Here is a 144,179-nt window from a genome sequence, read left to right as displayed (position 1 = left end):
TGCGACATTCAGATGGTAGGGTCAGATTTGACGTAAACAACATGGAAGCATGGATCCATCCTGCCTTGTATCCACAGTTCAGGCTGATGGTGGTGGTGTAATATTGTGGGGGATATTTTCTTGGCCCCTTAGTACCAATTGAGCATTGTTTAAAATGCCTACCTGAGTATTGTTGCTGACCATGTCCTTCTCTTTATGACTACAGTGTACCCATCTTCTGATGGCTACTTCTAGCAGGATAATGCACCATGTCACAAAGCTCGAATCCCTCAAACTGTTTTCTTGAACATGACAATGAGTGCACTCAAATGGCCTCCACAGTCACCAGATCTCAATCCATTAGAGCACCTTTGGGATGTGGTGGAACAGGTGATTCACATCATGTATGTGCAGCTGACCAAATCTGCAGCAACTGTTTGATGGTATCATGTCAATATGGACCAAAATATCTGAGGAATGTTGCCACAAAGAATTAAGTTAGTTTTGAAGACAAAAGGGGGGTCCAACCCAGTACTAGCAAGGTGTACCTAATAAAGTGGCCGGTATGTATATATTTATATATGCCCTGTAGCACTTTGCAGTGAAGTAGATTAAAACATGCTTTGTGAGTGCGGGTTCCTGTGTTTTGTTTTTACATAGGGGAAATTTCAAAAGCCTGTGTCACCCTGGGAGGTTCCAGTTGGTTTGTTTGAAAGTATGCATTTGTGGGTGCTGGTTTAGGGTCCCAGGAAGGGGGAGACCTTGACATGGTCCCTGGGCTTGATCTCCTTTGGTACCAAATGTAACTGACTTCCCCCAGGTTTGCTTTTAAACATTACTGAGTATCTGCTGGCGAGTGCCAGGTTTTCTGTGTGTTGTGTTTATTATGTTTGTAATGCTTCCCTGCAGGGCCTGTCACCCAGGCCTGTTCAGTGGTTAACTGCCCAGGGTTGCTGGGAACTGTGCAGCTGTCTGTCAGTGTTCAGGGCTGTGGAGTTACAGTGGCCTTAGGATATGTACCCAGTCCAGTCTGTGAGTGCATTCCATTCCTGTGTTTTATATACAGTATGTGTATATATGTATATATATATATATATATATACTATATATATATATATATATATATATGCATTGTAAGGCACAGTCAAGTAGATGAAAAACATGCATTGCATATTTATGCAATATTCATATTTAAGAAAGTGTTATACTGTGTATTTAGTGTAAATATTTCAAATTTCAATGTTCTGCATATATGAACATGATCATGTGTATATATATATATAATATATATATATATAGTATATATATATATATATATTAGGTATAGATATATATTGTACCAAAATATCATCAGATATATGAAGAAATATGCATTTATAAATAAATAGAAAATATTCTGCTATGTGAAGAACATTGGAATGGGAAATATTTACAGTAAATACACAGTATAACACTATTCATATTCATGTCGGATTAGCGGACTTGAGAATATGCGATCAGGTATGTGCGCAAGTAGGGTTTCCCCCCTCCCCCACTTTTTTTTTGCTCCATTGACTTCTATGGGGGGAATACATTAAAACTTTTTATTATACACTTGTAATACATGTGCACATACATGCATTATTGGTGTTAATGTGTGGATCATTGCCATGACTTCATAACAAATAGATTAACTATGAGATATACTAATTCTAATGCAATAAAAAAATATAGTTCTCCCCTACAGTCCCCATTTTGCTTAATTTAGTAAACAGGTTTGTTTATATTATATGTTGGCTCTTGAGTGATCATGCCGACTTGTGCATTACTAGGTTTATTATTATTTTACTTTTATTTGATATCTTCTTATTTTCCCTCAATATCTATCTATCTATCTATCTATCTATCTCTATCTATCTATCTATCTATCTATCTATCTATCTATCTATCTATCTATCTATCTATCTATCTATCTATCAGAAAAATGGACTGTACTTTTAAACAGACCAGGTACACATGGCATGACCATGCAAAACTCACAGCCCTGGATACTCACATCACTCACAGATAGGTGTACAGCTTTCAGTGACTCAGGCAGTTAAACCCAGTCAAGCCTGGGTGCAAAGCCCATAAGAAAAATTAAAAAACACAACTTTATTAAAAGCAAAATGGAAGAGTTAGTTATAGCATTTGACCAAATGGTGATAGGCCAAGGACCATGCCAAGATCTCTTCCTCCCTGGGTCCCTAACCTACAGCCACACAATGCATTCCTGCAACCAAACACACTGAGATATAAACAAGGGAGACACAAGTACTTCGTACTTTCCCTAGACACATACAAAAACACAGACATAGGGGTAGATTTATTAAGCAGAGGATGCTGGAATCTACCCCTGAAGTTTCAGGTCAGCCTGAAACTTAAGTTAAGCAGCAGAGGTCGTAAGACCGCTGCTCCTTAACTCATTTGCCACCTCTGAGGTGTCGGACAGCAATGATTGACACCCCCTGCCAGCGGCCAATTGGCTGCGAATGTGCAGGGGGCGGCATCGTACAAGCATTTTACAAGAAATGCTTGTGCAATGTTAAATGCTGACAGTGTATGCTATCGGCATTTAGCGATGTCGGGTGGACATGATCTGCTATAGCGGATCATGTCCATCCGACATATGATAAATCTACCCCATGGACTGCACTTTTAAACCAGACCAGTTGCACATCCCATGGCCCTGCAGAACTCATCTTGTCCGTGGTACTCACAGACAGCTGCACAGCATTCAGTGACGCAGGCAATTAAAGTGACAGTAAAGTCAAAATTAAACTTAAATGGATTGGACAGAGCATAACATATTAAACAACTTTCCAATTGACTTATAGAGGCCCATTTATCAAGCTCCATATGGAGCTTGTGGGCCCGTATTTCTGGTGAGTCTTCAGACTCGCCAGAAACAGCAGTTATGAAGCAGCGGTCTAAAGACCGCTGCTCCATAACCCTGTCCACCTGCTCTGAGTACGATCGGGTTGATGACACCTCCTGCTGGCGGCCCATTGGCGTGAGTCTTCAGGGGGCGGCATTGCAGCAGCAGCTCTTGTGAGCTGCTGGTGCAATGCTGAATAAGGAGAGCGTATTGTTCTCCGCATTCAGCGAGATCTTTCGGACCTGATATGCAGTGTCGGATCAGGTCCGCAAGACTGTTGTTAAATAGGCCTCATATTACCAATTTTGCTTAGTTCTCTTGGTATCCTTTGTTAAAGAGTAATCCTAGGGGAGCTCTGAAGTGTGCACGTGTCTTTAGCCATCTGGCAGCAGTGTTTGCAACAATGTTTATAGCCATGTAATACCTAGATACAAAGACAGCTGCCATAGACTGATAAAGACACATGCACGCTCCTGAGCGTCTATCAGCCCATAAGGAAAGTTACACACACATATATCTTTAATCAATAAAGATCTTGTGGAATAGCATTTTTTCAGTAATAAATACATTTTAGAAAGTGTGTACATTGAACAAGGAAACATCTGTAAAACAAGGATTGAACTTTAACAAACAAATATTATAGTTATTTTGTATCCATCTAGCTGAAGCCAAGTCGGTTCCAGTAAGCCAACTGTATATTACAGAATAATTACAATAACGTGTTAAAGAAACATCACCATTGTAATTTCAAATTGTATCTCTTTTACATATCTCATCCTGAAGACAGAATAATATTCTCTCCAGTGGATAATTTCCATGACTACTTCTGCAGGTTCTTTTTACCTCTAACCGACTAAAAATCACCAGGGAACCCAAATATAATTTCACTAATAATTAGACTCAGGAGGCCCTGAATGAATGTTTCTTGTATGTAATTTGCATAAATCCAAATAGAAAATAAGATGAATTATTGTGACAAAGAAGGAAACAAATTGAAGTTGAAAGTTGTGTTTTAGTGCCACCTTAAGTTTTTTTGCCTTTATCATATAACATTGCACTTACAACTTACAGTAGACTTGTCACACTTTGCTGTTTTGATCATTGTTTTGTTTTCACCAAGGTTTATCTCTCTCTCTCTCAGGGTTGTCACCTCAAGTTCAGGTCATACCCGAACACTCGTGCCATATACAGCACTGGATATTCTTTTTGTACACATTACGTATAATAGCAAATAAACACAAACTCTCACATAGATATATTCACACTATCACACACTCTCTATTTCATACTCTCTCACAAAAACTCACACACACTCTCACACACTAGCACACACATACTGTCTAACTTTCTCACACAAACTCTCACATAGATATATTCACACTATCACACACTCTCTATTTCATACTCTCTCACAAAAACTCACACACACTCTCACACACTAGCACACACATACTGTCTAACTTTCTCACACAAACTCTCACATAGATATATTCACACTATCACACACTCTCTATTTCATACTCTCTCACAAAAACCTCACACACACTCTCACACACTAACACACACATACTGTCTAACTTTCTCACACAAACTCTCACATAGATATATTCACACTGTCACACACTCTCTATTTCATACTCTCTCACAAAAACTCACACACACTCTCACACACTAACACACACATACTGTCTAACTTTCTCACACAAACTCTCACATAGATATATTCACACTATCACACACTCTCTATTTCATACTCTCTCACAAAAACTCACACACACTCTCACACACTAACACACACATACTGTCTAACTTTCTCACACAAACTCTCACATAGATATATTCACACTATCACACACTCTCTATTTCATACTCTCTCACAAAAACTCACACACACTCTCACACACTAACACACACATACTGTCTAACTTTCTCACACAAACTCTCACATAGATATATTCACACTATCACACACTCTCTATTTCATACTCTCTCACAAAAACCTCACACACACTCTCACACACTAGCACACACATACTGTCTAACTTTCTCACACAAACTCTCTCCCACACACACAAAGGGGCAGATTTATCAAGCCCTGTATGCATTTAAATGCATCTGTTTCCATGCGAGCCTTCAGGCTTCAGGCTCCGTAACTCGTCCGCCACCTCTGACGCGGCGGGCAGCAATCCGCCTGATCGGATACTATCGGGTTGATTGACACCCCCTGCTAGGGGCCAATTGGCCGCAAATCTGCAGGGGCGGCATTGCACAAGCATTTCACAAGGAATGCTTGTGCAATAATACATTTATCAATGTGCTACAGTGGATCATGTCCGTCTGTACAATGGTAAATCAGCCCCAAAGACACTCGTGCTCTCACAAACAAATACACTCTCAAACACTAACACATACACTCTCACACATTTTCTCTATCTCACACATACAAACACAAAGACATTCACTCTTTCCCACACAGACTCACACTCACACACAAAGACACTCGTGCTCTCACAGACAAATACACTCTCACACATTTACTCTATCTCACACATACAAACACAAAGACATTCACTCTTTCCCACACAGACTCACACTCACACACAAAGACACTCATGCTCTCACAAACAAATACACTCTCACACATTTTCTATATCTCACACATACAAACACAAAGATATTCACTCTTTCCCACACAGACTCACACTCACACACAAAGACACTGACAAACAAAGACACATACACTCTCGCGCCACAGCTAAGCACCATGTAGGAGCCATCACTCAGTTAGAAGAACAGTACTAGTAATGTATTACTAGGCAGCATATATTTGTACCACATTTCCCACCAAACCCGGTAATTACAAGTTGAAAGTAAACTAAATTTGAGCTTGTCGGGTTAGCTTGACTGAAGTTCTCATGTAAAGGGTAAGGACTAAAGAAAAAGTTGCACCGAACACAACATAAATACATTAAAATAAAGTATAACACTCATATATACACTATCTAAAAAATGTATTCATAGAAATATTCATAAAACGTCATAAGGGTTTAAAGGTGTATGGTATATGATATATGGCAAGGTGTTTGACAATTTCCTCATCTTTTGTCAGAGATTTACCTCCAATGATCTCACAATGGGCTCCTACCTTGATGTTCCTTCATGTGAAATGGCGAGGTCTGGCTTATGCAGTGGCTGCTGCTCTCCGTAGGTGCACGCAGCTGCATGCTGCGCTAATTTAAAGGGACAGTACCTAATAAACAGGAACTCCTACCTAAATGGCCACAGGTATGGGAGTTCATATATAAAGTCACTCAGCTCATCACTCTGGGCTGAGTTACTGTTGAGTCTTCCTCCCCCTTACCTGTCCTCTTGTATCCTGGTATCCTGTGCCAGCTTGCTGAGTCTCCTATATCCTGCTGTACCTGCTACACCTACCTGGTATCCCGTGGCAACCTCACTAAAAGTACCCGCTGGGTATCTTGTGCTTGCTGTACTAGAGACAGCTTATCTGAATCCTGTTGTACCTGTTGCACCTACCTTTAATCCCATGCTAATCTCACTTACAGTACCCGCTGGGTATCTTGTGCTTGCTGAGTCTCCTGTGCTTGCTGTACTAATGTTGTGTTGAAAATGTTAGATTTTGTTTGTGACCATACTTTTTATTTTTATATCATAACAGAATATTCCAAGTTGTTTTTTATTGGTATAATTTCAAAAATACAAAATCCGTTAAGGAATACAAAATACAATTGTCATTGACAAAGAAAAACAATCAGAATGTCAAATTAAAATAACAGTCTCTCAAGGCAACAGTATTGAGGAAATAAAAAACATATGCAAAAAGAAAAACAACAGTCTACCGTGTCATTTCAGGGTTTCAAATCAATATTACATAAGAATATCTGAAAGGATGTACCGTCAATTAATGAAAATTCTCTATCTATGCAGGGAAGTATGGGAGGGTAAGGGGGAACTCATTAGTGGATGAGTGATTAAAGAGAGTTTTCTGAGGCTAAATATTGTGTCCACATATTTTGTGCAATAATATAATGATCCCTAGTGTCCAATCTAAAAGCTTTATATTCTTCTAGTTCTATAAGGTCGCTAACTTTATTTTTCCACATTATGATATTGGGAGGGTCTATGGATTTCCAGTTCTTTGCAATAAGTGCTTTAGCGCCATTTGAGAATATGCGAAGTAAAATGACATGGGATTTGGAGGGGAGTTTGATGTGTTTGTTTAGAAGAAATATTAGGGGATCGAAAGGGAGTATGAACTGGAAAATTTTTTCAATCTCACCAAGAAGGGTTCTCCAAAACCAAGTGATGCTGTTGCACCACCACCACATGTGGCCCATACCACTCCCCGCGTGTCCACATCGCCAGCATTTATTCCCAGTTGTAGGGTATAATTTGTATAAACGTCTAGGTGTGAGATACCAATTATGAAGGATTTTATAGTTCATCTCTAGAAGGGCAGCCGATGAGGAGGATGACATAGTATTTATAAATATAGATGATGCTACTTGGGGGAGAATAATGACTCCTAACTCCCTTTCCCATGATTCAATAGCTCCAGGTAAGTACCCCGGAGGAGGTTGAGTTAAAATAGAATAAATTTTAGATAGGGTATGCCTTAAAGGGGTAGGAGATGTAATCAACGTTTCTAGTTTAGTCATAGGTCTAAGCATGTTATTATTGGATTTATGAGTTGTAATATAATTGTGAAGTCTTCTATAGTTAAACCAGTTGGAGGCCCAAGCGAAGTTCCGCTCCTGAAGAGTGGTATGTGGGAGTAAGTGTTCGTTCTCTGAAAGGTGATGTATCGCAATGTCGGAGTGTTGGTTAGGGTTAGAGGGGTCAGTCCTCAGGTCAGCCAGAGAGAATTCAGAATTATGTGTCAGGGATGTGAGTGGGGAGGGGTTGGATGATATGTAAGGGTTAGTTTTATTCGTTTTCCACCACTGTAATAAGGTCTCTCTAGTTATTGGATTGTCTATGTTGTGGATTGTGTTTTCAAAACGGGGGGACCAGCAAACAGAGCTGAGATTTTGGTCTTTATACAAATATTCTTCCAGGTGAACCCACCGCTTTTGAGACCCATGTATCCTCCAGTCGAGGATCCTTTGGATATAAATGGCAGATCTGTACAATTCTAAATTGGGGACCCCAGACCACCATGTATTCGGGGGGATGTCATTATCTTTACTATTAATTCTAGAATGCCTACCTCCCCAAATGAAGGAGCTGAATAGTCTTTGGATATTTGTGAGGTATCGGGGTGGAAGAGGGATAGGGAGAGCTTGCAATACATACAGTAGCCTGGGAAAAGCTGTCATTTTTTATCGAGTTGATTCTACCCATCCAAGACAGGTGTCTAGAATGCCATGAGGAAAGTTCGCGTTCTAGAGATATTTTAAGAGGGACGTAATTATAGCGGTATGTTGAGTCTAAGTCTTCAGTAAGGTTAATACCTAAATATCTCAATGAGGTTTTGCACCGTCGGAAGGGACAGGTGAGTTCAATTTGTTGGGCAAGAGTGTCTGGCAACGAGATTCCTAGATACTCAGACTTAGACTGATTGATGGTAAAGTTGGTTAGTTTGTGAAAAAGTGTCAATTCATCTAGGAGTATGGGTATTGATTTATCCGGGGATGTGAGGGAAAACAACACGTCGTCTGCGAAGAGGGATAATTTATATGTCTCTCCCCCAACTAATATACCTGTAATGTTTGGGTTTTGTCTGACTCTGGCAGCGAAAGTCTCCAAGAGACATATAAATAGTAAAGGGGACAAGGGGCACCCCTGCCTGGTGCCGTTAGTTATTGGGAAGGGGCGGGATAGGATGCCATTCAGGGAGATTCGGGCACTGGGGCTATTATATAAAGCAAAAATTCTATGGAGCATAAGCTCGCCTAGGCCCATGGATTTCATCTCCGCGTCTGTTGACAACCAGACTGCGGGAAGGCCCCGGTTTTTGGAGTGGAGAAGTAGATGGAGATTTCGGACTGTGTTGTCCTTAGCCTCCCTAAGTGGGACGAAACCAACCTGGTCCTGATGAATGAGTTGAGGGAGATATTGGTTTAGTCTAATAGCCAACATTTTAGCGAATATTTTTATATCCGCGTTTAGCAGAGAGATTGGCCTATAGTTAGGGATAAGATCTAGGGACTTGTTTGGTTTCGGTATTATTGAGATATGAGCTTGGAGGGATTGGGGGTGAAAGGAGATATCATTATCAATGTCAGAGAAATGTGATAGGAGGTGGGGGCCAAGAATGTCTATAAATTTAGAATAGTATGAGTGGCCAAAGCCATCTGGGCCCGGAGCTTTACCGGGCGGGAAAGAGAGGATAGCCTTTCGAAGTTCCTTCAAGGTGAAAGGGGATTCTAAATCTAATTTCTGGTCTTCTGTCAAGGAGGGGAGATGTAGTGAGGCAAGGTAGTCGGTTATGTCTGAGGGTGAAGGTGGGGTTTGTTTCTTGTCTAAATTATAGAGGTCCTCATAATAGGATTTGAAATTATCCGCGATGTCGGAAGATGTGAACCATGTTTTGCCTTTATTATCTTTTATACTCATAATATATCCCTTAGAAGACTTATTTCTCAATAAGCGTGCAAGGAGCCTGCCCTGTCTATTTCCTCCCTCGTAAAATCTTCTTCTAAGGAATAGAGCTTTACGTTTGGCCTCTAAGCCTAAAAGAAGGGCCAGCTGCCTCTGCTTATGAGTGATATGTTCGAGTAGGGAATGGGCCTTTGGGTGTCTTTTATGGGTGTCTTGGAGTTTGTCTAGTTCTTCTAGTAGATTACTAAGTGCCAGGGAGTTTTGTTTGGTTATTTTCGCTTTGAGTGCAATTAATTCCCCTCTAATAACGCACTTGTGTGCTTCCCAAATCTGGTGGGGGGTGACATCTGGTGTAACATTTAACTGGAAATAGGACTCGATTTTCTCTTGGATGTGTAGTTTGGAAATTGGATCTGTCAGTAATGTTTCATCCAATCTCCAGGTGCGTTCTGGTTTCTGTGAAGTGGGCCAATTTAAAGAGCAACTAATCATAGCATGATCTGACCATGTTATGGGGAAGATGTTAGAGGATTGGACTAAGGTTAAACTAGTGACGTCAATCATGAAATAATCGATGCGGGAATATATTTGGTGGGGGTGGGAGAAAAAAAATATAATCTTTGACATTTGGGTGGTGAATTCTCCAGGCATCATGGACATTTAGTTTTGAAATATGGGATTTGATTAGTTTTAACGTCTTTTGGGATATGGATGACGTTCCAGAGGAGCAGTCTAAATCTGGATTTAAAGCTAAATTGAAATCCCCTCCTATGATCAGGCAACCCCTGGACATTTCAGAAATTATGTTAGAGGTTCTGAGGAAGAACGAGGCGTCTCCAGAATTTGGGGCATATACATTAGCAATGGTTATGACTTTGTTGAAAAGTCGACCAGTGATTACCACTAGTCTTCCGTCTGTATCTTTAAAAATATTAGTGAGATGGAAAGGAATCTGTTTACGTATCAAAATTCCTACTCCGTTGTGTTTTGTGGTATGTGATGAAAGGAAGACCTGGCCAAATTTCCTAAGGGACTGTATGGGTTCTCTGCCCTTCCTAAAATGAGTCTCTTGGAGGAGAATAATATCGCTTTTAAGTCTATGATAATCCCTCAAAGCTTGGGATCTTTTCTGGGGGATGTTTAGCCCTTTAACATTATGGGACAAAAAATTAATAGGTCTAGGTTGTACAGCCATGTCTTATGTATTCAGTGGCGACTATAGATAAGTAGAGAGCTGGGACACACGGGGAGTAACAGGGGATGAGTATTAGTAAATGTTGCAGAGAGTAAATGTGTGCAATAGTGCATGAGATGGATAGAACCTTGTAAGTTATCTGTGAGAGTATATGATGCACAGGAACAGAGAATTCTTGGGGGTAAACATAGTGAGATATGAATGAACAGTACAGAAAAACATTTGTATGCAAAATTCGACTGGTAATAGGTACAGGTAGACTTTCAGGAACTGTTATGACATTTCTAATATAAACGGATTGCTTAAATATGAGCATATGAAAAAACAAGCATAAATAGAAATTTAAACATTTATGGTAACAAATGGTGGACGTGGAGTTGTAACAAGACACCATTCAAGGGGGTGGAATGATGTCGGGAAACCCTTATGGCATTCATAAGATATATGACCGGGAACTTAGCATTTTAATCAAAGTATAGTTGAACCCAACTGAACAGTTAAACACATTAAACAAGGATAAAAATGAACAAGAGTTCGAGAAATGTATACGATACCCTGGGAGCATCAAAGCTGAGGTCAGTTCACAGGAGCTTAGGAAAGAAATAGCTACTGCGATTATCACAGTAAGAGATTGATAATCCATTTTCCTGTAAGAAAAAGGGAGAGTGAGGTAGTGTTGCTAGAATTATCAGGTATCTTCGTCTGGTGGAGGGGGGCCTGTCTTGCGCCTCTTGGGGGCCACCCTAGACCAAGGAATTCTTTGCTCTCTTGAGGTTCCCTCCTCCGGATGATTCCTCAGAAGTGGGGGGTCTATGACTGTTTCTGGTGGTGGCTCAAAAGAGAGGTTGAGTTTCTTTGAAATGTGGTCTAGGTCCGAAAAACTTTTATATATCACTTGTCCTCCGTTATGTGAAATTATAAGACTAAATGGGTACCCCCAGCGGTAACGTATATTGTTGTCTTGCAGAACCTTAGTTATGAAACGGACCTCTCTCCTACGCTGGATTGTTTGTGGGCAAAGATCTTGAAATATCTGCAAATTATGGTTATGGAATTGAATGACTCTCCTGGTCCTGGCCGACTGCCACATCTCTTCTTTTACAGTGTATTTCAGGAATTTTAATACAACATCTCTTGGGGGAGCAGGAGGTCTGCTGGGAGGTCTAAGGGCCCTGTGAATTCTCTCAATGTCCTCTGGCAGGAGGTTGGGGGATTGAGGGAGAAGAAATTGAAAGAGTTCTGTGGCATATGTTCTAAGTTGATCTTGTGAGACCTCCTCTGGGATCCCACGTATTCGCAGATTGTTCCTCCGGCCTCGATTCTCGAGGTCTTCTATTTTATCAGATAGGTTTTGAAGCATTGAGTCATGTATAGACAATTGGTTAGAGTTTGTGCTGACCATGTTGTTAAGATGGTCCTGGCCATCCTCTAGGAATTCCATTCTAGAGCCTAATTCGTTAAGGTCTTTCTTTAAATCTTTAATCTCTTCTTTGATAAACTTTTTTAGCGATTCTATGTCTGATTTAGATGGGAGGCCAGCGATCTGGGATTGTATAGACTGTAGAGGGTCCTGTATTGGAACAGGAGTCGTGATAGTGGGTGCTGATTCCTGAGAATGCATGGTCTCTGGGACTGATGAGTCGTGTGGTTGAAAGAATGAAGAGACTGATGGCCCCAACAATTTGTTTTGCTTTTCTAGTTTATTGCCTTTTCTGCTGGTCATGGTATGATTGAGGGTGGCCTTGTTGCTGGGTAATGTGGTGAGAGGAATCGTGTGTAAGAGGAGTTAATGTATCCTCCCTTTTCTCACTATGCGTATAGTTGCGGTGGAGAGCAACTGTGAAGGGCCAAAAAGCGGGACCCCAGGCCCGAGTATACTGAGCACCAAGTCCCAGGGTAGTCCGTTGTCAAGTAAGGCCCCAGTGGGAGCTCCGGTATGTGCTATTTAAGTTCAGTGTCTATATCTCTGTGTGTTGTATGTGGGAGCTTTGGAAGCCTCCAGGTTATGTTATTGTAGGTCAGAATAATACCTGTGCTCTCACGTGTCGGCCCGGGTGGATCTGGGGCCGCGGTATAGCTCTCCGTATTTCAACTCCCTTTACTGTTCACATGCGGGAGTAATGGTGCAGTCGCCCACGATAAGCAGGGTGAGCAGGATGGCTGACTCTGAAGGATGAAGCGGCAGGATCGAGCAGTGTGGTTTCGGTGCATCTCACAGCATGTGAGGCAAGATGGCGGTTGTGATTTCTGCTCCGGTGCTTTTCTGATCTATGTTTAGGTCCATTATGCCCAGAATAGGATACAATTCCAAGGCCAGCTAGTTAGAGGGTCATAATATAGGAGGTTACGGCCAAATTAGTTTGAAAAGTGCAGGTTTGTATGCCACAAAAGGCCCGACAGCTCCGGAGCTCAATTACACTGCTTCCATGCTCCAGCACGGCGCAGCTCCGCCCCCATATCATAACAGAATATATATATATATATATAGTATTCTGTGGCAGCCAAGGTTTAAATGGAAAACAGAGTAGAAGGAAGAAGTAAAGGCTTAGGCATCTACTTATCAAGCCGTCAACTTACTTGCATTCGACGGCACCAATACGCTCACCTAACATTGCCTAACATCGCTGCTGTGGACCTGAATACACTTTCCAAAGTTACCTGCCGCTCCTGGAGCCCCCCGCCACTCTAATAAACGTATTAACCTCTATCCTGCTGCTCCCGCAGCCTACCGCCCCTCTAATAAATGTATTAACCCCTATCCTGCCGTTCCCGGAGCCCACCGCCACCCTAATAAACATAGTAGCCCCTATCCTGCCGCTCCCGGAGCCCACTGTCACCTACATTATGTTATTAACCCCTAATCTGCTGCCCCCAACATTGCCCCCTCTATATTAAATTTATTAACCCCTAAAACTAAGTCTAACCCTAACACCCCTAACTTAAATATAATTAAAATAAATCTAAATAAAAGCTACTATTAATAACAAAATAATTCCTATTTAAAACTAAATACTTACCTGTAAAATAAAACCTAAGATAGCTACAATATAACTAATAGTTACATTGTAGCTAGCTTAGGGTTTATTTTTATTTTACAGGCAAGTTTGTATTTATTTTAACTAGGTAGAATAGTTACTAAATAGTTATTAACTATTTACTAACTACCTAGCAAAAATAAATACAAATGTACCCGTAAAATAAAACCTAACCGAAGTTACAATAACACCTAACACTACACTATAATTAAATAAATGAACTAAATTAACAACAATTAAATAAATTAAATTGAATTAGCTAAAGTACAACCCCCCCACTAAATTACAGAAAATAATAAAAAAATTACAAAATCTTTAAACTAATTACACCTTATCTAATAGCCCTATCAAAATTAAAAAAAGCCCCCCCAAAATTAAAAAAAAAACCCTAGCCTAAACTAAACTACCAATAGCCCTTAAAAGGGCCTTTTGCGGGGCATTGCCCCAAAGTAATCAGCTATTTTGCCTGAAAAAAAAAATAAAACAACCCCAACAACAGTAAAACCCACCACCCACACAACCAACCCCCCAAATAAAATACTAACTAAAAAAACCCAAGCTCCCCATTGCCCTGAAAAGGGCATTTGGATGGGCATTGCCCTTAAAAGGGCAGTTAGCTCTATTGCAGGCCCAAAGTCCCTAACCTAAAAATAAAACCCATCCAATACACCCTTAAAAAACCCTAACACTAACCCCCTGAAGATCGACTTACTCTTCTGAAGACCGGACATCCATCCTCAAGGAAGCAGCAGAAGTCTTCATCCAACCGGGCTGAAGTCCTCAACGAAGCCGGGAGAAGTTTTCATCCAAGCCGGGCGAAGTGGTCCTCCAGACGGGCAGAAGTCTTCATCCATACGGCATCTTCATCCAATGCGGAGCGGCTCCATCTTCAAGACATCCGACGCGGAGCATCCTCTTCCTTCCGACGACTACCGACGAATGAAGGTTCCTTTAAGTGACGTCATCCAAGATGGCATCCCTTAGATTCTGATTGGCTGATAGAATTCTATCAGCCAATCAGAATTAAGGTAGAAAAAATCCTATTGACTGTTGCAATCAGCCAATAGGATTGAGCTCACATTCTATTGTCTGATGGATGGATCCACTCCGCGCCGGATGGATGAAGATAGAAGATGCCATCTGGATGAAGACTTCTGCCCGTCTGGAGGACCACTTTGCCCGGCTTGGATGAAGACTTCTCCCGGCTTCGTTGAGGACTTCGGCCCGGCTTGGATGAAGACGTCTCCCGGTAAGTTGATCTTCAGGGGGTTAGTGTTAGGTTTTTTTAAGGGTGTATTGGGTGGGTTTTATTTTTAGGTTAGGGACTTTGGGCCGCAAAAGAGCTAACTGTCCTTTTAAGGGCAATGCCCATTCAAATGCCCTTTTCAGGGCAATGGGGAGCTTAGTTTTTTTAGTTAGAGTTTTATTTGGGGGGTTGGTTGTGTGGGTGGCGGGTTTTACTGTTGGGGGGGTTGTTTGTATTTTTTTTTTACAGGTAAAAGAGCTGATTACTTTGGGGCAATGCCCCGCAAAAGGCCCTTTTAAGGGCCATTTGTAGTTTATTGTAGGATAGGGTTTTTTTTTTTATTTTGGGGGGGCTTTTTTATTTTCATAGGACCCTTAGATTAGGTGTAATTAGTTTAAAGCTTTGATAATTTATTTTTTATTTTTTGTAACTTAGTGTTTCTTTTTTTGTGTAACTTTTGTGTAACTTACTGTAAATTATTTGAGTAGGGTTAGGTGTTTAAATATATAATATAGTTAATTTAATTTGTAGTTTATTGTAATTTTAGTTTAAAATCAGCCAATAGGATTGACCTCACATTCTATTGGCTGATTGGAACAGCCAATAGAATGCAAGCTCAATCCTAATGGCTGATTGGATCAGCCAATCAGATTGAACTTCAATCTTATTGGCTGATTGCATCAGCCAATAGGATTTTTCCTACCTTAATTCCGATTGGCTGATAGGATTCTATCAGCCAATCGGAATTCAAGGGACGCCATCTTGGATGACATCACTTAAAGGACCAGTCATTCAGTTGTCGGCCATCGTATGAAGAGGATGCTCCGCGTCGGATGTCTTGAAGATGGACCCGCTCCGCTGGAAGGATGAAGATAGAAGATGCCGCATCGATGAAGACTTCTGCCGGTCTGGAGGTCCTCTTCTTGCCGGATAGGATGAAGACTTCGGACCCTCTGGAGGACCACTTGTGCCCGGCTGGGTGAAGACGGCTCAAGGTAGGGTGATCTTCAAGGGGGGTAGTGTTAGGTTTTTTTTCAAGGGGATTGGGTGGATTTTAGAGTAGGGTTGGGTGTGTGGATTTTAATGTTGGGGGGGGTATTGTATTTTTTTTTACAGGTGAAAGAGCTGATTACTTTGGGGCAATGCCCCGCAAAAGGCCCTTTTAAGGGCTATTTGTAATTTAGTGTAGGGTAGGGATTTTTATTATTTTGGAGGGCTTTTTTATTTTATTAGGGGGATTAGATTAGGTGTAATTAGTTTAAAATTCTTGTAATTCTTTTTTTATTTTCTGTAATTTAGTGTGTTTTTTCGTAATTTAGTTTATTTAATTTAATTGTAATTAATTGTAGGTAGTTTAGGTAATTAGTTTAATTATAGTGTACTGTTAGGTGTGATTGTAATTTAGGTTAGGATTTATTTTACAGGTAAATGTGTACTTATTTTAACTAGGAAGTTATTAAATAGTTAATAACAATTTAATAACTATTGTACCTAGTTAAAATAAATACAAAGTTGCCTGTAAAATAAATATAAATCCTAAAATAGCTACAATGCAACTATTAGTTATATTGTAGCTAGTTTAGGGTTTATTTTATCGGTAAGTATTTAGTTTTAAATAGGATTAATTTATTTAATAGTAGTAAATTTATTTCGTTTTATTTAAATTATATTTAAGTTAGGGGGGGTTAGGGTTTATGGGTTAATAAATTTAATATAGTAGCAGCGACATTGGGGTCGGCAGATTAGGGGTTAATAATTGTAGGTAGGTGTTGGCGATGTTAGGGACGGCAGATTAGGAGTTAATAAAATTTAACTAGTGTTTGCGAGGTGGGAGTGCAGTGGTTTAGGGGTTAATAAATGTATTAAAGTGGCGGCGATGTCCGGTCGTCAGATTAGGGGTTAAACATTTTATTTAAGTGTTTGCAATGTGGGGGGGGGGCTCGGTTTAGGGGTTAATAGGTAGTTTATGGGTGTTAGTGAACTTTTTAGCACTTTAGTTAAGAGCTTTATGTTCCGGCGTTAGCCCATAAAACTCTTAACTACTGACTTTTAAATGCGGTAGGAGTCTTGCCAGGAGAGTGTGTACCACTCACTTTTTCAGGCGATCGTAATACCGGCGTTAGGAAAATCCCATTAAAAAGATAGGATAAGCAATTGACATAAGGGGATTTGCGGTATGCTAAAATTGCGGGAAAAAAAAGTGAACGGTAGACCCTCTCCTGCCTGACTCGTAATACCAGCGGGCGTTAAAAAGCAGCGTTGGGACCTCTCAACGCTGCTTTTTAAGGCTAACGCAAGACTCGTAATCTAGCCGAATGTATTTAAGTTTTAAGATTTAAATTCTTATAAAGAATCTAGCTTACACAGGGTTAAATATACTTTCTTAAAGGGACAGTATACACTCATTTTCATATAACTGCATGTAATAGACATTACTATAAAGAATAAGATGCACAGATACTGATATAAAAATCCAGTATAAAACTGTTTAAAACCTTACTTAGAAGCTCCCAGTTTAGCTTTGTTGAAAAGGTAGTTGGAAAGCCCACTGCAAGTGGGAAATAAGACCCCCCTCTTCTTTTGCATATGAAAATACCCTTTACACAAACAGGAGCAAGCTGGAGAAGGTAGCTGACGGTATTCTCATAAAACTTTGGGGCTTGGTTAGGAGTCTGAAAATCAGAGCAATGTTATTTAAAAATAGGCAAAACTAAACATTTAAAAAAAACAAAAAACTTTATGGGCTATATAAATAGATCATCTACAAAACATTTATGCAAAGAAAAAATGAGTGTATAATGTCCCTTTAAGTTTCTCTTGCTATTTTCCATAGAGTCGTAAGCCTGGGCTTCGTGTATTTGAACTCAGCATAGGGCAGTTAACACTTTGATGATAAGGTCCACAGTCCCTGATAATTTTTGTATATTCAAATATCTGTTCAGACTGAACGTCTGTTGTCTACAGGGGGCATCCTGAATTAGGTAAGTATCATGGCAATTATTTTAATTGAGTTATTTAGAAATTCATCAACGTGCAGTCTGTTTATTGGGTGTAGAGAGGGGTCTAGGCTGAAAAGTGTGATTTTAGAATTTAATGCAACTTACATTAGCCAGATTTTCATATACAAATAAATTATTTCTCTACATCATATAGGTATGCATGTAAATATATATATTACATAATGTCACTCACCTATTCCCTGACAAGGTACATACAGAAAGAGAAGTGTTTTTCAGGAACGAACAAAAGCCCAGTAGCTTGTTTTATAGCCCCAATGCAAATTCTTTTCTGGTAGGGGGCAGTTTACACCTTTTTTTTGAAGGCCTATCACAGTCTGTCCAAGATCTCTAGGTTCTAAACATAGTTTCCAGGATTTCTGAATAGGTTTTAAATCAAAGCCTTTTCGAGAAAGGTGTCTTCAGCCTTACATTCCAAATAACTTTTGGAACAAAGCTAATTCTGGATTTAATGGCTTAAATCAAATTTCTCAGAGTTCCTATTTTCAAAATAATAACAATATGGGCAATTCTACTCCTTATTCAACAGGGTCAGTTTATGTCAACATTTAATTTGAAGGATGCCTTCCTTCCTATTCCTAGACCATTTCCAGCTTCTAAGATTTGCCTTTTAGGACAAACTTTTTCATTTTGTGTTTTTTTCTTTTGGTCTATTTACAGCTCCTAGAATTTTAAAGAAGGTTCTAGGAACTCTCTTGTCTGTGATGTGTCTGTCATGTAGTTCAGTGGCTCTGTACCTGGACAACATATTGGTTCTGGCTCCATTTTTTCCTTCATCTGTATTTCATACCAACATTCTATTGCTGTTTTCTTTGCAGACATGGTTTGAGAAATAATTAAAAAGAGTTCTCTTTCTCCTTAATCAAGAGTCATTTTTTCTAGGAGTCATTATAGATTCAGTGACTATGAAGCTTCTTGCTCAGAACTACCCTAAATTTCCAACCTATCTGTTGCTCAATGTATGGAAGTGTTAGGTCTAAAGTTTTAGTATAAGTACCAAGGATTGTAACACAGTTTTAACAGACTGATGAAACAGCAGTATGGCTGAGAAATAAGTTTTTTTTTTAAAGAAATCATCGCTAGCGTTCGACTTTTTGCCCTTTTCAGGTTCCGCTGGTATTACAAGCTGAAAAAAATAAATATTTTTCGCAAGTAGTAGTGCGAAAAGCGCAAACATCGCTAGCTGAGTTTTCACATGCATGTACATTTGTTCCCCCATAGAAATCAATGGAGAAAAAAAAGTAAAAAAAAACCACACCCTACCATAAGCCCCTAGCCTTATAACCCCTAAACCGCCATCCCCCACATCACAAAGTATCTAAATAAACTATTAACCCCTAAACCGCCATCCCCCCACAATGCAAAGTATCTAAATAAACTATTAACCCCTAAACCGCCATCTCCCCACAATGCAAAGTATCTAAATAAACTATTAACCCCTAAACCACCATCCCCCCGCCATAATGAAGATGGAGCTCTGTCGGGATGAAGATGGAGCGCCGCCAGGATGAAGATGGAGCGCCGCCCATCATCATCGGTGAGTACAAACTTTGGGGTTAGAGTTAGGTTTTGGTTTCTTTTGGGGGTGTTTTTTTTTAGATTAGGGTTTGTTTGTTTTTTGGGCAGCAAAAGAGATGAATGCCCTTTTAAGGGCAATGCCCATCCAAATGCCCTTTTCGGGACAATGGGTAGTTTAGGGGGTTAGTGTTTTTTTTTTTTTTAAAAAGAGCTGATCGCTTAAGGCCAATGCCCTACAAAAGGCCCTTTTATGGGCTATTGGTAGTTTATTTTTAGAATGTTTTATTTTTTATTTTGAGGTGTTTTTTAAGGGTATTAGAATAGGATTTTTTTGTTTGTTAATTATTGGTTAGATTACAAGTTTTGCATTAGGAGTATAACGCTGCTTTTTCCCTACCGCCGGTATTACGAGTCTTGTAGGTATAGCTGTACCGCACACTTTTTTGGCCGTCACGCAACGTAACTACCGCACTTTTTAAAAAGTCCTTTTTCAATGGGACTTCCATAGTGCAAGTATTACGAGTTTGCCTGTCCGGCCAAAAAGTGAGCGGTACAGCCTATAGCAGCCACGATCCGTACCATAAACTGAAAGTCAGCCGTTATGGGTTTTACATTACAAAGCTGTACCATAAAACTCATAACTAAAGTGTTACAAAGTACGCTAACACCCATAAACTACCTATTAACCCCTAAACCGAGGTCCTCCCGCATTGCAAACACTAAAATAAAATTATTAACCCCAAATCTGCTGCTGCTGTTTAGGGGTTAATAGTATTATTTAGTGTTTGCGATTTGGGGAAATGGTGGTTTAGGGGTTAGTAGTGTAGTTTATGGGTGTTAGTGTACTTTGTAATGTATTTTGTTGTGTTTTGTGCAACTTTTTATTTTCGGAACCCAGTTTACCACAGCTCTTAGATCACAGTAAGGATTGAAGCTATCATGATTTCTCCCAACTTGTAATATCAGCGGCAGGAAAATGGCTTGATATGGTTTCTAAAGCCAGGATTTTATCTCTCTTTTCAGGGAAAGATGTTGTTTGGATCTGGTTTGGATTCTATGATCTCTACTGTTACTGGAGATAAGGGAGCTTTTCTTCCTCCGGACAATAAGTCCAAAAGTAAATCCAAAACTTCTAATGATTTTTTTCCTTCCATCAGAACAGGGTTCAGAAATCCGATTCCTTCTCTCAGAAACAAAGTTTCTCTAGATCTCTCTGGAAGCCTAGTTCAAACTGGAACAAATTTAAGAAGTCCCATAAATCTGCTCTTTCATCCAAGTCTGCATGAAGGTACGGCCTCCGATCCAGAGGTTCTGGTAAGGGGCAGGTTGCGACTTTTTTTGGAGGCTTGGTTTCAAACTGTTCAGGATGCCTAGGTTCTAAGTATAGTCTCTCAGGGTTACTAGATAGGTTTCAGAACAAGGCCTACCAGAAGAAGGTTTATTCTGTCCAAAGGATCCGGTGAAGGCTAAGGCTTTTTTTTAGTCAGTTTCAGAGTTTAAGATTCTAGAATCTATGGGAGTGATTGTTCCTGTTGGAACAGGGGATGGAATTTTATTCAAATCTCTTCATTGTGCCAGAAAAGGAAGGAACTTTCAGACCTTTTTTGGAGCGCTGTAAAAGTTTTTCAGAGTTCCTACATTAAAAATGGAAACTATTCGGACTATTCTTCCTTTTGCTCAGCAAGGCCAGTTTATGCCCACAATAGATCTAAAGGGTGCTTACCTTCATCATTATTATTATTATTATTATTATCAGGTATTTGTAGAGCGCTAACAGGTTCCACAGCACTATGAACATAGGTGGTATGTAAAAAAAACAATTACAGGGATCAAATGGGTAGAGGGTCCTGCCGAGAGTTGCACTGCTGTAGTCGGCTCTTATGAAGGTGGACTACAAATGGCTGGGCTCATAGGCATAGACATGCTATGGGGTTTAAGGGGATAGCAGTGGAGATAGGAAGGTAAGTGTAGGTTGTATGCTTCCCTGAAACGTAGAGTCTTCAGGGAGCACTTGAAGCTTTTAAAACTAGGGGAGAGTCTTGTGGAGCAAGGCAGAGAGTTCCAGAAGAGCCAGTCTGGAGAAATCTTGTAAACGGGAATGTGTGGAGGTAACAAGAGAGGAGGAGAGTAGGAGATCATGAGCGGAGTGAAGGGGTCAGGAGGGAGAGTATCTGGAGACAAGGTCTGAGATGTAGGGGGGAGCAATGCAATTGAGGGCTTTGTGTGTCAGAGTGAGAATTTTGTGTTTAATCCTGGAGGCAAGAGGAAGCCAGTGAAGGGATTGGCAGAGAGGTGCAGCAGATGAAGAGTGACGTGTAAGGAAGATGAGCCTGACAGAGGCATTCATTATGGATTGTAAAGGAGCTAGGCGGCAGCTAGGGAGACCAGAGAGGATGGAGTTGCAGTAGTCAAGGTGGGAAAGGATGAGACAGTGGATTAAAATCTTAGTTGTGTCTTGTGTAAGGAAATGTCTGATTTTAGCAATGTTTTTAAGGTGGAAGCGGCAGGGTTTAGCCAAGGACTGAATGTGAGGATTGAAAGAAAGATCTGAGTCAAGTGTGACCCCAAGACATCAGGCATGTGAGTTTGGGGTAATCATGGAGTTATCAACAGTTATAGAGACATGGGAGGTGGAGATTGTGGAAGAAGGGTGGAAAATAAGGAGCTCAGTTTTGGAGAGATTTAGCTTGAGGTAGTGAGAGGACATCCAAGATGAGATATGAGAGAGACAGTTAGTGACACGGTTTAGCAAGGAAGGAGATAGTTCTGGTGTAGAGAGGTAGATTTGGGTATCGTCTGCATACAAATGGTAGTGAAACCCGGGGGACTTTATTAAGGAACCTAATGAGGACGTGTAGATTGAGAAGAGTAGGGGACTGAGGACAGAGCCTTGTGGTACCCCAACAGAACGAGGTAACAGGGCAGAGGATACCCCAGAGAAGGCTACACTAAAGGTACGGTTAGACAGATAGGAAGAGAACCAAGAGAGAGCTGTGTTGCAGATCCCGAAGGATTGGAGGGTATGGAGCAAAAGAGGGTGGTCGACAGTATCAAAGGCTGCAGACAGAATAAGGAGGATAAGTATGGAGAATTGGCCTTTGGATTTTGCTGTAAGTAGGTCATTGGTAACCTTAACAATTGCTGTCTCTGTTGAGTGAAGTGGGCGAAATCCAGATTGCACTGGATTAAGAAGGTAGCTTAATGTAAGAAAATGGGATAGACGTGCATATACTAGCTTTTCAAGAAGCTTTGAGGCAAGAGGGAGAAGGGAAATAGGGTGGTAGTTGGATAGGGAAGTTGGATCAAGAGAAGGATTTTTGAGGATAGGTGTGACTAATGCATATTTAAGAGATGTGGGAACTATACTAGTGCTGAGGGAGAAGTTGAAGATGTGTGTGAGTATAGGGGTAAGGGTAGAAGAGAGGGAGGGAGTAGTTGTGAGGGGATGGGGTCGAGGGGACAGGTAGTGAGGTGAGAGGATAGTATAAGGGCAGAAACTTCTTCCTCTGTAACAGGGGCAAAAGAGCTAAATTTATGGCTATGTGGGTTTTGGATGATTGTGAGTTTTTGAGGAGGTGGGAGACCGGTAGTATGTTGAGAGCTAAATTCATTTCTGATGGAGTCGATTTTGTTGTTAAAGTAGCTGGCAAAATCTTGAGCTGAGAGAAAAGTTGTGGTGGGATGTGGGGGTGGGCAGAGAAGAGTATTGAAAGTGGAGAACAGACGTTTTGGGTTTGAAGAAAGAGTAGAGATAAGAGTGAAGAAGTATTGTTGCTTTATCTTCCCAATTCACATTGAACATTATCAGTTTCTAAGGTTTGCCTTTGTAGACAAGTATTTTCAGTTTGTTGTTCTACCATTTAGTCTGGCTACAGCTCCCAGAATATTATCAAAGGTTCTGGGTACCCTTTTGTCTGTAATCAGAACTGTTTCCTTACCTGGATGATATCTGGATGATATCTTGGTTCAAGCGCCATCTTCACATTTAGCAGAATCTCACACCAGCAGACTGTTGTTGTTTCTTCAACAACAACATGGTTTCCAAAGAGTTATTTGGTTCCTTGGATGACAGTTGTTTTAATGGGAGTTCAGATAGATTCAGTTTCCTTGAGTCTCTCTTTGACAAAAAAAAGAAGGTTGAAGCTGGTATCAACTTGTCAAAACCTTCAGTCTCTTTCTTTTCCCTCAGTTGCTCTTTGCATGGAGGTGTTAGGTCTCATGATTGCTGCTTTGAAATTATATTTCGTTTGCATGTTTTCACATAAGGCCTCTTCAGCTTTGTATGCTTCAGCAATGATGCAGAGACCACACTCAGCTGTCTCAAAAGATCTATCTAGATCATAGAATAAGTCAGTCCCTGTCTTGGTGGTTGAATCATCAGCTTATTATGCAGGAGACTTCTTTTGCTCATCCTATTTGAACTCTGATCACTACAGATGCAAGTTTTTCAGCCTGGGAGGGTCTCAAAGGGCGCAAGGGGTTTGGCTTTCTCTGGAGGCGAGGTAACCAATAAATGCTTTAGAACTCTGTCCTATTTTCAGAGCCCTTCAGGTTTGTCCTCTTTTGAAAAGGTAGTCTTATCTCCGTTTCCAGACAGATAATGTCACAGCAGTGGTTTACAACAATTATCAAAGGGGAGCTTGCAGTTCTTAGCTATGAAGGAGGTGGCTCAAATTCTTTTATGGGAAGGAACCAATTTTTATCTCATTTCTGTAGTTCATATTCCAGGAGTGAACAACTGGGAAGCGAATTTTCAAAGTCATCAATCATTGGTCTCTTCATATTAGAGATGTGAGTCACTAAAAAATGTGTTTTGTTTTGTTTCGTTTTGATTAGTTAAATAAATAATTTTATTTCGCCAAATTAGTTTAGTTATGTTTTTTTTTTAAAAAAAATTGGCAAATTAGTTAAGTTAATTGTTTTTTCGGATCCGTTCGTTTTTTCGGATCCATTCTTTATTCATATGCATTATTCTATTCTGAAGTTTAGAATAGAATAATGCATATGAATAAAGAATGGATCCGAAATAACAAAAGGATCCGAAAAAACGATTTAATTTAACATAACTAATATGTCACCGATTGCCAAAACAAAATTATCTTAAACCGCCATCGCAACCCACATCGCTGACACTAAATAAAGCTATTAACCCCTAAACCGCTGTCCCCCCACATCGCCAACACTACCTAAACCTATTAACCCCTAAACCGCACCCCCCCATATCGCCGACAAAAACTAAATCACTACTAAAGCTATTAACCCCTAAACCACCGTTCCCCGACATTGCCTACACTAACTAAATCTATTAACCCCTTAACCTCAGCCCCCACATCACCAACACAATCTAAACCTATTAACCCCTAAACCACACCCCCCACATCGCCAACACTAACTAAATCACTAATAAAGATATTAACCCCTATAACACTGTTCCTCAACATCACTGACACTAACTAAACCTATTAACCCCTAAACAACACCCCCCACATCACCAACACTACCTAAACCTATTAACCCCTAAACCGCAACCCCCACATTGCAAACACTAACTAAACCTATTAACCCCTAAACCGCAGTTCCCAAACATCGCAAACACTAACTAAATGTATTAACCCCTAAACTGCCATTCCCAAACATCGCAGACACTAACTAAACCTATTAATCCCTAAACCGCTGTCCCAAAACATCGCCAACACTAACTAAACCTATTAACCCCTAAACCGCAGGCCCCCACATTGCAACAACCTAAATTAAACTATATTAACCCCTAAACCTAACACCCCCTAACTTTAAGAAAATTAAAATAGAGCAAAATTAAAGTTACAATTATTAACAAACTACCTATTTAAAAATACATACAAATGTACCAAAAATAAAACCTAAGCTAGCTACAATATAACTATTTACTAACTACCTAGTTTAAATAAATACGAACTTACCTGTGAAAAAAATAAATAAAACCTAAGCTTACACTAATAAAACCTAACATTACTAAAAATAAAAAAACATAAGATTACTAAAAAATTTAAAACTACAATTACAAAAAATAATAAACAAAATTACAAAAAATAAAAAAATACCATTAAAAAAAATAACAAACGCAAACACCCCAAAGTAAAAAAACCCTAATCTATAATAAACTACCAAGGGCCCTTAAAAGGGACTTTTGTAGGGCATTGCCCTAAAGTTAACAGCTCTTTTGCAAAAAAATGAAAAACAAACACCCCCTAACATTACAAACCCCCAAACCCCCAAAATAAAAATAAACCTAATCTACCCATTGCCCCGAAAAGGGCATTTGTATGGGCATTTCCCTCAAAAGGGGATTCAGCTCTTTTTCGGCTCATTAAAAATAAAAAATGCCTAATCTAAAAAAAAAAAAAACACCCCAAAAATAAAAAACAATCATTAAAACAAATAACAAACGAAATTATACAAAATAATAAAAATTATTCCTATTCTAATACCCCGTTAAAAAAAACCCACCCCAAAATAAAAAAAACATAATCTATAATAAACTACAAATAGCCCTTAAAAGGGCCTTTTGTAGGGCATTGCCCTAAAGTTAACAGCCATTTTGCTAAAAATAAAAACAAACACCCCCTAACATTTCAAACCCCCTCCCCGCAAACCCACAAAATAAAAAAACCTAACTAAAAAAAAAACGAATCTACTCATTGCCCTGAAAAGGGCATTTGTATGGTCATTGCCCTTAAAAGGGCATTCAGCTCTTTTACTGCCCTTTAAAAGGGCATTCAGCTCTTTTGGCCCATTAAATACCTAATCTAAAAAAAAAACATCCAAAAAAACAACAACCCTCCTTACACTAACCCCAAAATCGGTACTCACAGTTGCTGAAGTCCCGCAAAAGATCTTCATCCCAGCGTTGAAGCATCTTCATCCAGGCGGCTCTATCTTCATCCATCGCGGGACTGGCATCTTCTTCATCTCTGCGGAGGCGGAGTGGTTGATGTGCGGAGGCGGAGGTCCAGGCGGAGGTCCATCGGTCCGACGTAGAGGTCCTCTTAATGCAATTGTCCTCCGCACACTGAGGATTAAATGCAAGGTACAGCTTTTATATTGGGGGTACCGTTGCACTCCTATTGGCTGAAAAATGTAAATCAGCCAATAGGAATTAGAGCTGCTTAAATCCTATTGGCTGATTTGAACAGCCAATAGGATATAAGCAGCTCTCATTCCTATTGGCTATTTCAAATCAGTAAATAGGATTTAAGCAGCTCTAATTCCTATTGGCTGATTTAAATTTTTCAGCCAATAGGAATGCAACGGAATTAGAGTTGCTTAAATCCTATTTACTGATTTGAATTAGCCAATAGGAATGAGAACTGCTTAAATTCCATTGGCTGTTCAAATCAGCCAATAGGATTTAAGCAGCTCTAATTCCTATTGGCTGATTTAAAATTTTCAGCCAATAGGAATGCAACGGTACCCCCAATATAAAAGGGGACCTCCACCTCCGCGCATCGACAGCTCCGCAGGGATGAAGAAGATGCCAGTCCAGCGATTTTAGTTGGAGTGCCGGACTTTTTTTCTTTATCATTTCACAATGACTGCCTTATCCTATCGGACCTGTTCAGTATACCCCTTATGCAAGGGCAATAAGCTTTTATGCTGTTTTATTGTTTTCTCCAATAAAGTTAATTTGATTTAACGCCTGGAGGTCTCGCTGGTTTTTCTAAAATTACGTCTATCTACCTTCTCCAGTTTGAGCCTTGGCGTACACCAGAGCAGCAGTGGTTGGATTGGTGTTTGGTGATGTGACGTCTTTACGCAAAGCAGGGAAGACTGCATCAGGAAGACAACGTGTGCTACGGTCGGTAGCGAGAAACACGCTAACGCTGATACTCACCCGGCATTTGCATTGAAGAGGTTAGTGCACAGGAGGCCGGCGGAGATGGGATCCTCAGTATAGCTGGGAAAACCGGATGGTTACTCAGCAACCGCACAGTGGGGCCACGATCACGGCACAACCTGAACGCTGCCGGGTGAGTCACTATATATATTCTTCTATCTTATCCTCAACATTATTCAATGCCAAAGCCTGGAGCTGCAAAGGGAGACGCTTTTGTGTATTTATCCTATAGCACCCAACTATTATCGGGCAAGGTACACTGGAGGCGTTTAAATTAATTTTTCTCCAAGCGGAGTATTTAGCCTTTGAGTTCCAGGCAGCAGTTCCATGTACATGAGCAGTTCCGATTGTCCGTACATACAGAGCTAACTCTGAATTACGTCTGAGTGGGAGGAGCTACTTCAGAGATCTAAGAAGTGCTGTAGCAAAGTGGAGATGCTGAGACACTGAGTGTCGACCGGAGGGGCAGAACTACCAAACACATCTCTCAACGAGTGGGGTGAGTTGGTGGAATCTGGAGCCCTGAAGTTCTGGTAAGGACACAGTTGCTGGTGCCACTGACTATCACTACACAGCATACCCACATCAGTGCATGTTTTGTTCTGGATGGTTAACAGTCACAACATATGGCAGTATTGCACTATCACTATTGGGAATCGGATATTAGCTCACAAGATGTTTGGGACTGTTACTTATGTTACATGCTTTTATACCTGGAGACATATTAACCCAATTTTATAGAGCATTGGGACACAAATGAGTTGTGATACATTTTTTTTTATTTCACAGGTAAGTTTGTATTTATTTTTAAATAGGTAGTTAGTTAATAATTGTAACTTTAATTTTATTTTAATTATATTAAAGTTAGGGGGTGTTAGGTTTAGGGGTTAATATAATTTAATTTAGGTTGCTGCGATGTGGGGCCGGCGGTTTAGGGGTTAATAGGTTTAGTTAGTGTCGGCAATGTTTGGGAACTGCGGTTTTAGGGTTAATAGGTTTAGTTCATGTCTGTGATGTTTGGGAACTGCGGTGCACGGGTTAATATGTTTAGAGAATGTCGGGGAACAGCGGTTTAGGGGTTAATAGCTTTATTTAGTGTTTTAGTTAGTGTCGGCAATCAGTGGCGTAGCGTGGGTTGTCAGTGCCCAGGGCAAGGCAAGTATTGCGCCCCCCCCAACCCCATTTTAGATATGCTGCTTCTTCTTACATTTGGGACAAACCAAGCAAAGACCCAAGCCTGGTAGATCACATAAAGCAAGGGACACTGTCTCCTCTCCCACAAAATGCTCCCTTAACCATCTTTACTGGATAACTAACAGTTATTGCTGATGATACCCATATCCCCAAAATATGTCCCTTGTCATAAGCAGCTGCTAATCAGTAGCGCCTTACAAACAAAGCCATGAAAATAATATATTGGCAATACAAGAGGCAGTGGGTGAAGCCTGCAAGCATTATGTGCTATCACCCTGTGATCAAACCCTGTCTGCAGCTCTCCAGAGCTGGGCAAATATATACAATATTAAATTTTAAGATTTATTCTCATTTTACACATGAGTGGAAAGCCCCCCTTAACCCCCATCTGGTGGTGACGTCCTGATCTGTAAAACTTCATGGTACAAATACTGCAGACCACAGGGTGCACCCACCCCCACATTGCAGCAACCCATATTGTATATGTGGTGCAATAGGTTTTTGGTAAGTCGTTAAAAAGAGGAAAAGGGGACACACAGGTTGGCAGCTGTTACATAAGGTTGTCCCTGCTGGGCAGACTGTCTTTTGGGTGCCAATGACATATAAAAGTGGGGTATATATTCTACCTTAATAAATATAACAATTGTAAGTAATCAATATAAAAGGGGCATGGGACAGACAACCCAGCATTACATACATATATGGGGGGAGGGTGTATGGTATTTAGGGGGGTGCTGTTAAATTTATTTACTAACACAAATTATAGTTATTTTTTTTACTTTAAATGCAGTAAGGGTGGGTTTAATGTAAATAAAAAAGGCAATGAGCACCCAAACCCTTAAAATCGTTAAAAGTCCACACCTCAGGAGTCCAGCAAGAAATAGATTCAAGATGGTGAATTCATAGGACTTCTTTGATAGGAGACAAACACAGTGAAATGCCTGGTGAGCAGCACAATCATGGTGCCAGACAGCACACAAATCCCTAAATCTACTTCTGCCCTAGGAAGATCATGGAGGGGAAAAATCAAATACAGGAAACAAGGCCTAATTTTTGTCAACTGTCACAAATATACTTTTTTTGTGCAAGGACAAGATGGCGTAAGTTGTAATCGGAATCCGGTCAAACATGAAAGTATGGTCTCTGATCACCCCACCATCCCACTAACTAGGTAACTGGGGTTAACAGAAAGGCAGAGCCCAGCCATGCTGCCACCAGTGCCACGGGTTTGAAAGAGATTTATTGCACTTTTTAAGGATTCCTCCCCCCCACCTCTGCTTAGAGATCCTTAAAAAGTGCCCCAGGCAATGCATGGCATTCTGGCTCTGGGTCCTTTGTTGGAAGGAAACTTAATTGTTGGGTAATAATAGAACCGTAATTAAGCTGCATTTTGCATGTTGCTAGTATCAGGCAAAAACAGGGCTATAAGTAAGTCTGGTCCTGACACCTTACCTTAGTCGCGGCATCACCACATTCCTGACGGGTCGCAGAACAGAGCTGGGGGCCTGTCAGAATTTTTAGCCTCCCTTCTTCCCTTTGCTAAGTTGAGGCTGGAAGCGCCCCTCAGAATTATGCGCCCGGGGCAACCGCCCCTGTTGCCCCCCCCCACGCTACGCCACTCTCTGCAAAATCAGGGAACTGCAGTTTAGCAGTTAATAGGTTTAGTTTGCGTCGGCGATGTTTGGGAATGGCAGTTAAGGGTTTAATAGGTTTAGTTTATGTCGGCGATGTTTTGGAACGGCGGTTTAGGGGTTAATAGGTTTCGTTAGTGTTGGCTATGTCGGAGAACTGCGGTTAGGGATTAATAGCTTTATTTTGTGATTTACTTAGTGTCAGCGATTTTGGATTTTGGGGAACGGCGGATTAGATAGAACAATGAAAAATTTTGAATATGAATAATGGATCCGAAAATTCACTGATTTATTAATATTCAGAATTTTTGGGGATTTGCTGATTTGGAAATTCGGGTGCATTCAAATCTCCGAATCGGCCAAAATTCGGACGAAAAAGAAATTCGGACGAAAACGAAACGCACATGTCTACTTCATATGGATGTTTTCAGATAGTGCATCTTTGGGGTCTCCCAGAAATAAATCTGATAGCCTCTCTATTAAACCACAAATTTCCCAGATACTATGCGAAGTCCAGTGACCCTCAGCCAGCATCTGTGTATGCTCTGGTAACTCCATGGTCATTTCGGCTAGCCTATGTTTTTCTTCCTCTGGTTCTTCTTGCTAGAGTAATGTCCAAGATCAGACAAGAGAATTCATCAGTAATTCTGATTGCTCTAGCTTGCCCTCACAGGGTTTGGTATGCAGATCTGGTTCAGATTTCCAGTTGCTCTCCATGTTCACTTCCTTTGTCTCAGAGTCCGTTTTTCCAGCAGGATTTCAAATCTCTAAGCTTGATGGCATAGGGATTGAATGGTTAGTTCTCAGGCAGAAATGTTTTTCTGATTCTGCTATTAAATCTTTGATACAGGCCCTTAAACCTGTGACTAGGAGAGTGTATTGATCATGGTTTTCCTGGCATTCTTTTAGAATTCCTAGGATCTTGCTGTTTTTGCAGGATGGTTTAGATAAGGTTTTTCTGCCAGCAAAGGTTCAGTTTTGTTCCATAAGAAGATTGCTAATCTTCCTGACATCCATGGTTTTGTTCTAGCTTTGGCTAGAATTAAACCTGCTATTAAGCCAATTGCTCCTCCTTGGAATCTAAATTTGATATTGAAAGTTTTGCAGGCTTCTCCATTTGAACCAATGTATTAGGTGGATATTAGGCTTCTTTCTTGGAAGGCTTTGTTTCTTTTAGTTATCTCTTCTGCCAGAAGTTTATCTTAGTTCTCTGCTTTTTCATGTAATCCTCCTTATTTTATTTTTCCTCAGGATAAGGCATTTTTGAGGACTACGTTTGACTTTTTATCTAAGGTTAATATAAGTTGGGTAATTGTTGTCCCTTCTTTATGTCCTAATCCATTAGTTCTTCAGAGAGGGTTCTTCATAACTTGGATGTTGTAAAAGTGTTGAAGTACTATGTAGAGGCTACTAAAGATTTTAGACAAATTTCCAGTTTGTTTGTTTACTTTTCTGGTTCCATGAAGGGGCAAAAAGATTCTGCTGTTTCTTTGGCTACTTGCTTTCAACTATTGATTCACAATGCTTACTTGAAGTTGGATTGAAAACACGACTGAAAGGCACGGAGGCAAAATAATCCAAATCTTTATAAGCAGTCACCATAAAATGAATAAAATCAAGGGAAGAAGATGAAAGCAGTCTTACGCATTTTGGCTGTGTATCGCCTTATTCATAGACTGATATCTCCTCCCTCCCATATGCAAACATTTATACACATCACTGAAATTTGATAGGTCATGATGTTTAACAACAATTTACAGGTATATATACACACCAATGCCTGTACACGTCCTATTTACATGCAACAAGAGGTAGTTAGTATAACAATTAATATTTACATCATGCTACACAAGATCATAATAAAAGAAGAGGGGTTAACATATTTCCACATTCACATTCAGCCCCTCTGAGATAGGCACATTTTTAAATTACTCTCTCTAAGAAAGTTTGATATATTAGAGCAATTACGCTTTAATCGGAAAACTGTCCTTTAGCTATACCAAATTGGCAATGTTTTGGATGAGAGCTTTTGGCATGTAAAAGGGTGTTAGAGGACATAGGTTTTCTATAAAGGTTTGAAGTGACATTAACAGTTAAAGGATCCCCTTTTAGTAGGAGATCAAGGTATGGTATCTCTAACTTGTCTGAGGTGTAAGAAAATTTAATATTACACTCATTTTGATTAAGGTAGTTAATAAATTGCTAAGCTTGTTTGTCTGTTCCCAACCATATAAATAACAGATCATCAATATATTGCTTATACATGACGATCTGTTCTCCAAACGGATTCCTATCTCCAAAGACATGGGACAGCTCCCAACAACCCATAAACAGGTTGGCATAGGAGGGGGCAAACTTGGAGATAGAATTTATCATTAAACTGAAAATATTATTATGGTTGAGCAAAAAATCCAAAACTTGCAAAGTAAAACTTTTTAAATCCGAAGAGTAATGGGTAAAATGGTCCAAAAATCTTATAGCTTGAATACCTAGTGAATGGGGTATGGTAGTATATAACCTTACAACATCTACTGTTACCCATATATTTTACTTGGAGTTGGGACAGCCTCCACCTAAATAAATTACTGCCCATTCTACAAGGTCAGTTGCCACTTATTGGGCTTTTAAGAATGAGACATCTGTTGAACAAATTTTCAAGGCAGATACTTGGTCTTCTTTGCATACTTTTACTAAATTCATACCATTATGATGTTTTTGCTTCTTCTGAGGCAGATTTTGGTAGGAAAGTCATTCAGGCAGTTGTCTCAGGTTAGTTTTGTTTGTGCCTGTCGGTCATTTTAATTGCATGTAAAAAAAAAAAAAAAAAAGAGTACGACCATATTTACCCTGTTTTTTCTTTGGGTTCATTTGGGATTGTGGATATAGTGTTTCTGTGAAAAAAAATATGTTATTTTTTTTATCCTGCCCTTATTTCTCATCACTCATGGAATCCACGGCTTGGTTATTAGTTCATAGGAGTAATGGATTGTGGACTCTCACCACCTGTATGAAAGAAAACATAATTTATGCTTACCTGATAAAACCATTCATTTCATGGTGGTGAGAGTTCATGAGACCCACCCTGTTTTTTTGCTGATGGTTTATTTTTGTGCACATCTTTTTTCCCTGCTCCTATTATTTTGCACTTATTTATTTTCCTACCTGTTTTCCAGTGAGGTGGGAAGGGTTTTATAGAGCTCTTGAGGTTCGAGTATCTTTGCCTCCTCCTAGTGGCAGGGAAGAGTAATTTTTAGGAATTATGTTTTTTTTTACCTAAAGTGATTTTTTGGATAACTTCAATCAGGTGATTATAGCCCATAATCTTGTCCTAATCCAAATAATTAATTTGATGACCTCTTACTAAATTTAGATCTTGTAAGAGCATTATAATTCTTCTTGTAAATTACAAAGGTTTTCAGACAACCCTTTAATTTAGTTGTCCCTTGGTCTCTGTAAAGGTAAGAGGGCTGTAGGAAGGTCCTTCAGGCAGCAGAGTCTGGTAATTAGGTGCCTTAAAACATTTTTGTCCCGCTCAATTACTCGTGGACTCCACAGCTTGTGCATTAGTTCCCAGGAGTAATGTCTCGTGGACTCTCAGCACCTTATGAAAGAAAACTGAATTTATGCTTACCTGATAAGTTAATTTCTTTCATGCAGGTGAGAGTCCATGAGACCCTGCCCATTTTCTTTTTTTACGTAATTATTTTTTTCTGGTGGTAATTTTAGTTTGACACTCATTCCACCCACTCTGTACTTTCCTACCTTTCTACTTCCTCTTTCTTGGCTATACATCAGACTAGAATACCAGGGAGGTGGGAGGGATTAAGTGCTCTTAGATCTTTGGGAATCTTTTACTTCTCCTTTTGGCCAGGCATTGAATCCCAGGAGTAATAGCTTGTGGACTCTTACCTTCATGAAAAAAATTAATTTACAAGGTAAGCATACATTTTGTTATAGTTATTAAAAAAATACACATAGTTAAACGGAAACACAAAAAGTCAAAAGTAAACTTTCATGATTCAGATAGAGTATGCAATTTTAAACAACTTTTTAGTTTGCATACAAGCCACCAGCTTGTACTGAGCATGTGCACAAATTCAGAGAATATACGTATATGCATTTATATATACGTATACGTATATGCATATCACATGATACAGGAGGAATGGAGATAGACATAACTGAAATTTGTTAGAAAAAAATCTACTACTCATTTGAAGTTCAGACTAAAGATTCTAAATCACACTTTTCTGAATGATCAAATAAAGTACTTATAAAGGGACAGCATGCTGTAAATTGATTTTCCCTTAATGAGTTTGAATTGACTTGCAAATAACTGTATGAAACAAGACACACTTTATTTGTGCATGTAGTCATTTACTTATAAATGCTGTAAAGGTAATACAAATACTCAAATGCAGAAACACACATAAAGAAACACACATTTACAGATGTCACTAACAGTAAATTGTGTTACAAAGGTAGTGTTGAAGAACTAGGGATGGGCGAATATTTTGCAACATTAAAAAAATTGAATTTTAACACGTTCGCTCATTTCAAACTTCAAATGTTTGCACAACATTCTAACATTTGTTTTATGTAATAGTATTTCTAATGCTTTCTTTAAATGTTATATTCTAATCAAATTTTTCTAATAATGTGATTCAAATTATTCAATATTTGATTTCGAAAATTTGAATCTTTATATTTGTAATAGTATTTCTAATGCTCCCTTTAAATGTAATATTTGAATTATGCAATATTCTAATTAAAAAAATTCCTATCTATATATTTATAGTAGTATTTCTAATGTTCTCTTCAAATGTAATATTTCGAACTATACAATATTCGAAATAGAAACATTTGAATTGTTGTATTTGTATCTATTATGCATCAATTTACTAAATTCCCTACCACATGAACTATTGAACTTGTGAATAGTGTTTGTTTAATCGAATGTTACATTTGAAATTTCGAATGTGGATATTCAATTTTATTATGAACATTCGAAAACTAAAGTATCATTCGATTACCTAATTTTAATGAATTTTTATTCTTATTAAGATTCGATAGTCCAAAACAAATGACCACGGGACTACCAAACAAATTACACTTTTGGCACATTTGCCCATCCCTATGAAGAACAGTTCCCAGCTATACCGTCTGCCGCGCTCTGTTGAAAAAAATAAATTGTGTTCCAGACACTTGGACTGAAACCCATTCATGTTAGATTGGCCCTGGAACCTGGGATGGGCCCCTAACTCCAATAATCCCTGAGTCAGCAGCCTTGCAAAGATGTTACATATATATTTTTTTTTTAAAACCATTAAATAACATGTTTTAAATAAATGTAATGCTGTGCTTTTATTATTTCATGTGTATGTGGTAAACTGTAATACTTTAATCATCTTACATTCTAATACATTCTAATGAATTAATCTTCATAGTGAAGAAGAAATAATGATGACAACAGTTATTAAATATTAAAATTAAAAAAAATATATTTATATAATGGACCAAAATTCCAAGTCTAAATGAAATATACAAAACTTAAGATAGAAAATATAACTTTCAATGTTCTAAAAGGGAATTATGGGTTGGTTAAATAAATTTAGAATAGGGCGGGGTTACATAAATTGCGTCACAGGATTTCAGGATCCCGTTCTGTACAGTGAGAACTAACAGTTTTATGATAATGAAGTGGTTTGTTCATTAGTTTATTGTTAGAAATTGCACCTTTTCACAAAACAGTTTTACAGTGAGAGAATTGGTTAAAAGCCGACTATTTTTAATGCAGGATATCAAAGGGACAGTCTACACCAGAATTTTTATTGTTTTAAAAGATAGATAATCCCTTTATTACCCATTCCCTAGTTTTGCATAACCAACACAGTTATACTAATATACTTTTTACCTCTGTGATTATATTGTATCTAAGCCTCTGCAAACTGCCCCCTTATTTCAGTTCTTTTGACAGACATGCATTTTAGCCAATCAGTGCTGACTCATAGGAACTCCATGTACATGAGCACAGTGTTATTTATATTAGCGGTTGCCAACCAGTGGTCTATGGACCACTGGTGGTCCACAAAAAGATATTGGTGGTTCTTGACACCATCAAGCAGGATTGAATTGCCTCTGATGGTGTCATCCTTGTCGTGCCACAACTCCCTACAGTGCCTGGCTGGACATCAGTGAAAACCAATGGAGGAGGAGTTAAATTACATTACATTATCTCTCTACACACGTTGCGTAATACTGCGCAACTCCTCCTGCCCGATGCGCTGCTCAGAGGAAGATGATTCCATTCTAATGCCAGCCGAGGTTGGTATAGTCTTGGTTTGAAATAGTGGAATTAAAGTATATAAAAAAGAAAATCTTAAAAAAAAATTCTCCTATTTCATTTATTTTCCTACCTTTACCTGGTTACCTGTCTCTTTGCAGTAGTTTTCCTAATTCCTTCAGATGGACTTACATCACTATTTTTTTTCCTCCCCTCCATCTTCTTTCTTTTTAAAATTAAATATTATTTTTCATTCTAATAATTTTATTCCACCTGAATTCCAGTATTTGCCATCCAGCAGATCAGCCATATCCCACCAGTATTATAGTAATTGCCAATAACAATCAGTCATGGTTAGCTCACATCCATATTGAGAGCTTTCTGATATAAACTTAATTAATGACTCCAATGTCTGTCCATGATCATAAGTAGTTTTAAATAATTCCTAACTGGGGAGGTGACTTGGAAGTCTTGTGGTCCTTTTAAACATTATTCTTTTTTCCCCACTTTCTGCCTCTCTGTTTCCATCTCAAAAGTTGGCACTCGCCCTTCATCTGTCATTTGGAAGTATTCTCTCAGTTTTGTCATTCAGTTAGTTAATTTAAAAAAATAATTCTTGTAAATATATACATAATATAAACTTAGCTATGGTTATACTAGTTATGTACAGTATGTGTGTGTGTATATATATATATATATATATATATACACACATACATATACATTATACAGGTTTGTACCTTTTTAAAAAAAATCATGTTAGTGGTCCACGGGATTCAAAATTGTGAGTTTAGTGGTCCCTGAGGCACGAAAGGTGCAAAAGAGGGGGGAAGAGAGAGAGCGCAAAAGAGAGAGAGAACGCAAAAGAGAGGGGGAGAGAGAAAGCATAAAAGAGAGCGGGGAAAGAGAGAGCATAAAAGAGAGGGGGAGAGAGAGCAAAAGAGGGGGGAAAGAAAGCAAAATGGGGGAGAGGGAGCAAAAGAGAGGGGGAGAGAGAGAGCAAAAGAGAGGTGGAGTGAGAGAGAGCGCAAAAGAGAGGGGGAGAGAGGGGGAGAGAGTGCAAAAGAGAGGGGGAGAGAGCGCAAAAGAGAGGGGGGAGAGAGAGAGAGCAAAAGAGAGGGGGGAGAGAGAGAGCAAAAGAGAGGTGGAGCGAGAGAGTAAAAGAGAGATGGAGCGAGAGAGAGCGCAAAAGAGAGGGGGAGAGAGCGCAAAAGAGAGGTGGAGAGAGCACAAAAGAGAGGGGGAGAGAGCATAAAAGAGAGGGGAGAGAGAGAGCAAGGGGTTGAACCGCTGTACTGCAAAAAATGGCCCGTGTGAACGGGCTTTATGACTAGTAATTAAAATAAATTGAAATACAAATTTCGATTTAAAACTAAATACTTACCTATAAAATAAACCCTAAGCTAGCTACAATATACCTAATAGTTACATTGTATCTATCTTAGGTTTTATTTTTATTTCACAGCTAAGTTTGTATTTATTTTAACTAGGTAGACTAGTTAGTAAATAGTTATTAACTATTTACTAACTACCTAGTTAAAATAAATACAAAATTACCTGTAAAATAAAACCTAGCCTGAGTTACACTAGCACCTAACATTACACTAAAATTAAATAAAATACATGAATTAAATACAATTAACTAAATTACAAAAAAATAAACACTAAATTATACAAAATAAAAAAGAAATGATTAAATATTTAAACAAATTACACCAAATCTAATAGCCCTATCAAAATAAAAAAGCCCCCCCAAAGTAAAAAAAACCCTAGCCTAAACTAAACTGCCAATAGCCCTTAAAAGGGCCTTTTGCTGGGCATTGCCCCAAAGAAATCAGCTATTTTACCTGTAAAAAAAAATACAAACTTCCCCCAACAGTAAAACCCACCACCCACACAACCAACCCCCCAAATAAAATACTATCTAAAAAAACCTAAGCTCCCCATTGCCCTGAAAGGGGCATTTGGATGGGCATTGCCTTTAAAAGGGCATTTAGCTCTTTTTCTGTGCCCAACCCTAATCTAAAAATAAAACCCACCCAATAAACCCTAAATAAAATCTAACACTAACCCCCGAAGATCCACTTACAGTTTTTGAAGACCGGGCAATGCCCATCCAAATGTCCTTTACAGGGCAATGGGGAGCTTAGTTTTATTTAGATAGGATTTTATTTGGGGGGTTGGTTGTGTGGGTGGTGGGTTTTACTGTTGGGAGGGTTGTTTGTATTTTTTGTTACAGGTAAAAGAGCTGATTTCTTTGGGGCAATGCCCCACAAAAGGCCCTTTTATTGGCAGTTTAGTTTAGGCTAGGGTTTTTTATATTTTGGGGGGGGGCTTTTTTTATTTTGATAGGGCTATTAGATTAGGTGTAATTAGTTTAAATATTTGATAATTTCTTTTTTATTTTGTATAATTTAGTGTTTATATTTTTTGTAATTTAGTTGATTGTATTTAATTCATGTAATTTATTTAATTGTAGTGTAATGTTAGGTGTTAGTGTAAGACAGGTTAGGTTTTATTTTACAGGTAAATTTGTATTTATTTTAACTAGGTAGTTAGTAAATAGTTAATAACTATTTACTAACTAGTCTACCTAGTTAATATAAAAACAAACTTAGCTGTGAAATAAAAATAAAACCTAAGCTAGCTACAATGTAACTATTAGTTATATTGTAGCTAGCTTAGGGTTTATTTTACAGGTAAGTATTTAGTTTTAAATAGGAATTATTTAGTTAATAGTATTAATTTTTATTTAATAGTAGTAATTCTTATTTAGATTTATTTTAATTATATTAAAGTTAGGGGTGTTAGGGTTAGACTTAGGGTTAGGTTTACGACGGTTTAGGGGTTAATATGTTTATTATAGTGGCGGCGATGTCCGGAGCGGCAGATTAGGGGTTAATCATTTTATTATAGTGTTTGCGATGCGGAAGGGCCTCGGTTTAGGGGTTAATAGGTAGTTTATGGGTGTTAGTGTACTTTGTAACACTTTAGTTATGAGTTTTATGCTACAGATTTGTAACGTAAAACTCACAACTACTGACTTTAGATGGCGGTACGAATCTTGTCGGTATAGGCTGTACCGCTCACTTTTTGGCCTCCCAGGCAAAACTCGTAATACCGGTGCTATGGAAGTCCCATTGAAAAAAGACTTTTTGAAAGATGCGGTAGTTACTATGGTGTTTGTTGTGATATTATAATATATAATGCTCTCTTCCTAGTTTGTGCTCTGACTTGTAAATGTATATAATTGTTGCAAAGAAGCAGGGGCGGGGACAGTGTTGTTGAAGTGAGGAACCAGGAAATAAAGTGTGTAGTTAGTTGCTGTATAAATGGACTCTGTGTCAGATATATTTCTAAACCACCTGGATTTACAAACACTACATTTTGGCGACGAGGATTATGTTTGAACCCTATTGCTTTGTCTCAGCAAACAGTGAGTAACCTGCTGCAATACACACACAAGAATGGCTGCATGTAATGAATACAACTTCCCTGTGTTTGATTCTGATGCAGAACTAAGCTCAGTAGGCCCAAGATGGCTAAAATGGATTCAGAGATTTGAAAATTATCTTATTGCTTTGGATGTTACTGATGCAAACAGAAAAAAGGCTTTACTGCTTCATTTAGCTGGAGAAAAAGTGTATGACATTTATGATACCTTGTCTGCAACCACTGACTCATACAATGATGTTAAAGATAAACTGACAACATATTTTCTCCCTAAAAAGAACACTCAGTATGAAATATACACATTCAGACAGGCAACACAACAGGGTGATGAACCTTTAGATGCATTTCAAACCAGGTTACGTTTACTAGCAAAGAATTGTGAGTTTTCTAATGTTGAAAATGAGATTAAAGCACAGATAATACAAAGCTGCACTTCTTCAAAACTTAGGAAATATGCACTGAGACAATCTGAACTATCTTTAAAAGATTTGCTTGATTATGGCAGAACATTAGAAATTGCTGACAGGCAAGCTGCAAGCATAGAAAATAGATCTACTGAAGATCAGTTTATTACAAATAGAGTTCAAAAAGACAGTTCAACAGTACAGCCCACAAGAAAGAAACAGATCTCATGTGTGTTATGCAGGAACTGTGGGGGTTTCTATCCACATAATGGGACTTGTCCTGCAAGGAATAAGCAATGCAGGGCATGTGGGAAATTGAATCACTTTGCAAAGCAATGCAGAACAAAACTGTATCAAATACCTCAATCACATACTGAGCCACATACATCAGAACAGTGGAAAGTAAATCTAGTCAGATCTCCTGATCAAAAAGGACAATATTCAAACAATGATGACAAATATGTATTTGTAGTAAACAACATGTGTAACCTAACTCAGCCACAAGTTGATGTACTCATTAATGACACTAAAATCACTGCATTGATTGATTCAGGATCTGCTGTCAATTTAGTGGGTGAACAAACATTTCACATGTTAAAACCACAACCACAGTTATTACAGAGTAAAATAAATATATATGCATATGGATCAACTAAACCCCTTAATGTCATTGGTAAATTTACAGCCACATGTGCATTTAAACACAACAAAACAGCAACTATGTTTTATGTTGTAAAGGGTCAAAATTCTTCTCTTCTGAGTTTTGAAACTTCATCCAGTTTGGGACTTATAAAGCTTATGAATGCAATTTCACCTAGAAAGGACACAGGATCTGTAGCAGATCGGTTAGTACATCAGTATTCCCATTTGTTTAATGGCATTGGTAAATTGAAAGATTTTCAAGTACAGCTGCATATTAATCCACATATAAAACCTGTAATACAACCACATAGAAGAATTCCATTTCATCTAAGGCACAAGGTTGATGCTGAACTCAGGAACCTTGAAACACAAGGAATCATCGAAAGAGTGCAGGGGCCAACTCCATGGGTCTCCCCAATAGTATCAATGCCAAAACCCAAAGACCCAAATAGTGTAAGAATTTGCATAGACATGAGGCAAGCCAACACTGCCATTATCAGGGAGCGCCACGTTACCCCAACATTAGATGATATAATTCATGATCTCAACCAGGCAAAAGTTTTCTCCAAACTTGAATTAAAATCAGGCTATCATCAACTGGAATTGGATCCAACAAGTAGATATATAACTACATTCTCAACACACACAGGATTGTGGAGATACAAGCGCCTAAGTTTTGGTGTTTCTTCTGCTGCTGAAGTATTTCAAAATGCAATACAGCAAACATTATCTGGAATTCCAGGAGTTAAAAACTTCAGCGATGATATCATTGTGTTTGGAGCTACTCAAGAGGACCATGATAAAAATCTCACAGCAGTTTTTGAGCGACTTCATGAGAAAGGACTTACCTTAAATTGTAGTAAGTGTGAATTTAACAAAACTAAACTAGAATTTTATGGATTTGTTTTTTCAGCTGAAGGCATATCAGCAGACCCAAAGAAAGTGGAAGCAATTCAGAATGCAAATCCTCCAATAGACGCCAGTGAAGTCAGAAGTTTCCTAGGGATGGTAAACTACTGTTCTCGATTTATCCCTAATTTCTCTACTATTGCCACACCTTTAAGAGAGTTAACAAAGAAAAGTGTGCCATGGCGTTGGACTGAAACTGAACAACAAGCTTTTCAACAACTGAAACAGAGTTTGACCAGTGACAAGACAATGTCCTATTTTAACCCTCAACGGCAAACTATTCTTTTAGTAGATGCTAGCCCTGTTGGTTTAGGTGCTATTCTGGCGCAGAGAGACAAAGGCAAGCATTATATAATTGCTTATGGTAGCCGTTCTTTAAATGATGTGGAAAAACGCTATTCTCAAACAGAACGTGAAGCTCTGGCAATAGTTTGGAGTTGTGAATACTTTCATTTATATTTATATGGTTGTCCATTCACACTGATCACAGATCACAAGCCTTTACAGTTGATCTGGAATAATCCAAAATCCAAATCGCCCGCTAGAATAGAAAGATGGGGTTTAAGACTACAACCATATAATTTTACTGTGGTTTACAAATCTGGAAAAGAGAACCCAGCAGACTATATGTCTCGACATCCTATATCAACAGATTCATTCACAAGTTCACCAAGTTCCATGGATGCAGAGGAATATATCAATTTTGTTACTAATCATGCTATACCTAAAGCATTGAGTTTAGAAGAAATACAACAAGCAACATTAGCTGATCCTATACTGCAAAAACTCGCTGTATTAGTTCGGAATGGAAAATGGTACACAGCTGATTCTTCAAAGAGTTGAAGTCATTTACAAGATTTAGCAAAGAACTCTCAGTGAATAATGACAACAGTATTATCTTGCGAGGTAATCGACTAGTCATTCCGACATGTTTACAACAGCAAGTATTATCCTTAGCACATGAAGGTCACCAAGGAATAGTTAAAATGAAAAGTTTATTGCGAGAAAAAGTGTGGTTTCCATCAATAGATCAACAAGCAGAAAAGTTGGTGAGAAATTGTATTGTATGTCAAGCCACAACTCCAGGAGCTCACAAAGAACCTTTAAAAATGTCTGCATTGCCTGAAGCACCATGGTGTAATGTGAGTATAGATTTTTATGGTCCATTACCTACTAGAGATTATTTGATGGTGATTATAGACGAATATTCAAGATACCCGGTAGTAGAAGTTATCAGCTCAACATCTTCAGTCACTGTTATTCCGGTTTTAGACAAAGTTTTCTCTTTATTGGGAATTCCTAAAATTGTTAAAACAGATAACGGTCCCCCATTTAACAGTACTCAGTTTAATAAATTTGCTTCATATCTTGGATTTAAACATAGGCGCATTACTCCTTTGTGGCTACAAGCTAATGCAGAAGCTGAAAGATTCATGCGTTCTATGGGGAAATTTCTAAGGGCAACTACAGCGCAAGGTAGACCATGGAAACAAAATTTATACTCTTTTCTGAGAGACTATCGATCAACTCCCCATTGTACTACTGGCAGATCACCTGCAGAGCTGTTATTCAATCGCAAACTTCGGATCAAAATTCCGGATATAAATGATTCGCTAACAGAGACACTCAACAAGGACTTAATACAAAAAGACAGTCATGCCAAAGCCAAGATGAAAGCTTATGTGGATAAATATTATCATACCAAATCTGCTCCTTTTGCTGTTGGAGACAGAGTCCTGTGTAGGCAAGATAGACGACACAAGTTGGATACTTTATATGATGTCATCCCATATACAATTACAAGAATTCAAGGATCAATGATCACTGCAGTAAGAAATGGACATACAATTACTCGGAACTCTTCTTTCTTCAAGAAACTACACAAAGAACAGGACACTGAAGTATCTGATGCAGAAGATGATGATTCTGATATACCCAAATTATTTCAAGAACATGATGATAATATGAATAACTCAGAGAGCAGTGAGGGGGAAGAAAACTTAGCATATGATCAGTCCTTAGATACTAATCGAAAATACCCTCTCAGAGAAAATAGAAGACCTCCTGAATACCTTAAAAACTATGAAAAATAATGTGTTTTCATGTAATGTATTATGTCATCATGCAACTCTTTTATGTGAAATATAGTTGGTCTTATTTCTAGATATTAAGCATAGTATATATATATAGTTATATTTATGTTTAGTTTATTTGTTATGTTTCTAATCTAAAGTAAGGGAGAGATATGGTGTTTGTTGTGATATTATAATATATAATGCTCTCTTCCTAGTTTGTGCTCTGACTTGTAAATGTATATAATTGTTGCAAAGAAGCAGGGGCGGGGACAGTGTTGTTGAAGTGAGGAACCAGGAAATAAAGTGTGTAGTTAGTTGCTGTATAAATGGACTCTGTGTCAGATATATTTCTAAACCACCTGGATTTACAAACACTACAGTTACGTTGCGTTACAGCCAAAAAAGTGTGCGCTACACCTATACCTGCAAGACTTGTAATAGCAGCGGTAGTGAAAAGGCAGCATTATGAGGTTTTTTCACTCATAACGCAAAACTCCTAATCTAGCCGAAATGAAAGCAGGGGAAAACCCTGACACAGATTTACTGAATGGTCATTTTATTAGTGATTTGCATTTGTTTTAAAGGGACAGTAAACACCAGAATTTTTGTTGTTTAAAAAGGTAGATAATCCCTTTATTACCCATTCCCCAATTTTGCATAACCAACACAGTTATAATAATATACTTTTTATCTCTGTGATTACTTGTATCTATGCCTCTGCAAACTGCCCCTTATTTCAGTTCTTTTGACAGACATGCATTTTTAGCCAATCAGTGCTTGCTCTTAGGAGCTTCACGTGCCGGAGCTCAATGTTATCTATATGAAACACATGAACTAACGCCCTCTAGTGGTGAAAAACTGTCAAAATGCTTTCCGATTAGAGGCAGTCTTCAAGATCTAAGAAATTAGCACATGAACCTCCTATATTTAGCTTTCAACTAAGAATACCAAGAGAACAAAGCAAAATTGGTAATAAAAGTAAATTGGAAAGTTGTTTAAAATTACATGCCCTATTTAAATCATGAAAGATTTTTTGTGACTTTACTGTCCCTTTAATAATGTACAAGTGGGAAAACTTTGCTTTCAACGATTTTAATACCTTTCTCTGCCCACCCCCACATTCTATTTCCACTTCTCTCACAGCTCAACCACTTCACCAACATAAATTAAATCATCTCTCAACACACTACTAGTCTCCAAACCCCTCAACCATTTGCTGATCTCCAAAACCCACAAGGCTACAGATTCAGCTTTTTCTCTCCTGCTATTGAGGAAGAAGCTTCGGGCCTTATATCCTCCCCTCACTACTTGTCCCATTGATCCCATCCCCTTAAAACTACTGCTCTTCCTCTCTTCTACTCCTATCCTCACACATATGTTTAATCTCTCCCTCAGTAGTGGTATATTTTACTTAAACATGCACTAATCACACCTATGCTCAAAAAATCTTCTCTTGATATATCATCCCCATACAAAACTTATGGCAAGGCTTGTATAAACACATTTATCACATTTCCTCACATTAAACTCCCTCCTTGATCCATTACAATCTGGATTTTGCTCCCAACACTGACTCCACAGAAACTGCAATCATTAAGGTTACTAATGACCAAATTACAGAAAAATATTTGAGACTGTTGGCCACACTCTCTTGCTCCAAACCTTCTAATCCTTCGGCATCTGCAACACAGCCCTCTTTTGACAGCTCCTTATGGTCCCCCTTCGTCCAAAATCCCTACCCCCCAGCTTTCTCTAACTATTGATAATACTATCATTACCCCAACCCCACATGTCCGATGTCTTGGCTTGACTCAGATCTCTCTTTTACTACCCACATCCAGTCTTTGGCCAATTCCTGTAGCCTCCGCCTTAAAAACATCTCCAGAGTTAACCACTTTCTCACACAAAACACAACAAAGACTTTAATCCATTCTCTATTCATTTCCCGCTGTGACTATTGCAACTCAATCCTCTCCGGCCTCCCTAGCTGTCATCTATCTTCCTTACAATCCATAATAAATGCCTCTGCCAGACTGATCTTCCTTACACATCACTGTCTTCCTCTAACCTCCAGAATAAAACACCAAATCCTGACTCTAACTTTCAAAGCTCTGAATAACACTGCTCCACCTTATCTCTCCAATCTCACCTCCAGCTACCCTCCCTCCCGTCCCTTTTGCTTTACTCATTATCTCTTTCTCTCCTTGTCTCTAATTGTTACCTCCTCACATTCCCGTCTACAAGACTTCTACAGACTGGTCCCTATTTTGTGGAACTCTCTGCTTTGCTCCACATGACTCTCCCCTAGTTTACAAACTTTCAAGCATTAATTAAAGACTATACAATTCAGGAATGCATATTACATACACTAACATTTTTTTTATCTTAGTTACTCTCCTCCTTTAGTTATCCCCTTAAACCCCCTTAGCATGTAATCCTACCAGCCCAACTGCTTTGTAGATCACCTTCATGAGAGCTGATCTACAAAAGTGATACTCTTGGCAGGGTCCTCTATCCCTTTGTCTCAGATAATTGTTACCTTACATATTAGACCCATGTTTTTACTGCTGCAGAATCTGTTGGCGCTCTAGAAATAACTGATAACAAATAATAATAATATTGCCAGTGTATACATATTTGCAGTATACTCAGGGTACAGATTTTGCTGGAGCTCAATTTCTGCTAGTAATCTTGTGCAAAATACCAATTCATTGGTAATCTAAGCCATATTCTTTATGAATGTGTAACTGAGTATATAAAAGAGTACAGTCTGGCCTCCAACTGACTCCAACCCTTTAGAAAAACATTGAACATTTCCCCCCTCCTAGATTACTTCATATTCACATATTCGTCATAAGTGCTGTTAGCCATTGTGTAACTTATTGTATGTATTTGTTGCTAACATCGCAGTTATAGTACTAAAGCTTGTAAATTTCACTTACTTTTATTTCAGCTGTAAATTTTTACTTATACAGGAGAGTAGCATCTCAAGCCAAACGTTCATAGTTTTGCTGTTTGAACAAAGAAAACTGAAGGACAGTTACAATTGATAAACATTTCTAAGCCATGTGTAAATGTTTGTTAATGTTTTTAAAATGATTTATAGATTTAATTTAGAATCATTGCTTTCCTAGGTGTTTTTTTCTCCTTTTGTTTAAAATCTTAAAATATGTAGAAAAAGGAAAGGCAATTACTCAAAATACAAATGAACATGACTGTTAAACATAAATGTTATTTCCTAATATCATTATTAATAGAAAATAGATAAATAAAAATAAAAATAAGGATGTCTCTCATTAAAAGGATACTCCATGGAAAATACCAATATTAGTAGAAAGTCTTATGCCTAGATTTAGAGTTCTGCGGTAGCCATCAAAAGCAGCGTTAAGGGGTCCTAACGCTGCTTTTGGCTGCCCGCTGGTATTTAGAGTCAGCCAGGAAAGGGTCTAACGCTCACTTTCCAGCCGCGACTTTGCCATACCACAGATCCCTTTACGCCAATTGCGTATCCTATCTTTTCAATGCGATCTTCCTAACGCCGGTATTTAGAGTCTTGGCTGAAGTGAGCAGTAGACCCTCTACCGAAGACTCCCGCTACAGAAAAAAGTCAGTAGTTAAGAGCTTTATGGGCTAACGCCGGTTTATAAAGCTCTTAACTACTGTGCTCTAAAGTACACTAACACCCATAATCCCTATGAACCCCTAATCTGCTGCCCCTAACATCGCCGACACCTATATAATATTTATGAACCCCTAATCTGCCCCCCCCCCAACGTCGCCGCTACCTAACTACACTTATTAACCCCTAATCTGCCGACCGGACCTCACCGCTACTCTAATAAATGTATTAACCCCTAAAGCTAAGTCTAACCCTAACCCTAACACCCCCTAAATTAAATATAATTGTAATCTAACAAAATAAATTAAATATTATTAACTAAAGTCTTCCTATTTAAAGCTAAATACTTATCTGTAAAATAAACCCTAATATAGCTACAATATAATGAATAATTATATTGTAGCTATTTTAGGATTTATATTTATTTCACAGGCAACTTTGTATTTATTTAAACTAGGTACAATAGCTATTAAATAGTTATTTACTATTTAATAGCTACCTAGTTAAAATAATTACAAAATGACCTGTAAAATAAATCCTAACCTAAGTTACAATTAAACCTAACACTACACTAGCAATAAATAAATTAAATCAATTAACTACAATTACCTACAATTAAATAAACTAAACTAAATTACAAAACAAAACACTAAATTACAAAAAATAAAAAGAATTACAAGAATTTTAAGCTAATTACACGTACTCTAAGCCCCCTAATAAAATAACAAAGCCCCCCAAAATAAAAAATTTTCCCTACCCTAATCTAAATTAAAAAAGTTAACAGCTCTATTACCTTACCAGCCCTTAAAAGGGCTTTTTGCGGGGCATGCCCCAAAGAAATAAGCTCTTTTGCCTGTAAAAAACCCCACAATACTACCCCCCAACATTACAACCCACCACCTACATACCCCTACTCTAACCCAAACCCCCCTTAAATAAACCTAACACTACCCCCCTGAAGATCTCCCAACCTTGAGCCGTGTTCACCCAGCCGGGCACCGATGGACCAAAAGAGGGCATCCGGAGCGGCAGAAGTCTTCATCCTATCTGGGCAGAAGAGGACATCCGGACCGGTAGACATCTTCATCCAAGCGGCATCTTCTATCTTCATCCACCCAGAGCGGAGCCATCTTCTTCCAGCCTACGCGGATCCATACTTCTTCCACGACGCCTACTCACCAAATGAAAGTTCCTTTAAATGACGTCATCCAAGATGGCGTCCCTCGAATTCCGATTGGCTGATAGGATTCTATCAGCCAATCGGAATTAAAGTAGGAAAAATCTGATTGGCTGATTGAATCAGCCAATCAGATTCAAGTTCAATCGGATTGGCTGATCCAATCAGCCAATCAGATTGAGCTTGCATTCTATTGGCTGTTCCGATCAGTAGATTTTTCCTACCTTAATTCCGATTGGCTGATAGAATCCTATCAGCCAATCGGAATTCGAGGGACGCCATCTTGGATGACGTCATTTAAAGGAACCTTCATTTGGCGAGTAGGCGTCGTGGAAGAAGCATGGATCCGCTCTGGATGGATGAAGATAGAAGATGCCGCTTGGATGAAGATGTCTACCGGTCCAGATGTCCTCTTCTGCCCAGATAGGATGAAGACTTCTGCCGCTCCGGATGCCCTCTTTTGGTCCATCGGTGCCCGGCTGGGTGAACACGGCTCAAGGTTGGGAGATCTTCAGGGGGGTAGTGTTAGGTTTATTTAAGGGGGGTTTGGGTTAGAGTAGGGGTATGTGGGTGGTGGGTTGTAATGTTGGGGGGTGGTATTGTGTTTTTTTTTACAGGCAAAAGAGCTGATTTCTTTGGGGCATGCCCCGCAAAAAGCCCTTTTAAGGGCTGGTAAGGTAATAGAGCTGTTAACTTTTTTAATTTAGATTAGGGTAGGGAATTTTTTTTATTTTGGGGGGCTTTGTTATTTTATTAGGGGGCTTAGAGTACGTGAAATTAGCTTAAAATTCTTGTAATCTTTTTTTATTTTTTGTAATTTAGTGGGGTTTTTTTGTAATTTAGTTTAGTTTATTTAATTGTAGGTAATTGTAGTTAATTGATTTATTTTATTTATTGCTAGTGTAGTGTTAGGTTTAATTGTAACTTAGGTTAGGATTTATTTTACAGGTAATTTTGTAATTATTTTAACTAGGTAGCTATTAAATAGTAAATAAGTATTTAATAGCTATTGTACCTAGTTTAAATAAATACAAAGTTGCCTGTAAAATAAATATAAATCCTAAAATAGCTACAATATAATTATTCGTTATATTGTAGCTATATTAGGGTTTATTTTACAGGTAAGTATTTAGCTTTAAATAGGAAGACTTTAGTTAATAATATTTAATTTATTTCATTAGATTAAAATTATATTTAACTTAGGGGGTGTTAGAGTTAGGGTTAGACTTAGCTTTAGGGGTTAATACATTTATTAGAGTAGCGGTGAGGTCCGGTCGGCAGATTAGGGGTTAATAAGTGTAGTTAGGTAGCGGCGACGTTGGGGGGGGGGGCAGATTAGGGGTTAATAAATATTATGTAGGTGTCGGTGATGTTAGGGGCAGCAGATTAGGGGTACATAGGGATAATGTAGGTTGCGGCGGTGTCCGGAGCGGAAGATTAGGGGTTAATAATAAAATGCAGGTGTCAGCGATAGCGGGGGCGGCATATTAGGGGTTAATAAGTGTAAGGTTAGGGGTGTTTAGACTCGGGGTTCATGTTAGGGTGTTAGGTGCAGACTTAGAAAGTGTTTCCCCATAGGAAACAATGGGGCTGCGTTAGGAGCTGAACACTGCTTTTTTGCAGGTGTTAGGTTTTTTTCAGCCCAAACTGCCCCATTGTTTCCTATGGGGGAATCATGCACGAGCACGTTTTTCCAGCTAGCCGCTACCGTAAGCAACGCTGGTATTGAGAGTTGAAGTGGCGGTAAATATGCCTGTACGCTCCCTTTTTGGAGCCTAACGCAGCCCTTCAGAGAACTCTAAATACCAGCGTTGTTTAGAAGCAGCGCTAGAAAAAAAACATGCGTAGCTAACGCACCCCTTTGGCCGCAAAACTCTAAATCTAGGTGTTAGTATATTAAAGGGACATTAAACACTAAACAAATGCTAGCTAGAATGATGCATTAAAAAAAAGATGTCTGAGATTAACATGTAGATTTATTTTTTAAAGTTTCATTAGCTGTTTAAATATTGACAAAATAAGTGTAAAGTTTTAGTGTCTATAAAACAATGGGAGTTGCCATGTTGTAACTTAGGTTACCTTCTCTGCTGTGGCCAATTAGAGACAGTTATTAATAGGTCACTAGAGTGTGCAGCCAATGGCTGTGTGGAATATAACAGTGTTTTGCACTTCCATTTCCAAGAAACTGAAACTCCCAATTTCATAATGGAATTACAAGAAATGGGGTCAAAATAAATAAGGAAAACATATTGCAGAGTTTTTTTATATATACAATTTATCTTTTTATATTACCATCTCAAAGTGTTTAATGTCCCTTTAAAAATGAAAAAAGGTGAGAAAACAAATAAAAAAAACAAATATGTAAACATGGGCATCTTATAAATAATCCTATAACAAACTACATAGGTGCCATATTACAATGATAGCTTGTCTAATTCTGATTGAACTTCTATAGAAGCTTTTGTGAAGCATTCTGCCTTTGGAGTCATTATCTTTCCCTGATTCTAAACATTTTTTCTCAATATATTTGGATTTTTGTACATTTTTGTTATATTCTATTTTTTTTTTAGAGTTTTAGATGTTTTTATTTATGTGTCCTCTCCTTGACATCCAGAAGCCTGCATAGTAAGATAAAAAAGCTCTCAAGTTCAAAGTTGTCATTATAATTTTTTAAGGGATATGGCAGTACTGACAAGACTTATTAGACTTCTTGCCAGACCGGAGATCTTTAGATCATCAGCCTTTTATCTTTCTCTTTAACTGCCCCTTTTCCATCACCTTGTGGCTGTGTCTATTACCTTTTCCCCCCTCTATCTGATATATTCTGGATGCTTTTTTCAAATAGATTCAGCAGTTTCATTGATGGACTGAAATAGCATAAAAACCCCAAAAAATAAAGAAAGTAAAAACAAAATGTATGCTTACCTAATAAATTTATTTATTTCCGGAAATGGTGAGTCCACGGCTTGAATAATTACTGTTGGGAATATCAATCCTGGCCAGCAGGAGGAGGCAAAGAGCACCACAGTTAAACTGTTAAGTATCACTCCCTTACCCACAACCCCCAGTCATTCGACCGAAGGGAAATGGAGAAAAAGGAGTAACACAAGGTGTAGAGGTGCCTGAGGTTATAGTCAAAACAACAACTGTCTTAAAATAAAGGGTGGGGCCGTGGACTCACCGGATCCGGAAAGAAAGAAATTTATCAGTAAAGCATACATTTTGTTTTTCTTTCCTAAGATATGGTGAGTCCACGGCTTGAGTAATTACTGTTGGAAACCAATACCCAAGCTAGAGGACACGGATAAATGGGGGGGGGGGGGGAGACAGGCAGTCCTAAACAAAAGACACCACCGTTTGAAGAACCTTTCTCCCAAAAGAAGCCTCAGCCGAGGCAAAAGTAAAATTTGGTATGTAGAGAAGACCAAGTTGCAGCCTTGCAAATTTGTTCCACAAAAGCTTCATTTTTGAAAGGCCAAGAAGAGGAAACAGCTCTTGTGGAATGAGCCATAATTCTCTCAGGAGGCTACTGTCCAGCCGTCTCATAAGCCAAATGAATTATACTTTGTAACCAAAAAGAAAGAGTAGTAGCAGTAGCTTTCTGACCTTTACGTTTCCCAGAGAAACAGGCAAAGGGGACAGAGGACTAGCGAAAATCATTAGTTGTCTGTAAGTAGAATTTAAGAGCATGTACAACATCCAGATTGTGTAATAAATGTTTTTTGTAAGAAGAAGGATTGGGACACAGAGAGGGAACAAAAATTTCCTGATTGATATTTCTATTAGAAACAACCTTAGGAAGGAAACCTAACTTAGTACGAAGAACTGCCTTATCGGCATGAAAAATAAGATAAGGGGAATTACACTGCAGAGCTGAGAGTTCCGAGACTATTCGAGCAGAAGAGGTAGCAACAAGAAACAGAACCTTCCAAGATAACAACTTAATGTCTATGGAATGCAATGGCTCAAATGGAGCCAATTGTAAAACTTTAAGAACAAGGTTAAGGCTCCAAGGAGGAGCAACAAACTTAAAGACAGGTCTGATTTTGACCAAGGCCTGACAAAAAGATTGCACATCTGGCACATCCGCCGAACATTTATGTAGTAAAACTGATGAAGCAGAAATCTGCACCTTCAGGGTACTGACTGACAATCCCTTCTCCAGGCCTTCCTGAAGAAAAGATAAAATTCTAGGAATTCTAATTTTACTCCAAGAGTAGCCCTTGGATTCACACCAATAAAGATATTTCCGCCATATCCTATGGTAAATCTTTCTAGTAACAGACTTGCGAGTCTGAATCATGGTCTCAATGACCAACCACGCTTAGACAGAATTAAGCGTTCAATCTCCAAGCAGTCAGCTTCAGAGAAATGTGAATTGGATGAAGGAAGGGACCCTGAATCAGGAGGTCCTTCCTCAGAGGTAGTCTCCAAGGTGAGAGAGATGACATCTCCACTAGGTCTGCAAACCAGATCCTGCAAGGCCACGCAGGGGCTATTAAAATCACCCTTTAATTAAGTTCAATAGAACTAGCTATCCACTGTTAATATGTACTGTATACTTCCCATAATTATGGATCAAATCTATTTGTGGTATTATATTTATTTTGCACAAACATCTGTAGAGTCAATCTCTCTCTGACATTATTCTGTTTCTAGAAACAGGGGGTATTGTCAAGACTTTTGTGTATATCTACACAATTACTTATGTATCATCGATCCTAGCAGGGTCCATTATACTATATACTATACTATATGTAACTACCTTGTCAGAATATGTCAAAAGTCTTGATCATTAGTATCATTAATATAGGCTATGGCACGAGTTTGCACTTTTCTCAAGACACACTGTTTATTACTAAGAATATCATGTAATCATTGTATATATTGTATATTTTGCGGTTATATCACCAGCCACACATTATATATTGGTCACAATAGTTTGCTGTTTGTAGGTGACTATTTGTAAGTTACCCTCAGAAAATATTGTTAATTATTGAAATCTCCATAAGTATTCCCAGATAGATAGGTATTATTTAGTTCCTACTGACTATACCTTTAATTCAGTTGTAATTTTAAGTTTAGATTCTATATTAATTAGCACCAGGTGTTTTATGCTCTCAGTATAGTATAATTAGATTCAGAGTACCTGCCTTTACTATCTGTGAGTAAGGGGAAACCCGAAATGCGTCCTGAGTCTGGGGATGTGTGCTACTCTTCACTGCTTTTAAATTCCTTTTTTGGATGTATGTTGTACTTTGCCCTCGTTGGTAACCTTCTTTTAACCACTAATAAAGGATGTCAATTGTTTTGAGCCATTCTAGCATCGTGTTTTCTTGTGATCCCTATTAGAATCACAGACGCCCTCTCCTGTTTGATACAAGGAATGACTCGTGGAAGGAGAGCAAATGGAGGAAACAGGTATGCCAACCTGAGAACCCAAAGTACCGCCAGAGCATCTATCAGAACAGCCTGCGGATCTCTTGACCTTAAACCGTACCTTGGAAGCTTGGTGTTCTGATGGGACACTATCAGATCTAACTGTGGCACCCCCCATTTAAGGACTAAGCTGGAAATCACCTCCGGATGGAGTTCCCACTCCCCGGGATAAAAAGTGTGTCTGCTCAGAAAATCTGCTTCCCAGTTGTCTACTCTTGGAATGTGGATGGCAGATAGACAACAATTGTAGGTCTCTGCCCACTGAAGAATCCGAGCAACCTCCTTCATTGCTAAGGAACTCTGAGTTCCTCCCTGGTGATTGATGTAAGCCACAGAGGTTATGTTGTCTGACTGGAACCTGATAAAATGGGCTAAGGACAACTGAGGCCAAGGCAATAGAGAATTGTAAATCACCCTCAACTCCAAGATGTTGATGGGAAGAGCAGACTCCTCCAGAGTCCAAAGGCCCTGTGCTTTTAACAAGTTCCAAACTGCTCCCCAGCCCAGCAGGCTGGCATCCGTGGTCACGATCACCCAGGAAGGTCTCTGAAATCATGTGCCCTGAGACAGATGTTCCTGAGAAATCCACCACGGGAGAGAATCCCTTGACAACTGATCTAACTTTATTCTCTGAGATAGATCTGCATGGTCGCCATTCCATTGTCTGAGCATGCACAACTGGAGAGCTCTCAAATGGAATCGAGCAAAAGGAATGATGTCCATGGAAGCCACCATCAGACCTATTACCTCCATACATTGAGCCACTGAAGGATGAGCAGTAGCCTGAAGAGAGAGGCAAGAGGAATTTTTTTTTCCTGACCTCTGTCAGAAAAATCTTCATCAATAGAAAATCTATTATGGTCCCTAAGAACACTAATCTTGTCATAGGGGAAAGGGAGCTTTTTTCCAGATTCACATTTTATCCGTGGGAACAAAGAAAAGACAACAATATCTCTGTGTGAGATCTTGCTTGTTGAAAAGATGAACCTGAACCAATATGTCGTCCAGGTAGGGTGCCACAGCAATTCCACAAGAACGGATCACTGTCAAAAGAGCCCCCAGAACCTTTGAAAAAAATCTTGGAGCCGTGGCTAGACCAAATGGAAGGGCCACAAACTGGAAATGTTTGTCCAGAAAGACAAATCTCAGGAATCTGTGATGGTCCCTGTGAATAGGAATATGAAGATATACAGCCTTTAGGTCTATGGTTGTCATGAACTGACCGTCTTGTACTAAAGGAAGAATGGAGCGTATAGTCTCCATCTTGTAGGATGGAACTTTGAGTAACTTGTTTAGACACTTCAAGTCTAGAATGGTACGGAAAGTTCCCTCTTTTTTGGGAACCACAAATAGGTTTGAGTAGAACCCGAGACCCTGTTCCTGCACTGGAACTGGAACTATCACTCCCAAGGAGGAAAGATGTTGTATACATTTCAAGAACGCCTCTCTCTTTTTTTTTTTTTTTTTTTTTTTTTTTTTAATTTTTAAACAAATTTTATTGAGGTTCAAAATAGCATACAATAGTAGAAAGTTACAGGAAAACCATAAAAGCGTTACAGGTGATTCACAATTCACATCAAAGCTCGGTACATTCATGGAAAGGTTCAGTTATACAGTGGCCTCAGTACATACATAGAAACTTTAGTGATAGTAGCACGATCAATGCAATAGGAATCTCAAGTGACATAACAGATATATTTTGTGTTTAACGCTGGAAACCTGGGTTATCAACTGTGAACCCTAAACTGTAACAAATCGGCCATATTGCCTCAACTGGTCTCATGTTTTGGGAATAAGGGGAGGGGGAAGGGTAAGGGATTCAGCTTAGCGGAGGGGGAGAGGGGAAAAAAGGGGGAAAATAAGAGGGAAAGAAAGAAATAGAGAGAAAAAAAAAAAAAGAATAATTGTGAAAAACAGAATTTACTCTTGGGCAGTTCCCGCCCAATTTACTGGGCAATTTTACTCTCGCGTACATACAATTATTGGATTGCAATCCAATCTTCCCAAATCGCCCAATAGTCCTCCATCCGTTCCAAGGCATTATATGCAAATTTTTCCATTTTAGCCAGGTATTGTACCACATCACAAACGGTTGTAATAGTGGGTGGGTCAGCTTGTTTCCATGCCCTGGCAATGCATAACTTTGTGGCCACCACAATGTAAATTACTAACTGTTTACTGCACTTAGACAGTTGTTTATCGAATATATGAAAAAGAGCCTGACTAGGGGTCAGCTGTACATTCACATTCATGGAATGCAGGAGAGTCTCGACATCTCTCCACAATTCCAGGATCTTAGGGCAGGGCCACCACACATGCAGATCAGAACCCTCACCGCCACAGAGTCTCCAGCACTCCGAGGAGGTTGCTGGGAACATCCTAAACAGTCTGGTGGGCACTCTGTACCATCTTAAAATAAGCTTCATGTAGCCTTCAAAAATGGTTGTGCAATGGATCGTTTTTTTTGTTAAGGTAATAGCCATGCTTAGTTCGGTATCTGATATTTTCAAGGACAATTCTCTACACCACCGTTTGATTTGACCCGGAAGACCAACCGAGTGATCCCGCAGAATAGCTTAGTAGTGGAATGTAAGGGGCTTATATGTACCCAATTCATTCATCCATCTTTCCTCCCATTGAGAGTGTGTCCTAAGTCCGCGGGCTCCAAACCTCCAGGAGTGTAGAAAACTAAGTATTCTAGAGCATTCGAAGTGGAACCAGAGAGGTGGTCCTCTCAGAGAATCAAGCACTTGAGGGACTGTCAATAGTCTATTATTGGAAAATAGTTGTTCCACCATGCTGAGATCATGCTGGATCCAGTACTCAACATGGACGTTTGGACGGTCCCACAGCAGGCCACGTAGTTGGTGGATCGGCGAGGGGTGCGGGGCGATTTGTGAGTGGTGTCTGAGTGTATGCCATATTCTGATGTTATGTTGTACAACAGGGTTGGTAAGCATATTTACCAGTTGTTTATAGCTAGGTACCCATAGAAGACTGGGAAGGTCTAGTCCCTCTGGTAAATGGAGTTCCTCTAATCGGAACCATCTCGGCCTTTCGGCGGAAGGGCCCCATGCCGTGATATGCGAGAGTCTCGTAGCCTCATAATAAAGATAGATACTGGGGAAAGCAACTACGCCCCTCGCATACTCTCTTTGCATAATTTTGTGACTAATTCTTGGGGGTCCTTGTGCCCATACATACCTGCTAAAGATCTGATGAATCTGCTGCAGGATGCCATGGGGAACATTCAGGGGGATGCATCGAAAAAGGTACAAAGCCTTAGGGAGTAAAGACATCTTTACTGTGGCCACTCTTCCCAGCCAAGAGACTTCTTTGAAGTCCCATCTGTTTGTCAAGTTCTTTAGTTCCTTGATCAGCGTGTCAAAGTTCAGCGATAAGGTTTTATCTATGTCCGCGCTCAAATAGACACCCAAATGTTTAATGTTATCTGCAGACCAATGGAAATCGTGACTTTCTCTCAGCTGCAAAAGTTGTTCGTCGGAGAGATTAATTCCATAAGCTTCTGTTTTAGTCTTATTCACTTTGTAATAACTTAAGCCACTGAAGCTATCTAATGTGGCAAAAACTGCCGGAACTGATGACATGGGATTTGTAAGAAGGAGAGTCACGTCATCGGCATACAGCAAGATTTTCTCTTGAGTGGTACCCATCGGCATTCCTTCAATTTTTAGTGTAGACCTAATCATTTCCGCCAGCGGCTCCATGACTAAGGCAAAAAGCAGGGGCGACAACGGGCACCCCTGCCGAGTGCCGTTGGAAATGGCAAATTTCGGGGAACAGAAGCCTGTACCTCGCACCTTGGCACTAGGGTTAGAATATAGGGCCTTAATCATATTAATGGCCCGGAGTGGGAAGCCAAAAACTCCCAGAGCCCTCCACATGTATTCCCACCTGACCCTGTCGAACGCCTTTTCGGCATCTAAGGACAGGGCCAGGAGGGGAATTCCCGAACGTTTCGCCTCTGCCAAAACTGTGATCAGTCGCCTGGTATTATCAGGGCCTTGGCGCCCCCTGACGAAACCCACCTGATCGGTCTCTATCAAAGATGGGAGTAAAGAGGCCAATCTATCTGCTATAAGTTTAGAATACAATTTTATGTCCACATTTATCAGCGAGATAGGGCGGAAATTGCAGCAGTATGAGGGATCCTTGCCTGGTTTAGGGATAGCGACAATAGTCGCTTCAAGGAATTCCTCCAGTATCTCCTCTCTCTCACAGATTTCATTATACATCTGACATAATACGGGTCTTAGCAGGATTTGCGTCTTTTTGTAGAATTGCCCCGGAAACCCATCCGGGCCCGGCGCTTTTCCATTTTTCAGTTGCTTGATCCCCAAGCCTATTTCTAGTTCACTAAAAGGCTCCGTTAGTTTATCTTTATCTTCGTCAGACAATGTGGTTAGATGTAGCTGCTCAAGAAATATAGATATTTCTGAAGGTGTGGCTTTAACAGGTGCCTCCGAGGCTTCAATATTATAGAGTCGTTCATAAAAATCTGCAAATGCTTTCCCTATATCATCTGGAGCATAACACTTCCGCTCATTGTGGTTAATGTAGGGAATTCTGGAGATAGCTGTCTTCTGTTTTAATTTATTTGCCAACAAAGTGCCCGCCTTGTTACTTTTCGAATACATGACCATTTTGAACTTGGCTAGAGCACGCTTAACTCTCTCTAGTTCCAGGTTCTTAATTTGTGTTTTCAAACCATGGATATCAATGGACAGACTGGCAGTAGGGGATAGCTTGTTTTGCTTTTCCTTGGTGCGCAATTCGCAGGTCAGCTTTCCCAGAGGTGCACCCCAGTGTTTTTTAATACTTGCTGCTTTAGCGATGCAAAATCCTCTGATAAATGCCTTCAGAGCCGCCCATCTGATTTGATGAGAGGTGTCACCAGGACCATTCGTCTCCAGGAATTCCTCTATTTTTTCAAGTAGCTCAGAGGTGAAAGACGCATCCTCCCATAAAAACTTGGGGAGTCTCCAGGAAGGTCTACATGAAGCGGATCCATCTATGTTTATTGACATCGTCACCGCTTCATGATCTGACCAAGGGCAACTAAATATAGTGGAGCTTGTGACTTTATTTAGTGTCCAGGAGTCCACAAAAAAAAAATCTAGCCGTGAATATGAACAGTGTGGGGGTGAAAAGTACGTGTAATCCCTAGTGTCTGGGTGACAAGCCCTCCACACATCATAAAGAGAAGATTGATATATGAGGTGTTGAAATTTAGGAGCTGTGGACTGCGAGTATTGATCTGTCACTTTACCACTTGGGAGCCTTTTGTCTAACTGGGGGTCCCAGATTAAATTGAAGTCCCCTCCCAGTACAAGGGTGCCCTGTCGCAAACTGTTTATAAAGGATAGCATCTTACGCAGAAATTTAATCTGACCCTGATTAGGAGCATACACATTCGCGAGGGTAAATAGGTGTGAATTCAACCTGCAAACTAGTATCAAAAATCTTCCCTCCGGGTCTGTTTCAACATGTAGCTGTTGAAATGCTACCGCTTTGCTAATGCAGATCGAGACTCCCCTACTTTTGTCTTGGAAGGTCGAACTAAGGACCAGTGGATAGTGTCTAGATTTAAAATTCGGAACCTTGTTGGATGCCCAGTGTGTCTCCTGGAGGAAGGACACATCGCATTTAAGTTTAGTCAAAAAAGATTGTAGAAGGCTTCTTTTATAGGGTGAATTTAGGCCCTTTGTATTTAGGGAGACAAATTTAAGATCAGAGGCCATCCTAGGAGGCGGAAAGAGAGAAAAAAAAAAAAAAAAAAAAAAAAAAAAAGGGGGGGGGGGGGGAGCGAGGGGAGGGATAAAATAGGGACAGGTGCGAAAGGGAGGGTTGGCGGGAGGGGAAAGATTAAGGGTCTTATACAGAAGACCAGAGAGACAAAAACAAAATATTTATATTCTTATTGTCCTCCTCTCTTAACAGAGAGGGGTGGACTGGTATAGTATATAATTAAATTTGAAGTTTCGATTGAATCTATGTTCTTTTGCTTACTTCTCGTAAGCTTCGGTTTTACCCTTAAGGGGGGGGGATGAAGAGTAACGTTACAAGATTTACAAGAGTTAGACTTCAGAACTGAGATGATATGAGGCCGGGGCAGGCCTATATTCAGAGGGAGGAACTATCACAGTAAGGGGTGGGTGTATGTCACGTCTATGCCAATTAATCTGATGATCAGGGGGGTGGTAAAATTCCCTTACTTTAGCAATAAATCAGCGGGTGAAGTTTTTCATACTCATTCTAAAGGGTGTGTATTGGTCAGCCAGCGTTAGATTTCTTCCTGGGTGTCCTAGAAAGGACTATGCTAGAACCGGGAGGCAAATGACATACTAAAATGTCAACTATTAACTTTTAGCTACTAAAACATTTCAAATTACAACATTTTAGGTCAATCTTAATATCTACTTTGGCATAAACAGGTCTGGAATTATACATATGATAACATTGGTACCGTTGAGAATTGCGTGCGATCGAAGGGCGAGTAGGTGCCCGTCCATTAGAGAAGGATCCCAAGCACAGTGACAAGGTCAGCGCTTGTCGCCGCATCTACCGCACATAACCCAAGGGTTTACATTAGCTGCAATCAACTCAGCAAATCAATACACATATAACTGATGTATAGGGTGGAACGGAACTTAAAACTAAACATGCATATACTATATTAATAAAACAAACAGTAATTCACAACTAATACCATCAGTTTTATACTAACACCCTTGTTATGTTATATAGAAATCAATGCAATGACTATAATGTGTTCCTATAGTGATACATCTTATACAGGTAACATGAACTGTGTAAAAGGAAGATGTTAACCTAACCATACGTGTAGGCGTAGCATAAGTCTGGATAGGGTATGTAGTGTATTAGTAGATTGCCCATATATTCACATCTCCCATAATATGCTTATTACTAAAATTTTGGGTTAAATGTTAATATAGAAACAATCAGCAATTCACAACTAATACCATCAGTTTTGTACTAACACTCTTGTTATTTTATATAGAAATCAATGCAATGACTATAATGTGTTCCTATAGTGATACATCTTATACAGGTAACATAAACTGTGTAAAAGGAAGATGTTAACCTAACCATACGTGTAGGCGTAGCATAAGTCTGGATAGGGTATGTAGTGTATTAGTAGATTGCCCATATATTCACATCTCCCATAATATGCTTATTACTAAAATTTTGGGTTAAATGTTAATATAGCAAAGAAATTCCAACATCTAGATTCTCCTAGTCAGGTCCAAGGTTATACATATAATAGCATTACCGCCGTTGGGGGTTGCGCGTGACAAAAGGACAGGGCGGACCCATGACCTCTTGGAAATGTGTCAGGATATAATGACAGGGCTGGTGTCCAGCGCCGTCCCCGCCACGTACAAGCCAAGGGTTTCATAGCAGCAACAAATAACTTAGCACAACAGTACACAAAACTCATCTAGGTGTTAGACCATAACATAAGTCAAGGGGCCCCAAGCTATATACTATAGACCCATGTCTCTGAATAAGTTACTAGTGATCTTAACTGCCTAAGAGTATGGCGGTGAGACAGGGGAGGCAGTTCTCCACATGGAATTGACCAGATGTGGTGTAATCCAGAACTCAGCCTTCACCGTCTCATTCACACATAATGTAGTATACCTCTAAACACTTACAAGAGTCCCACCTAAAAAAGAAGAAGCATATTAGTTGAAACAATGAACATTTCCGTTATGGATCTAATCAAAGTCTTGCAATGTACACCCATCCTGCGATATAGCAAATTTTGGAATAACTGCTCTCTATTGAGGTCTCAAACAGTCAGGCATACTCCTCAATGTGGTGTGTAACCATGGACACCAATAAGGTTAGAAATGATCCATGAAAGTCTATATGTTAGAAGGACATGTGGAGTATTAGGCCTCACTGGAGTTCTAGGTCGCAATAAAGTCTGTGGGAGCTGCAGCAATATACAATCTCCCATCAAAATAAACAGGAGAGCCTTTTAATCCATAAGCAGTGAAAAGGGAAGGGGGCCAGGAGCCCCACCCTGCAAAAGTACAAATCTCTAGGGTGTGCGTGACATGTAGAAGGAACACCCCAAAAATAGAAAAACAACTTATCCCTCAATTTCACATAGCAATATCTGCAAGTTAGTATTGGAAAAGGAAAAAAGTATACTTATCAGTCCTCGTCTTCTGAGGGATTTTCTGATCCTGTCGGCAACAGCTGTTGGGGAGTTAAGTTTCTTCTTTTAGGGGCAGCAGGCCTCTGTGTAAGTGGTCTCCATTCAAAAGCTGTGGGCCTCAAAAGTGAGGCAGATGTATTACTTTGCTTTGTGCTCAACGGGAGAGAGGGTTCAGCCTCCTCGCCCTGCTTGCTCCGTGTTGACCATCCTTTAAGGAGTAGAAACCCTTTATCAGGTGTGTCAGCAGTGTAGAGGCGTCCGTCTTTCTGTATCAGTAACTTAGTAGGGTAACCCCATCTGTATTTTATTCCAGACTGTCTCAACGATCTGGTTACCTCTCTGAAAGTACCTCTCTTTTGTACTGTATATTGAGACAAGTCTGGGAATATTTGTATGGATTCAAATTTTTTGGGAAGTTCTGGCCGTTGAAACATGGCTCTTAGGATTTGCTCCTTGTATGTAAAGTAATGGAATCTGGCAATTACGTCCCTAGGCTTGTCCGCCGAAACATTCCTCCCTCTGGGAAGCCTATGAACCCTATCAACTAGGGTTTCATTAGGGAAGGTCGGGGTGTGTAAGACTTCACATAACTCCGCAAGGAACTTGCCTAAGTCTGCAGGGGAAACATCCTCTGAAATGCCTCTAAATCTCAGGTTATTCCTGCGTGAGCGGTCTTCCATATCTGCCATTTTTGTTTCAATAGAGTCAATCATGTCAACCAGCACTCTTGAGTGATGAGATAAATTTTCTTGTTCCACAGTTAAATCCTCTTGCTTTTTTTCTAACACATCAATCCTCTCACTAATGGCCCCAATATCTTTTCTGAGGTCTGCCGCAGAGCTCTTAATAGCTGAGGTGAGGGTCTCCTGAAGGGAGTTTATTCTCTGGGTAAGAGTAGATACTATATCGGCGGCCATTATGCCTGAAAGATTATTGACCTCTCCTCTTGGCTCTGTTATATCAGGGCTATTGACTATGTGTTTTTGTGAAGTGTGTAAATCAATTGTAGATTTCCCAGCAACAGGAGTTGTTTTGAAGTGGTCTGCCACTGACTTCTTATATTCTGTAAGAGTAGCTGTTTTCCTTCTGGAGCCCAGTGGCATGTTAGAGAAATGGGAGTCCTGAATAGGTGACAGCTGCAGAAATTTGTCGAATTTTCCAACTGTAGCAGGAATCCCTCAGTGAAATGTTCACAAGCTATGTATCCAGATATTATCTGACAAGTAATGAATGCAAGCCCCGGCCCCACAGGGCCTGCACTTTAATGCATGGGTATGCTGTATCTAATTAAGCTCTGAAATCTTCCCTTCATAATAAAGCCCATCTGAGCAAAATAAGGTGTCTAATATCCAGTGTAGTATTAATATGTCAGCGTTTATGATTATCTTCACCTCAATGCCCTGCCTCTAGGTGCAGTAGGTAGAAGCAGGGAAACTGCTGTGCTAAGGACAGTGAAGAGTGCTGGATAAGGCCCTGCCGTTCCGTGAGGGGTCTATCTACCCTGCTAAGTGTTTCTGTGGGCCCAAAGTAATCTCCGCTGCAGGCCTCAGTGAATATGTTACTTGTAGTTATGAGCAAGGTAGTTCACAAGCAAGTGGGGATATATCACTCGCACACTAAAATTCAAATCAGCATGGCACATATAATGTCTTTCAGAACTTCTGTAAACAGCAGTGAAGTAAACAGTCTGTCTGTATTCTTGATATGAGGTTAGTGATTATGTGCAGTGTGTTATAGCAAGATGCTTTCTTACCCCTCTTATGAGAACGCCTCTCTCTTTATCTGGTCTGCAGATAATCTTGAGAGTAGGAATTGCCTCTGGGAGGAAAAGTCTTAAATTCCAATTTGTAACCCTGGGATACTATGTACACAGTCAAGGGATCTGGGAAATCTCATACTCAGGCTTGAGAGAACTGAGAAAGTCTGCCCCCCACCTGATCCGATTCCGGATCGGGGCCATACCCTTCATGCTGATTTGGAATTAGCTGCGGGTTTCTTTTATTGTTTCTCCTTGTTCCAAGATTGATTAGGTTTCCAAGAAGACTTGGATCATTCCTGCTTGGAAGAAAAAGGGGAAGGCTTTCCTCTGAAGTTACGAAAAGAGCGAAAATTACTCTGACGTCCTTTAGGCCTATTTTTTCTTATCTTTAGGTACAAAAGACCCTTTTATACCCGTAATATCAGAGATCATTTCTGCCAAACCGGGTCCAAACAAGGTTTTGCCCTTGTAAGGAATTGCCAGAAGCTTGACTTTAGAGGAAAGGTCCGCAGACCAGGATTTCAACCATAATGCCCTGCTGGCTAGGACAGTGAAACTAGAAGTTTTAGCTCCTTGTCTAACAACCTGTAAAATGGCATCTGCAATGAAGGAATTGGCCAATTTAAGAGCTTTAATCTTATCTTGAATTTCATCCAAGGAAGTCTCTACTTGAAGAGAATCAGACAAGGCGTCGAACCAATAAGATGCCGCACTAATCACGGTAGCAATACACACCTTGGAGACCTTGATGAACATAAATCTTTTTTCAAATAAGCCTCCAGCTTCTTGTCCATCGGATCCTTAAAAGAGCAGCTATCCTCAATAGGAATAGTGGTTCTCTTAGCCAGAGTGGAAATGGCCCAAGGGTCTTTAATTCCTTTGTGACCAGAGCACTTTTTCATTTGTTGACCGTCTGGGACAAGGGCTATTTTTGCATTTCTGCAGTATTTGTGTTTAGCTGTAATTTTCCTCTTACTCATTTACTGTACCCAAACATATTATATACAATTTTTCTCGCCATTAAATGGACTTTCTAAAGATACCATAATTTTTATCATATCTTATAATTTACTATAAAAAATTTATAAAATATGATGAAAAAAATCGAAAAAAACACACTTTTTCTACCCCCAAAATCTGTTACACATCTACAACCACAAAAAAAACTCCTATGCTAAATAGTTTCTAAAGTTTGTCCTGAGTTTAGAAATACCCAAAGTTTAAATGTTCTTTGCTTTTTTTGTAAGTTATAGGGCAATAAATACAAGTAGCACGTTGCTATTTCCAAACCATTTTATTTCAAAATTAGCAATAGTTACATTGGAACACTGATATCTGTCAGGAATCCCTGAATATCCCTTGACATGTATATATTTTTTTAGTAGACAACCCAAAGTATTGATCTAGGTCCATTTTGGTATATTTCATGCCACCATTTCACCGCCAAATGCGATCAAATAAAAAAAATTGTTCACTTTTTCACAAACTTTAGGTTTCTCACTGAAAGTATTTACAAACAGCTGGTGCAATTATGGCACACATGGTTGTAAATGCTTCTCTGGGATCCCCTTTGTTCAGAAATAGCAGACATATATAGCTTTGGCATTGTTTTTTGGTAATTAGAAGGCCCCAAAATGCCACTGTGCACCACACTTGTATTATGCCCAGCAGTGAAGGGGTTAATTAGGTAGATTGTAGGGAGCTTGTAGGGTTAATTTTAGCTTTAATGTAGAAATCTGCCTCCCACCTGACACATCCCACCCCCCGATCCCTCCCAAACAGCTATCTTCCCTCCCCCACCCCACAATTGTCCCTGTCATCCTAAGTACTGGCAGAAAGTCTGCCAGTACTAAAATAAAAGGCTTTTTTTTTTTTAAAAAAACAAGCAAAATATTTATTCAGCTGTGATGGACCCCCCCTTGGCCTCCAACCCCCCTGATATCCCCCAAACAGCTCTCTAACCCTCCCCCTGCTACATATTTGCTGCCAGCTTGCCCCCTCAAAAAAGTTTTTTTACATTTTTGTGATAAATTTATAATTTTTCTGTAGTGTAGCTGCCCCCCTCAATACCCTCCGTCCCTCTCCCCCTCCCAGATCCTTTGATCGTTATTTTTTTCCCCTACCTCTCCCTCCTTCCCATTGAATTGCATTGGTGACAGTGGTTGCTGCGCGTGCGCGCCCCCTGTAGGCCCCCCTGCACGCTCCCGGCAGCCGCCGTGCACATTGCACTTACAGGAACCGGATTCCGGGTAGCGATGGGCCACCCACCCGCCTCCCTGCTAATGCTCCCACCCACCAACGATCGGCACCATTGCTACCAGTGCAGAGAGGGCCACAAAGTGGCTCTCTCTGCATCGGTGTGTAACAAAATGGTATTGCAGGATGCCTCAATATTGAGGCATCACTGCAATACCATAAAAGCGTCTGGACGGATCAGGATCGCTTACACCGCTTAAAACCCCCGAGGACGTGCCAGGAATGTCCTTAGCCACAAAGGGTATTTTTTGGTAGGATGTTCCCGGAACGTCCTCAATCACTAAGAGGTTAATATAGTCCTCGACAGGAAACATTTTCTTAAAAATGGGAGACAGGGAAAAAGACACCCCTGGTTTCTCCCATTCCTGTAAAATAATCTCCCAAGCACGGTCTGGCACAGGAAAAACCTCAAAAGTGGAAGGTTCATTAAAGAAACTATTAAGATTGCTAGATTTCTTAGGAGTGACAACGACAGGGGTATTGGAGTCATCTAATGTAGCTAAAACCTCCTTTAACAATACACAAGGGTGTTCAAGCTTAAATCTGAAGGATACCACCTCAGTCTCAGAAGAAGGAATTATACTGTCCGAATCTGACATTTCACCCTCAGAAAGTCCCAAAGTATCTTCCTCATCAGACTTATGAGAAAGGGCAACTTGGGAAGCAGAACTGAGGACAGGCACCTTACTTTCTGAATTACTAGATTTCCTCTTGCGTTTTACCTGTAATCTGGGAATGGCAGCTAATGCCGCAGACACCGCTGAAGATACCTGGGCAGCAATTTCTGCTTTTAAATAAAATCCACTAGGAGTTATAGAGGAACCGCAGGGCACTGCATGTGAAACCATTAAGGCTTTGGACGTAGCAGGAGAAAGCTGAGGTATTATTTTAACAACATCATCCTGAGAGACATAAGGCTCAAAAATGTTACCTTTATTTTGCAAGGTTTTCTTGACAGATGAAGAACAAAATTCCATAGTAGCTGCAATTTGTGCATCTAAACATAATAAGCATGACTTCATGAGAGCAGGCTCTTGCTCCATATCAGACATGTTGTGAAACAGTAATTAAACTTGTACAGATAAGTTTCAAAGTTTTTAATATTCAATTAAAATAAGCCAAGGAAAAAATACACTTTAAATTTTATCCCAAATTAGGATCGATTCCCAGCTAAAATTATGTGAGAAAAGTTAAGAAAAAACATTTAATAAACATCAAATAAACTTCTAAAATACCCCTCAGGCAACCCCACAGCTCAATTATTGAGGTGCCTTACCGCTACCAATTAAGACCGGATCAGCCAGAAATGGAGAAAAAACTACTTTTTCTTCAGAAACGTTATGAAGTAAAGTTGGTCATGTGACTGCAACTTCCGTTATGTTGTCTGACTTTATAATTACTGCTGCGACATAAAGAGGCACTAAAAATAGCTTCCTGGTGCACTGAGTACCAGAAATATCCAGTTTTTCAAACCGGACAGTTTAAAATGTTGCATCGTTTTATTTAAAGCAAAGGGGAAAATTAATAAGCTGCTGAAATAGAAAATTCAGCCTTACTTTCAGTTTAAACTTGTATTGTTTTATCAAGTAAATATGTGTCAGAAAATAAAGCCTAATAAAAACATTTTACCCTTTTTTATTTTTTTATTTTTAAAGAGCTTTATTGATGCAAATTCAACAATACAAAATATTCAGACCAAAGTTATATAAAACAATGTGTACATACGGTTTCCGCTGTCTGACAAAATATCTAACTAATAAATTGTGGAGACATAGGAGCGCCATCCAAAGGGTGTTCTGGTGGAAAAGCTGGGCCCAAAGAGATTATCAATATGGGTGTATAATGGCCAAAAAAAACAACACATAGTCCTGTATTACTAAAGAGCGTGGGACTAACACATAGTACTGTATTAATAACACATAGTACTGTATTAATAACACATAATACTGTATTAATGAGGAACATAGAAATAGGGTGAAAAATGCAGACAATAAAGAATATATAAAAACATTTGCTGTATATAAAAACTGTATAAAAACTATGTGGCAATATATGTGGCAATCTAGCAGAGTTATTCACAATCTAGAGTAAAATGTTTAAAAAGCAACGGTGAAAAACATATTTCAAACATATGACAAAATAAGGGAATAACAAAAACTAAAAAAAAAAAGGACAATAAGGAAAATAAAAAAAATAATAATGAATGATATTAATGAATCTGAGCTCACATAAAGGGACGTCCCATATATAAAGCAACAATATAGTCCCAAAGTCCATACAGTCACAAAGAGTCACAAAGAGTAAAAAATCCACATAATACTGAATTAATAAGGAACATAGAAATAGGGTGAAAAATACAGACAATAAAGAATATATAAAAACATTTGTTGTTTATAAAAACGGTTTTAATCCAAGGAATATATGGAACAAGATTGCTAGAACTATGTGGCCATCAAGCAGAGTTATTCACAATCTAGAGTAAAATGTTTAAAAAGCAACGGTGAAAAACATATGTCAAACATATGATAAAATAAGGGTATAACAACAAAAAAAGAGGACAATTAAGAAAATAAAAATAATAATAATGAATGATATTAATGAATCTGAGCTCAGATAAAGGGACGTCCCATATATAAAGCAACAATATAGTCCCAAAATCTATACAATCACAAAGATTAAAAAATCCAGTGGAGGTCCAATTTGGAAGGATCCAGAGAAGAGAGAGGAAAATACTTTTATCCAGGGGAGGAAAATCTTTTATCCAAAACTTCTGGTTCAGAGTAAGAACATCTAAAGGTACCCATGGAAGAATAAAGAAACAGATGCACAAAAACAAAAAAAAGCTAGCTAAACTAAAAGGAAAAGTGCTCACCATATACAAATAGGAACTCAGGCTGGTATGTCACAGGAGGTTAATGCGTTTTGGCCTACTGAGAGGCCTTTATCAAGACTATACCAGCTTAATTTAGAGTTGTACTTTTAAAGTCTAACTTATCCAATCAAAGAAAAGGGGTGTGGCAAGTTTTAAGCACCAAATGTACATATGGACCAAAGTCTGGTTAGATACTTTCGGGTAAGTATACACTTCCGGGTAGTTAAACTCCAGCGCCACCATTTTGGTTAGGGGCAAAAAATTAGTTGCCAATTGTTTAAAATTAGTGGTCAATTGTTTAAAATAGTGACTGGTACTTATCTAGATAATGTATAGTGTTTATGATATACATTTTTTAAAAATATGAAATAGTATATGCAATGTGCTTTAAGATATAGGGAGTGTTTTACCAGAAGAAGGCAACTAAAAGTATGAGGAGGGTGCAAATACAACATTGGGAATAATATAGATTTATACTTTTCTATATTATAGTGTGGGTGTATGTGTGAGAGTGTGTGTGTGTGTATGTATGTGTGAGTTTATGTATGTGTAAGTATGGATGTTTGAGTGTGTGTGTATGTATGTGTGAGTGTATGTATGTGTGAGTGTGTGTATGTATGTATGTGTTCGTGTGTTCGTGTGTATGTGTGAGTGTGTGTATGTATGTGTGAGTGTGTGTGTATGTATGTGTGAGTGTGTGTATGTGTAAGTGAGTGTGTGTGTATGTATGTGTAAGTGTGTGCATGTGTATGTGTGAGTGTGTGTGTATGTATGCGTGAGTGTGTGTGTGTGTATGTATGTGTGAGTGAGTGTGTGTGTATGTATGTGTGAGTGTGTATGTATGTGTAAGTGAGTGTGTGTGTATGTATGTGTGAGTGTGTGTATGTGTATGTATGCGTGAGTGTGTGTGTATGTATGTGTGAGTGTGTGTATGTATGTGTGAGTGTGTGTGTGTGTGTATGTATGTGTGAGTGTGTGTGTATGTATGTGTGAGTATGTGTGTAAATTAATGAATGTGTGTGCTTTTTAAATTTCCACTATGACTATACTATGCGCATATATATAAACGTTAATGCCCTATTAAATGTCAAATATTTTTTCTAATATAAATACACAGGAATAAAAGTGAGTTCCTTAGCATATAAAATTTTGCTTTATGCTGATGATCTTTTGATCTTTTTAGAAGAATCTAATAGTAATATACCAAAAATCCTATATGCTTTCTGATTTTAGCTCCTTCTCAGGTTATAAGATTAACACTACCAAAAGTGAATTAATGTGGATCCGGAAACTTAAAGGCAGTTATTTAGGTCACCCCTTTAAAAATACAGATTGTATTAATTATCTGTGTATTACAGGGGCGTATTTATCCCTAGGCCAACAAGGCCGGTGCCTAGGGCGCCAGCTTTAGGGGGGCGGCACATTGGCACTTGAAACTGAATTTTTTTATTTTTTTAAATTTTTTTATTACGTTAAATTGAAAAAAAATATTTTTTCCGGTTTGGCGGTCACGTGACCCGGCTTTTTTTGCCGAGGTCACGTGACTTTTTTTACTTCCAGTTCCGCCGCCCGCCGCCTCACTCACAGACAGACTTGCCGGATGGAGAGATGGAGGGAGACACGCACGTGCGCATGTGATCTCCCTCCCAGGGCAGTGAGGAGAGCAGCTGTGAGGATCGCACACACGCACGGCACGCACATGATCATATCCCCCAATGTCGCATGATTGCAGTTATTGAGTGCCGTGGGATCGCAGAACGGACCGTCACCGGAGCAGAGGCAGAGAGAACTGGTGAGGAGGGAGCGGACTAGCGGAGAGTACTGGTGAGGAGCCGATGAGGGGGCTAGCAGGGCAGGGGTGACCAGGCGGCGGGAGGACTGGTGAGGGGGTGAACAGTGAGGTGAGGTGTTACCCAGCAGGCAAGGGGCACATGCGGCAATGGCAGAATCAATGATAACATATGAATGATCCTGACATGATGACGATGAGTCTTGAGATCTAAAATAATTATTAAGTAGGGAGTAGAGAATGAATTTTGGTCTGGCTAGACTCAGAGTAGAGTTATTTTAATTAGTGACAGTCTATCTATAATTTATACTATAAGTTATGGCTGCATAAAAATATGTATTTTTTTTCTGCCTGGGCTGGCATGTATTCTCTAACTTCTACCTAATGTACCATCACTGCTGCTCTAATGAGCCTGTAAAAGGAAATGGTCAGCCTCAGACAGATAGATATGAATGATGACGATGAGTCTTCTTGAGATCTAAAATAATTATTAAGTAGAGAGGAGTAGAGAATGAATTTTGGTCTGGCTAGAGTCTAGACTCAGAGTAGAGTTCTTCTTTTAATTAGTGACAGACTGTCTATCTATAATTTATATTATAACTTAAGTTTATGCATAAAAATATCCCCCGGTGAATATGTATGTATATTTTTCTGCCTGGGCTGGCATGTGTTCTAACTTCTTCTACCTAATGTACCTAATCACTGCCACTCTAATGAGCCTGTAAAAGGAAATGGTCAGCCTCAGACTCCTTCAGTAGCTGCCTGTTCTCTGTTATTGCTTCTGATCTGCTCTGCTGTCACAACTCCCTAACCAAAAAATTATATGTCAAAAAATGACCTAAATCCCGGGGGGGGGGGGGGGGGGGGCAGTAGGATTCTGAGTGCCTAGGGCAGCCTAAATATGCCCCTGGTGTATTATGTTACATAAAAACCCTAAAGTATGGTATAACTTAAATTACCCTCAAGTATTTCAAAAGACAATTTTAGATCTGAAAAACTGGGCTGCCTTGCCTCTCTCTCTCTCTCTCTCTCTCTCTCTCGGTTTGTGTCAATTTAGTTAAAATGCTCATATTTCCGAAGATACTTTATTTAATCAATAACTTACCACTTTTTATTCTGAATCATGATATTCAAAAGTTCTATTCGGCTTGCTCTCATTTTCTTTGGAGAAATAAAAAATCTTGTATCTCCATTTCAAAACTTTGTCAAAAAAAAACTAATGGAGGTCTCGCTTTTCCTGATATCAAATTTATAATCTTTCTGCATTTGTTAAAGGGACAGTATACTGTAAAATAGTTTTTCCCTTAATGTGTTTACAATTGCTTTTTTTGCCAACTGCAGAGTTAAAAATGTATGAAAAATAGCTTTTTAAGGCTTATTTGTGTATATTAAAGCTCTGATTTTGTGTTTTGAAGCCACAACCTAATAAAATGGGTTGAGCTTGTAGGTATAATCAAATCTCATTAATTCATCACATTGTGTACAAAAACCTGCTTCTTTATCTTATATCTGTCCTTAAAACAATCACCAGTACTTTCCAGTACAATGGAAAATCAACATTGTATTACCTTATCTCTGCTATATCCCACTGGAGTGTAATTTCTTCTGCTGGCTGTGTTTACAAAGCTTATCTATATCTGGTACGCGCGGCCACAAACTTTCAGAATAGGTGGGGATACCACATGCTAAATCAACAATTTCAAATGCCAATATAAGGGTAAAGGAGCTACTTGTAAACAATTTAATACACTCCAGCAGGTAAAGTGGATCATTGGGAACAAAGTAAAAGGGAGAAAATGTTTGAGTAAACTGTCCCTTTAAGGTAGCCATAGATTGGCTTACAGAGTCTAACAAAATTTCCTCAATAGAGATATATTTGTCGCCCCATTTACTTTAAAGCGTATTTTGCATTGTCCTTTTAAAAATTTGTCAGTTAATATTTCTAATTTAATGTCCTTTAAGAATATATTTATTGCATGGCAAAAAAATGTGTTCTTTGCTTGAGATAGACTTTCGATTTTCGCTCTTTCTACCGATTCAATTTATTCCAGGAATACATTGCGCAGCATTCAACTTGTGGGCGCAGAAAGGGCTCAAGTATGTACATGAGATAGTCTCTTCCTCTGGACAAATAGATAGTTTCAACAATATAATTAATACCTTTGAACTTCCCAGATCCAATTTATTCGCATATTTCCAATTGCGTCATTTTATTAACTCTCAAAAATGGAAATTGGTTCCTGGTCTGAAGTCAAAGACTGTATAAAAACATTTTTAAAAGGTAAATTTTCAATTTCTCTGCTGTACAATATTATGTTGGCTAAACAAGGGCAATTACTGTTGTATAAAATGTTTAACTTTTGGAGTCAACATTTTCCCGGTTTAGAACTCCCTAATTTTAATCTTAGTTTTTCTGTATTAGAGAAATTGATTATCTCTGAAAATTGGAAAGAATTACATACTAAACTACTACAAAACACATACATCATTCCATTAAAAACTCGCCAAATTTGCTTTAAATATGGAGCATTATTGCCCTAAATGCCATTTTCAAAATGCTGATATTTTACATATGTTTTTTCTACTCTCCCAAAATAAAGCAATTTTGGGATAAAACATAATTATGTAAGAACTTACCTGATAAATTCATTTCTTTCATATTGGCAAGAGTCCATGAGCTAGTGACGCAATGGGATATACAATCCTAGCAGGAGGGGTAAAGTTTCCCAAACCTCAAAATGCCTATAAATACATCCCTCACCACACCCACAATTCAGTTTAATGAATAGCCAAGTAGTGGGGTGAAAAAGAAAGGAGTAAAAAGCATCAACAAAGGAGTTTGGAAATAATTGTTCTTTATACACAAAAATCATAACCACCATAAAAAGGGTGGGTCTCATGGACTCTTGCCAATATGAAAGAAATGAATTTATCAGGTAATTTCTTACATAAATTATGTTTTCTTTCATGTAATTTGCAAGAGTCCATGAGCTAGTGATGTATGGGATAGAAATACCCAAGATGTGGAACTCCACACAAGAGTCAATAGAGAGGGAGGGATAAAATAATAACAGCCATTTCTGCTGAGAAAATTAAATCCACAACCAAAAAATAAGTTTTTCTCATAAATGAAAGAAAAAAACTTAAAACATAAGCAGAGGATCAAACTGAAACAGCTGCCTGAAGAACTTTTCTACCAAAAACTGCTTCGGAAGAAGCAAATACATCAAAAACGGTTAGAATTTAGTAAATGTATACAAAGAAGACCAAGTTGCTGCTTTGCAAATCTGATCAACTGAAGCATCATTCTTAAAGGCCCACGACGTGGAGGACTGATCTAGTAGAATGAGCTGTAATTCTCTGAGGCGGGGCCTGACCCGACTCCAAATAAGCCTGATGAATCAAAAGCTTTAACTAAGATACCAAGGAAATGGCAAAAGCCTTCTGACCTTTCTTAGAACCAGAAAATATAACAAATAGACTTGAAGTCTTCCGGAAATCTTTAGTAGCTTCAACATAATATTCAAAGCTCTCCAAAGAATTCTTAGGATTAGGACACAAAGAAGGGACAGCAATTTCTCTATTAATGTTGTTAGAATTCACAAACTTAGGTAAGAATTTAAATGAAGTCCGCAAAAACTGCCTTATCCTGATGAAAAATCAGAAAAGGAGATTCACAAGAAAGAGCAGATAATTCAGAAACAGAAGAGATGGCCAAAAGGAACAACACTTTCCAAGAAAGTAGTTTAATGTCCAAAGAATGCATAGGCTCAAAAGGAGGAACCTGTTAAGGCCTTCAAAACCAAATTAAGACTCAGAGGAGAGATTGATTTAATGACAGGCTTGATATGGACCAAAGCCTGTACAAAACAGTGAATATCAGGAAGCTTAGCAATCTTTCTGTGAAATAAAATAGATTTGTCCCTTCAAGGAACATGCAGACAAACCCTTCTCCAAACCATCCTGAAGAAACTGTAGAATTCTAGGAATTCTAAAAGAATGCCAGGAGAATTTATGAGAATAACACATGAAATAATAAGTCTTCCAAACTTGATAATAAATCTTCCTAGAAACAGATTTACGAGCCTGTAACATAGTATTATTAACTGAGTCCCTGAGAAACCTCTATGACTAATCACTAGGTGTTCAATTTCCATACCTTCAATTTAATGATTTGAGATCCTGATGGAAAAACGGACCTTGAGACAGAAGGTCTAGCCTTAATGGAAGTGACCAAGGTTGGCAGCTGGACATCCGAACAAGATCCGCATACCTGTGAGGCCATTCTGGAGCTACCAGCAACACAAACGATTGTTTCATGATATTTTGGAAATCACTTTTGGAAGAAGAACTAGAGGCATGAAGATATAAGGCAGGTTGGTAATACCAAGGAACTTCTAACGCAATCCACTGCTTCTGCCTGGAGGATCCCTGGACCTGGGCAGGTACCTGGGAAGTTTCTTGTTTAGATGAGAAGCCCATCAGATCTATTTCTGGAAGACCCACAGATTTTCTCAGATCTGAACAATCTGAGAAAACACATCTGGATGGAGTGACTACTCCCCCGGATGTAAAGTCTGATGGATGAGATAATCCGCTTCCCAATTGTCTATACCTGGGATATGAACTGCAGAAATTAGACAGGAGCTGGATTCCACCCAAGCAAGTATCCAAGATACTTCTTTCATGGCTTGGGGACTGCGAGTCCCACCCTGATGATTGACATATGCCACAGTTGTGATATTGTCTGTCTGAAAACAAATGAACAGTTCTCTCTTCAACAGAGGTCACACTGAAGAGCCCTGAAGATAGCACAGAGTTCTAAAATATTGATTGGCAACCACGCCTCTTGAGGTTTCCAAACCCCTTGTGCTGTCAGAGATCCCAGACAGCTCCCCAACCTGAAAGACTTGCATCTGTTGTGACCAGTCCAGGTTGGATGAACAAAAGAGGCCCCTTGAACTATACGATGGTGATCTAACCACCAAGTCAGAGAGATTCGAACATTGGGATTTAGGATATTAATTGTGATATCTTTATATAATCCTGCACCATTGGTTCAGCATACAAAGCTGGAGAGGTCTCATATGAAAACGAGCAAAGGGATCGCATCTGATGCTGCAGTCATGAGACCTAAAACTTCCATGCACATAGCTACTGAAGGGAATGACTGAGACTGAAGGTTCCGACAGGCTGAAACCAATTTAAACATCTCTTGTCTGTTAGAGACAAGAGTCATGGACACTGAATCTATCTGGAAACCTAAAAATGTTACCTTTGTCTGAGGAATCAACAAACTTTTTGGTAAATTGATCCTCCAACCATGTCTTCGAAGAAACAACACTAGTCGATTTGTGTGAGATTCTGAAGAACGTAAAGACTGTAGCGAGTACCAAGATATCGTCCAAATAAGGAAACACTGCAATACCCCGCTCTCTGATTACAGAGAGTAGGGCACCGAGAATCTTTGAAGAGATTCTTGGATCAGTCGCTAGGCCAAATGGAAGAGCAGACAAATTGGTAATGCTTATCTAGAAAAGAGAATCTCAGAAACTGATAATGGTCTGGATGAATCGGAATATGAAGATAAGCATCCTGTAAGTCTATTGTGGACATATAATGCCCTTGCTGAACAAAAGGCAGAATAGTCCTTATAGTCACCATTTTGAAAGTTGGCACTCTTACATAACGATTCAAAATTTTCAGATCCAGAACTGGCCTGAAAGAATTTTCTTTCTTTGGGACAATGAATAGATTTGAATAAAACCCAGACCCTGTTCCTGAAATGGAACTGGCATGATTACCCCTGAAAGCTCCAGGTCTGAAACACACTTCAGAAAAGCTTGAGACTTTACTGGATTTATTGGGATGTGTGAGAGAAAAAACTTTCTCACAGGAGGTCTTACTCTGAATCCTATTCGGTACCCTTGAGAGACAATACTCTGAATCCAATGATTTTAGACAGAATCTGGCTAAATGTTTTAGAAGAATCTTAATCTGCCCCTACCAGCTGAGCTGGAATGAGGGCCGCACCTTCATGCAGACATGCGGGCTGGCTTTGGTTTCTTAAACGGTTTGGATTTACTCCAACTTTAGGAAGGTTTCCAATTGGTACCAGATTCTTTGGGGGAAGGATTAGGTTTCTGTTCCTTATTTTGTCGAAAAGGAACAAAAGCAGTTAGAAGCTTTAGATTTACCCTTAGGTCTTTTATCCTGAGGCAAAAAAACTCCCCCCCCCCCCCCGTGACAGTTGAAATAATCAAATCCAACTGAGAACCAAATAACTTATTACTTGGAAAGAAAGAGATAGTAATCTAGACTTAGATTACCATGTCAGCATTCCAATATTTAAGCCACAAAGCTCTTCTAGCTAAAATAGCTAAAGACATAGATTTAACATAAATTTTGATGATATAAAAAATGGCATCACAATAAAATGATTAGTATGTTGAAGCAAGCGAACAATGCTAAACAAATCAGGATCCGTTTCTGTTGCACTAAACTTTCCAACCAAAAAGGTTGATGCAGCTGCAACATCAGCCATAGAAATGGCAGGTCTGAGGAGATGACCAGAATATAAATAAGCTTTCCTTAGATAAGTTTCAAGTTCCTATCTAAAGGGTCTTAAAAGAAGTACTATCTTCCATAGGAATAGTAGTATGTTTAACAAGAGTAGAAATAGCCCCCATCAACTTTTGGGGATCTTTTTCCCAAAACTCCAATCTAACTGCTGGCAAAGGATACAATTTTTTAAACCTTGAAGAAGGAATAAAAGAAGTACCAGGCCTATTCCATTCCTTAGAAATCATATCAGAAATAGCCCTTAGGAACTGGAAAAACCTCTGGAGTAACCACAGGAGGTTTATAAACAGAATATTTAAACGTTTACTAGTTTTAATATCAAGAGGACTAGTTTCCTCAATATCCAATTTAATCAACACTTCTTTTAACAAGGAACGAATATACTCTATTTTAAATAAATAAGTATATTTGTCAGTGTCAATATCTGAGGAAGGATCTTCTGAATCAGATAGATCCTCATCAGATGAGGATAATTCAGTATGTTGTCGGTCATTAGAAATTTCATCAACTTTATGAGAAGTTTTAAAAGACCTTTTACATTTATTAGAAGGCGGGTGGCAGACAAAGCATTCTGAATCGCATCAGCAATAAAATATTTTATATTCACAGGTATATCTTCTCCATTAGATGTTGAAGGAACAACAGGCATAGTACTATTACTGATGGACACATTCTTTGCATGTAAAAGCTTATCATGAAAACTATTACATACCACAGCTGGAGATATAATCTCCACAAATTTACAACAAATGCACTTAGCTTTGGTAGAACTGTTATCAGGAATCAGGGTTCCAACAGTGGGTTTCTTAGGCAGGATCAGATTGAGACATCTTGCAAATGTAAGAGAAAAAACAACATATAAAGCAAAATTATCATTTCCTTATATGGCAGTTTCAGGAATGGGAAAAAAAATGCAAACAGCATAGCCCTCTAACATAGAAAAAGGCAAGAGGCACATAGGAATGGGGTTTTTAAATAATGAAATTATTTGGCGGAAGTATGACGCACAACGTAATTGAACATTTTTTGGTGCTAACAACATCTGGAAAATGACACACTCGCGTCATTGACGACGCAACCTTGAGCAAGGAACTCTGTGTCCAACTAAGACAGCCGGAATTGACGAATTTGCGTCATGGGATGTAACTTCTTGCCAAAAAGATTCTCGCGCCAAGAATGACGCAATAAACTTCAACATTTTGTGCCCTCGCAAGCCTAATTTTGCACGCAAAATTTAAAGAGAAAAACATTCAAAAGAAAAAGACTATACCCCAAGTTAGAAAAAATATTTCCTAAATATGCTTTTCTCAAATATGAAACTGACAGTCTGCAAAAGGAAATATACATAAACCTGACTCATGGCAAACTATAAGTACAATACATATATTTTGAACTTTATATTAATACATAAAGTGCATAGCTGAGAGTGTCTTAAGTAATGAAAACATGCTTACCAAAAGACACCCATCCACATATAGCAGATAGCCAAACCAGTACAGAACAGTTATCAGTAGAGGTAATGGAATATGAGAGTATATCGTCGATCTGAATAAGGGAGGTAGGAGATAAATCTCTACGACCGATAAAAGAGAACCTATGAAATAGATCTCCTGTGAGGAAAACCATTTGCAATTCAATAGGTGATACTCCCTTCACAACCCTCTGACATTCGCTGTACTCTGAGAGGAATCAGCTTCAAAATGCTGAGAAGCGCATATCAACGTAGAATCTAAGCACAAACCTTACTTCACCACCTCCATAGGAGGCAAAGTTTTGTAAAAACTGAATTGTTGGGGTGGTGAGGGTGTATTTATAGGCATTTTGAAGTTTAGGAAACATTTTCCCCTCCTGGTAGGATTGTATATCCCATACATCACTAGCTCATGGACTCTTGCCAATTACATGAAAGAAAGTTAATTATTGGTACTATAAACTTTTCAGGAGAAATTTAAAATTCGCCCCTATCATGTAGTTTTTCTTATTCATTTTAACTTGTATCGGGTGGTTATATTAATTTTGGAAGACTGAATACTATAATTATGGTGATCAGATTGTTATCTTGAAAAATTGCAAAAACCCCCGTTCACTTAGTTTTTTCTTGCTTTCGCATACTCTTCTACAACAAATAGCTTTTGAGGCATATAATATAAGATTCTGATTGTAAAATGAAGAAGAGAATATAGAGCTTCTGAGGAAATGGGGTTCTTTGATTAAACTACTCTCTTCAACAATACAGGAGCAGATTCTTGCTCATTTATTCCATTCTAATGTTTTTCAAGATTTAATAACACCAATTAATTATTTCCTGGACAAAGGTCTGGTAGGTAAGAGTTGAGACGGTGATGCAGGGAGAGGGAATTGTTTTGTCTGTTTTGTTCTGTCTTGTGTTTTTTTTTTCTCTTTTCTTTCTGTTTTTTTTATTTATGTAAAATCGAAAAATCTCCAATTCATGAGAAAGTTTAGTTGGTTCATTCTAAAACCTGAAGAAGAGTTAAATTATGTCTTAGCATAATGTTTCGGTTCATACCTGCTGTTGTCTATTTGTTTAATCTTATTCTTGTACTTAAACTTACCTTGATGTACTTGATAAAGTGCCCGGTATATTTTTTTTTCTTCTATGAAATGTTTTAATTTGCAGGTCCAATTTGGTTTAAGAATGGAGTCTAAGAGGCCTATTTATCAAGCCGTCAACCGCAAATACGCTGGAATTCCGCAGCATAATTATGGAGAGCCTGATTCCCCTTAGTTATCAAAGCCTACAGACCGGCAAAAGTAGAAATATGTGACGTAACATACGATCCGCCGGTCTCAGTCCGATACAGATTGATGCTTACGTCATTACAGATGTTTCTGAATGCAAATTTGCACTATCTGACTACTTTGCTAGTTAACAAATAACTAGCAGTTAACGCTCGCCACTATTCCGGCCCAGCGTACTGGTTTTCAATCCGCCACCCCTGGAGGCGGCGGATGCCATAGGAATCAATGGGAGTCTGAAAGCAGTGAAAGCTCATGTTTGCTGCTGCCCGATATCAAATTGATTCCTATGGGAGAATAAAAGTTAAGTTTACACTAACACCCTTAGAGAGGCTATGCCAGTCAGGAATTAGACAGTATAGAGAAATCCCTCCATAATCCCCCCAAGAGGTCTAATATCTCTCAATCCAAAAGAATTGAATTTGGTGATTTCTTATAACACGTGAGTCAGAAAAGTTTTTCAATCTTATTAAGAAAAATTGTCCTTTACTCAAGGCAGCTTTCCTGAAATAGAGGAGTTTCAAACTATCCTCAGAGCTGCATATCGTAGGGGCAACACTATAGGCAAAAGATTGGTACAGGTCATGCCCCGCCGGGATACCCAGTTAACATCTTAACAGAAATTATTTGGTACACCAAAGAATGCACCTTTCCATGTCTGAGCTGTGCCAATGTAGCAGTGTGATAAAAGGGGGGCATTGTTTCGCATCCATATACGGAAAAAGTTTATGGTCAAAGGATTTTATACATGTAATTCAACCTATGTGGTCTATGTGTTAAAGTGCCCATGTGGGCTATTATATGTAGGTGAGATGACCCAGAGAATCAAGGACCGTATATGTCAGCATAAATCCACTATACAAACTATAAAACTGCCCACCTTCCTGTCCCTGCTCATTTTATAGAAAAAGGCCATAAGGCCAGCAAGTCAGATATATGGTTAAGACCTAGCCCCCAGATGTATAAGAGGGGGCAATAGGGCCAAGGACCCTCCTGCATAGGGAGGCTAGTGGATCTGGAGATTAGGAAACAATGTACCCTAAGGGGACTCAATAGGGAGTTTGACCTGCTTCTTTTATATAAATAATACAAATATTACATATAAATAGCATACATTATATACTTTTTTTTACTTACCGTTTTATAATGTCCTAATTATCATTGATTCTCTATTTAATATGAATGTAATAGGAATGTTATACTGGATATTGAATTGGGGCATTTTTGTGGCAATTTTGAGGTAATTTGCTGCTTCTGTTTTAATAAGGATGAGTCCTTTCATAGAGGGAGAGCAGAGTTTAAATTTGTTTGGCTACTATGTTTAGATGAGGTCAGAGGTGACCTCACTTCCTGTAACCCCTCCCCTTGATTTGTGATTGGTCCCTCAGGATCAAGCATTCTCTATAAATGTTGTTTTGTAATTCACTTGTGGTTAGCTTGAAAAAGGGGCTGGAGCCCGAAACGTTGCTCCCTGTATTAAAAGGTATCTGTTACCTATCTTGAGTGCTACCTGTGTGTTTCTTCTATTATAACGCTTGGACCCATGAAAAGAGGGGGGCCCTTCAGGTGTGCACCAGAACATTTGCTTGCATTACATATGGACATTGATGTGAAAGTGCTTATTCCTTTGTGTGTGATACACTTAACACCCTAACATGTACCCCAAGTCTAAACACCCCTAATCTGCCACCCCTACACCGCCTCCACCTACATTATACTTATTAACACCCTAATCTGCCGCCCCCGACCCTGCCACCACCGAAATAAAAGTTATTAATCCCTAATCTGCTTGCTCCCAACACCGTCGCCACCTACATAAAGTTATTAACCCCTAAACTGCCAGCCCCCCACATCGGCATAAACTAAATAAACTATTAACCCTAAACCTAACAACCCGCTAACTTTATATTAAATATTAACTCATCCCTATCGTATACTAAATTTGAACTTACCTTAGATTTAAATTAAACTATATTAAACGTATTAATTAACCTACCCTAACTATTATAATAAAATTACATTAAACTATATTAAATTAAATAATTAACCTACCCTAACTATTACAATGAAAATTACATTAAACTATATTAAATTAATAATCAATCTAACCTAACTTTTATACTAAATTACATTAAACTACAAATTAAATCAACTATATTATATATTTAAACACTAACCCTACTCAATAATTTAAATCTACACTAAAAAATTACTAAGTTACCAAAAACTAGCACTAAGTTACAAAAATAACAAACACTAAAGTACACAAACAAATAACACTAAGTTACAAAAAATAAAAAATAAAATATCAAAGATTTAAACAAATTACACCTAATCTAAGGGCCCTATGAAAATAAAAAAGCCCCCCAAAATAAAAAAACCCTAACCTACAATAAACTACAAATAACCATTAAAAGGGCCTTTTGCGGGGCATTGCCCCAAAGAAATCAGCTCTTTTACCTGTAAAAAAAATAAATACAAATACCCCCACAGTAAAACCCACCATCCACACAACCAACACCCCAAATAAAAAGCTAACATCCAAAAACCTAAGCTCCCCATTGCCCTGAAAAGGGCATTTGGATGGGCATTGCCCTTAAAAGGGCATTTAGGCTCTATTGCAGCCCCAAGTCCTAATCTAAAACTAAAACCCACCCAATAAACCCTTAAAAAAATCCTAACACTAATCCCAGAAGATTTACTTACAGTTTGAAGATCCGACATCCATCCTCCAAGAAGCAGGGAGAAGTCCTCAACGAAGCGGCCAAAGTCTTCATCCAAGCCCGCAGAAGTCTTCATCCCAGACGGCATCTTCTATCTTCATCATCTGGCACGGATCGGCTCCATCTTCAAGACATCCGACGCGGAGCATCCTCTTCTTTCCGACGACTACCGATGAATAAAGGTTCCTTTAAATGACGTCATCCAAGATGGCGTCCCTTAGATTACGATTGGCTGATAGAAATTCTATCAGCCAAACGGAATTAAGGTTGAAAAAATCCTATTGGCTGTTTGCAATCAGCAAATAGGATTGAGCTTTCATCCTATTGGCTGATCCAATCAGCCAATAGATTGAGCTTGCATTCTATTGGCTGATTGGAATAGCCAATAGGATGAAAAGCTCAATCCTATTGGCCGATTGCAACAGCCAATAGGATTTTTCAACCTTAATTCCGATTGGCTGATAGAATTCTATCAGCCAATCGAATCTTAAGGACACCATCTTGGATGACATCATTTAAAGGAACCTTCATTCGTCGGTAGTCGTCGGATACAGAAGAAGAGGATGCTCCGACGTCGGATGTCTTGAGATGGAGCCGCTCCCCGCCAGATGGATGAAGATAGAAGATGCCGTCTGGATAAGACTTCTGCGGGTTGGATGAAGACTTTGGCCGCTTCGTTGAGGACTTCTCCCGGCTTCTTGGAGGATGGATGTCGGATCTTCAAAATTGTAAATAAATCTTCTGGGTTAGTGTAGTATTTTTTATTGGGTGGGTTTTAGTTTTAGATTAGGACTTGGGCTTGCAATAGAGCTAAATGCCCTTTTAATGGCAATGCCCATCCAAATGCCCTTCTCAGGGTTAATGGGAGCTTAGGTTTATTTGAGTTAGCTTTTTATTCTGGGGGGTTGGTTTGTGTGGGTGGTGGGTTGTACTGTTGGGGGGGTATTTGTATTTTTTTTACAGGTAAAAGAGCTGGAATTCTTTGGGGCAATGCCCCGCAAAAGGCCTTTTTAAGGGCTATTTGAAGTTTATTGTAGGTTAGGGTTTTTTTTATTTTAGGGGGGCTTTTTTATTTTCATAGGGCCCCTTAGATAGGTGTAATTAGTTTACATATTTGATAATTTCTTTTTATTTTTTGTAACTTAGTGTTTTATTTTTTTTTGTAACAGTGTTTGTTATTTTTGTAACTTAGTTGTTAGTTTTTGGTAACTTAGTAATTTTTTAGTGCAGATTTAAATTATTTGAGTAGGGTTAGGTGTTTAAATATATAATATAGTTAATTTAATTTGTAGTTTAATGTAATTTTAGTATAAAAGTTAGGTTAGATTAATTTTTATTTTAATATAGTTTAATGTAATTTTAGTATAAAGTTAGGTTAGATTAATTTTTATTTTAATATAGTTTAATGTAATTTTATTATAATAGTTAGGGTAGGTTAATGATTAATTTAATATAGTTTAATGTAATTTTATTATAATAGTTAGGGTAGGTTAATTAATAGTTTAATATAGTTTAATTTAAATCTAAAGGTAAGTTTAAATTTATTATAAGATAGGGATGAGTTCATATTTAATATAAAGTTAGCGGGTTGTTAGGTTTAGGGGTTAATAGTTTAATTTAGTTTATGGCGATGTGGGGGCTGGCGGTCTAGGGGTTAACACATTTATTTAGTTGCGGTGGGCTCCGGGAGTGGCAGGATAGGGGTTAATGACTTTATGTAGGTGGCGGCGGTCTAGGGGGTGGCAGATTAGGGGTTAATAAGTATAATGTAGGTAGCGGCGGGTTCCAGGAGTGGAGGAATAGGTGTTAATAAGTTTATTAGAGTTGCGGTGGGCTCCGGGAGCAGCGGGATAGGGGTTAATAACTTTATTTAGTTGCGGGGGGGGTCCGGGAGCGGCGGTATAGGGGTTAAACATTTTAGTATAGTGTGGGTGTTTAGTGACAAAGCCGAAGAGCAGCGAGATCGATGACTGTTAGTTAACAACAGTCTGCTGCTCATCGCCCCGTACTTGGTGAGCGGCTTTTTGACAGCTTTTTTGGTAACTATGGAGAGCGTATTCAGGCGTGCATATTGGTGCCATCAAATACAAGTAAGTTGACGGCTTGATAAGTAGGCCTCTAAGTTTAAAACCCATGATTTTGGGTGTTTTGTCGATTTAAATACTCTTTGTGTTATGCACTTGCCAATATGCTCATGGATTTAGTGTTTTTCAATGTAATGCCATATTCTGTCATTATGTTCTTCTTGATGCTTTTGATTTCTGTTGTATCATGAATTAAAAAAATAAATAAATGCACAGCTTTGCAGTTTGACTACCTTTTTTCCATGTCACTGTTCACACTCACATATACATTTTCTGTATCTCCCTCCACCCAAATAGCACTATACTATGCACATATATATATAAAAAACTTTAATGCCCTTTTAAATTTCAAATCTTTCTTTTTTTACCACATAAATACACAGCTTTGCAGTTTGACTACTTTTTTCTGTTTTACTGTTCACAATATACATTTTCTGTATCTCCCTCCACCCAAACACAGCATAACACACATCAGGCATCAAACTGTACCAGCCCCTGCCCTCAGGCTACACTTCTGTCACAAGCTGCCTATCAGACAAAATAACAGGAGAAATATCAGATCGGCATTTCACACAATCCAGATCAGCAGCAAACACTAGGGACTATTTTTGCAGGGGGAACATAGTTCCCACTGGAAAAATAGTGCAGGAACGCCATTCCCATGCGTTCCCACTGGACTCGACCCCTGAACAGACCGTTATTTAAGGATCCATTCTGTACATAAGGGGGAATGACGATGACAATTTTGCATTCAGATATAGAGAACAAACATCATCTGAAATGTCAGTACATTAATCACATGAAGGTACAATAAATAAAGATACAATGTATGCACCAACAAAGTAATTAACAATAGTTAAAAGTGAAAATAACAGTAACAGTTTGTAACGTTATCTTACAGATGCAGCCTATACCGGTTTTGTAAGATGTTTTGCATACAGAGTTCTAGGTGAGACACTTGAAAACTATACTTAAAATATGAAATATACATCAGATAAAAAAAAAAGAGTGCTAGTACGGCTATTTACAAGAACATCCTTTATTTGTTAAAAAATGATGAATAAGGTTCACCAACGAGGGCAAATACAACACACAATAGAAAAAAGTTTAAAAACAGTGCAGAGTGACACACATCCCCTCAGATAGGATGCGTTTCGGGTTGCCCCGTATTCACATATAAATGAGGCAGGCACTCTGATCCTACTTATACTAAGATAAATTGAAAAAAACACCTGGTGCTAATAAGACTATCTAACAAGCTGACAAACATAGTAAACGTCAAAAAAGGCTAGCAAACATAGTAAACGTCATTTGAATATAATTCCATTACTTGTTATAAATTTTTATAAATTTTAAACATTAAGAGACTTTCAGACTCTATAGTCCCTTCTAAAAAATGATATATTAACTCTGTTATTGCCTTTTTGTATGTAAAGGCGAAACAGTCATATATATTATATAACTTCTCAATAAAGAGATTACACATTCACTTGCCTGTAGGCTGTATAAAAAAATAAATATATAAGCCAATAGTATTGAGGCTATAAGAGTAGGTGAAATGAACAAGAGGTCATGCACTCTGTTAGTAGATAAATCTATATAAAACATACAAAACATTTTGTCTTAAACCCCATTTGTCCTGAACCCCTATCTAATCTGTAAAACCAACAGTAAAACCAATCTGTAAAACCAACAGAAGAGAGGAGCTGTGGAATTCACAAACGTGTCTGCTATGATGTGATCATACTATACTATATTTTTTGTGGGCATTTGGACTCCCACATGTAGACAAAATGCTCCTAAAGACCCCAAATAACTCCTAACCTAACAAATCTAGGGTGCTAACAATTATTGTGAATACACATATCTGCTTACCTAGAGGGAATATTGTAGGAGAGGGAACGTTTGCTAGCATAAAATTAAGAGGAAAAAAGGATGAATCCTAAAAAAGGATAACGACTATATCGTGAAAAACACAGTGGTTATAAGAGGTGTGTGACTTCTAAGTCCACGTTTAAACCCTTTGGATAAATGCAATCTAACTCAAATATCCATTTGCACTCCTTTAGGAGAAGTTTCTTTTCAAAGTCACCTCCTCTCCAATCTTTATGTACCTTACACAGTCCCATAAATTTTAGGGCTTTGGTGTCAGGGTTTTCCCCTGTTTTGTTTGCCATGTGCTGCTGGCAGCCATTTTACTCACCTCTCTTGCTGACTCTGGTGCATACTGTGTGATGCTGCTCATTTCCTGCACTTCCTTTTATGGCCAGACTGGTGTACATCATCCGTGTGAGACAGGATGCAGTCTCAGAATTGTGATGTCATCACTTATTATTTAAAGGGCCTCTGTTCAGTATGCTTTGCCCTTGCATTGTCTCAGACCTGTTTGTGAGAGCTCCTGTGTATTACCTGGCTGTCTGATGTCCCTCGTGGTTCCTGATCTCTAGCTTGTTCCTGGCTCTGCTGTTCTCCTTGTTCCTGATTCCGGCTCATCTGACTACTCGCTTTGGCTCCTGACTCGGCTCATCTGACTACCAGCTCTGGTTTTGATTCCTGGCTTGTTATTTGACTTGTGGACTTTTTATTATTTTTTGCTATTAATAAAGGTGTGATTATTTTTGCACTTCTCGTCTCAGTCTGATTCCTGGCACCCTGACATTACGCAAGGGCCATGAATCCTGATGGTGCTAATAATCCACCTTTACCTGCCATAATTTCCAGGATGGATGAACAGGATCAATGCTTGGATCAATTTGCACTAGCCTTGCAAACCCTGCTGACTCACACTGCACATTTGGACCAAGTTATGGCTGCTCCTGTGTCCGCTGCTGCACCTAGTCCTACCAGGAGCATGTCCGGTTCTGCACCTCTACCTCAGCATTATGGAGGCAATCCTAATCAGTGCAGAGGGTTTTGAACCAGGTGGGCATTTACTTTGAGATGTTACCTCAGGCGTTTCCCTCTGACAGAGCTAAGGTGGATTTTCTCATCTCGTTACTCTCTGTCACAGCTCTTGCCTGGACTAATCCCTTGTGGGAGACTAATAAACCTGTGATTTCAAATTACCCTGAATTTGTGGCCTCCTTTCGAAGGGTATTTGATGTTCCGACTCGCTCCTCTTCTGCTGCTAAACGACTCATGTCCATTCAGCAAAGTACAAGATCTGTTGCTCAGTATGCCATTGAGTTCCGTACTCTTGCCGCAGAGGTAGGTTGGAACAATGAAGCCCTTGTTGCCACCTTCTTTCATGGGCTCTCTGATGCGATTAAAGTTGCTGTCAGAGATTTACCAGAAGATCTCGAGGCATTGGTGTCTTTTTTGATCCTAATTGACCTCAGACTAAGTGAGAGGCCCTCTTTCAAGGAGCGCTAGTGGAAGCCTCCTGTTCCGTTGTCTCCTACGTGTTTGTTCCCACCCATGTCTCCCTCTCCTCCCATGCCTCCTGGTCAAGAGTCACGAGGTACTGCTGAGCCGATGTAGTTGGGATTCATGCGTCTCTCCGTGGCGGAGAGGGCCTTTAGGAGGAGGGAGGGGCTCTGCCTCTATTGTGGGTTACAGGGCCACCTTTTGAAGTCTTGTCCTACACGGCCGGGAAACGCTCACACCTAAGGTCCTGTCGGGGGCAGACCTTGGTGGTTTATCCTTGTCCCCGGAACAGCTAAAGGAGAAACCTTTGGTCACGGTTGTCCTCTCCTGGGTGGACTCCTCCATAGTCACCCAGGCTCTTGTCGACTCCGGTGCTGCAGGCTTTTTCATTGACAGTGCTTTTGTATCAAAGCACTCCATTCTTGTTTTGCCTCGGTCCATTCCACTTGCTATTGAGGCCATTGATGGCAGGCCCCTTCAGCCCGCACTCGTTACTCACAAAACCGCTCTGTTATCCATGGATGTTGGTGCTCTCCATTTTGAAACCCTCCAGTTCCAGGTGATAAACTCTCCGCATTTTCTGGTTGCTCTGGGTTATCCCTGGCTTCAAAAGCACAATCCCAGTCTCGACTGGCGCAGGTCCAAAATGTTGTCATGGTCTCCGCAATGTATTTCCACTTGTCTTCGGAAACCAGTTAAAGTCTTGTGCACTTCTTCGGTATCTCAATTGCCTGAGGAGTACCGAGAGTTCCTAGACGTTTTTGACAAGGTGCGTGCCGGTACATTGCCTCCTCACCGGTCTTATGATTGTGCCATAGACCTGCAACCCGGAGCCATTCCTCCTCAGGGCTGGGTTTACCCTGTCTGTTGCAGAGAATTGTGCTCTGGAGAAGTATGTTGCCGATGCTCTGTCACCGGGGATCATCCGCAAATCCTGCTCTCCTGCAGGGGCTTGCTTCTTCTTTGTGAAGGAAAAAGGGTGGCGAGTTAAGACCATGCATCGATTATAGGGGTCTTAATCATCTTAGGATAAAGACAAAGTAAGGCGCAAAGTTGTGACTCCTAGCTCCCTTACTAATCTATCTTTCCCTAATATTGATAAAAAAGTGAATACAAAATTAAGAGGTGTAAGTAAAGGAGCGCTAAAAAGCTCAGAAGTCAAGGGAGACAAAAATTTCTAAAAACTTCTTATAAGTAAATAAAATAGATAGATGTTTATTAGAACCTTCGGATATTAGCCATTCAGCATTAAAATTCAAACATGATAAAATAAGGGACGTCTCCCTGAATAATCTAATTAAGTATCTATCGATTATACTAAGTTATATAAAATAAATAAGGTACAGAAAGAAAAAAATATATTTTTATATAAAATAGCTCTATATAGATAGATAGTATCGGTATAAAAATAACAATATCAGTGTGTTCCACCTAACAAATACATTAAGGAATATATAGTTCAATGGAAATGCATTACAGATACTCAAATCTTTGTTCTTCAGTTCCAAAAGAAAAACACTCCTGACAATGCTAAGTGACGGATGTAAATCTTTTAGGTAATGTTTTTCAAAGTTCGTAAGTGATGCTTGTCAATACTGTGTTTATGTGTCAAACACAATTGTAGGTATAACCCAATAATATAATAGGTGCTTTCGTTTCCAAATATAGGAATAGGCCTTACCGGGATTTTCAGACCACTTAATATATCAAGACACAAACCTTGTTGCATACTCCTCCGGTAATAGGTTTATTCTTATGGCGTCACCTCTGAACAAGCGTGGTTGCGGGTAAGATAACCTTTTTCTCCTCTTTATACTGTTCCGTATCAGCTGTTCTGTTGCATGCTCTGCTTGTTAGAAGTTAGGTATTGACAACCAACGGCCATTTGTGTTCCCTGTACTTGATAAACTTCAAGGTCACGCAGGGAAGCTTGCTTCTCTGAATGCTGTATCCATTGCTTTGATAAAATCTGGGTGGTCTGCAATCAACGTCAGAAGTCAGAGATATGTTGCAACAGTGTGTTTGTGGTGTACTTGGATGACATCCTTCATACACTCACCCACCACTTGAGGCTCATCGCTCTGATGTTACACAGGTTCTTCAGAGACTATGTGAGAACGGGGGTGCAGATTCTGGATTGCCTTCATTGTTCTATGCAGCGCTAAAGTTGCAGGCTGATCGTAGGCATCTGCCAGCGCCTTCCTACCAGGTTGGTGAGAGAGTTTGGCTGTCCTACTGCAACTTGAATCTTCGTGTGCCTTCCAATAAACTGGCTCCCGTTATGTTGGGTCCTTTTCGAATACTCGACGGGTCAAGCCTGTGTCTTCGCTCTTGACCTTCCTCCTGCAATGCGCCATCTCCAATGTTTTTCATGTCTCCCTCTTGAAACCATTGGTTTCTAATCGGTTTACCACTGTGTTGCCTCGTCCCTGTCCTATCTCTGTTGACAACCATGAGGAGTATGAGGTCAGCAGCATTATTGACTCTCGTATGTTCAGGGGCCCGCCTACAGTATTTGGTTCACTGGAGGGGCTACTGTCCGGAGGAGCGTTCATGGGTTCCTCCTCTGATGTTCATGCTCCTGCCCTCCTCCATTGCCTTCCATGCCCGTTTCCCCAATAAGCCTTTTGTCCTGCCCGCGGGGGAGGGGTCATTGAGGGGGAGGGTACTGGTCTGGTTTTTTCCTGTTTTGTTTGCCATGTGCTGCTGGCAGCCATTTTACTCACCTCTCTTGCTGACTCTGGTGCATACTGTGTGATGCTGCTCATTTCCTGCACTTCCTTTTATGGCCAGACTGGTGTACATCATCCGTGTGAGACAGGATGCAGTCTCAGAATTGTGATGTCATCACTTATTATTTAAAGGGCCTCTGTTCAGTATGCTTTGCCCTTGCATGTCTCAGATCTGTTTGTGAGAGGCTCCTGTGTATTACCTGGCTGTCTGACGTCCCCTCCTGTTTCCTGATCTCTGCTTGCTGTTCTCCTGTTCCTGATTCCGGCTCGTCTGACTACTTGCTTTGGCTCCTGACTCGCTCGTCTGACTACCAGCTCTGGTTTTGATTCCTGGTTTGTTATTTGACTTGGTGGACTTTTTATTATTTTTTGCTTTTAATAAAGGTGTGATTATTTTTGCACTTCTTGTCTCAGTCTGATTCCTTGCACGCCTGACATTTGGTGTCCCCATTATGCTTTTTCTTAAAGTGCTTTTATAGTGGGGTATCGTCTTTATTCCCCTCTATATTTAGGGATATGTCCCTAATCAATCTCTAAGCTGTCTGCATAGAATTACATGGGGCTGTGTAAGGTACCTAAAGATTGGAGAAGAAGTGACTTCGAAAACAAACTTCTCCTAACGGAGTGCAAATGGATATTTGAGCTGGATTGCATTTATTCAAAGGGTTTGAAACGCGGACTTCAAAGTCACACACCTCTTATAACCACTGTGTGTTTTTACGATATAGTCGTTATCCTTTTTTAGGGTGATCCATCATTTTCTCCCCTTAATTTTATGCCAGCAAATGTTCCCCCTCCTACAATATTCCTCTAGGTAAGCAGATATGTGTATTCACAATAATTGTTAGCACCCTAGATTTGTTAGGTTAGGGAGTTATTTGGGGTTCTTTAGGAGCCTTTTGGTCTACATTTGGGGAGTCATACAGCTCGACACTGTATCACCACATAAAGGCATTTTGACATAGAACACCGCTACTATATCACTCTGCACACAATTTACTTATTTATTTAGATGCATCCAGTAAAACTGGTTAAAAGAGAACGACCATCTTTGCCTTAAATAAAATGGCGATTTAGTCACTTCTTCTAACCGGAATTCTTCTTCTGGTAAAACACTCTCTATGAGGGCCTATTTATCAAATGTCTGTTGGACCTGATCCGACAGTGCAGATCAGGTCCGACAGACATCGCTGATTGCGGAGAGCAATACGCTCTCGGTTTTTCATCATTGCACCAGCAGCTCACAAGAGCTCTGGTGTAATGCCGCCCCCCTGCAGATTCGTGGGCGTGTCAATCAACCCAATCGTACTCGAACAGCGATGTCTGTCCACCTGCTCCGAGCAGGGCGGGACAGGGTTATGGGAGCAGCGGTCTTTAGACCGCTGCTTCATAACTGCTGTTTCTGGCGAGTCTGAAAACTCGCCAGAAACACAAGCCCGTCAAGCTCCATTCGGAGCTTGATAAATGGGCCTCTATATCTTAAAGCATATTGCAGTATACTCTTTCATATTTTTGGATCATGTATATCATAAAGACTATACATTATCTAGCTAAGTACCATTCACTATTTTAAACAATTGGCCACTAATTTTTTGCCTATAATTTTTTTGCCCCTAACCAAATGGTGGTGCTGGAGCCTTAGCAGGGCCGGATTCGGGCAGCCCGGGATACCGGGGAAATAATCCCGGTGGGCCGGCAGCTGAGTCAGCTCTCTGGGCTGGCTGCTGCGAATAGAGAGCAGAGTAGCATCACCATTCAATTTAGCGGGCAGCGGGCTAGTTGGGCTTCAAGGGCTGCGCATCGCAAGCAATGGCTTTCAATTTGAATATGATTTTAAATAATTTGCATAGGTGGAGAGGGCGAATATTGAATATTTTATTTATAATTAATTATGCTATACTGTAAAACTGGCCACCGCCGCGGCTACTCAGTCAGTGGCAGTGCTCCTCTTCCTCCCTCATCAGCTTATGCTCCGCCTCCGGGCAGACTGACAAGTCGGGCAATTCCGCATCTTAGAGGGCCTGCAGCCACTGCAGATAGATTAAGGAAGGTAACTTATTTTTTTAATAATAATACTATTGTGTATATAAAAATTATTTTATTAACTGGCTGTGGGGGGCACAGGGCACTCAAGTTTGTGTGGTGGGGGTCCGTGTGTGCGGTGTTGCTGTGACAGTGGAAGCAGGAGGTAAGTCCAGCGATGCGACTATTGCGATCGTTAAACTTTTGGAAATATTACAATTAGCATGTTGTTTTGTTTCTGCAAAGGCAGCAGCCAGCCCAGCCAGCCAGTTTGTTCCTCTTGTCTGACCCCCGTAGACTGTAGCAGGGAATTGAATTGCGTTTCTCTGTGCTCCTGTGCATACTCTGACTGTCAGCTCCCGCATGGCCAGCTCATGTTAAAAGCATTCCGGTGTTGTCAGAGAGCACGCACTGTCTGCAATCCTCTTCCCCCTCCTTCTTTAGGCTGAGAGAGCCATGCTGAATGAAATGAGAGTAAGAGGAGTCAGAGGTCAGGTTATCTCTTCTTATTAATGTAACCTGGGCAAGGGCGGGTCAGCCTCCCTCTCAGCTGAGTTCTAAGTTTAGTTAACCCATTTGTTCCCTATTATTTATGTCTTGGTGTGTAAAATGTGCTTCCTAATCATACTCATTGATGTGTTGTTTAGTCTAGGGTACACACAAACACTTAAACAAATACCACAAATATATATATATATATATATATAATATATATATAATGTCTGTGTATGTGTGTAATATATAATATATTATATATATAAATATTAAAAAGTGTGTGTGTGTATATGTGTATTGTATATAGTATATATATATATATATATATTATATATATATACATATATAAAATGTGTGTGTGTATGTATATAATATATATATATCTCAAAATCACAAAAGTATTGCATTAAGCAATAATACTTTTTTATTGGACTAACTATACATTTATAATATATAGTTAGTCCAATAAAAAGAGTATTATATTATATATATATATATATATAAATAAATATAAAAGTGTGTTTAGATTATAAATATATATATATATACTATATCTCAAAATCACAAAAGTATTGCATTAAGCAATGATACTTTTTTATTAGACTAACTATACATTTATAATATATAGTTAGTCCAATAAAAAAAATATCATTGCTCAATGCAATACTTTTGTGATTTTAACACAAAAGTATTTAGCACTGAAGGGGTCTGGGAGGTTTATGTGAGGGAGGGGAGCACTGCAGCATTATTTCTGGCAAGTTTCAGAATGTGTATGGCCTGGGCTGAAGGGGGCGTGGGCTGGACTGGAGGGGGCATGGCTGGGGTTGGCGGGGGCGTGGCTGGGCCGGTCTATACAAATTTCCAGGGGCCGGTCTGATTTCCCAGTCCGGCCCCGGAGCTTAGCTACCCACTAGTGTTTACTTACCCGGAAGTATCTAACCAGAACTTTGGTCCATATGTACATTTGGCGCTTAAAACTCGCCACACCCCCCTTCTTTTATTGGCTAAGTTTAGCCTTTAAATAGTACAACTCTAAATTAGGCTGGTATAGTCTTGATAAAGGCCTCTCAGTAGGCCGAAACGCGTTGACCTCCTGTGACATACCAGCCCGAGTTCCTATTTGTATATGGTGAGTACTTTTCTTTTAGTTTAACTAGCTTTTTTTGTTTTTTCTGCATCTGTGTGGTTTTTTCTTCCACATGGTTCCTTAGATGTTCTTACTCTGAGTCAGAAGTTTTGGATAAAAGATTTTTCCTCCCCTGGATAAAAGTATTTTCTTCTCTGGATCCTTCCAAATTGGACTTCCACTGGATTTTTTTAACTCTTTGTGACTGTATAGATTTGGGACTATATTGTAGTTGCTTTATATATGGACGGTCCCTTTATCTGAGCTCAGATTCATTATTATTTTTTTTATTTTCTTAATTGTCCTTTTTTTTTGTTATCCCTTATTTTGTCATATGTTTGACATATGTTTTTCACCGTTGCTTTTTGAAACATTTTACTCTAGATTGTGAATAACTCTGCTAGATTAGCCAACACAGGTTCTAGCAATCTTGTTCCATATATTCCTTGGATTAAAAACCATGTTTTTATATATTCTTTATTGTCTGTATTTTTTACCCTATTTTTTACGTTCCTTATTAATACAGTATTGTGTTATTAATACAGTAATATGTGTTATTTCCACGCTCTTTAGTAATACTGGACTATGTGTTGTTTTTTTTGCCATTATACACTCATATTGATAATCTCTTTGGGCCCAGCTTTTCAACCAGCACACTTAAGGCCCCCTTTTTGGGTGGCACTCCTATGTCCCAACAATTTATTTATTTTTCTGTACAACCCTGTTAGGTGGCCGTTTTTTTTGTGAGTTTGTGTACTTTGCTCCCCTGGCGCTGACTACTAACCATTTTTATAATAGATCTAACTAAACCATGCTGTTGTTACATCAAGAGGGTAATGTCAAAGGTCACAACGCTGTTATATGCAGTAAACAACGTATCAGAGTTACTGGAATGGTGTTACCCTTTTTAAGGTTGACAGAGTTTTTTTCCTTTTTCCTTTCGTTTGTCAGTCCATTGAGGGCCCATAAAAAGGCTCTCAACAGTTTGTCAAAAATATATATCAAATCTTGTGCATTTGAATAAACATATAATATTAACAAATATTGCATTGAGTGGTTAATTATTGGAATAAATGTGTTTGTAAGGGAGAGAGAAAGAAAAAACTTAGTTGGGTGGGAGAGAATGAGGGAGAGAGGAAGAGTAAGAAAAAAAAAAAAGGGAGAAGGAGTAAATGAAATTGTTTTGTTCCATATTGCCAGTATCATCTCATGAGAGTCTAGTTTGCGTATTTTAAGGTAATGGTATTGTTCTAGTGTGAGAAGTTCTGAAACATGTTGCCTCCATTCCTGTACAGATGGTACATTTTGTGTCTTCCACCTCATGGGGATGAGCTTTTTGTCTCCCATCAGCATTTTTAAAAAGAAGTGCTAATTTAGCTGTGTCTTTTATTTTGGGTAATGAGCAGAACAATAAACTTTCTGGGTTTTTTGGTAATTGTATTTTCAGGATGTCTGAAATTATAGAAGAAATATTTAACCAATAGGTTTGTAATCTTGGGCAGGACCACCATATGTGGAGAAGGGATCCCTCCTCTCCACATCCCCTCCCACCATGTTTCGCTCAGAGAAGGAAACATTTTGTGGAGTCTAGATGGAGTAAGATACCACCTACACAGTCATTTTATATGGATTTCTTGTATGGTAGCAGAAACTGAGGAGTTTTTATCTTGGAGTTGAATTCAATATCTTTCATCCAGGAGTCAAAATTCAGTATCTTGAGATAACTCTCTATTCCAAGCAATAGTGTATGACGAAAGTGTTGTGGAGTCCGTAGTGGATGTTAAATTTATATAAAAGAGATATGAGATGTTTTTGGGGTTAAAGATAGAGTACAGAGTTTTTCAAATTTCATGAGTTCCCTTCCAATGTCTTTTCTTATAATTATGGTGTGAGATATAATGAAGTAGTTGGTTAGCTATTTTAACCACAAAGAGAAAATCTCTTTGTGCACTTCTTCAAGTTGTGTTTGTGTTTTAAGGATGTTATTTTCTGTAATAAACTGAATTGAGCCTGTTTTTAGACTGTAAGGTTGTTTAATGTGGAAGCCCATTTTGCAGTGTGAAAGGTTCCATGTTCTTAATAATTGGAGTGAGAGGAGAGTATCTAGATGATATTTGGTAGGTGCTAGAGTCCTATCCCATTCAGACAGAATTTCGACTGTTATTATGTATTTATCGTAAATTTTTAGGTCTATTTGATGGGGAAGACCATGCTAGAGTACCTATGTTATTTAGTGTGAAAACTTGTCTGTCTAAGTGTATCCATGCCTTATTGGTGGTGTTATAAGACCATTCAACATATGCTGAAGTATGATCACTCTTCTATAGGCCACTAATTTTTGGCATTCCAAGGCCTCCCCTGTCCATGTCAATTACATAGTTCTTTCAGAATTCTAGGTTTTATATCTGCCTATATATAGCAGTCAATTATTTTTTGTAGTTGAATAAGGTAACCCTCCTGCAATGTCTGAAGGACATATAGTATTCTTGGAAGAACATTCATCCTGATACTCCTATCCTCCCAAGCCATGTAAGTGGTTTATTCTTCCATGTTGATAAATCTCTTCGTTTTTTCGTTTTTAAGGGGACATATTTATGTTTAAAAAGGTCTTGAGAAATTGTTTAAGAATATTCCCAAGTATTTGAGTTATGTTGGGCAATTGATATGTGGTATTTATCTTTTAATTTTTGTATATAATGGTTCTGAGTATTGATATTTAAGAGCTCTGAGTTTTTTAAATTTAAAAGGAAGTTGGAAATCTTCCCGTAAGATTTTAAATTCTTTTAATAATTCCTGTATAGATGATTCCACCTCCGTCAAAGTAAAGAGGATATCATCCGCTTACAGAGCTTGTTTAAATTCTGTTCACCCACCACTATTCCTTTAATTTTATTGTTATTCCTAATTTTTTGGGCAAAAATTTCAATAGATATAGCAAAGAGTAACAGCGAGAGCGGATATCCTTGTCTAGTACCATTACTGATATAAAATGTGTCAGATAGCATACCATTTAACCATACTTTTGCGTTTGGTGTGGAATAAAGTGCCATAGACATATTTAGGAAAGCTTTTGGCAACCCCATCTCTTCCATCGCTCGCCATAGAAAACGCCATCCCACACTATCAAAGGCCTTCTCTGCGTCGGTCGAAAACAGGGCCATCGGGACACCAGCCACCTTTGCATGGTTCATTAATTGTTGACTTTGGTAGTGTTGTCCCTAGCTTCTCTGCCGGGCACAAAACCTACTTGATCATTGGAAATTAAGCTAGGTAGGTATTTATTTAATCTGTTTGCTAAAATTTTAGCTAGTATTTTCATATCAGTATTGATCAGAGATATTGGTTTGAAATTCTCGGTTTACCCCGTTTAGCTATGACTGTGATGTGAGTCTCCTGTAGTGTCTTAGTCATCTATGTTTATTGAAGAGATATAACATGAGTGTAGATAGTACCCCCCTTGAGTTTTTTTATAGTATCTAGAGGTAAATCCATCTGGTCCCGGACTTTTTACCTGATGGTGTGTCCTTAATGGCTTGATAAACCTCCTCCATCAAGATTGGAGCAGTTAAGGAATCAGACGCATCTTTATTTTGAGTTGGTAGCTTCAGATCTTTGAAATATTTATTGGTATTAAAAGTATTGTGGTCGTTTATTCGGTTTTCAGCTATATTATAAAGTTTGCTATAGTAATTTCGAAAAGTTGACGCGATTTTGGAGCTATCCTTAACTATATGACCATCCGTTGTCGAAAGTGAGTGTATGTATGCATTCAGTTGTTTCCTGAGTAGAATTCTGGCCAATATTTTATCCGGTTTATTACCGCCTTTGTAATAGTACTGTTAAAGAAATAGAGCTTTGCACTGATGGATTTCCATTAGGTCTTGTTTAAGCGAAAGCCTAGTATTAATTAACTTGTGTTTAACTATTCGTTGAAAGGGTCTTTTTTGTGGTCTAGTTCTAAGGAGCTAATTTTGTTTAAAAGTTCAGAGTGCTTTTCTCTGGCCTGTCTATAAAGTTTTGACTTGTGTTTAATGAATAAACCCCTTATTACAGATTTGTGGCCTTCCCATTCGGTTAGGTGAGATGTAGAAGAGTGTGAATTAATTTCAAAGTATTCATGGTAAGTCCCTTTGGATATATTATATTATTAAAGGGTCATCCAAAAGAGTATCGTCTAGTCTCCAGATTTGACAAGTGACAGGTGCATGGTTTGACCATGTTATAGGCCCAATATCACAATTATTGGTAATAGAGAGACAATGTGAATCAGTAAATATGTGGTCTATCATTGTATAGCTGTTGTGAGGATTAATGTAGATGGTTATAGTCCCTGTCTGAAGGATGTAAAGTTCTCCATATATCGTTAAGTGTCAGGTTATTGAAGATGTTTTTTAAGGATACTGGAAATTCCTCCTAGAAGAATCAATAGAGGGGTCTAGAGAAATATTAAAGTCTCAAGGCTAAATAGGTGACTCCCTGTGAGTGATCAGGGCCAGACTTAGGGTATGGCGAGCGTCGCGCCCACCTTGGGGTCCCGCGGTCAGGGGGGGCCCGGCCGCACTGGTGCTAACTGTATTTGTTTAATGTCTTCTTTTTTTTTGGGCGAGCTGATTTTTTTTTTAATTGCGGCATTTTCCCCCCCCAGGACCTTTAGGAGGCAATGATCTGATTGATTGGATGATTATACTATAATTCTCCAACAATCAGCTCCTTGTATGTTGCCTAATAAGAAAGAGGGTGATGACTGCTCAACATGTCATGATGATTTGTGAAGGGGTGGGTGTAAGAGCAGTGGAACTGGAAAGCAGAGCGTGAGCATGTGGTGTAGTCTAGCATGGTGGGTTGAACATCTGTCATCAGTTCTTCAGTGTATGAGGACAGACAAGACATAGTGAAAGAGAAAGTAAGTTAGAAACATTTCAAGGAAAGAAAAAAACCAAAACTGTTAATACACTTGTGACTTATGTAACATGAATAGCTGCCACCAAGAGACTTAAGGGGTTAAACTCTCTGGACGTTGCATCTATGCTTTTTTAGTCATTGTCTGCTTGCTGCCTGTCATAAATCATTGCTATCTGTTACAATCTCTGTGTTAAGCTGCATCTCTCCCTCCCTATTCACTACAGAAGAGCTGAAAACGTGAGGTCAAATTGTTGTGGGCAGCCTTGTGTGTGTGCAATAAATGTAATTGCTGCTATAAATTCATATTGCCAGCGCCAGTCTGTCAAAAAGAAGGTGACATTCAGTTGAGAAGAATGCTGCTATAATAGTGTGCATATGTCTGTGTATATAGATAGAGTTTGTCTATATATATATATATATTTTTATATATATATATATATATATATATATATACACAACCCACCCTTTTGGGGGGGGGTATGTTAATTTATCCATTAAAAATAGTCAGCTAGATTACGAGTTTTGCGTTATGAGTGGCTCGATAATAACTTGCAAGTTATTGTCACCGCTCACCTTTAATAGTGCTGCTATTACAGGTTTGCAAAAACCCCGTCGATATGGCTGCATTGAGCTCGATTACCGTACACAAATACCAGCGCTGCTTTGAGCTGGTTTGACGTGCTCGTGCACGATTTCCCTATAGACATCATGAGGAGAGCCGGCAAAAAAAAAAAGCCTAACACCTGCAATAACGGAGCGTAAAGCTCTGTAAACTCAGCCCCTTTGATGTCTATGGGGAAACAAAATCTCTATTTACACGCTAACACCCTAACATAAACCCCGGAGTCTAAACACCCCTTATCTGCCGCCCGACATCGCCGACACCTACATTACACTTATTAACCCCTAACCTGCTGCCCCCAATGTCGCGACACCTACCTACATTATTAACCCCTAATCTGCTGCCCCCAATGTCGCCGCCATCTACATAAATTTATTAACCCCTAATCTAGCCACCCCCCCAACAACGCCGCCGCCACATATACTAAAGTTATTAACCCCTAAACATCTGGCCTCCACATCACTAACACTAAATAAATATATTAACCCCTAAACCTAACCCTAACCCTAAGCTCTAACCCTAACCCTAACACCCCTAACTTTAATATAATTAAAATAAATCTAAATAAAACTTACTATCATTACCTAAATAATTCCTATTTAAAACTAAATACTTACCTATAAAATAAACCCTAAGCTAGCTACCAATATAACTAATAGTTACATTGTAGCTATCTTAGGTTTTATTTATTTTTTCACAGCCTAAGTTTGTATTTCTTGTCAAGGTTTTATTTATTTTTTTCACAGCTAAGTTTGTATTTATTTTAACTAGGTAGACTAAATAGTTTTTAACTTTTTACTAATACCTAGTTTAAAATAAATACAAATTTACCTGTAAAATAAAACCTAACCTGAGTTACACTAACACCTAACATTACAATAAATTAAATAAATTACATGAATTAAATACTATTAACTAAATTACAAAAAAATAAACACTAAATTACCAACAATAAATAAATAACCCCCCCAAAAATAAAAAAAACCTAGCCTACACTAACTCGCCTTTCTTTCATGTAATTGGCAAGAGTCCATGAGCTAGTGACGTATGAGATATACAATCCTACCAGAAGAGGCAAAGTTTCCAAAACCTCAAAATGCCTATAATACACCCCTCACCACACCCACAATTCAGTTTTTACAAACTTTGCCTCCTATGGAGGTGGTACAGTAAGTTTGTGCTAAGATTTCTACGTTTGATATGCGCTTCTCAGCATTTTGAAGCCCGATTCCTCTCAGAGTACAGTGAACGTCAGAGGGATGTGAAAGGAGTATACACCTATTGAATGCAATGGTTTTTCTCACGGGAGATCTATTTCATAGGTTCTCTGTTATCGGTAGTAGTGATTCATCTCCTAACCCTCCCTTTTCAGATCGACGATATACTCTTATATTCCATTACCTCTACTGATAACCATTTCAGTACTGGTTTGGCTATCTGCTATATGTGGATGGGTGTCATTTTGTAAGTATGCTTTCTTTACTTAAGACACTCTCAGCTATGGTTTGGCACTTTATGTATTTATATAAAGTTATCTAAATTATATATTTGTCTTATATTTGTCATGATTCAGGTTTTCAGTATATTTCCTTTAGCAGACTTTCAGTTTCATATCTAGAAAATGCATTTTTTATGAAAATGTATTTCTAACCAGGGGTCTTTTTTTCCATTGATTTTCATTTTAAAATTCGTGGTCAGAATTAGACTTGCGAGGCCGCAAAATTCGAAGTATATTGCGTCATTTTTTGGCCACGAGATTTTTTGCCCGCGGTTACGTTCGATGACGCAAATTCGTCACTTCGGTGTCCTTTCACAAGTTGCGTCTTCAATGACGCGATTGTGTCATTTCCGGATGTTGTTAGCCACTAAAACATTCTTTTTTTCTGTTTGTGTTGTGCGTTCATTCTTGGCACCAAATATTTTCATTATTTTAAACCCCATTCCTTAATGCCCTTTCCTTTTTTTCTTTCTTTCAGAGGGCTATGCTGTTTGCATTTTTTTTTCCCATTGCTGAAACTGCCATATACGGAAATTGATAATTTTGCTTTATATGTTGTTTTTTTCTCTTACATTTGCAAGATGTCTCAATCTGATCCTGTCTCAGAATCACTGTTGGAACTTGCTGCCTGATAAACAGTTCTACCAAAGCTAAGTGCATTTGTTGTTAACTTGTGGAGATTATTATCTAACTGTGGTTAGTAATAGTGGTCATGATAAACTTTTACATGCAGATAATGTGTCATCAGTAGTAGTACATTGCATGTTGCTGTTCCTTCAACAATCTAATGTACAAGATATACCTGTGAATTTAAAAGAATTTATTGCTGATTCTATTCAGAAGGCTTTGTCTGCCATCCCGCCTTCTAATAAACGTAAAAGGTCTTTTAAAACTTCTCATAAAGTTGATGCATTTTCAAATGAGCGACAACATACTGAATTATCCTCTTCTGATGAGGATCTATCTGATTCAGAAGATCCTTCCTCAGATATTGACACTGACAAATAGACTTATTTATTTAAAATGGAGTATATTCGTTATTTGTTGAAAGAAGTGTTGTTTACATTGGATATTGAGGAAACTAGTCCTCTTGACATTAAAACTAGTAAACATTTAAATTCTGTTTATAAACCTCCTGTGGTTACTCCAGAGGTTTTTCCAGTTCCTGATGCCATTTCTGATATGATTTCTAAGGAATGGAATAGGCCTGGTACTTCTTTTAATCCTTCTTCAAGGTTTAAAAAATTGTATCCTTTGCCAGCAGTTACACTGGAGTTTTGGGAAAAGATCCAAAAAGTTGATGGGGCTATCTCTACTCTTGCTAAACGTAGTAATATACCTATGGAAGACAGTACTTCTTTTAAATATCCTTTAGATAGGAAACTTAAATCTTATCTAAGGAAAGCCTATTTGTATTCAGGTCATCTTCTCAGACCTGTAATTTCTTTGGCTGATGTTGCAGCTGCATCAGCTTTTTGGTTGGAAAATTTAGCGCAACAAGAATTGGATTCTGATTTGTATAGCATTGTTCGCTTGCTTCAACATGCTAATCATTTTATTTATGATGCCATTTTTGATATCATCAAAATTGATGATAAATCTATGGGGCCTATTTATCAAAGGTCTTGCAGACCTGATCCGACAGTGTGGATCAGGTCCGCAAGACCTCGCTGAATGCGGAGAGCAATACGCTCTCCGCATTTAACATTGCACCAGCAGCTCACAAGAGCTGCTGGTGCAACGCCGCCCCCTGCTGACTCGCGGCCAATGGGCCACCAGCAGGGAGGTGTCAATCAAACCAATCGTACTCGATCGGGTTGATTTCTGGCAATTCCTGTTCGCCTCATCAGAGCAGGCGGACAGGGTTATGGAGCAGCAGTCTTTTTTTTTAAGTATTTATTTATAGACCAACATGAGTACAAAACACAAAATGCGCCACGCAGGGCTTAATTTAATAACCTATGACAAAAGAAAATTAATGCATTTATCTTAATTGAATAATAATGATAATACATATCTATTGTTGATAGATTAATACATATTGTACTCAATGGAGGTATTTTCTATTTAATTTATACATTTGGTTTAAGAAAAGAAGGACAAAAAAAAAGAAAAAAAGAGAAAAAAAAGCCATTCTATTCATTCAAGTAGTGGACGGTTTACTTTAAGGTCAGTTTCATATTCCTCAATTAGATTATCGAGGTAAGGGAGATGTGAATAGCCACATTATGGGGAGGAGAGGGAGGGGGCGAGAGAGGGAGAAGGAGAGGGGAGAAAAGAAAAAAAAAAAAAAAAAAAAAAAAGGGGGAAGATTTTAAATGTTACCATTGATCTAGTATCACTACTTCGGAATGCCTAAGGGGATAAATTAATTGGTCTATTTCTTCTGGTGGGAAAATCTTGATGAATGTCGACCATTTTTTTAAAAAGAGCATTATCTCTCTTTCAGATGTTAGGGCTGTATCCATTTGCTCGATAATGCATTGTTTTTTCATATAATTTTTAATTTCTGAGATGCTAGGTATCTTGGGGGCACGCCAGTTCTTAAGAATTAAGTTTCTTGTTGCCAGGATGGTCACATTTCTAGCCTTCATATGCTCAATGACCATAGACAATTCTTTCAGAAAGACAACTTCCGCCAGAGAGATAGAGAGAGGATGTATCTTCAATGTCTTTTTGAGCCAAAATTCTACTTTTTGCCATAGCTGTTTTATCTTTGGACATGTCCACAACATGTGAACAATATCTGCTGCTAGGTGTGCACACTTTGGACATATATTGAATTCATGATTATGCCATTTATATCCCTTTAATGGAGTATAGTAAGATCTATACAGGAGTTTAATATGTGATTCTCGCCAGGATGCAGATAGGGTAGTCTGAGCCGTTATAGATATAGATTTTTCTACCTGTTCTATCTCCAAATTTAATTCTGGATATATAAGATTCCATCTCTGCGTTATCTGACTTAAGTTAGAATTTGCCTGAGAGCTAGTCGCTAATTCATACCATATTGAGACCGAGGTTAAGTCATTTTTTACAAGAATAGGCCAGCTGTCTAATTTTCACCATGTCCATATCCATCCGAATTTTTCAGTTAGAGAAAAGAGATAGTGTCTCGTCTGCAAATAAGCAAAAAAATCCTTATCGCTCAGTTGGAACTCTTGCTTTAATCTATCAAATGATTTTACTGATGATGTATCTTGATCTATAAATTGCGTCATAAAGATTAGACCTTTCTCCTGCCAGGTTTGAAATAGTCGAGATTGTGTTCCTTGTTGAAATTCTGGATTACCAGATAGACACTGAAATTTTGGAATAGAGAGATCAATGTTTGCTTTTTGTCCAAATTTCTTCCAAGCTTGTATTATTACGTATATCGAGTTAAAAGACTTCACCTTCTTTGGAATTGATTGTACTGGACAATGAATTAATGCTATGGGGTTATACGGATATAAGATGTTTTTTTCAAGTTTATTGTTAGTAAAATAGTCTTTGTTCTTAATCCAGTCTATTACTATGCGTGCGAGAAAGACTAAACTATATTTGCTAAGATCAGGCAGGGCGAATCCTCCATACTTTTTGGGAAGGTAAAGTTTGTCTAGGGAAATGCGTGGTCTCTTGCATTTCCATATAAAGTATCTGAGAGCCTTATTCAATTTTTTCCAATCCTTTATTTTTAGAATAACCGGGATATTCTGTAAGGGAAAGATGATTTTTGGGAGCAAAACCATCTTAAATAAAGCGATACGTCCTGATAAAGATAGTGGGAGGTTTTGCCAGCTATTCAAGTACTCTATTATCTTTGATAATATGGGAGGAATATTAAGATCGTACCATTCTTTTGGTTCAGCTGATATATTGATTCCCAGATATCTAAAGTGAGAAATTACCTCCTTAAAAGGTATTGTCTGCGGAGAAGCCTAATTTTTCCTAACCCATAATAATTCTGATTTCGAGTTATTGATCTTGTAACCAGTAAAGGACCCAAAGGAATTGATAATCGACATTAGTCTTGGAATATTTTTTCCTGTATCCGACATATAGATCAGGACATCATCCGCATATAAGGCAATTTTTTTTCTTTAGACCGCTGTTTCATAACTGGTGTTTCTGGTGAGTCTGAAGACTCGCCAGAAACACGGCCCTTCAAGCTCCATTTGGAGCTTGATAAATGGGCCCCTATGTCTTTAGCTATTTTAGCTAGAAGAGCTTTGTGGCTTAATCTTGGAATGCTGACATGACTTCTAAGTCCAGATTGCTATCTCTTTCGTTTCAAGGTAATAAGTTATTTGGTTCTCAGTTGGATTCAATTATTTCAACTTTCACTGGAGGGAAGGGAGTTTTTTTTTGTCTCAGGATAAAAGACCTAAGGGTAAATCTAAAGCTTCTTAGCGTTTTCATTCCTTTCGACAAAATAAGGAACAGAAACCTAATCCTTCCCCAAAGGAATCTGTTTCCAATTGGAAACCTTCTTCAAATTGGAATAAATCCAAGCCATTTAAGAAACCAAATCCAACCCCCAAGTCTGCATGAAGGTGCGGCCCTCATTCCAGCTCAGCTGGTAGGGGGCAGATTAAGGCCTAGATTTAGAAGTTCGGCGGTAGCCGTCAAAAACCAGCGTTAGAGGCTCCTAACGCTGGTTTTGGGCGCCCGCTGGTATTTGGAGTCAGTGATTTAAGGGTCTAACGCTCACTTTACAGCCGCGACTTTTCCATACCGCAGATCCCCCTACGCCATTTGCGTAGCCTATCTTTTCAATGGGATCTTCCTAACGCCGGTAGTTAGAGTCGTTTCTGCAGTGAGCGGTAGAGCTCTAACGACAAGATTCCAGCCGCCTGAAAATAGCAGGAGTTAAGAGCTTTCTGGCTAACGCCGGTTTATAAAGCTCTTAACTACTGTACCCTAAAGTACACTAACACCCATAAACTACCTATGTACCCCAAAACCGAGGTCCCCCCCCAGCCGCCGCCACTCGATTAAATTTTTTAACCCCTAATCTGCGACCGCCACCTACGTTATACTTATGTACCCCCTAATCTGCTGCCCCTAACACCGCCCGACCCCTGTATTATATCTATTAACCCTAACTTGCCCCCACAACGTCGCCGCAAGCTACTTAAAATAATTAACCACTAATCTTCCGACCGGCAAATCCGCCGCCACACTACGTTATCCCTATGTACCCCTAATCTGCTACCCCTAACATCGCCGACCCCTATGTTATATTTATTAACCCCTAATCTGCCCCCTCAACGTCGCCGACACCTACCTACACTTATTAACCCCTAATCTGCCGAGCGGACCTGAGCGCTACTATAATAAAGTTATTAACCCCTAATCCGCCTCACTAACCCTATCATAAATAGTATTAACCCCTAATCTGCCCTCCCTAACATCGCCGACACCTACCTTCAATTATTAACCCCTAATCTGCCGACCGGAGCTCACCGCTATTCTAATAAATGTATTAACCCCTAAAGCTAAGTCTAACCCTAACACTAACACCCCCTAAGTTAAATATAATTTTTATCTAACGAAATAAATTAACTCTTATTAAATAAATATTCCTATTTAAAGCTAAATACTTACCTGTAAAATAATCCTAATATAGCTACAATATAAATTATAATTATATTATAGCTATTTTAGGATTAATATTTATTTTACAGGCAACTTTGTAATTATTTTAACCAGGTACAATAGCTATTAAATAGTTAAGAACTATTTAATAGTTACCTAGTTAAAATAATAACAAATTTACCTGTAAAATAAATCCTAACCTAAGATATAATTAAACCTAACACTACCCTATCAATAAAATAATTAAATAAACTACCTACAATTACCTACAATTAACCTAACACTACACTATCAATAAATTAATTAAACACAATTGCTACAAATAAATACAATTAAATAAACTATCTAAAGTACAAAAAATAAAAAAGAACTAAGTTACAGAAAATAAAAAATATTTACAAACATAAGAAAAATATTACAACAATTTTAAACTAATTACACCTACTCTAAGCCCCCTAATAAAATAACAAAGCCCCCCAAAAAAAAATTCCCTACCCTATTCTAAAATACAAATATTACAAGCTCTTTTACCTTACCAGCCCTGAACAGGGCCCTTTGCGGGGCATGCCCCAAGAATTTCAGCTCTTTTGCCTGTAAAAAAAAACATACAATACCCCCCCCCCAACATTACAACCCACCACCCACATACCCCTAATCTAACCCAAACCCCCCTTAAATAAACCTAACACTACCCCTGATGATCTTCCTACCTTGTCTTCACCATGCCAGGTTCACCGATCCGTCCTGGCTCCAAGATCTTCATCCAACCCAAGCGGGGGTAGACATCCACTGAAGAAGTCCAGAAGAGGGTCCAAAGTCTTCCTCCTATCCGGCAAGAAGAGGACATCCGGACCGGCAAACATCTTCTCCAAGCGGCATCTTCTATCTTCTTCCATCCGATGACGACCGGCTCCATCTTGAAGACCTCCAGCGCGGATCCATCCTCTTCTTCCGACGACTAGACGACGAATGACGGTTCCTTTAAGGGACGTCATCCCCCCCCCCCCCCCCCCCCCCCCCCCCCCCCCCCCCCCCCCCCCCCCCCCCCCCCCCCCCCCCCCCCCCCCCCCCCCCCCCCCCCCCCCCATCCAACCCCTCGAATTCCGATTGGCTGATAGGATTCTATCAGCCAATCGGAATTAAGGTAGGAATATTCTGATTGGCTGATGGAATCAGCCAATCAGAATATAGTTCAATCCGATTGGCTGATCCAATCAGCCAATCAGATTGAAGCTCGCATTCTATTGGCTGATCGAACAGCAATAGAATGCCGAGCTCAATCTGATTGGCTGATTGGATCAGCCAATCGGATTGAACATGATTCTGATTGGCTGATTCCATCAGCCAATCAGAAAATTCCTACCTTAATTCCGATTGGCTGATAGAATCCTATCAGCCAATCGGAATTCGAGGGACGCCATCTTGGATGACGTCCCTTAAAGGAACCGTCATTCGTCGTCTAGTCGTCGGAAGAAGAGGATGGATCCGCGCTGGAGGTCTTCAAGATGGAGCACGGTCGTCATCGGATGGAAGAAGATAGAGATGCCGCTTGGAGAAGATGTTTGCCGGTCCGGATGTCCTCTTCTTGCCGGGATAGGAGAAGACTTTGGACCCTCTTCTGGGACTTCTTCAGTGGATGTCTAGCCCCCCGCTTGGGTTTGGATGAAGATCTTGGAGCCAGGACGGATCGGTGAACCTGGCATGGTGAAGACAAGGTAGGAAGATCATCAGGGGGGTAGGGTTAGGTTTATTTAAGGGGGGTTTGGGTTAGATTAGGGGTATGTGGGTGGTGGGTTGTAATGTTGGGGGGGGGGTATTGTATGTTTTTTTTTACAGGCAAAAGAGCTGAAATTCTTGGGCCATGCCCGCAAAGGGCCCTGTTCAGGGCTGGTAAGGTAAAAGAGCTTGTAATATTTGTATTTTAGAATAGGGTAGGGAATTTTTATTTTGGGGGCTTTGTTATTTTATTAGGGGGCTTAGAGTAGTGTAATTAGTTTTAAAATTGTTGTAATATTTTTACTTATGTTTGTAAATATTTTTATTTTCTGTAACTTAGTTCTTTTTTATTTTTTGTACTTTAGATAGTTTATTTAATTTTATTTATTTGTAGCAATTGTGTTTAATTAATTTATTGATAGTGTAGTGTTAGGTTAATTGTAGGTAATTGTAGGTAGTTTATTTAATTATTTTATTGATAGGGTAGTGTTAGGTTTAATTATATCTTAGGTTAGGATTTATTTTACAGGTAAATTTGTTATTATTTTAACTAGGTAACTATTAAATAGTTCTTAACTATTTAATAGCTATTGTACCTGGTTAAAATAATTACAAAGTTGCCTGTAAAATAAATATTAATCCTAAAATAGCTATAATATAATTATAATTTATATTGTAGCTATATTAGGATTTATTTTACAGGTAAGTATTTAGCTTTAAATAGGAATTATTTATTTAATAAGAGTTAATTTATTTCGTTAGATAAAAATTATATTTAACTTAGGGGGGTGTTAGTGTTAGGGTTAGACTTAGCTTTAGGGGTTAATACATTTATTAGAATAGCGGTGAGCTCCGGTCGGCAGATTAGGGGTTAATAATTGAAGGTAGGTGTCGGCGATGTTAGGGAGGGCAGATTCGGGGTTAATACTATTTAAGATAGGGTTAGTGAGGCGGATTAGGGGTTAATAACTTTATTATAGTAGCGCTCAGGTCCGCTCGGGCAGATTAGGGGTAATAAGTGTAGGCAGGTGTCGGCGACGTTGTGGGGGGCAGATTAGGGGGTTAAATAAATATAAATAGGGGTCGGCGATGTTAGGGCAGCAGATTAGGGGTACATAGGGATAACGTATGTGGCGGCGGTTTACGGAGCGGCAGATTAGGGGTTAAAAGTGTAATGCAGGGGTCAGCGATAGCGGGGGCGGCAGATTAGGGGTTAATAAGTGTAAGGTTAGGGGTGTTTAGACTCGGGGTACATGTTAGAGTGTTAGGTGCAGACGTAGGAAGTGTTTCCCCATAGGAAACAATGGGGCTGCGTTAGAGCTGAACGCTGCTTTTTTGCAGGTGTTAGGTTTTTTTTCAGCTCAAACTGCCCCATTGTTTCCTATGGGAGAATCGTGCACGAGCACGTTTTTGATGCCGGCCGCGTCCGTAAGCAACTCTGGTATCGAGAGTTGCATTTGCGGTAAATATGCTCTACGCTCCTTTTTTGGAGCCTAACGCAGCATTTGTTTGAACTCTCGATACCAGAGTTAAATTTATGGTGTGGCCAGAAAAAAACCCGCGGAGCGTTAACAGCCCTTTTACCGCCGAACTCCAAATCTAGGCCTAAGATTTTTCAAGGATGCTTGGATAAATTCTGTCCAAAATCAATGGATTCTGAGTATTGTCTCTCAGGGGTACCGAATAGGATTCAGAGTAAGACCTCCTGTGAGAAAATATTTTCTCTCACACATACCAGCAAATCCAGTAAAGGCTCAGGCTTTCCTGAAGTGTGTTTAAGACCTGGAGTTTTCAGGGGTAATCATGCCAGTTCTGTTTCAGGAACAGGGTCTGGGGTTTTATTCAAATCAATTCATTGTCACAAAGAAAGAAAATTAATTCAGACCAGTTCTGGATCTGAAAATTTTGAATTGTTATGTAAAAGTACCAACTTTCAAAATGGTGACTATAAAGACTATTCGCCTTTTGTTCAGCAAGGACATTATATGTCCACAATAGACTTGCAGGATGCATATCTTCATATTCCGATTCATCCAGATCATTATCAGTTTCTGAGATACTCTTTTCTAGACAAGCATTACCAATTTGTCGCTCTTCCTTTTGGCCTAGCGACAACTCCAAGAATCTTTTCAAAGGTTCTCGGTGCCCAACTCTTTGTAATCAGAGAGCGGGGTATTGCGGTGTTTCCTTATTTGGACAATATCTTGGTACTAGCTCAGTCTTTACGTTCTGCAGAATCTCACACAAATCAACTAGTGTTGTTTCTTCGAAAACATGGTTGGAGGATCAATTTACCAAAAAGTTATTTGATTCCTCAGACAAGGGTCACCTTTTTAGGTTTCCAGATAGATTCAGTGTCCATGACTCTGTCTCTAACAGACAAGAGAAATTTAAAATTGGTTGCAGCCTATCGGAACCTTCATTCTCAGTCATTCCCTTAAAGGGACACTATACCCAAACATTTTCTTTCATGATTAAGGTAGAGAATATAATTTTAAACAACATTCCAATTTACTTCTATTACCTAATTTGCTCTATTCTTTAGATATACTTTAATGAAGAAATAGCAATGCACACAGTGAACCAATCACAGGAGGCATCTATGTGCAGCTACCAATCAGCAGCTACTAAGCATATCTAGATATGCTTTTCAGCAAAGAATATCAAGAGAATTAAGCAAAACAGATAATAGAAGTAAATTAGAAAGTTGTTTATAATTGTATGCTCTTTCTAAATCATGAAAGAAAAAAATTGGGTTTCATGTCCCTTTAAGTAGCTATGTGCATGGAAGTTTTAGGTTTCATGACTGCAGCATCGGACGCGATCCACTTTGCTCGTTTTCACATGAGACCTCTTCAGCTTTGTATGCTGAACCAATGGTGCAGGGATTATACAAGGATTAATGGAAAATGAAAAAAACAGGGCGGCTCACTCGAAACACACTTCATTGTAAAAATATATTCAACGTGGGCTATACAACAAAAACAGTTGCAAGGATAAAATCACATCTAATATGACAAAAAAGAGCAACACACATCCCGGCTAGGACGCGTTTCGGGTTTCCCCGTACTCACAGATACCTGGGTGTGTGTCAAATCTACCTATATCAGTGTTGTAGCTGATGAGTGTCACCTGTGCTAGAAGAGAATCACCTATCAGGTCTATGCCATTATTAACTCTCTCCTTACCATAAAGTCATCTTATGCAAAAATACAAAAAGCATTTATATGTATATGGCTTGATGCGGCACAAAAGCTAATCTACTACAAATAGCCATCATTATTATATATACATGCATAAGTAGCTAGCCTTAATTAACAATCAAGCGCAATAGTATAGAAAAAGAGTATGTAAAAATATAAATATAAAGATTAATTGGCTCAAGAGACCTGTCAGATTACTATGTGATCTATATATAATGGGCAAATAGAAAAGCTATAATGCTTATATTTCAAAAACATCCTTATATTCTTACTATTTCAGCTTTACCTGTTATTAGTTTGGGTCATGACAGATTACCCTATGGTTTAGAGGAAATATAGTTATCATACTGTTATCATACGTTTTTTCATTTTGGTTTTTGGGTATTTACATAAAGTCTAAGCAATCAGCTCAAGTTAACTCCAGGCAAAATATATATCCAAACATAGCTCTTTATACGTTCGTCTATCCTTTGTTAAAACAATACCTGAGTTATAATTATGAATGGATATATAGTATAGTATATATTAAGTAGGATCTATACATAGCTCTTTATATATTTATCTATCCATTGTTAAACAAACACTAGAGTAGTACTTACGTTATAGTAATATGGTGTATATAAGTATGATAACTACCTAATAGGTGATTCTCTTCTAGCACAGGTAACACTCATCAGCTACAACACTGATATAGGTAGATTTGACACACACCCAGGTATCTGTGAGTACGGGGAAACTCGAAACGCGTCCTAGCCGGGATGTGTGTTGCTCTTTTTTGTCATATTAGATGTGATTTTATCCCCTTGCAACTGTTTTTGTTGTATAGCCCACGTTGAATATATTTTTACAATAAAGTGTGTTTCGAGTAAACCGCCCTGGTTTTTTCATTTCTCCAATTACTGCTTACGGACTTTACCATGGGCTCTCAGACCACACAGGTTCGATATCCACACCCCCTATCAGGATCCTTTGAGGACGTCAGACACTACACAAGACGGATGAGACAAGCGGAGAAGCGCATCGGTGCAGGTTACTGGGAACAGAAGGTAATTGTCTCAGCTTTTTCTTCATAATTTATGGGATGATATCTGTTGTTCGCCAAGTTTTGCTGACAGTGAATTGGGATTGCCAATAGCGTATATAAACTCACACAGCTAGTGCCGTAGCCTCTCTATCGTTGTGTATCCATTATACAAGGATATCCCAATTAATATCCTTAAATCCCAATGTTCGACTATCTCTGACCTTGGTGGTTAGATCACCATCGTATAGTTCAAGGGGCCCTCTTTTGTTTGTCCAACTGGACTGTGATCACAACAGATGCGAGTCTTTCAGGTTGGGGAGCTGTTTGGGATCTCTGACAGCACAAAGGGATCTGAAATCTCAAGAAGCGAGATTACCAATCAATACTTTTGGAACTCCGTGCGATTTTCGGGGCTCTTCAGATTTGGCCTCTGTTGAAGAGAGAACAGTTTATTTGTTTTCAGACAGACAATATCACAACTGTGGCATATGTCAATCATCAGGGTGGGACTCATAGTCCCCAAGCTATGAACAAGAAGTATCTCGGATACTTGCTTGGGCGGAATCCAGCTCCTGTCTAATTTTCTGTGGTTCATATCCCAGGTATAGACAATTGGGAGGCGGATTATCTCAGCCATCAGACTTTACTGCTCTTTCTTGGTGAATCTCCATTTCTGATTTTTCATCAGGATAAGGTGGTTTTGCGGACTTCATTTAAAATCTTACCCTAAGGTTGTGAATTCTAACAACATTAATAGGGAAATTGTTGTCCCCTTCCTTGGGGCCTATTTATCAAGCCGTCAACCGCAATACGCTGGAATTCCGCAGCATAATTGTGGAGAGCTTGATTCCCCCTTTTTTATCAAAGCCTACAGACAGACAAAAGTAGAAATCTGTGAAGTAACATACGATCCGCCGGTCTCAGTCTGACACAGATCGATGCTTACGTCACTACAGATGTTCGAATGCAAATTCGGCACTATCTGACTACTTTTGCTAATTAACAAATAACTAGCAGGTACGCTCGCCACTATTCCGGCCCAGCATACCTGGTTTTCAATTAGCTGCCCTGGAGGCGGCGGATGCCATAGGAATCAATGGGAGTCTGAAAGCAGCGAAATCTCATGTTCGCTGCTGCCCCGATATCCCATTGATTCTATGGGAGAATAAAAGTTATGTTTATACCTAACACCCCTAACATATAACCCCCGAGTCTAACACCCCTAATCTGCCGCCCCCTACACTGCCGCCGCCTACATTATACTATTAACCCCTAATCTGCTGCCCCCTACACACGCCGCCACCTACATATACTTATTAACTCCCTAATTTGGTGCTCCTACACCGCCGCCACCTACATAAGTTATTAACCCCTAAACCGCCAGCCCTCACATCGGCCATAAATAAATTAACCTAATAACACCTAACCTAACAACCCACTAACTTTATATTAAATATTAACTCATCCCTATCTTATAATAAATTTAAACTTACCTTTAAAATCACATTAAACTTTATTAAACTAATATTTAACCTACCCTAACTATTATACTAAAATTACATTAAACTATATTAAACTAATAATTAATCTACCCTATTATAATAAAATTACATTAAACTATATTAAATTAATAATTAACTTACCCTAACTATTATAGTAAAATTACATTAAACTATATTAAATTAATAATTAACCTACCCTAACTATTATAGTAAAATTACATTAAACTATATTACATTCATAATTAACCTACCCTAACTATTATAATAAAATTATATTAAACTATATTAAATTAATAATTAACTTACCCTAACTATTATAATAAAATTACATTAAACGATATTAAAATAAAAATTAATCTAGCCTAACTTTTATTCTCTAAAATTACATTAAACTACAAATTAAATTAACTATATTATATATTTAAACACCTAACCCCTACTCAAATAATTTAAATCTACACTAAAAAATTACTAAGTTACCAAAAACTAAGTTACAAAAAATAAACACTAAGTTACAAAAAATAAAAAAGAAATTATCAAAGGTTTAAACTAATTACACCTAATCTAAGGGCCCTATGAAATAAAAAGCCCCCCCAAAATAAAACCCCCCCCTAACCTACAATAAACTACAAATAGCCCTTAAAAGGGTCTTTTGCGGGGCATTGCCCCAAAGTAATCAGCTCTTTTACCTGTAAAAAAAAATACAAATACCCCCCCAACAGTAAAACCCACCACCCACACAACCAGCCCCAAATAAAAAGCTAACTCAAAAAACCTAATCTCCCCATTGCCCTGAAAAGGACATTTGGATGGGCATTGCCCTTAAAAGCGCATTTAACTCTATTGCAGCCCAAGTCCTAATCTAAAACTAAAACCCACCCAATAAACCCTTAAAAAGATCCTAACACTAACCCCAGAAGATTCACTTACAGTTTTGAAGATCCGACATCCATCCTGAAAGAAGCCGGGAGAAGTCCTCAACGAAGCGTCCGAAGTCTTCATCCAAGCCTGCAGAAGTCTTCATCCAGACGGCATCTTCTATCTTCATCCATCCGGCGTGGAGCGGCTCCATCTTCAAGACATCCGCCGCAGAGCATTCTTTTGGAATAGCCAATAGGATGAAAGCTCAATCCTATTGGCTGATTGCAACAGCTAATATGATTTTTTCAACCTTAATTCTGATTATCTGATAGAATTATATCAGCCAATCAGAATCTAAGGGACGCCCTCTTGGATGACGTCATTTAAAGGAACCTTCATTCGACGGTAGTCATCGGAAAGAAGAGGATGCTCCGCGTCGGATGTCTTGAAGATGGAGCCGCTCCGCGCCAGATGGATGAAGATAGAAGATGCTGTCTGGATGAAGACTTCTGCTGGCTTGGAAGAAGACTTTGGCCGCTTCATTGAGGACCTCTCCTTCTTGGAGAATGGATGTCGGATCTTTAAAACTGTAAGTAAATCTTCTGGGGTTAGTGTTAGGATTTTTAAGGGTTTATTGGGTGGGTTTTAGTTTTAGATTAGGACTTGGGCTGCGATAGAGCTAAATGCCCTTTTAAGGGCAATGCCCATCCAAATGCCCTTTTCATGGGCAATGGGGAGATTAAGTTTTTTGAGTTAGCTTTTTATTTGGGGGGGTTGGGTTGTGTGGGTGGTGGGTTTTACTGTTGGGGGTTTTTTTTTTTTTTTTTTTTTTTACAGGTAAAAGAGCTGATTACTTTGGGGCAATGCCCCACAAAAGGCCCTTTTAAGGGCTATTTGTAGTTTATTGTAGGTTAGGGTTTTTTTATTTTGGGGGGGCTTTTTTATTTTCATAGGGCCCTTAGATTAGGTGTAATTAGTTTAAATCTTTGATAATTTCTTTTTTTATTTTTTGTAACTTAGTGTTTATTTTTTTGTGTAACTTAGTGTTTGTTATTTTTTGTAACTTAGTTGTTAGGTTTTGGTAATTTAGTAATTTTTTAGTCTAGATTTAAATTATTTGAGTAGGGTTAGGTGTTTAAATATAGAATATAGTTAATTTAATTTGTAGTTTAATGTAATTTTAGTATAAAAGTTAGGTTAGATTAATTTTTATTTTAATATAGTTTAATGTAATTTTAGTTTAAAAGTTAGGTTAGATTAATTATTAATTTAATATAGTTTAAAGGGACACTGAACCCAAATTTTTTCTTTCGTGATTCAGATAGAGCATGACATTTTAAGCAACTTTCTAATTTACTCCTATTATGAAATGTTTTTCATTCTCTTGGTATCTTTATTTGAAATGCAAGAATGTAAGTTTAGATGCCGGACCATTTTTGGTGATCAACCTGGGTTGTTCTTGCTGATTGGTGGATAAATTCACCCACCAATAAAAAAGTGCTGTCCAGAGTTCTGAAAGAAAAAAAAACTTAGATGCCTTCTTTTTCAAATAAAGATAGCAAGAGAACGATGAAAAATTGATAATAGGAGTAACTTACAAAGTTGCTTAAAATTACATGCTCTATCTGAATCACAAAAGAAAAAAATTGGGTTCAGTGTCCCTTTAATGTAATTTTATTATAATAGTTAGGGTAGGTTAATTAATAGTTTAATATAGTTTAATGTAATTTTATTATAATAGTTAGGGTAGGTAAATTAATAGTTTAATATATTTTAATTTAAATCTAAAGGTAAGTTTAAATTTATTATAAGATAGGGATGAGTTAATATTTAATATACAGTTAGTGGGTTTGTTAGGTTTAGGGGTTAATAGTTTAATTTAGTTTATGGCAATGTGGGGGGGCTGGGGGTTTAGGGGTTAATACATTTATTTAGTTGCGGTGGGCTCCGGGAGCGGCAGGATAGGGGTTAATGACTTTATGTAGGTGGGGGCGGTATAGGGGGGTGGCAGATTAGGGGTTAATAAGTATAATGTAGGTGGCGGCTGTATAGGGGGTGGCAGATTAGGGGTTAATAAGTATAATGTAAGTGGCGGTGGGCTCTGGGAGCGGAGGAATAGGGGTTAATAAGTTTATTAGAGTTGCGGTGGGCTCCGGGAGCAGCGGGATAGGGGTTAATAACTTTATTTTGTTGCGGCGGGGGCCAAAAGCAGCTGGATAGGGGTTAATCAGTTTAGTATAGTAGCAGTGTTTAGCGACAGTATACAAATAAAGCTATGAAAAAGCCGAAGGAGCAGCGAGATCGATGACTGTTAGTTAACAACAGTCCGCTGCTCATCGCCCCGTACTTGGTGCGTGGCTTTTTGACAGCTTTTTTGTTAACTATGGAGAAGGTATTCAGGTCCGCGGCAGCGATGTTAGGCGATGTCAGGCGAGCGTATTGGTGCCGGCGAATGCAGCACAGTTGACGCTTTGATAAGTAGGTCTCTTTGTGTCCTAATCCTAAGAATTCTTTGGAGAGATCCTTACATTCTTTGGATGTGGTAAGAGCTTTGAAATATTATGTTGAAGCTACTAAAGATTTCAGGAAGACTTCTAGTCTATTTGTTATCTTTTCTGGTTCCAGGAAAGGTCAGAAGGCTTCTGCTGTTTCCTTGGCTTTGTGGTTAAAGCTTTTGATTCATCAAGCTTATTTGGAGTCGGGTCAAGCCCCGCCTCAGAGAATTACAGCTCATTCTACTAGATCAGTCTCCACTTCATGGGCTTTTAAGAATGAAGCTTCAGTTGATCAGATTTGCAAAGCAGCAACTTGGTCTTCTTTGCATACATTTACTAAATTCTACCGTTTTTATGTATTTGCTTCTTCAGAAGCAGTTTTTGGTAGAAACGTTCTTCAGGCAGCTGTTTCAGTTTGATTCTTCTGCTTATGTTTTAAATTTTTCTTTTTCATTTATGAGAATAAACTTATATTTTGGGTTGTGGATTAATTTTTTTCAGCGAAAAATGGCTGTTTTTATTTTATCCCTCCCTCTCTAGTGACTCTTGCGTGGAGTTCCATATCTTGGGTATTGCTATTCCATACGTCACTAGCTCATGGACTCTTGCCAATTACATGAAAGAAAAACATAATTTATGTAAGAACTTACCTGATAAATTAATTTCTTTCATATTGGCAAGAGTCCATGAGGCCCACCCTTTTTATGGTGGTTATGATTTTTTTGTATAAAGCACAATTATTTCCAAATTCCTTTGTTGATGCTTATTACTCCTTTCTTTATCACCCCACTACTTGGCTATTCGTTAAACTGAATTGTGGGTGTAGTGAGGGGTGTATTTATAGGCATTTTGAGGTTTGGGAAACGTTGTCCCTCCTGGTAGGATTGTATATCCCATACGTCACTAGCTCATGGACTCTTGCCAATATGAAAGAAATTAATTTATCAGTTAAGTTTTTACATAAATTATGTTTCTGCGGGGCATTGCCCCAAAGAAATCAGCTCTTTTACCTGTAAAAAAAATACAAACAACCCCCAACAGTAAAACCCACCACCCACACAACCAAACCCCCCAAATAAAATCCTATCTAAATAAACCTAAGCTCCCCATTGCCTTGAAAAGGGCATTTAGCTCTTTTACGGTGCCCAAAGTCCCTAATCTAAAAATAAAACCCACCCAATCAGCCAATAGGATTGAGCTTGCAACATAGTAATGTTAGGTTTAACTGGAAGACAGGTTAGGTTTTATTTCACAGGTAAATTTGTATTTATTTTTACTAGGTAGTTAGTAAATAGTTAATAAATATTTTCTAACTAGTCTACCTAGTTAAAATAAATACAAACTTACCTGTGAAATAATACAATGTTACTATTAGTTATATTGTAGCTAGCTTAGGGTTTATTTTGCAGGTAAGTATTTATTTAGTTTTAAATAGGAATAATTTAGGTATTAATTGTAATTTTTATTTTGAATTATTTTAATTAGGTTAAAGTTAGTGGGTTACGTTAGGGTTAGACTTAGGGTTAGGTTTAGGGGTTAATAACTTTAGTATAGTGGTGGTGACATTGGGGACAGCAGATTAGGGGTTAATAATATTTAACTAGTGTTTGCGATGCGGGAGTGTGGCAGTTTAGGGGTTAATATGTTAATTATAGTGGTGGCGATGTCCAGTGCGGCAGATTAGGGGTTAATCATTTTATTATAGTGTTTGCGATGCGGGATGGCCTCGGTTTAGGGGTTAATAGGTAGTTTATGGGTGTTAGTTTACTTTGTAACACTTTAGTTATGAGTTTTATGCTACCTTTTTTACTATTTAGTTTTGAGAAAATTACAAAGTACTTATCTGAAGGGTGTTATTATTTTTAAATTCCTTTTGTCCGTTAGTACAATATTTCTGCTGCAAAAAAGAGGGGGTAGGCTGAGAAAGTTTCTTATTTTAGTTTTCTATTTCCTAAGAAAGTAATTAATTCCCCAGAGAAAGAAAATACATTACATATGAAACAGTATTTCTGGGAAATTAATTTCTTTCTTAGTAAATAGGACTGTCCTATCTGATTGGATTTTATTTATATATAAACTCAAAAACATCTCTGGAATTGGGAATTCTCTGACACTATTTTAAGGCAGAGCAGCCCCACTCTACTAGGACTGGATAGGGGTCTGTGTGTGACGTGAGGGAGAGGGGGTCTGAGAATGAGGAGGGGGCTGTGTGTGAGGAAGAGGGGGGTTGACCGTGAGGAAGGGGGCTGTGTGTGAGGAAGAGGGGGGGTTGACCGTGAGGAAGGGGGCTGTGTGTGAGGAAGAGGGGGGCTGACAGTGAGGAGGAGAATGTGTGTGAGGAAGAGGGGGGCTGACAGTGAGGAAGGGGATGTGTGTGAGGAAGAGGGGGGCTGACAGTGAGGAGGAGAATGTGTGTGAGGAAGAGGGGGGCTGACAGTGAGGAGGAGAATGTGTGTGAGGAAGAGGGGGGCTGACAGTGAGGATGAGAATGTGTGTGAGGAAGAGGGGGGCTGACAGTGAGGAGGAGAATGTGTGTGAGGAAGAGGGAGGCTGACAGTGAGGAGGAGAATGTGTGTGAGGAAGAGGGAGGCTGACCGTGAGGAAGGGGGCTGTGTGTGAGGAAGAGGGAGGCTGACCGTGAGGAAGGGGGCTGTGTGTGAGGAAGAGGAGGCTGACAGTGAGGAGGAGAATGTGTGTGAGGAAGAGGGGGGCTGACAGTGAGGAGGAGAATGTGTGTGAGGAAGAGGGAGGCTGACCGTGAGGAAGGGGGCTGTGTGTGAGGAAGAGGAGGCTGACAGTGAGGAAGGGGATGTGTGTGAGGAAGAGGGGGGCTGACAGTGAGGAGGGGGATGTGTGTGAGGAAGAGGAGGCTGACAGTGAGGAGGGGGATGTGTGTGAGGAAGAGGAGGCTGACAGTGAGGAGGAGAATGTGGGTGAGGAAGAGGGAGGCTGACAGTGAGGAGGGGGCTGTGTGTGAGGAAGAGGGAGGCTGACAGTGAGGAGGGGGGCTGTGTGTGAGGAAGAGGGGGGCTGACAGTGAGGAAGGGGATGTGTGTGAGGAAGAGGGGGCTGACAGTGAGGAGGAGAATGTGTGTGAGGAAGAGGGGGCTGACAGTGAGGAGGAGAATGTGTGTGAGGAAGAGGGGGGCTGACAGTGAGGAGGAGAATGTGTGTGAGGAAGAGGGGGGCTAAGAGAGTGAGGAGGGTGCTGTGTGTGAGGAAGAGGGGGGCTGACAGTGAGGAGTGGGCTGTATGTGAGGAAGAGGGGGGCTGACAGTGAGGAGGAGAATGTGTGTGAAGAAGAGGGGGGCTGAGAGAGTGAGGAGGGGGCTGTGTGTGAGGAAGAGGAGGTCTGACAGTGAGGAGGGAGCTGTATGTGAGGAAGAGGGGGGGCTGAGAGAGTGAGGAGGGTGCTGTGTGTGAGGAAGAGGGGGGCTGAGAGAGTGAGGAGGGGGCTGTGTGTGAGGAAGAGGGGGCTGTGTGTGAAGAAGAGGGGGGCTGAGAGAGTGAGGAGGGGGCTGTGTGTGAGGAAGAGGGGGGCTGAGAGAGTGAGGAGGGGGCTGTGTGTGAGGAAGAGGAGGTCTGACAGTGAGGAGGGGGCTGTGTGTGAGGAAGAGGAGGGCTGACAGTGAGGAGGGAGCTGTATGTGAGGAAGAGGGGGGCTGACCGTGAGGAAGGGGGCTGTGTGTGAGGAAGAAGGGGGCTGACCGTGAGGAAGGGGGCTGTATGTGAGGAAGAGGGAGGCTGACAGTGAGGAGGGGGCTGTATGTGAGGAAGAGGGAGGCTGACAGTGAGGAGGGGGCTGTATGTGAGGAAGAGGGGTGCTGACCGTGAGGAAGGGGGCTGTGTGTGAGGAAGAAGGGGGCTGACAGTGAGGAGGAGAATGTGTGTGAGGAAAAGGGGGGCTGACAGTGAGGAGGGGGCTGTATGTGAGGAAGAGGGGGGCTGACAGTGAGGAGGGGGCTGTGTGTGAGGAAGAGGGGGGGCTGACAGTGAGGAAGGGGGCTGTGTGTGAGGAAGAGGGAGGCTGACAGTGAGGAGGGGGCTGTGTGTGAGGAAGAGGGGGCTGACAGTGAGGAGGAGAATGTGTGTGAGGAAGAGGAGGCTGACAGTGAGGATGAGAATGTGTGTGAGGAAGAGGAGGCTGACAGTGAGGATGAGAATGTATGTGAGGAAGAGGGGGGCTGACAGTGAGGAGGAGAATGTGGGTGAGGAAGAGGGAGGCTGACAGTGAGGAGGGGGCTGTATGTGAGGAAGAGGGGTGCTGACAGTGAGGAGGGGGCTGTATGTGAGGAAGAGGGGTGCTGACAGTGAGGAGGGGGCTGTGTGTGAGGAAGAAGGGGGCTGACAGTGAGGAGGAGAATGTGTGTGAGGAAAAGGGGGGGCTGACAGTGAGGAGGGGGCTGTATGTGAGGAAGAGGGGTGCTGACAGTGAGGAGGGGGCTGTGTGTGAGGAAGAAGGGGGCTGACCGTGAGGAAGGGGGCTGTGTGTGAGGAAGAGGGAGGCTGACAGTGAGGAGGAGAATGTGTGTGAGGAAAAGGGGGGCTGACAGTGAGGAGGGGCTGTATGTGAGGAGAGGGGGGCTGACAGTGAGGAGGGGGCTGTGTGTGAGGAAGAGGGGGGCTGACCGTGAGGAAGGGGGCTGTGTGTGAGGAAGAGGGGGGCTGACCGTGAGGAAGGGGGCTGTGTGTGAGGAAGAGGGGGGCTGACCGTGAGGAAGGGGGCTGTGTGTGAGGAAGAGGGGGGCTGACAGTGAGGAGGGGGATGTGTGTGAGGAAGAGGGGGGCTAACAGTGAGGAGGGGGATGTGTGTGAGGAAGAGGGGGGCTGACAGTGAGGAGTGGGCCTGTATGTGAGGAAGAGGGGGGCTGAGAGAGTGAGGAGGGTGCTGTGTGTGAGGAAGAGGGGGGCTGAGAGAGTGAGGAGGGGGCTGTGTGTGAGGAAGAGGGAGGCTGACAGTGAGGAGGGGGCTGTGTGTGAGGAAGAGGGGGGCTAACAGTGAGGAGGGGGATGTGTGTGAGGAAGAGGGGGGCTGACAGTGAGGAGTGGGCTGTATGTGAGGAAGAGGGGGGCTGAGAGAGTGAGGAGGGTGCTGTGTGTGAGGAAGAGGGGGGCTGAGAGAGTGAGGAGGGGGCTGTGTGTGAGGAAGAGGAGGTCTGACAGTGAGGAGGGGGATGTGTGTGAAGAAGAGGCGGGCTGAGAGAGTGAGGAGGGGGCTGTGTGTGAGGAAGAGGAGGTCTGACAGTGAGGAGGGAGCTGTATGTGAGGAAGAGGGGGGCTGAGAGAGTGAGGAGGGGGCTGTGTGTGAGGAAGAGGGGGGCTGAGAGAGTGAGGAGGGGGCTGTGTGTGAGGAAGAGGGGGGCTGAGAGAGTGAGGAGGGTGCTGTGTGTGAGGAAGAGGGGGTCTGATTGAGTGAGGAGGGTGCTGTGTGTGAGGAAGAGGGGGTCTGATTGCGTAAGGAGCGGGATGTGTGTGAGGAAGAGCGGGGCTGAGGAAGTGAGTAGGGGGCTGTGTGTGAGGAAGAGGGAGGCTGACAGTGTGGAGGGGTCTGTGTGTGAGGAAGAGGGGGGCTGTGAGAGTGAGGAGGGGGATGTGTGTGAGGGAGAGGTGCGCTGTGACGGTGAGAATGGGATTGTGCAGAGTGACCTAAGAGCACAATTCTTGATATATTGCACAAAATGTATATTTTTTAACAAGCAATGAATAATAATAAAAAAGGAATACATTTTACATAGTTTGCTTGCACAAAGTATGATGCTTTATAAGGATGGTGCATAATTTGAGGTAAATTTACTTTTTCCTCTATCTGTATCTTAAACAATTGCATCAGGAGGAACACTCCAATTAATTAATCCAGTACTTATCGTTTTTTGCCCTGAGGGGATTAACTTAGTAGCAGCAGGATTTTCTGTCTCCTTAGGTGCTCCTATCCTTTTTATTCACATTAACCCTTTCAGTGGGTATCCCAGCCTAGCCTCATCAACAGTGCTAACTGGGAGCTTCTAAGTAAGTTTTTAAAATGTTTTATACTGGATTTTTGGATCAGTATCTGTGCATATTCTTCTTTATAGTAGTATCTATTACATGCAGTTATATGAAAATTGGTGTATACTGTTACTTTAAATAGTTTTTCTCCCGTTTTTTATTTTAAAAAGCGGTGGGGTCGGGGTTTGGGATGGAAATGGGCAGAGCTAGGTGTGGGAATGGAGTGGGGGAAGACAGGGGGAAGACAGGGGGTCCCATTTTGTCATCCTGCCTTGGACCCCGCAATGGCTAGGGCCGGCCCTGTGAGTGATCTAGAAGCAAGTTAGCTATTTTTTTTAAAAACACATTTTGTGCTTGATTTGGGGCGTACATAATAAGAAGTGTGATGTAATGTCCATAAAGTAATCCTTTTAGAAGAATGTATCTTCCCTCAGGATCTTTCTCAGTATGAAGTATTTGGATTGGCAATGTTTTGTGAAAGAGTATTCCTACTCCGGTTTTCTTATTCGGCCCAGAGGCGAAGAAAGCTGTAAGGTACTGTGTGTTGTTCCATTTAGGTTATTTACCTTTTTGCAAGTGGGTCTCTTGTAACATCAGAATGTGGATGTTTAATTTGTGTAAGTCCCGGAATGCTATGGATTGTTTTCCCGGATTATTAAGACCCTTCGCATTTATTGTGGTTAGTTGAATAGAATGATCTTGAAATCTACTGGCTCTAGAAAACATCTTTACAGCAGAGGGAAAAAGGGGGTCTCTAGGAAGAAAAGGAGAAGTGGATTAGGGTAGAGATAAATTTGGTAAGTATAGAATGTGTGTCAAAGTGTTCACAGTTTGCATAAGATAATGAACTTAGAACAAAATAATAGTTATATGACCGAGTTAGATCTGAGACTAGTAGGGTAGTATACCCATTTTCGGCTATTGAAATATAATTCTAGTACAAGTAAAATGGTAACTTGGCATTAAAGGTAATAGGGATAGGATAGGGGCGAGGGGAGGGGGGTTAATAGGGAAGGGGGTTAATAGGGAAGGGGGGATGGTTAGGGGAAGAGGGATTAGGGGTGGAGAATAGGGAATTGACATGAGATATACAGCTGTCTAGGGAGAAGGCAGCAACATTTTAGAACATTACATAAACATTTTGCTCAATCTTAAATATAGATGAGTAATGCTTTCCTGGTTTCAATAAATTTTAACCATTTCGATGTGTTATTAACCTTTAATCTACAGAAACACAAACTGCAATTACATTATAACATTTGAAACTCTATAGTTTCCATTTTACCAAGAAACAAACATATAGCATCATATATAAACATATACAGATACATTTTTTCCCTATGTCATTTAGAAACCCGATAGGGAAACAAGCCTTTTACCTAAGCAAGTCACACTCCAGTTTTAAGTGCATATCAAACCTGGAAAAGATACTGGTTGGGACCTCTCAGTCCAAAAAGAAGTAAGGGTTACGTATTCATCTTTCTGGTGTATGTTCTCAGGAAGATGAAGAGGTTTGAGGAGCATCTTCTCTTCAGGTGTGGTTTGAGGTTACTTCATTGTCACCAGACAGTGAGAGGTTTCTGTAGAAAAGTTGAGGGTCAGTTCCAGGTCTATAGATGACTATCTTATTGTTGTGAGTTGCAATCAGAGACACTGGGAATCCCCATCGATACTCTATTTTGTTGATGCGAAGATGAGATGTTATATGAAACAATTCCCGTTGCTTCTGAAGTGTAGCTGGTGAGAGGTCTGTGAATATATGTATCTCTTCTCCTGCGTGATAGATAGGGTGCTTTGCTCTGGCGCATCTTAGTAGTTCTTCCTTATCTTTATAACTGAGGGATTTTAGTATAATATCCCTTGGAGGAGCCTTAGGGTGAGGCCTGGGCCTGAGGGCACTATGGGCTCTCTCAATAGGAATTTCTTTTGCAGAGGAATTACCTTTTATGATGCTGAATAGGGCTTGAGGGTAGCCTTCTATTGCTGGAGGATGAACTGTTTCCGATATTCCCCTTATTCTAAGGTTATTTCTTCTACAGCGGTTATCCAAATCCTCTATTTTATCTGCTAGAAAGTGGATTTATTCTGCCTGATTCTCCAATTCTGAGGTGTTGCTTTGAAGTGTAGCAGAGCTTGAACCATGATTTTCCTCTAGCGTAAGGACCCTGTGGTCAAGAGCACTTAAATCTTTACGAAGGTCTCCAAATAAGTTTCTCATTTCTTAGAGAACACCTTTTATGTCCTCTTTCGACGATAGATGTTGGATATCTTCCTTAGTAACATATGACACTGGGGATAACTCTGTAAAACTTGGGCAGTTGTAGTCATTTGTTTGTTAGCCATGTCTTCTTTGGGAGTATCTACCCTTGATTCAATTGGTTTGAGATATTGGCTAAGTGGTTTAGAAGTGTTGAGTTTCCCAGATTTATTCTGTCTCTTGCAAGGCATCACATTAAAATCATACACATGGAAGTTTAGGAATTTATCTTCTCTTCATATAATGGTGATGGTTAGAGGTCGGAGTATAGATCCTGTAATGCCGTTTACAGTATATATAAATCTTGTGATCCTAGATGTGAGAGATTTTTATAATCCGTGAGGGCATCATATTTCTCTCACACAACAGTGTATTAGAGTAGAAATAGGTCTCTTTATATCATCTATGATGTGCGTTTGCGTCTCTGTCCTAAATTTGGGATCTTTAATCTTTTCTACTCCCCCCTTCTGATTGGTTTTCTTCTTAAATTCCCCCTTCTTGCTTTGTATTGAGGTAAGTGAAGGTTTATAACCTTATATTTAGAATCCGGGGTACTCTTTTATCGTGTATATATCAGGAAGGAATAATATATCTGTTGGAGTTGAGTGAGGGATGAGGAATGGGGCCCATCTTAGCCTGTTGCCTTAAAATCATTACAGTGTCTTGTTAGATCGTAGTATATGATGCAGTGGCTTAGTGCTTATATATAGTGTTTTTACTGGCTTACCACTGTTTTTTGGTGTGGTGCAGACGATCAGGTCTTCTTCCCTCTTCCTATTTAAGAGAGCGCTATCGGTGTGGCCTGCAGCGTCCAACTCTGTCACTCACTGCCAATCAGGCCCTATTGAGCCTCCGTCGGGCTGTGCCATTCTCTCTGCTCCAGTCTGCAGGTAAGGGCAACAATGCAGGGTTTCGCCACCTCCTCGGGCCAATTGCCTCTAGCAGTGTCCTAGTGATATCAGCAGCTTTTCCAGCACTGGGCGCAGATCGAGGCATCTTAGGTGTAGGAGATAGTTTTAGAGGCCAGGACTGTTTTTAGGTAGTGTAGGCTATTTATAGATCAATCAAAAGTGTCTATCTAGCCCTAAGATGCAATTCCATCAAGTCAGGGTGGGTAAAACAAGGGGTCATGCCAAGTTATGTGCTTTTAGCCTAATGTGGGGCCATCTCCCAGCATGGCCAGACTCCACCCCCTCTTACCCTTTATTTTTAAAGAGTTTAAATGTTAGTCTCATACATGCTACAGTGCCTGCTTAATGCCCCAGTGTAACCCATACAACAGGATTATTTATGTCCCAATGAAAAAGCAGTGTCTTTTAATTTGTTAAGTGCATGGTCTCCTCAACTGGAAGAAAAAGCACTTACCTGCTCCGCTGTCCGGCATGTAGACAGTTACAAGGTATGAGAAGACACAGTTCTTCACAGAGACCTTTGAAAAAGAAAGAACAGAGTAGCCAACTCTGGCTTTCTAAACTAGGACAGCAATAGTTAGAAAAATGCAGTAAGTACCTCTTTACAAGTTCCTAACTGCTTTAAAGCCACCCCTACCCAAACTGCAAGGAATGACGTAGAATACAGCTATACCCCAAAACTTGCTTGTAGATGAAATCAAAATTTTTCTTCAGATACCTAAACTTCACCTCCTCCATGCACCGAAGGCAAAGAGAATGACTGGGGGTTGTGGGAGTGATACTTGAAGGAACTGTCTACACCAGAATTTTTATTGTTTAAAAAGATAGATAATCCCTTTATTACCCATTCCCTAGTTTTGCATAAACAACACAGTTATATAAATACACTTTTTACCTCTGTGATTGCCTTGTATCTAAGCCTCTGCAAACTGCCTCCTTATTTCAGTTCTTTTGACAGACATCCATTTTAGCCAATCAGAGCTGGCTTACTGGAACTCCACATGCATGTGCACAGTGTTATCTATATGACACACATGAACTAACACCCTCTAGTGGTGAAAAACTGTCAAAATGCCCTGAGAGAAGAGGCAGCCTTCAAGGGCTTAGAAATTAGCATATGAACCTCCTAGGTTTAGCTTTCTATTAAGAATACAAAGAGAACAAAGCAAAATTGGGGATAAAAGTAAATTGGAAAATTGTTTAAAATTACATTCTCTATCTGAATCATGAAAGTTTATTTTAGACTAGACTGTCCATTTAACAGTTTAACTGTGGTGCTCTTTGCCTTCTCCTGCTGGCCAGGAGTGATATTCCCAACAGTAATTACTCAAGCTGTGGACTCACCATATCCTAGGAAAGAAATATACACATAAGATGCTTCCAGACTTATCTTAGGGTATACATTTAAATAAATAAAATCAAAGAAAAGAGCATTGTCAGAAAAGCTCCTACAATAAATTCCAAAAAATTGCTGTCATAGAGAGTGGCAACGCTTTAATGTAGCATAGTAAAACTTAACTTGTATTTAAATAATAGAGAATTATATTTTAATACTTCAGCATCAGATGGAATATAAACGCATAAGCTGCCCAGATAATTTCCTAATCAAATTATGTAAATTATACTAAAAAAAGTGTGTGTGGGGGGGGAGCGCCTTTTAAACTAAATGTGTACAAGACTTAACATAACTGAAGCACATTGATTCTGAAAAGAATTACAATAAGGATTGAATGTATCATTTAAAGTTAACATACAAACTTTTCACTATTATATACTGTATATATTTTTACACTTTTTCACGTTATTTTTCACTTTTTTTTCTCCAACTTATTTTTTATGCGCTCATTTTTAAGTATTATTTTATCTGAGTCAATTCATTAGCCACAATTTTTAACTCTTTTTAAAATTTGATAGTAGACCATATGTAGTTACATTGTGAATAGTGATGTCGCGAATAGTTCGCTGGCCAATAGTTACGAACATAGCATGTTCGCGTTCGATGCGGACGGTGAAAATATGCAATGTTCGGTCCGCCCCCTATTCCTCATCATTGAGTAAACTTTGACCCTGTACCTCACAGTCAGAAGACACATTCCAGCCAATCAGCAGCAGACCCTCCCTCCCAGACCCTCCCACCTCCTGGACAGCATCCATTTTAGATTCATTAGGAAGCTGCATTCTTAGTGAGAGGAGGGACAGTGTAGCTGCTGCTGATTTAATAGGGAAATCGATAGCTAGGCTAGTGTATTCAGTGTCCACAACAGTCCTGAAGGACTCATCTGATCTCTGCTGTAAGGACAGCACGCCAAAAAGCCCTTTTTAGGGCTAGAACATCAGTCTGCTTTTTTTTTTTTCCGTGTGTAATCTAATTGCAGTTGCCTGCCTGCCAGCGTGTGTGTCAGGCTTACAGCGTATACTGTGCCCACTTGCCCAGTGCCACCACTCATATCTGGTGTAACAGTAGTGTACATTTAAAAAAAACAACACTTTTTTGACTGTGAAATAATAGCAGACAGCTGCCTGTACCCAAGATGGCTGCCAATAAGGCAGATGGGGAGGGTTAGAGAGCTGTTTTTGGGGGGGGGGATCAGGGAGGTTGGGGGCTAAGGGGGGATGCTACACCACAGCATATGTAAATATGCTTAAAAAAATAATTTAAAAACCTTTTATTTTAGTACTGGCAGACTTTCTGCCAGTACTTAAGATGGCGGGGACAATTGTGGGGTGGGGTGGGGGAGGGAAGGGAGCTGTTTGGGAGGGATCAGGGGGTCTGATGTGTCAGGTGGGAGGCTGATCTCTACACTAAAGCTAAAATTAACCCTGCAAGCTCCCTACAAACGACCTAATTAACCCCTTCACTGCTAGCCATAATACACGTGTGATGCGCAGCAGCATTTAGCGGCCTTCTAATTACCAGAAAGCAACGCCAAAGTCATATATGTCTGCTATTTCTGAACAAAGGGGATCCCAGAGAAGCATTTACAACCATTTGTGCCATAATTGCACAAGCTGTTTGTAAATAATTTCAGTGAGAAACCTAAAATTGCGAAAAAATTTAAGTTTTTTTTAAATTTGATCGCATTTGGCGGTGAAATGGTGGCATGAAATATACCAAAATGGGCCTAGATCAATACTTTGGGTTGTCTACTACACTACACTTAAGCTAAAATTAACTCTACAAGCTCCCTACATGCTCCCTAATTAACCCCTTCACTGCTGGGCATAAAACACGTGTGGTGTGCAGTGGCATTTAGCAGCCTTCTAATTACCAAAAAGCAACGCCAAAGCCATATAAGTCGGCTATTTCTGAACAAAGGGTATCCCAGAGAAGAATTTACAACCATTTATGCCATAATTGCATAAGTTGTTTGTAAATAATTTCTGTGAGAAACCTAAAGTTTGTGAAAAAGTGAACAATTTTTTTTTATTTGATCACATTTGGCGGTGAAATGGTGGCATGAAATATACCAAAATGGGCCTAGATCAATACTTTTGGTTGTCTACTACACTACAATTAAGCTAAAATTAACTCTACAAGCTCCCTACATGCTCCCTAATTAACCTCTTCACTGCTGGGCATAAAACACGTGTGGTGCGCAGTGGGATTTAGCAGCCTTCTAATTACCAAAAAGCAACGCCAAAGCCATATAAGTCTGCTATAATGGCATGACTGGCACACAGTGTTGGGGCAAGGGTCCATCTGACCACTGATACCTGGTCTGCAAAGCATGGTCAGGGCAGGTATATCACCTACACTGCGCACTGTGAAGCGGCGTAACCCTTACACTACCTGATCGATACAACATCATACCTGATGTTTTAAAGCACATTATTCCAAACAATTTAGGAATGTTAGGTGATTTATGCCCTTTATGGATTAAAACCAGACTCTGCATCAACTATGTAATTTTCCATGGGAGTTTTGCCATGGATCCCCCTCTGGCATGCCACAGTTCAGGTGTTAGTCCCCTTGAAACAACTTTTCCATCACTATTGTGGCCAGAAAGAGTCCCTGTGGGTTTTAAAATTTGCCTGCCTATTGAAGTCTATGGCGGTTCGCCCGGTCGCCATTCGCGAACCCAAATTTTTATGTTCGCGACATCACTAATTGTGAACCTAAGCAATACATAGTAATACTTACAGCTAGATTACGAGTTTGGCGTTATGAGTGAAAAAGCAGCGTTATGCTTCATAACGCTGCTTTTTCCCTAACACTGCTTTTACAAGTCTTGTCGGTATAGGTGTACCACACACCTTTTTGGCCGTCACGCAACATCAGTACGGCACTTTTAAAAAAGTCCTTTTTCAATGGGACTCCCATAGCGCCGGTATTACGAGTTTGCTTGGGAGGCCAAAAAGTGAGCAGTACACCCTATAACCACAAGATCCGTACCGCCATCTAAAGTCAGTAGTTATGAGTTTTACGTTACAAAGCTGTAACATAAAACTCATAACTAAACTGCTACAAAGTACAGTAAACATCCATAAACTACCTATTAACCCCTAAACCGAGGACCTCCCGCATCCATCTGGATGAAGATAGAAGATGCCGTCTGGATGAATAATTTCTTGCCGTCTGGATGAGGACTTCGCCGGCTGGATGAAGATGGAAGAGGCCGCCCGGAAGAAGACTTCTTGCCGCCTGGAGGATGACTTTGCCGGCTGGATGAGGATGGATGTCCGGACTTCGATAACTGTAAGTGGATCGTCGGGGGTTAGTGTTAGGTTTTTTAAGGTTTTTTTTGGGTGGTTTTTTTTTAACTCAGGGTTTGGGCAATGTAAAAAAGCTAAATGCCCTTTTAAGGGCAATGTCCATCCAAATGCCCTTTTCAGGGCAATGGTTATCTTAGGTTTATTTAGATTGGTTTTTATTTTTGGGGGGTTGGTTGGTTGGGTGGTGGGTTTTACTGTTGGGGGGTGTTTGTTTTTGTTTTTTTTATTTGGGGGGGGGTATTTTAATTTGGGCTATTACAGTAGGAGTAATTCATTTTTATTTTTGATAATTTCGTTTCTTATTTTTTGTAATTTAGTGTTTATTTTTTTTTGCAATTTAGAAAATTGTATTTTAATAATTAAATTTATTTTATTTTATTGTAATGTTAGTTTTTAGTGTAAGGCAGGTTAGGTTTTATTTTACAGGTAACTTTGTATTTATTTTAATTAGGTAGCTAGTAAATAGTTAATAACTATTTACTAACTAGTCTACCTAGTTAAAATAAATACAAACTTACCTGTGAAATAAAAATAAAACCTAAGATAGCTACGATATAACTATTAGTTATATTGTAGCTAGCTTAGGTTTTATTTTACAGGTAAGTATTTAGTTTTAAATAGGAATTATTTAGGTAATAATTGTAAATGAAGTAGACCAATCTTTGAAAGAAGTTAATCTATTTGTACGCGACAAAAACTTTGTAAAACTAAATGATGATGTTAAAGATGTTATAGGTAGACTGCAAACTGATATAAAATTAAGGAAAAGTCGTAAACTATCTAAAGAACAGGATGACTTTAAGAAAAATAGGGTTTATTCCTATTTTACTGTAAGAAATTCCTATGACTCTGGAACAGATAATTCTGATGCAGAAACTGAATTAGTGTAAAAAAATTAAAAACAACAAAGTGGAAACGAAGGGGAGGTAGGAAACGAAAAGAAAAAAAAAGTGTAGATATAAATTTACAAGAGAGGAGATATCAAACATGGTACAGCAGAGCAGGGGTCGAATGCAAGGTCAAAACTACAGAAGGAGAAGAGCGAGACAGAGGGACTTTTAGATACCCCTAATGGGGAAAATAACTTTCAGATTGTGAATTTGTCCTCCTTTAAACTCAATTTGGCTCATATTGACCTTATGAAAAAAGGACTTTCATATTGTCCAAAAAAACATTTTGATAAGTTTGAGTTTCTCAAAGATCTACAGTGTTATGCAAACAAGATTATTTTATCTCAAATGTTCAAAAGTAAAAATTAAACAACAATTTTAAGTGCTGTAAATCTAGATAAAGGAGACTCAGTGGCAATAATTGATTTACAGAGTCTTTTGAATGACAATTTTGAGACATTAGAAAACATAGAAGGAATTGATGAACAAATTGTAAATATACAAACAGGATTTAAAGCTAAATCAAAATATATGTCTCAATTGTCATTAATACCTGCAGTGCAACACTTTGTAAAGGCTGTTGAAAATGACATTGACAAAATTGTATTTACAGGAGTGATAGATGACAATCTGGCTGTGAGAGAGAGAAACAGGCATTAAAAGATCTTCAAAATGCACCTAACTTGATAATTAAGCAGGCCGATAAAGGCGACAATCTTGTATTATTGGATGAAAACAAATAGGTCTCAGAAATTAAAAGACAACTATGTGATAGAGATCAGTATCTTAAGTTGCCTACTAATCCAATTAAAAATGTACAATCCTCCCTATTAAAAATTCTCAATGATGCCAAAATAGATGGAATCATAAATGTAGAAGAATTTAAGTATCTTTATCCTCCTCATCCTGTTATGCCGGTATTTTATTGTATCCCTAAATTACATAAGAATATTAAAAACCCTCCAGGGAGACCAATTATGGCCGGCATAGGCAGTTTGACTGAGATAATTGGCATATATGTTGATTATTTTTTGAGGCCTTTTCTTAATACCTTACCTTCTTTTGTTCTTAACACATCGGCCCTCCTTAGAAAATTGGATGGTTTAAGTATAGAAAATAAGACATTACTAGTCTTGCTCGCTTGATGTAGAGAACCTATACTCTTCCATCCCTCATAAGGTTGGTCTTGAGGCTTGTGGCCATTTTCTAGACAGTCGTGGGATGGCATATAGTGCCCATACAAAATATTTGCTTAAACTAATGGAATTTATACTTAGTAATAACATCTTTCTCTTTAATAATCAGGTATATAAACAAATACGAGGGACAGCAATGGGGGCAACGTGTGCCCCCACGTATGCCTGCCTCCACCTTGGAGCTTGGGAAAATCAAGAAGTCTTTGAGCAATATAGCCAATATATTGACAAATATGTACAGATTTGGCTGAGATATGTGGACAATATTCTGTTACTTTGGAACGGTCCAAAAGATAAATTGTTGGAATTTATAAATAAGCTAAACCCTAACAATAAGAACATTTTATTAACATGTCAATATGACGCCAAAGAGATTACTTTTCTGGACATCAAGATTAAGAAAGAGAATGTTATTATAGTTACAGAAAATTACAGAAAACCAACAGCTACCAATAGTCTCCTTCAAGCCTCTAGTCACCATTCAGAGGCTCTGAGACGAGGTATCCCTGTGGGTCAGTTTCTTTGGATTCGAAGAAACTGCTAAAAAAAATCATCCTTCGAGAGACATGCTAAGGAGATGAAGGAAAGATTAAGCAAAAGATGTTACTCGAGTAAATGTATAAATATGGCATATAAAAGAGCAAGTAGCAGCAATAGAGATGTCTTACTTTATGGAAGACATGACAGTAGTGAAGATGAGGACAACAAAAATATTCCAAGGCTAGTTACAAAATGTAATTGCCATTGGAATACGATACAAAAAATATTGAAAAATAATTGGAAATTATTGACAACTGATTAAAGGGTGGCAGAGGATGTAGGTCAATTTCCTATCATTTCAGCTGAACGAGCACCAAACCTCAGAGATAGATTGATTCATAGTAACTATGTAGCATCATCTAAAAATTGGCTATCAAATGTAAAAACTATAGTTAATTTTCCTTGTGGAAAATGTGTCACATGTGAATTTATGGAAAGGTCCAAAAGGTTTTCTACAAATGGTGAAATATTTTACAATATAAGATTTTTCTTTAATTGTAATACTTAAGGTCTAGTCTATCTCCTCCATTGCTCATGTCCCATGTTCTACGTAGGGAAAACTAAGAGGAAATTCAAAGACAGAATAAGGGAACATAGGGATGACGTTAAGCAGGGCTGCCATTAGAAATTTTGGGGCCCCTGACTTGACCATTGAACAGGCCCCCCCCCCCACAAACACCCAAACACAGAAACACACAGACACACTCATACACTGAAACACACACTCACACATAAGGATTCACATATAGACACTCTAGCAGACATGCAAAGAAACACACAAACACACTCAGACACAGACACCCAAATAGACACTCAGCACTTGTTTACATTGACCTGACAAGTAATGAGGTAGACTACAGTTTTGTCAAAAAAGGAGATTTAACAAAATATGGAGTTCTGATTATCTTTTTGTCAAGGAAGATGCCAACTAAATGATGCCAACAGCATGCAGTGGATGAAAGGAAGGGCCCTGAACTGCCTAAACAATAATTGAAAGGTTAAATGGTGGATTGGTGACTTCTGGAAAGGTCTCATTAGTCTCAAAGTCTGTAGAAAGATGTGAATAATCAGTAGTAAGGTCAAAATGTCCTAAAACGTAGCAGACAATGGACACACACACAAACTCAAACACAAACTTGCGCATACACCCAAGGAAACACTGACAGAGACAGCCTCAGAAAATACACAAAGACATACACACACACACAGAGACACCCACAGAAAACTCACAAAGAAATAGACTTGTGCACGGCCGAAAAATTTGTTTTCGGTTCGGTTCGGATCAATTCGAATGTTTTCGAATTTCGGTTCAGATCGATTCGAATTCGGAAAAATTTGAATTAATTCATTTTGGATTCGTTTTGGATTCATTTGGATTCTAATAAATTCGGCTGAATTCGTTTCGGCTCGATTCGGAATTTCGGTATGTGTTAGGTGGGATGTGCTGTGTATTAGACTAGTATTATGTACTGTATATTAGGTGTAACCCATAGCAGAGTGATATAACCTAATATACTGTACAATACTAGTGTAATCCATGGCCATCCGAATGTAACAAATAAATCCAAACTAATTCGGATTTATTCGGTAGATTCGGTACTACCGTAATTCGGAAATTCGAATCGATCCGAATCTCCGATTCAGAACGAATCGAATCGCGCATGTCTAAGAAATACACACACAGAGAGACAACCACATAAAACACACAAAGACATACATACACACACACCCTCACTGAGACATCCACAGAAAACACACAAAGACATACACACACTCTTACAGAGACACCCACAGAAAATTCACAGACATACACACACCCTCAAAGAGACACCCACAGAAAATACACAGGCATACACACACACACCCTCACAGAGACATCCACAGAAAACACAGACATACATACATACACCAATAAACCGTTGTTCCTAATTTAGACTGGGGAAGAAAAAACTCAGATTTGATTTGTGTAGATCAACACCAAATAATTAGTGCAGTATACTTACTTCGAAAAACTTCCAGTCCAACTTCCTCAACTTTAAAAAGCAGATAATCAATAAAGAATGAAACTTCTGTCTAGTCCGCCAGATGTTTAGCGTAACTGCAGATAATAAAGCTTTCACTGAAATATGTTATATACACCAGTGTAAAAAATGTGCAGTATACTCACTCCGAGATACATCTTTCATTTTTTAAATTGCTCTTGAGAAAGACGAGATTATCATTGAAACGCGTAGAGACACTTTATAGAGCCATTTTATATGTTTTAATAAATGTTTGTTTTGTAAACAAATATTTGTCTGCTGCCTGTTGGAATTGCAACACTATCAACATAGCCATTGTGTGAGGAGCTGGATTCTGAAAATCTCGGAGTGAGTATACTGCACATTTTTTACACTGGTGTATATAACATATTTCAGTGAAAGCTTTATCATCTGCAGTTACGCTAAACATCTGGGGGACTAGACAGAAGTTCCATTCTTTATTGATTATCTGCCCTTTAAAGTTGAGGAAGTTGGACTTTTTCAGAGTAAGTATACTGCAATAATTATTTTTTGTTGATCTACACAAATCAAAGTTGAGTTTTTTCTTCCCCAGTCTAAATTGGGAACAACGGTTTATTGGAGTATCGAATCAGAATAATACAGGATCTCTGCCTCTATATCCACTACCTATACTTCTGTAACAGTCTTTCGGGAGAGGGGAGTATTTGTAATTTCTGTACAAATATAGTTGTAACATATAAATATCAAGTATAGAACTAGTATTTGTAATACATACATACACACACCCACCCTCACAGAGACAGTCACAGAAAACACACAAAGACATACACACCCACCCTCACAGAGGCATCCATGGAAATACACAAAGACATACATACACACATTCTCACAGAGACACCCATAAAAAAGCACAAAGACATACACACCCACCCTCACAGAGAGACCCACATAAAAAATACATACACACTCATAGAGACACAAACAAAAGCACAAAGACATAAACACAGACACCCACAGAAACACTCACAGGAGGTAACATTTCTGCACATTGCATCCCCTAAATTAACTGTGTGTGACATGCATGATAAAAAAAAATGATCTGGGTAGATGGCTAGATGAAGAAAAGTACTTTTGAAAGGTTGACATATGTTTGTTTTTGTCCTCCATTTTCCCCAACCAAGAGCACCACTTCAAATATGGTGTACAAATGTTCCCATCTGTCATCTGTACTTATGGATTTTGAAACTGCTGTACTCTATATGGTCTTGGTGGAACCATAAACTGTGGTACTCAGTCTCATACCATTAGATTGGGTTAAATGCAGGATTAAGGCTTGTTTGCATGTATTTCAAAATGAAGTTAGCTGTAGTGTAAACTGAACAGTGTTAAGTTAACCTGTCTCATTTCAAACACTGAGCAATCTTAGTCTGAGAGTATAACATTTTATGCAGATATAAAAATCTTAGATAAAATGCCTCCTTGCATCTGGAAAGTCCTTGCATAAAGGGGTAGTAAACTGGAATGTAATATATATATATATATATATATATATATATATATATATATATATATATATATATATATATATATATAAATAAAACTCATATATGCCAAAAGGGCATCTACCATTTGTGTATTGAGGAGGAAACATTTCTGCATGGCTTAAATATAGAATTTCTACAGCATTGTCAAATAATCATAAATACACTGCTGCATATATTTTTTTTTAAAAAATGTATTTTTATGGACCCCTGGCCCCACCATACCACTACTACCACACTGAAGTTCCAATCCAAAATTGCACAAATAAATAAAAATTATTTACTAAGTAAGTCCTACCTCCTCTGCAAATGAAACAGATCTTCCATCTAACCCAGGCACACACTGTACAAACGTAAGTGCCAAGTCTGTCTCACACTGTGTGTAGTGGTTTAGTGCACACTCAGAAATCCTCTCAAATACTAATGCTTTACTTAACAGCCTTTCCCACACTCAATAGCACTCTGCTGTAGTACCCTCTGATGGCTGCCAAAACGTACATTAAAAATAAAAAAAATAAAAAAAATGAAATAAGTTGTTCTTTTCTCATGGGGCCCCCCTGGCCCATTGGGCCCCTGACAGGAGTCACCCCTGTCACCCCCTTATGGTGGCCCTGATGTTAAGAATACAAATATGGATAGTAGTATAGCTAGACATTACTTGGAATATCATGAAAGCAACCCAGAATCACTTAGATTCATAGGGATAGATAAAGGTATAATCAATGGAAGAGGAGGTGACTATGTTTGTTAAGAAAAGAGTCAAGAAGGATATACTATCTAAAAACCCTATCACCCTATGGACTAAATGAGAAAATAGACTATTAATGCTTTCTAGGCAATAGTCCATTTAGCCTCCTCTCATACAGTAAAAGAGGAAAGAAAAATGTATTAAAATGGTCTAGCAAAACTATGTATAATTTTATAATACTAAATGCGATGTTTTTTTATTATATACTAGTCCTAAAGCCCGTTCACACGGTCCATTTTTTGCAGTACAGCGGTCCTACCTCTTGCGCTCTCTCCCTCCCCTCTCTTTTGCTCTCTCTCTCCCCCTCTCTTTTGAGCTTTCTCTCTCCCCCCTTTCTTTTGAGCTCTCTCTCTCCCCCTCTCTTTTGCGCTCTCTCTCTCCCACTCTGTTTTGCGCTCTCTCTCTCCCGCTCTCTTTTGCGTTCTCTCTCCCCCCTCTATTTTGAGCTCTCTCCCCATCTCTTTTGCGCTCTCTCTCTCCCCCCTCTCTTTTGTGCTCTCTCTCCCCCCTCTCTTTTGCGCTCTCTCTCTCCCCCTCTCTTTTGCGCTCTCTCTCTCCCCCTCTCTTTTGTGCTCTCTCTCTCCCCTCTCTTTTGCGCTCTCTCTCTCCCCTCTCTTTTGCGCTCTCTCTCCCCCCTCTCTTTTGCGCTCTCTCTCTCCCCCCTCTCTTTTGCGCTCTCTCTCCCCCTCTCTTTTGCGCTCTCTCCCCCATCTCTTTTGCGCTCTCTCTCTCCCCCATCTCTTTTGCGCTCTCTCCCCCCCTCTCTCTCTCCCCTCTCTTTTGCGCTCTCTCTCCCCCCTCTCTTTTGTGCTCTCTCTCCCCTCTCTTTTGCTCTCTCTCTCCCACCCTTTCTTTTGCGCTCTCTCTCCCCCTCTCTTTTGTGCTCTCTCTCCCCCTCTCTTTTGTGCTCTCTCACCCCCTCTCTTTTGCGCTCTCTCTCCCCCTCTCTTTTGCGCTCTCTCTCCACCCCTCTCTTTTGCGCTCTCTCCACCCTCTCTTTTGCACCCTCTCTCCCCCCTCTCTTTTGCGCTCTTCCCCCCCTCTTTTGCACTCTTCCCCCCTCTCTTTTGCGCTCTCTCTCTCCCCCCTCTTTTGCGCTCTCTCTTCCCCCCTCTCTTTTGCGCTCTCTCTCCCCCCCTCTCTTTTGCACTCTCTCCCCTCTCTTTTGCTGTCTCTATCCCCCTCTCTCTTTTGCTGTCACTATCCCCTCTCTCTTTTTCTGTCTCTCCCCCCTCTCTTTTGCTGTCTCTCTCTCCCTCTCTCTTTTGCTGTCTCTCTCCCCCCTCTCTTTTGCGCTCTCTCCCCCCTCTCTTTTGCGCTCTTCTCCCCTCTCTTTTGCGCTCTCTCTCTCCCCACTCTTTTGCGCTCTCTCTTCCCCCTCTCTTTTGTGCTCTCTCTCCCCCCTCTCTTTTGTGCTCTTCCCCCCTCTCTTTTGCACTCTCTCCCCCTCTCTTTTGCTATCTCTCTCCCCCTCTCTCTTTTGCTGTCTCTATCCCCCCTCTCTTTTGCTGTCTCTCTCCACCCTCTCTTTTGCTGTCTCTCCCCCCTCTCTTTTGCTGTCTCTCTCCCCCCTCTCTTTTGCGCTCTTCCCCCCTCTCTTTTGTGCTCTCTCTCTCCCCCCTCTTTTGCGCTCTCTCTTCCCTCCTCTCTTTTGCGCTCTCTCTCCCCCTCTCTTTTGCGCTCTTCCCCCCTCTCTTTTGTGCTCTCTCCCCCTCTCTTTTGCTGTCTCTCTCCACCTCTCTTTTTTGCTGTCTCTCTCCCCCTCTCTCTTTTGCTGTCTCTCTCCCCCCTCTCTTTTGCTGTCTCTCTCCCCCCCTCTTTTGCTGTCTCTCTCCCCCCTCTCTTTTGCTGTCTCTCTCCCCCCTCTTTTGCTGTCTCTCTCCCCCCTCTCTTTTGCTGTCTCTCTCCCCTTATCTCTTTTGCTGTCTCTCTCCCCCCTCTCTTTTGCTGTCTCTCTCCCCCCTGTCTTTTGCTGTCTCTCTCCCCCTCTCTCTCCCCCTCTCTCTATCTCTCTCCCCCTCTCTATCTCTCTCCCCCCACTCTATCTCTCTCCCATCTTCCATCTATCGCGCGACCGTGCCTGGCCACGCCCCCTTCAAGTCCAGCCACGTCCCTTCACGCCCATTCACGTTCGCCTTTTATTATACAGGATTGCTTGACAGGCCCACAGAGGATCTACTTATGTATCGTATGTAGCTGATATGTGTTGAATGCGTTTTTTTTTTTTTTTGCCTTAGTGTTCATCTTATTTCCATTATATTGGATAACTATGATGTTTAGGGAAGTCACTTTAAATAAACCCAATATGAAGCTTACATTGAAGTATGCTGCCATATAACTTGTAACATCTTATTTGAAACCTATTTGTTTCATTAAGTACAAGGGCAACTGCCTACCTAATCTTTGGACATATAACATTATAACTGTCCTAGAATGACATAGAATTAGATGTAGGACTTAATAGAAATAAGTTTTACATGTATCTTTATTGGGTATGCATTTCTTCATATATAACTGAATTGTTCCGTTATAATGCAACATATGGGTGCCTATTTATCAAGCCGTCAACCGCAAATATGCTGGAATTCCACAGCGTAATTGTGGGGAGCTTGATTCTCCTTATTTATCAAAGCCTACAGACCGGCAAAAGTAGAATTTTGTGACGTAACATACGATCCGCCGGTTTCAGCCTGACACAGATCGATGCTTACGTCACTACAGATGTTCTGAATGCAAATTTGGCACTATCTGACTACTTTTGCTAGTTATCAAATAACTACCAGGTACGCTCGCCCCTTTTCCGGCCCAGCATACCTGGTTTTCAATCCGCCGCCCTGGAGGCGGTGGATGCCATAGGAATCAATGGGAGTCTGAAAACAGCGAAAGCTAATGTTCGCTGCTGCCCGATATCCCATTGATTCCTATGGGAGAAAAAAATTTAAGTTTACACCTAACACCCTAACATGTACCCCGAGTCTAAACACGCCTAATCTGCCTAAATAAAAAGAGAGAATCGCTCAACCTGGGAACGAACAATAGCATAATAGCTTGTTCTATGGCTAGTTACCACCCTAGAAGCAGCCTCTTTTTGCTCAATATGTGCCTTTCACAGAGAAGAACTTTCCTGTAGCATATCAGTCTGATCCTGACTTCACAGTACAGTCCAGCCCCGAAATACCAGGCAATCCCTCTCTGAACAAGAGAAACAGCAAAACCCCAGACGTACATTTCGGCCTATTGTGGGCCTCGTCAGTGAGGTGCAGCCATATCCCTCTAGGGCTGCACCTCACACTAGGCACACTGAGCAACGGGTCCACGTCTGGATTCCCGCATCACACTTAGGGAGACTTCACTAAGTGTCATAATTTGCATAAATAAAAAGAGAGAAGCGCTCAACCTGGGAACGAACAATAGCATAATAGCTTGTTCTATGGCTAGTCACCACCCTAGAAGCAGCCTCTTTTGCTCAATATGTGCCTTTCACAGAGAAGAACTTTCCTGTAGCATATCAGTCTGATCCTGACTTCACAGTACAGTCCAGCCCCGAAATACCAGGCAATCCCTCTCTGAACAAGAGAAACAGCAAAACCCCAGACGTACGTTTCGGCCTATTGCGGGCCTCGTCAGTGAGGTGCAGCCATATCCCTCTAGGCACACTGAGCAACGGGTCCATATCTGGATTCCCGCATCACACTTAGGGAGACTTCCCTAAGTGTCATAATTTGCCTAAATAAAAAGAGAGAAGCGCTCAACCTGGGAACGAACAATAGCATAATAGCTTGTTCTATGGCTAGTTACCACCCTAGAAGCAGCCTCTTTTTGCACAATATGTGCCTTTCACAGAGAAGAACTTTCCTGTAGCATATCAGTCTGATCCTGACTTCACAGTACAGTCCAGCCCCGAAATACCAGGCAATCCCTCTCTGAACAAGAGAAACAGCAAAACCCCAGACGTACGTTTCGGCCTATTGTGGGCCTCGTCAGTGAGGTGCAGCCATATCCCTCTAGGCACACTGAGCAACGGGTCCACGTCTGGATTCCCGCATCACACTTAGGGAGACTTCCCTAAGTGTCTTAATTTGCATAAATAAAAAGAGAGAAGCGCTCAACCTGGGAACGAACAATAGCATAATAACTTGTTCTATGGCTAGTTACCACCCTAGAAGCAGCCTCTTTTTGCTCAATATGTGCCTTTCACAGAGAAGAACTTTCCTGTAGCATATCAGTCTGATCCTGACTTCACAGTACAGTCCAGCCCCGAAATACCAGGCAATCCCTCTCTGAACAAGAGAAACAGAAAAACCCCAGACGTACATTTCGGCCTATTGTGGGCCTCGTCAGTGAGGTGCAGCCATATCCCTCTAGGCACACTGAGCAATGGGTCCACGTCTGGATTCTGACGAGGCCCACAATAGGCCGAAACGTACGTCTGGGGTTTTGCTGTTTCTCTCGTTCAGAGAGGGATTGCCTGGTATTTCGGGGCTGGACTGCACTGTTAAGTCAGGATCAGACTGATATGCTACAGGAAAGTTCGTCTCTGTGAAAGGCACATATTGAGCAAAAAGAGGCTGCTTCTAGGGTGGTAACTAGCCATAGAACAGGCTATTATGCTATTGTTCGTTCCCAGGTTGAGCGCTTCTCTCTTTTTATTTACACCTAATCTGCCGCCCGGACATGGCCGCCACCTACATAATGTTATTAACCCCTAATCTGCCGCCCCCTACACCGCCGCCACCTACATTATACTTATTAACCCCATATCTGCCGCCCCCTACACCGCCGCCACCTACATTATAATTATTAACCCCTAATCTGCCGCCCCGACACCGCCGCCACCTACATTATACTTATTAACCCCTAATCTGCCGCCCCGATACCACCGTCACCTACATTATACTTATTAACCCCTAATCTGCTGCCCGCCACCGCCGCCACCTATATTATACTTATTAACCCCTAATCTGCCGCCCCACACCGCCGCCACCTACATAAAGTTATTAACCCCTATCCCGCCGCTCCCGGACCCCACCGCAACTAAATAAATGTATTAACCCCTAAACCCCTG

Source organism: Bombina bombina, chromosome 3, assembly GCF_027579735.1.
Source record: "Bombina bombina isolate aBomBom1 chromosome 3, aBomBom1.pri, whole genome shotgun sequence".
Lineage (NCBI taxonomy): Eukaryota > Metazoa > Chordata > Amphibia > Anura > Bombinatoridae > Bombina > Bombina bombina.
Note: the sequence above shows the minus strand (reverse complement) of the source record.